General features: G+C 43.4%; 10 protein-coding genes and 2 pseudogenes across 17 annotated transcripts; 5 read left to right on the top strand and 7 right to left on the bottom strand.

Moving 5' to 3' along the window:
* Positions 1-10,820: 10,820 nt before the first annotated feature.
* LOC4351494 (leucine-rich repeat receptor-like protein kinase PXC1) lies at positions 10,821-16,943 on the top strand. Of its 3 annotated transcripts, none has more exons than XM_015763110.3 (6): positions 10,821-11,148; positions 11,344-11,453; positions 12,625-12,730; positions 13,072-13,319; positions 14,226-15,845; positions 15,941-16,943. In XM_015763110.3, exons 5-6 carry the CDS (start codon positions 14,246-14,248, stop codon positions 16,657-16,659), a joined length of 2,319 nt encoding a protein of 772 aa, XP_015618596.1. In that variant the 5' UTR covers positions 10,821-11,148; positions 11,344-11,453; positions 12,625-12,730; positions 13,072-13,319; positions 14,226-14,245; the 3' UTR covers positions 16,660-16,943. The 3 variants fall into 3 exon arrangements, with proteins under 3 accessions (XP_015618596.1, XP_015618595.1, XP_015618594.1); XM_015763109.3 differs by having other exon boundaries at positions 10,821-11,251; XM_015763108.3 differs by lacking the exons at positions 10,821-11,148; positions 11,344-11,453; positions 12,625-12,730; positions 13,072-13,319 and adding an exon at positions 14,032-14,137.
* Positions 16,944-18,292: 1,349 nt separating this feature from the next.
* LOC4351493 (pyruvate kinase 2, cytosolic-like) lies at positions 18,293-22,802 on the top strand. Its single transcript, NM_001423321.1, has 16 exons — positions 18,293-18,561; positions 18,662-18,758; positions 18,852-18,949; positions 19,091-19,246; positions 19,486-19,563; positions 19,684-19,815; positions 20,044-20,124; positions 20,289-20,360; positions 20,444-20,533; positions 20,712-20,856; positions 20,932-21,020; positions 21,159-21,254; positions 21,397-21,464; positions 21,548-21,647; positions 21,780-21,839; positions 22,231-22,802. Exons 1-16 carry the CDS (start codon positions 18,493-18,495, stop codon positions 22,381-22,383), a joined length of 1,584 nt encoding a protein of 527 aa, NP_001410250.1. The 5' UTR covers positions 18,293-18,492; the 3' UTR covers positions 22,384-22,802.
* Positions 22,803-23,130: 328 nt separating this feature from the next.
* LOC9267342 (uncharacterized) lies at positions 23,131-26,044 on the bottom strand (annotated as a pseudogene).
* A 2,681-nt stretch (positions 26,045-28,725) lies between these two features.
* Positions 28,726-32,129, bottom strand: LOC4351491 (peptidyl-prolyl cis-trans isomerase FKBP42). The gene is made up of 7 exons (XM_015763134.3): positions 31,913-32,129; positions 30,815-30,994; positions 30,609-30,698; positions 30,045-30,229; positions 29,818-29,940; positions 29,587-29,739; positions 28,726-29,238 (listed from the first exon to the last, which is right to left on the bottom strand). Exons 1-7 carry the CDS (start codon positions 31,965-31,967, stop codon positions 28,912-28,914), a joined length of 1,113 nt encoding a protein of 370 aa, XP_015618620.1. The 5' UTR covers positions 31,968-32,129; the 3' UTR covers positions 28,726-28,911.
* A 1,121-nt stretch (positions 32,130-33,250) lies between these two features.
* LOC4351490 (protein trichome birefringence-like 11) lies at positions 33,251-36,886 on the bottom strand. Its single transcript, XM_015762854.3, has 4 exons — positions 36,306-36,886; positions 34,602-34,997; positions 34,342-34,500; positions 33,251-34,049 (listed from the first exon to the last, which is right to left on the bottom strand). Exons 1-4 carry the CDS (start codon positions 36,728-36,730, stop codon positions 33,671-33,673), a joined length of 1,359 nt encoding a protein of 452 aa, XP_015618340.1. The 5' UTR covers positions 36,731-36,886; the 3' UTR covers positions 33,251-33,670.
* Positions 36,887-39,350: 2,464 nt separating this feature from the next.
* Positions 39,351-41,471, bottom strand: LOC4351489 (uncharacterized). The gene has a single exon (XM_015763478.3). It carries the CDS (start codon positions 40,852-40,854, stop codon positions 39,676-39,678), a length of 1,179 nt encoding a protein of 392 aa, XP_015618964.2. The 5' UTR covers positions 40,855-41,471; the 3' UTR covers positions 39,351-39,675.
* Positions 41,472-48,637: 7,166 nt separating this feature from the next.
* LOC4351488 (stem-specific protein TSJT1) lies at positions 48,638-52,212 on the top strand. Its single transcript, XM_015765092.3, has 5 exons — positions 48,638-49,014; positions 50,912-51,152; positions 51,278-51,398; positions 51,537-51,652; positions 51,913-52,212. Exons 1-5 carry the CDS (start codon positions 48,812-48,814, stop codon positions 51,946-51,948), a joined length of 717 nt encoding a protein of 238 aa, XP_015620578.1. The 5' UTR covers positions 48,638-48,811; the 3' UTR covers positions 51,949-52,212.
* A 19,299-nt stretch (positions 52,213-71,511) lies between these two features.
* On the bottom strand, positions 71,512-74,402 carry LOC4351486 (heavy metal-associated isoprenylated plant protein 33). Of its 2 annotated transcripts, none has more exons than XM_015762992.3 (4): positions 74,296-74,402; positions 73,837-73,931; positions 73,535-73,610; positions 71,512-73,431 (listed from the first exon to the last, which is right to left on the bottom strand). In XM_015762992.3, exons 2-4 carry the CDS (start codon positions 73,864-73,866, stop codon positions 71,963-71,965), a joined length of 1,575 nt encoding a protein of 524 aa, XP_015618478.1. In that variant the 5' UTR covers positions 73,867-73,931; positions 74,296-74,402; the 3' UTR covers positions 71,512-71,962. The 2 variants fall into 2 exon arrangements, with proteins under 2 accessions (XP_015618478.1, XP_015618479.1); XM_015762993.3 differs by lacking the exon at positions 74,296-74,402 and adding an exon at positions 74,061-74,273.
* Positions 74,403-86,991: 12,589 nt separating this feature from the next.
* Positions 86,992-91,672, bottom strand: LOC9268473 (agglutinin-like; annotated as a pseudogene).
* Positions 91,673-93,166: 1,494 nt separating this feature from the next.
* On the bottom strand, positions 93,167-96,526 carry LOC4351484 (uncharacterized). Its single transcript, XM_015762967.3, has 7 exons — positions 96,293-96,526; positions 96,103-96,176; positions 95,753-95,861; positions 95,256-95,338; positions 94,946-95,104; positions 93,618-93,719; positions 93,167-93,534 (listed from the first exon to the last, which is right to left on the bottom strand). The coding sequence occupies exons 1-7, from the start codon at positions 96,351-96,353 to the stop codon at positions 93,385-93,387; spliced, it is 738 nt and encodes a 245-aa protein (XP_015618453.1). The 5' UTR covers positions 96,354-96,526; the 3' UTR covers positions 93,167-93,384.
* A 1,526-nt stretch (positions 96,527-98,052) lies between these two features.
* LOC4351483 (long chain acyl-CoA synthetase 6, peroxisomal) lies at positions 98,053-106,579 on the top strand. 2 transcript variants are annotated; one of them, XM_015765053.3, is made up of 23 exons: positions 98,053-98,347; positions 98,859-98,914; positions 98,990-99,067; positions 99,549-99,620; positions 99,709-99,790; positions 99,948-100,053; positions 100,131-100,207; positions 100,634-100,678; positions 100,780-100,866; positions 102,132-102,221; positions 102,316-102,395; positions 102,501-102,594; positions 103,281-103,369; positions 103,502-103,590; positions 103,776-103,905; positions 103,997-104,115; positions 104,260-104,383; positions 104,469-104,555; positions 105,265-105,368; positions 105,447-105,532; positions 105,754-105,840; positions 105,937-106,023; positions 106,097-106,535. In XM_015765053.3, exons 5-23 carry the CDS (start codon positions 99,719-99,721, stop codon positions 106,190-106,192), a joined length of 1,749 nt encoding a protein of 582 aa, XP_015620539.1. In that variant the 5' UTR covers positions 98,053-98,347; positions 98,859-98,914; positions 98,990-99,067; positions 99,549-99,620; positions 99,709-99,718; the 3' UTR covers positions 106,193-106,535. The 2 variants fall into 2 exon arrangements, with proteins under 2 accessions (XP_015620539.1, NP_001391575.1); NM_001404646.1 differs by having other exon boundaries at positions 98,064-98,347; positions 98,854-98,914; positions 106,097-106,579.
* A 1,204-nt stretch (positions 106,580-107,783) lies between these two features.
* Positions 107,784-114,069, top strand: LOC4351482 (meiotic recombination protein DMC1 homolog). Of its 4 annotated transcripts, NM_001404647.1 has the most exons (15): positions 109,843-109,922; positions 110,030-110,137; positions 111,015-111,106; positions 111,253-111,324; positions 111,418-111,456; positions 111,626-111,683; positions 111,769-111,814; positions 112,399-112,444; positions 112,533-112,594; positions 112,696-112,762; positions 112,844-112,936; positions 113,018-113,086; positions 113,178-113,256; positions 113,342-113,508; positions 113,750-114,069. In NM_001404647.1, exons 2-15 carry the CDS (start codon positions 110,038-110,040, stop codon positions 113,792-113,794), a joined length of 1,035 nt encoding a protein of 344 aa, NP_001391576.1. In that variant the 5' UTR covers positions 109,843-109,922; positions 110,030-110,037; the 3' UTR covers positions 113,795-114,069. The 4 variants fall into 4 exon arrangements, with proteins under 4 accessions (XP_066162071.1, XP_066162072.1, NP_001391576.1 ...); XM_066305974.1 differs by lacking the exons at positions 109,843-109,922; positions 110,030-110,137 and adding an exon at positions 107,784-107,924 and having other exon boundaries at positions 113,750-114,054; XM_066305975.1 differs by lacking the exons at positions 109,843-109,922; positions 110,030-110,137 and adding an exon at positions 107,917-108,019 and having other exon boundaries at positions 113,750-114,054.
* The last annotated feature ends 14,068 nt before the right edge of the window (positions 114,070-128,137 follow it).

Here is a 128,137-nt window from a genome sequence, read left to right as displayed (position 1 = left end):
CCCACGCTGGCTTGTGGTTGGCACGGTTAATGTTTCACAACCAAAACTCGTGAACCGGTCCTTAATTGTCATGAGCACGACTCTCAAAACCATGTGCTCACAACCCACCATTATCAAGTTTTAGTTGGCAAGTAATTAATTAACCAATCACGATTGACCATCGTGAACTATCATTAAGCCATCATTAAGTAATAGTGAATCATAAGTTATCCCAATAGTGTGCTAATGTTTCTAAGCATGGCTAAGCAATCATATCTAATATCTAGCTGAACCAATATATAAAGCTCAACTAGTCAAGTTATAATAACCCAAGGTATCAAGGAATAAAGTAATCAAGAACAAAAGGGCTATAACAAACAATAGGTTAATTCCACCCAATGACATTCGAAAATAAATGCAATTGTTGAATAGAAACAATAGCTTTAAACGGGATCAACATGCTCAAAGGGTTCTTTGGGATCTGTGTGACTTGCCTTGCTGGCCTTGGAACTCTTCAAAATCTTCTCCTGCAAAAATGGACTCTCCGGAAACGTCGGAATCTAAACAGAAAGGAGCAAAATCACCAAAACAGCACATAAACAAGCATGAACAGTACATGTGGATATTTTTAACATGTAGATCTCAATTTTAGAAAAATTTAGAGACTTGAACCAACTAAATCCGAGCTAAGATGAATTAGTTATGAATTTTTAAAGATTAAATCGGATTAAATCACTTATATGGATTTTAATTGAATTATGACGCAATAATGAATTATTTTTTAAAAGGAAAAGGGAATTATTGCGTCAGCGGCTAGGGTTCGCGGTGAACCGGGTGCACGGCGGCGGCTCACGAAAACGAACGGCTGAGATCTTTCCATCCAAAACGAACGGCCGAGATCGACCGGTCCACAGCCGGACCACGGAAGACGACGACGATGACGTCAGCGGTGACATCACCACCGGCGGCGGCTCGGGTGCGCAAACTCGTCGGCGAACGACGGCGCGACGACGCGAACGGAGGACACCAACACGTAGAGGGCGACGCGGCGAACTCACCGGTGACCAAAACAATGGCGGAAGATCAACGGACGGCGACGGCGTCGAGGAAGAAGCGGCGGCAACCTTCGGCTTGACGACGACGGCGGAGAGGTGGACGAGATCGGCGACGGCTTGGTGACCACGACGGCGACCTCCCCGAGCAGCGACGACGACCGGAGCGACGGCGGCGCACGGCTGGAGCTGCGGCGGCGACAGCGGCGCTAGGCTACACGATGCTAGGGCTCTACCGGCGACGAGAGGCGAATGCGAGGGTGGCGGCGGGTAGCGGCGGGCTTGGGGGTCCTTTTATAGGAGCAAGGAGGCGGCGGCGAAGGCCCACGGCGACCGGCGACATGAAGGAAAGTCTAGGGTTCGGAGGAGAGAGATCGATCCGAATCGAACTCGAATCCACGATTTCCAAACGATTTTAGCCGACGATTCCAAAAGAGAAAGGTAGAGGAGATCCCGAAGATCATTTCCCCTCTATTGATTTCACCGGAGAAGGAAAGGCGTGAGCGAATTTGGAAGGAGACGGCGGCGCGGCTCAGCTAGGGTTCCGGCCGGGCGACGACGCGAGGAGGACGACGAGTCCGACAGGTGGGCCCCACCTGTCAGCGGGCGGACGCGCGCGCGCGAGCGGGCGGCTCGACTGCGGGCCGGATTGGGCCAGGAGAGAGAGAAAAGGTTTTGGGCCGACTTTCGGCCCAAAGCCAAAAGAGGATTTTTAAAACCTTTTACAATTTAAATTATTCATTAAATGTAATTCCATTTATTAAAAATACTTCCTTAGCTCAAATAAATCTCAGAAAAATCTAGGAATTATAGAGTTAAGCAAAGTATTTAATGAAATTTTATCTGGCCCCATTTTATATTGGAATTTATTAATTAAAATTAGATCTTCTCTTCTAGGCTTTTTAAAATAAATTCCAATTAAACAACAATTTATATATTTAGGATTTTTAGGGTGTGACAGGTTATTACCTGACAGCTCAGGGGCCCGAACCTATATAAAAATCCTCGTCTCCATCTCTTTTACTTCAGTCTCGTGTATATCCTAGCACCAACGATCCCCATACTGTTCAAATACCGTAGTTGAGACATCAAACGTCGACATTCGTCTTATTCAAAAAATTTAAGTAATTATTAATTCTTTTTCTATAATTTGATTCATTGTTAAATATACTTTTATGTATACATATAGTTTTACATATTTCATAAAAGTTTTTGAATAAGACGAATGGTCAAACATGTTTTAAAAAGTCAACGGCGTCAAACATTTGGACAATAAGGGAGTATAAACGAACAGGGAGACATGGCAAAAGGCATCGATGAACTGAACCAAGGAACGAGCCTCTCCTTCTCCCTGGATGCTTCCTCTTCCCAAAATCCTTTTCTCTGAATCCCAACCTAGCTATTTTTCCCTGTCTAATTCTTCTCCCAGTCTACGAACCTGTATCTCCCTTCACCACTTGGTATCTTGTGCGATGAATGAAGGATTAACCCTGAGTTATGCTCCAACATATCATAGAAATTAACCCGCTGATTGAGAGGAGCGAAGATATCCTGTTCTAATAAATGAAATTGACGCTGGTTGATTTGTTAAAAAAACAAAAATACAGAGGAGGGAAGAGAGCTAATTAAAGATAGGGTTAATTGGATCCATGCCACTACAAATATACCAAATTAGAAAAATGTCACTACATTTCACGATATCAGCTGAGTGCCACTCGAATTTGGGGAAATTGGAACCGTGCCACTCCGTTGGGTTTTCCATCCACTCCCTGTTAATTTCCCAACTCCGACACTCGGCCTCGATGCGGCGGCGAAGGAGCTCGGCGACGGTGCCATTTCCCAACTCCAATGGCGAGAAGAGTTTTGGCAATGGCGGAGTTCCTGCCCCTCTTTCTCCTCATGAACTCGTCGTACTTCCTCTTTGCTTCCTCTTCTTGGTTCCGTCCACGTAGGTGCTGTGGAAGCTGTGCCCGCATGCCGGGAGCACGCCGCCGTCCGCCAGCTCTGACAGGCAGATGGCACACTCCACCTCGGCCCACCCGCCGACCATCGGGACTCCGAACGCCGCGCCGACCGCCCTGACCTATCGGTGTTGGCGTCGTCGTCGGACGCCGGCCTAGGTGGCTGTGGTTGCGCCCACTCCCCGGAGTCGCGCCAACGGGCGAGGCAGCGGATGAGGCACCGCGCGGCGGCGTGGAGGTAGAAGGCGAGGAGGGAGACGCGGGCGAAGATGATGAGGATGGTGGCCACGTTGGAGAAGAATGCACGCATCGACAGTGAAGTGTGAGGTGAGGAACCACGAGGACGACATATTGTTAACGACCAAATTTGGTAATATCAGCATCGGAAGAGGAGACTAGATCGAGGTGGAGTCGAAGGCGGAGATTGATTCGAGAACAGAGCAAGAATCGACTGAAGTCCATATCGGCTACGATTAGGATCGGATGGGTCTAAGTCGGACTAGGTAAGCCGATGCAGCCGATTCCGACAGTATAATTTGGTGTATGACATCGGGTTGAATTGAGGTGCTTCAAGATGATTGCCGCACATGGATAGAGTCCTGAGAAGGCAATTGTATCTATTAATTAGGATGTTTTATGTAACTTCCTTAGAGATATGTTTGGGCAAAAGTCTACCGCAAAGACTTATGGTATCTTAGAGTGTGTTAGAGATAGTGGTCGTGTCCGGTATGGACATATCTTGTAATTCTTGGGTATAAATAGACCCCGAGCCCTATGTAATTTTTAACACACACGTTCAATACAATTTCGGCGCATCGCCACCTTTTTGCTTTAGTTTTGTTTTCGACGAGTTCTTACTTTCGGGTTGAGCTGCATCGGTTTTGATCTTCAACAAGAGGTAAAACTTGTTATGACGACTTGTGTTCTCGAGATTAGTGCTTCCATCTTTATGACACTCTAATCTTGCCTATATAATTCGTCGAGTTATTATATATCTTACATTAGCTTTGGCAATATCGTCATCTAACCTACAATCGGCTGACATCTGTTAATAGAAGGCAGCCGATTAGGTTAAATAGCGATGTTGTCCTAGATTATATAAAATATCTACCACTTTATGAAACATCCAGCGTCTTGATTGTCTAGATATTGTTCTTCTTTTCATACTTAATGTTGCATCAGTTGAGTTTGATCTATTAAGTCGTGCTTAGAATATCAATCTCTAGCATGTCCTCTGGTTGCCGATTAGGGTAGTATCGGAGTTTCAGCCGATCTTATCTGATTTAACCATATTCGATCTATGTGCCTAAGTGACATGTTAAATCCGCCCTTTATGTCAAGATCTTACTGCATTTAAGTATATTAAGCTTTTGTTTGGTATATTATACTTGTTTTGATATCTTTATGTAGAGTAGTATCGGAGTATTAGCCGATACATGCTAGATCTATCTGATCGGCTATGCTATAAACATATATAATCATGTTATTAATATATATTTCGATCTAAGTGATTTATACTGTCTCGGCATGGTGACCGATCTATCCCAATCACTTGATTTAAGTATATATTAATATAAGAACTATATATCGTTAATATCTACAGCCGATCGAATAGATTTAGTTCCTTACTGTCTATTTATAACCGCCGATCGATTCATATATGACATCGGCTCAAAGATAAATGATATGTCATCGGCACCTAGCCGATCGGCTATTATTTATAGATTTAACCACGAATTCTTTGTCTCTATTTCTTGTTGATTACAGGATCAAATCAACTGGCACGCTCATACATTCGAAGGTGAGCTTTGGACCTGCACTGGAGTTAAGCAGATCTCCCAGGCCTCGTGTTTTCTGTCAACACATATGGAGGTCTTGACGACACGGGAGACGACGACCGCGCCCCTATGGTAGAAATCTACGGCAGAGACGAGCTCCCCAGGTAGCAACACCCTTCCCTGCCGCTGATCATCTCCGTCGAGTGGAGCAGCGGTGGCGGCAGCAGCGGCGACGTCCATGCACGGGAAAGAGAAGGCGTCGACGAAGTTGGCACTGTGGACAGGGAGTGGATGGAAAACGCGAAGGAGTGGCATGGATCTAATTTCCCAAAATTCCAGTGGCACCCAGCCGATATCGCGAATAGTGGTGGCATTTTTCTAATTTGGTATATTTGTAGTGGCATGAATCCAATTAGGGATACATATACACACATGTGTGCACAACTTCACCTCAGATTTTACAAGCCTCATAAAACCCAAACCTTATGGCAACTTTGGCCATGTAAATTGTTGGATTGGGATGCACTAGGAAAATACAACAATGCTGAGGTGATCTCCTACCTCGTCGTCTCATAGTCAGGGTTAGAAATTTTGGACCAAAATTTCGGAAATTTTGGTCATTTCGGTGACCCCCGATATGATATTAATTCGGCTGAAATTTTTGAATTTTTCAATTTTTTCATGAATTTGGATAATATTTGTTCAAATTCAACTAAATTTTGTTTAAAATTTTAGAAATTTTGAACCGAAATTTCTGAAATTTCAGGATTTCGGTGACCCCAATAGAAACCCCTAAACCGATAGAGTGAACCCTGCTCGTAGTTAGGCTAGCACCTTGTTTTCGGCCGGTGACAAACAAGAAAGTATCATCCACGGACAATTGGCGTGAGACTACAGCTGTGTTCCGACTTCCGGCACGTCGGAATTACAATCGAAAAGCTCTCCACACAATCAACAATTGCACTCTTTTTTTTTTAGAACTCATGATTTTATTTAAGGCTAATAGCACGTTATATGATGAGTTGATACAACTTCCATAGAGTAAGAGGAGAGCAAGCCCAAAAAAGAGAAGCTGACAAGTATGCCCACAAGCATACGGGCTGGTAAACATACAGCACATATTGCAAAAGAACTCCTAAAAGATAGAAAAATGCAAAAGGGCCTAGAAAAAAGCAAAGGACTTCTAAAGATAAGGAAAAAAAAAAGCGATCTGGTCCTTGCGCTGCTTCTTCCTCTAATCTGGTGACCAGGACAACGAAACCGACATCAACAACGACGGCGAAAGCAAGGGAGACTGTAAAATAGAGCTCCAAGCCGTAAAACCATACGGGGCTTTCACCACACAAGGCGGAAGTTGACGCACGACAAAAAGAATAGGAAGAATACAGTCGCACATTGAAGAACGTCGACAGCAATGAAATGGCTCACCACATTAGTAGCAACTTTGCCGGAGTTGGTTAGAATGGCTGGCATCACCTTCAACAGAAACACCAACCTGCTTGCCGGAGAAGCAGACTTATTGCCCTTCAAGCAGCGAACAACGTGAGAGCAAACCTGGAAGCCACCCAAAAGCAGGCAACAACTAAGGAGATCTTCAGCAGCACCTTCCATAGAGGACCACCGGAACAAGGGAGCTCGACGCCGGTGAATCCCTTGCACTACACACAAAAGGAAAACGGAATGAACCCTACACGGAATATATCCGACCATCCTATCGCCTAAGGGTAAGGAGGCCAACCCCTCTCCCTACCCTCATCAGCGGCGAACCACCGGATCGGAGGAGGAGGAAAAGGGGTCAAGAAGAAAGAGGAAAAACTCTCAATGGATCTCAGAGTATCGCGAGAGGGATAGAGAAAGTCCCGCCCCAGCTGATGGCTTCTTCTACTGCTCTACTACAAGTGAACTCGTATATCGTATCCCATGTCATGGATGGAGCCCTATCCCAGTCATGGATGGAGAACCAAGGAGATATAATTAGAACAGGTAGCAGCTAATCATAGGAGAAGTCATTTGGTCCTCCGGCGTAATCTTCTACTCCTTACATTCCAAAATATAATAACATAGAACTGGATGTCTCATCTAATACCAAATTATTATATTTTAGATTGGAGATAGTAGGAAATATCAACAAATATGCTGGTTGTGTTTGAGATTGATTAAAAAGAAGATGAAGTCACAGCAAGCAAAACGAGAAAGACATTAGCATATGATTAATTGAGTTTTAATTATTACAAACTAAAAAATAGATTTATTTGATATTATATATATATAAACACCGTTTATTAGTTTTAAAATCATGCTAACAACAACCGAGAATAAATCTATTTCTGAGCGGTTACGTGTTTGTAACTTGAAAGACTAAGCTCGGAATATGAATCGTTATCATTGTTAACAATGATAGAGAAAGACTACACAACGGTATACCGTTGAACAGTATACCACTTATCCCTCATGCCGCGGCCCCGCGTGCCGGCTTCTCCCGAGTATGTCGTGTGCTGCTAGAATTATCATCACGCAGGTTTGTTGTGTGTATCAGTGTATAGTCTTGTTCCTGACAGCTAGCTAGTACCCAGCATGCCTAAGTCATGCCTTTGATACTAGCCTAGCTAGTAAATAAAACTGGAGGTACTACTAGCTTGTTGTGCATGCCAAATCCCTGTAATAGCTACCTACGTTACCTAGATACGGGGATACGGATATGGATACACGATACGTCGATACGGGATACGGCATTTTCCAAAAAAACAAGGATACGGGGATACGCTTTTATATATATATATATATATATATATATATATATATATATATATATATATATATATATATATATAGTAAATTTGTTTGGTGCTCCATGGTGCCCGGGCACCATTGTTGAAATTGAGTATATAACCAATTCAAATGAGTATGAAACTTTTTTAATTATTTAGGTATTAACATTAACTACTTTTACTAACTAGTTCAAAGCAAGTTTGAACTGAATTTGAACTTATTTTTGTTAGATTTTGATTCTAGGTATATAGCATCCATACATATAATTAGTTAGGTATGTAATCATGGATTGTGAAATAAAGTTAAATTTGAGTTGTTTTGTTGATAGGTATAGGTACGAATCAAATTCTTATAACTAGGTATATACTCACAATTAGAAAATTTTGAAAAATTTGAGTGATTTTGTGCATTTGAAACCATGGTGCCCGGGCACCATGGTGCCCCATATGAGTGTCCTATATATATATATATATATATATATATATATATATATATATATATATATATATATATATATATATATATATATATATATATATATACACAAAAAAAATTAAGGAAATTGCATTTATATATAAAAAAAATACAAAAAATCAAGGAACTTTTATAAAGAAATAGCGATATAATACTAGTATCAGTGTAGCAGATTCCATATCAATATTCTGCAATTTTCTCTTCTATAAGCAATTCAAATTAACAAGCGATTAAGATCCCAAAAACCACATATTAATAGTTCAATCATATATTTCTTGATGACTTTGCATCAACATTAGAAGCCGCACTAAGCAGTAACCTCTAGGATTGCTAGATGCACTAGCACTTGTATCTAATAAAAACGATAGTACTTTGTCCTAAGGAAAACAAGAAAGGCACAGCAGATTCAAGCATGAAACTTTTGAAGATAATGGATTACCCGGCCAGGCAGTCAAGCGAAGAAAGAAAAAGTTGCTCCGTGCTTCGATGCTACTAGCCTGCCACTGGCCACCGCTATGCCCGGCGGCCGGCGTCGGAGGAAGTGCCTCACGCAGTCACGCGGCAAGCCGGCAACAGTTCTGGCCTCGAGGTTGGCGGCAAAAGAGGTGCGCCACCACCAGGCTGGCGGCGGCGGCTCTGCCGTCTCGCGTAGGGGACGTTGTGGCCCCGCGCACGGCAGCGACGCGCGCGGCTGCAGCCGGCGTCCGGCGGCAACGCCGGGCACGCACGAGAGGCATCAGCCATCAGGTTGGAAGCTCGTGAGGTGGCGCATCCCTGATGCGAGCGAAGACGGAGGAAGGTCGTGGCGTATCGCTGGCGTATCGTGATTTATTTATTTTTTTGGAAATCGCAAATATGTGGGATACGTACGGGATACGTATCGGAGCGTATCCGATACGTATCCGTATCCGTTGCCGTATCCGATACGGATACGTGACTATGCAGCCGTATCAGGGTAACCCAGATAGCTACTAGTAGACCTGTACCCTAGCTATGTAGGGTACTTATTATGGCGGAGCCTAGTAGCCTAGCTACGTGTCTAAGATGAGTTGCATCTATTTGTTGTGTCCTATACCATGCACGGATTAGACCAGACAAATAATTACCTAGATTATACATGGATACAATGGATTATTCTAATTAGATATGTCATGTTGGGCTCTTAGTTATACCACATCTTAGAAACTCTAGTATGTGATACATAGATGCTAGATTATCATATCTGATATCTAGGTATTGGGTCGAATACCTAGGTACCAGGTATGAAACCTATAAATACAAGATCTGATGCTGAGTTATCCGGCCTGATACCTATAAGTACCGGATCCGATAACTAGGTATCGCGTCTGATACCTGAGTACTAGATTGGATACCCGGGTATCGGGTATCTGATCTCATACCTATGAGTATTTGTTCCAATATCTATGTGTAACGGGTCGGATACCCAGGTACCGAGTATGATACTTATGAATACCAAGTCTGATACCTAAGTATCGGGTCTGATACCTATGAGTACCGGATTCGATACCTAGGTCAGGTTTGATACTTATGAGTATCGGATCCGGTATCGCGCATGATACCTATGAGTATCGGATCGGATACCCGGGTATCGGGCATCTGATCTTATACCTATGAGTATCAGTTCCGATACCTGTACGTACTGGGTCGGATACCCAGGTACCGAGTATAATACTTATGAATACCAAGTCTGATACCTAAGTATCGGGTCTGATACCTATGAGTACCGGATTCGATACCTAGGTCAGGTTTGATACTTATGAGTATCGGATCCGGTATCGCGCATGATACCTATGAGTATCAGATCGGATACCCGGGTATCGGGTATATGATCTTATACCTATGAGTATCAGTTCCGATACCTGTACGTACTGGGTCGGATACCCAGGTACCGAGTATGATACCTATGAATACCAAGTCTAATACCTAGGTATTGGGTCTGATACCTATAAGTACCGGATTCGATACCTAGGTCGGGTTTGATACCTATGAGTAACGGATCTAATACCTAGATACCGGGTTGATACATATTAGTAGAGGATCTGATACTAAATATAGGGTGTGATGGTACGAGACTTCAGATGTGATACCACTAATTCTAATATTTATGGGTTATATACTTCTATTCAACAATCAAATAAAAAGATGGACCATGCATAGCTAGGCCAGAAAGTACAACCAAACTTGCTCACATGCCGCTGACATGCTTTGTTTAGGCTCATGCTACTAGCTCTAGTGCTTAATTCTAACTTTACTAGTTGAACCAGGTGTCAGACCCATATGGACCTAAAGAGGTGTAGAAGTAGTGCTGTATTAGAGTATTTCATAGCTATTTTGTACTGTAGGAGAAAAGAGACCTCTCGTCAGTCATCACTAGTCGGCAGCCTCCATGTGAAAGGACAGCACACGACACGCTTTTAGAGAGAAAAAGAATCGGTGAGTGATTGGTAAGTATAAATTATAAACTATACCGTTGAGACAGTACACCGTCCCATAGTTTAATTTGGAATCAAACCGGCCCACTAACATACGAGAAAGACTGGTACATTGGCCCGCAAATATATGGGCCTTTTATCTGTTCATCTAGGCCTACCCAATCTCGGAGTTTTTCACAAAAACCCCTGATATTAACTCTAGCAACATATAGGTCCTGATCTTTTCTAAGAAGCCCCCCTTTTCAGTCCAGATATTTGCATAAATATCCCTTATTTTAACCGTTAACATCCTCAGCGGTCAGGATTATAGCATAAAAGCCCTTGATACTGCTCTAGAGTCCCCCCCCCCCCCCCCACGACGCCTTCAGCGACGGCGTGCCCATCCGACTCCGACGACGTTCTTCCGCCTCGCCGCCGATGATCCCCGCCGGCCAGCCATGTGTCCTACCCTACCCACCCACCAGCAGCCGATTGCACCTGCCACTGCCGTTTCTTCCCTCAACTGTAGAGTGGTCAGCGGAGATGGCCGGCAGACGGCAGGGGGGCAACCTTGCCTGGGGACCGCGCCTCGCGCCGTGCTTGGAGACGACGGTCACGTGGTTGGTCGCCGTGATGAAGCGGCTTCTCGACTTCAACCCCTGCGCCCCACTGGAGTCCCAGCAGTACACGGGGCAAGGCCCCGGTACATTGTTCACCCCTCGCACATGACTTGTTTGTTGAATTGCCTGAGTGGAAATCTTACGCTTACCTGACCTGCGCTATGTGTTTCTTTGATGATTGAGTTGGTACATGTGTTCTCCTATTTCATCATACTTTGTTTCAAACTTATACTCCATCCCATTTTGCAAATGAGATATGATGATGACATGATGTACAGATGAAAGAACGAGCTATAAGCTGGACTGCTAGAGAGCTGGATGGAGAAGGTCAAAGCGCACAACAAGGAGGAGCTCTTGCGCAAGCAGAGCTCTTTGCTGGGCACTGATGGTAAACCGGAACAAAGTATTCTCGAGGCAACTATTTGAACTCATTGGAAAATTTGTCAACCGTTTTTCTCTTGACAAACTTCGGCCAACGAACGCATCGCCAGCCCAGCAAAAAGAATGAACTGTCAAGCATTCTAAAATCTAAAGCCAACACTACCTATTGCTTTATATCTTAGGGCTGGTTTAGTTCCCAACTTTTTCTTCAAACTTTCAACTTTTCCATCACATCAAAACTTTTCTACACACACAAACTTCCAACTTTTTCGTCACATCATTCCAATTTCAATCAAACCTCCAATTTTGACGTAAACTAAACACATCCTTAATATGGTGGTAGAGATGCTACAGTCAGTAGGGTATGAAAGATTTGATTGGAATGAAAGGTTTCTTGAAAGGTTAAATGTTAGTCTTCTGTTTTTGCGTGCAAGGTATACTTAGGATTTCAGCTTATTGAAGAACCAAAACTTCATCATGAAAGCAATATTTTTTTAGCTTTGTAAATCCTAATTGTAGCAACAGAAAAATGCACTCTATACGAGAGTATAGAAGATATTTGCTTCAAAACAATCTTGATCACATATGAATTCATTTTATCTTTTAAAGTCACTGATTCCTTAGCTTAGTAGCCCGTTCATACCCAGGCTAAGATTTAAAGTGGATTTTAGTGCAGAACATACTAACATAAGACAGCCCCACTGACTATTTGCATAGATACACATTGTTGATGTGTTCCTGCGTATTTCTGCCTACTGCAATCCTTTGTTTTTCTCACCGGGCCGGCCTACTTCCATCTCCACTTGGGCATGTTCTTTTACATTGCTGATTTATCACTTTATTTTTGTACTTTGATTATAGTGAACTTCATGATTGCTGGCGTACTTTTACCATCATGTTCTCCCATACAACTTAGACTGCGCAGGGTGCAATGCTACGATTGATTTTCTTTTTTACCTTTTGAATTTAATTGTACAATGAATTGGATGAATGCCCAAAAAGCAATTGGAAGTTTTCTGCAGCCAGTCTTAGTTTTAGCACGATTAGATGTGAGCTCATGAAAATTTCGTCTTTTGTGATCTCAACTGCTCAAGGTTCTTTTGCTGCCTTTTCTTTGGACTCAACTTTGACTAAGTTCTTTGAGCTACTGATGGGCATTGATGTTTTTCTTGGTGCAGGATACTTGATAATGTAACCTAAAAAAGCAGGATGGACAATGAAACTGAAAGAAGCAAAGTTGTGATGATGAGATGAGTTAAACTACTGGCTGATAACAAAGTTGCAGTAATTTCTATGATCCCCCTCATGCTCCTACTCTGTCTTTATATCTCTTTATTTGTTTTTTTTTTCCTTTGCAACTGTGCCCTTGCTTTGGAACAAAACTTTGATAACCATTTAACACAATCGTCAAAGCAGAAGGAAAGCTTATTTGCAATTCCCTTTTGGAACTAATGACATCTGTTTAAGTAACAACGACCAACCTCAAAACTTCTGCTGCAACATTGTGTACTTTGTTGCTAGACTGGATGAACATCTAGCTGATGTTCTGTTTTAGCATTGCTTTACTTGAGACTTGAGAGAGCCTGCTACCAGTTTCACTTAACCATTCGTGTTTATCTTCCCAGGATTTAATATGCTGGAATTAGGAAGTCTGAACAACATTTTGTGGAGGCTACTTTATTAAACTGCGGTGCTGCTCTGTCCAAACTTGCGCTAACTGCGGGAGAGAAGGGGGGCTAGCGTGAAAAGAAGAGGTAAAGAAAGAGAAAGGCAAAGGCGCGACATGATGCCTCGTCCAAGCTTTTTGTTGTCACGCTGCCAAAGAGGACAAGGATTTGGCCCTGCTTCTCTTCTTCTTCCTCCTCTTCTTGCGGTAAGATCACTACTACTATTACCATCACCATCACCGCATCATTTGCCAAACCATGGACCAGCTTGCCTTTTTCCAGGTTGCAGCTGCCTGACGCAGTTTAGCCAGCCACTGTAAAGTGCAGGTCCATTTATCTGACAAATAGAGTATGTGAGCTTAATAATTGTACAGTTTTTTCAAGGTCAATTTTAGGGGAGTAAAACACAATTAGTTTTGGAGGGGAAATAGCTTTTGACATTGCTGTGAGATGAGGGGTTGGTTTGGTCTGTGGCCTAAATAGGTATTACCAAATTTTGTCAATGCCAAATTTTGGCAAGTTTTGGCATGACTAATTTTGGTAAGTCAAAATTGTGTTTGGATTGAAGCCAAAATAGCCTAAGTTCACTATTGAAATGGCATATTTTCTTAAGCATGCCAAAATTTGGATTCAAACCAAATAGACACTAAACACTGTTGAAATTGACAAATATTGGTAAGTCTAATTTATTCCTCAAACCAAACCAGCCCGAGATGGTTTGTGTAGGTGAACTGGTGAACAGTTTGGCCTGCATCTGCATTGGTAGGGGCCTAGGAGCAGACAAGAACAGAGCAAAAGTGAAAAGTGGAAGCATCCAGTACTGTCAATCTGACACTGGCGCCACAGCTCTCGCGACCACTCCTCATCTCACACTTACCGAAGCAACAATAAAACCGTTCTATCCTCGCTTCAAAAATCGATCAAAAAATTCAAAAATCAAAAGTGAAAGAAAGGAAAGCACACGATGCTTCTCTTCACCCAATGCAGATCGATGGGGGTCGTACCAGTAGCAGAGATCATGGCTGTGAGCCTGTGATTGAGTGATCCCTTTCCTCCATGCCAATCTTGAATCTTTCTAGCTAAAAGAATCATCTGTGCTCTTGTGCTCGCAGCTAGCTGCACAGTGGTGACAATGGCGATGCTGCTGTTGTTGCGTTCTTTGGAGTTCTTGGCGATCATGGCGGTTGCATCGAGCTTGGCAATGCCGGTGGCGGCGGCGGCGGCGGTGCCACAGCCGGAGCCGGAGGTGAAGCCGAGCGACACCGACGCGCTCACCATCTTCCGGAACGGCGCCGACGCGCACGGCATCCTGGCGGCGAACTGGAGCACCTCGAACGCCTGCGCCGGCGGGTGGATCGGCGTCGGCTGCTCCGGCGACGGCCGCCGCGTGACGTCGCTGTCGCTGCCGTCGCTCGACCTGCGTGGGCCGCTCGACCCGCTCTCCCACCTCGGCGAGCTCCGGGCGCTCGACCTCCGCGGGAACCGCCTCAACGGCACGCTCGACACGCTCCTCCTCGGCGTCCCCAACCTCAAGCTGCTCTACCTCTCCCACAACGACATCTCCGGCGCCATCCCGGACGCCATCGCGCGGCTCCTCCGCCTCCTCCGCCTCGACCTCGCCGACAACAGCCTGCGCGGGGCCATCCCGGTGGCCGCGCTCGCCAACCTCACCGGCCTCCTCACGCTCAAGCTCCAGGACAACCTCCTCACCGGCTTGCTCCCGGACGTCACCGCCGCCCTCCCGCGCCTCGCCGAGTTCAACGCCTCCAACAACCAGCTCTCCGGCAGGGTGCCCGACGCCATGCGCGCCAAGTTCGGCCTCGCCTCGTTCGCCGGCAATGCCGGCCTCTGCGGGCTGGCGCCGCCGCTGCCGGCGTGCTCTTTCATGCCGCGCGAGCCAGCCCCGACGTCACCCTCCGTCCCGTCGTCGCCGCAGTCCGTGGTGCCATCGAACCCGGCGGCGTCGTCGTCGTCGGTTGCTTCGTCCTCGCCGGCGTTGGCCACACCGGAGTCGCGCGACGGACCCGGCAAGGGGGGGTTGAGCACCGGCGCCATTGCCGGCATCGTCGTCGGCAATGCTCTCTTCCTGTTCGCCATGCTGTCGCTGCTCGTGGCGTCCTGCTGCTGCAGCACCGGCGGCGAGAGCGGCGGCGAGCCACCCAAGAAGAGGAAACGAGGCGGCCGCGTCGGCCTGGAGGATGACGACGACGGCGGGATGTTCGGCCAAGGCAAGGGCGTGCAGCCAGGCCGGCCAGGCAGCGCCGGCATGCGCAGCGACGACGGCGGAGACAGCGACGGCGCGCGCAGCAAGCTGGTGTTCTTCGGGGTGGACGGCGGCGAGGACGACGACGACGACGACGGAGGCGGCAGCGACAGCAGCGCCGGCAGGAGGGCAACCGGCGGCGGCTGGACGGCGGCGCCGCACCAGCCTCACGGGAGGAGGAGCAGGTTCGCGCTGGAGGAGCTTCTCCGCGCGTCGGCGGAGATGGTCGGCCGCGGCAGCCTGGGCACCGTGTACCGCGCCGTCCTCAGCGACGGCCGCATGGTCGCCGTCAAGCGGCTGCGCGACGCCAACCCATGCGCCCGCGACGAGTTCCACCGCTACATGGACCTCATCGGCCGCCTCCGCCACCCAAACCTCGTCCCCCTCCGAGCCTTCTACTACGCCAAGCAGGAGAAGCTCCTCATCTACGACTACCTCCCCAATGGCAACCTCCATGACCGCCTCCACGGTACACATCCATGTCTGATGTCTCCTCCTCCTAGCTGTGAATCGCCATGAGAGTGGCACGATGAGCTCGATCTCGCCATTGATTGTGTTTGTCAGGGCACCGGATGTCGGGGGAGTCGCCGTTGGACTGGACGACGAGGGTGAGGCTTCTCCTCGGCGCGGCGCGCGGGCTGGCATGCGTCCACCGGGAGTACCGCACGTCGGCGATCCCCCACGGCAACGTCAAGTCCACCAACGTCCTGCTCGACAAGAACGGCGTCGCCTGCGTCGCCGACTTCGGCCTGGCGCTCCTCCTCAGCCCGGCGCACGCCATTGCCCGCCTCGGAGGCTACATCGCGCCGGAGCAGGAGGACAACAAGCGGCTGTCGCAGGAGGCCGACGTGTACAGCTTCGGCGTGCTCGTCCTCGAGGCGCTCACCGGGAAGGTGCCGGCGCAGTACCCGCAGCCGTCGCCGGTCGTCGCCGCCGACGCCGCCGCAGACGCGCAGAGGAAAGACAAGAGGTGCTCGACGGCGGTGAGCCTGCCGGAGTGGGTGCGATCGGTGGTGCGGGAGGAGTGGACGGCGGAGGTGTTCGACGTGGAGCTGCTCCGGTACAAGGACATCGAGGAGGAGATGGTGGCGATGCTGCACGTCGCGCTGGCGTGCGTCACGCCGCAGCCGGAGCAGAGGCCATCCATGGCCGACGTGGTGCGGATGATCGAGAGCATCCCGGTGGATCAGTCGCCGTTCCCGGAGGAGGACAGGGACATCTCCACCATGTCGCCGTCGATCGGCATTACCACTGACGACGGAGATGGTCGTCTCAGCTGCTAGCTCATCATCATCCTCCTCCTCATTGATCTTCTTTTCTGAATTCTGAACAACTCTGCCTGCTGCATTTTTTCTGATTTCTGAAATGATGCTCTGCTCGATCTTGGCATTCTGAAGTCTGAAATTGCTACTGCAGCTGGTATTATCTTGAGCTGCTTTTCACTTCTGCTGAAATGTCGAATTGTCGATGTGCCTGTGCTTGGAAGATGGTGCTTGTGTTCTTGTAAGATAATTTTGGATTATGATGTCGAATGCATGCTCCTGGAGAACGCTGGCAGTTGCTGCTATACTCTGTTTGCGTTTGTCATACTCCTCTATTTTTAACTTTGACACAGTCTTCGAGATACTAGTTTGATCAATAATATCTATATAAAAGTAAAATATTTTAAATAAAAAGTAAAATGTTTTAAATAAAAAGAGTTGTATATTGTTATAGTTTATTTAATGATAAATTACCATCAATTACATTATTGATTTTTTTATTTTTTTTGCTATTAATAGTCACAATTATAAATATTTGACTTGATATATGCTAAAAATACTTACTTATTTTTGGATGAAGGAAGTAGTCGGTATGGTTGTTTCTTTGTTTCTATTAGCGAATGTCGTTTTGTGACATACTAAAATGCTATAAAAATGAGAATATGGGCAATCTTCTACTACTATCACATCATCATTTTGTTCTTTTTTTTTCTTTGAAGCGGATTGCGTATGTTGTACAACATTTTGGGGTGTGAAGTTCATGGCATGCTCACGCCAGACGATGACTGTAGACTATAGTACTATTTCGGTTGAAAATTAGCATTTGCATTATTATTCTATTAGTTAGCCTGTGTTCTTCTTGAGGAGGTTGGGAACCATCCCTCTACACGCAAAGTGGTGTGATAGAGTAACGCATGATTAAAAAGAATTAATATGATTTTTAAAGCAATTTTGTTATAATTGTTTTTACAAAACATACTATTAACACGAAACGGAAGGGGTGAGTTGAGAACATAAGACAGATGCTTTCCGAAAGAACGATTGAGCTACCCTGATTAATCAATACCAGTAGCAAAAATGACCAGCAATCCTGCCTCATAAAACAATGACATATAGGTTTGCTAATGCCAACTGCTAAGCCAAATACAAATTCGTATCTGTTCTAGAAGACTAAAAGTAGTCTATTGGAAACAGAACAATCCGGTCAAACAGAAGCATCTTGTATGAAAATGGTAGTCCAGGACGAAAAAGAAAAAAAATGAGCCGACAACTACGTTGACATCGTTAGGTAAACGTAAACAAAATTCCTTACGAAAAAAAAAAAACAAAAACACATGTAGACACTGTAGAGACCGATCAGTGGTCCCCACGAGACCACGAAGACCATGTCCATTGGAAGCGTAGAAGAAAAGCGGAAAGAGTTTGACCGATGCATCGGAACACGGCCCGCCACGCTGGCACCAGACGGTTTTGATGGGCCGGACCAGTCTCGGCGGCTCGGCCCACCACCACCCATCCATCCATCCATCCATCGCGGCGCATCGTACGGTCCAGAGCTAACCCAGCGGCGGGTCCAAACCCGCGTGCGGCGCGGCGCGTCACCATCCACCGTTTATTCGCAGCTCGTTTTATCACTACTTAACCCTTTCTTCGAGATTTCCCTTTTCTTGGAGGCGCCACGTTTAAAGGGCGGAGTCGCTGTAATTAGAGAAGAGGATTTAAAGAGAGAGAAGGCCATTCTCTCTTGATTGCTTGGAGAGGAAGAAGAACAAGAGCCGCCACCGCCGCCGTTAGGTTTTTATTTATTTTTTTTCTCGATCTGATCCGAGGAGGAGCGAAGCGAAGAAGGGCAAGATGCATTCGACGAATCTGCTGCTGGAGGAGCCCATCAGGATGGCATCCATCCTGGAGCCATCCAAGCCCGTAAGTTGCTCGAATGCTTTGATTTCGCTTCAGATTTGTTTGGTTTTTTTTTGTTGATGAACCCTAAATTCGATTGATCTGCGGGGAAAAAAATGCACAGAGCTTCTTCCCGGCGATGACCAAGATCGTGGGGACGCTGGGGCCAAAGTCGCGCTCCGTCGACACCATCTCCTCCTGCCTCAAGGCCGGCATGTCGGGTAACCAATCTGCTTGCTTCGCCATCTCCTGCTCGATCGAGCTGTTCTTAACCTTCTTGTGTTGGTGTTGGTGTTGTGTGGTGCGAATTGCAGTGGCCCGATTTGATTTCTCGTGGGGAGACGCCGAGTACCACCAGGAAACCCTTGAGAACCTCAAGGTCGCCATCAAGTCCACCAAGAAGCTCTGCGCGGTGAGCCCCCCTCCTCACCGCCTTCAGATTTACTGCAATTCGATTCGATTTGATTCATTCACGGTCATGGTCTCTTAGTGTTTGCTTTTGCTGTTTTTGCATACTGACATTTTGGGTACTCTACTCCATTGGCATTGGCAGGTCATGCTTGACACGGTCGGCCCAGAGTTGCAGGTGGTGAACAAGAGCGAAGCCTCCATCTCCCTCGAGGAGAACGGCACTGTTATTCTCACCCCTGACCAGGGGCAGGAGGCCTCCTCACAAGTGCTGCCAATTAACTTCGCTGGGCTTGCTAAGGTAATACTCCCTTTCAGTTCTTTTTTTTTTCCGAAATCTTATTACGCTGTGCATGAATGGTTGCAAGCGCATAGGTAGGAGTACCTTTCAGTGCTATTTATGCAAAATCTTATTATGCTGTGTATGAATGGTTGCAAATAGATAGGTCCTTCTTTTATGGAACTTGCTATTTTGTCACTGCGATTTCCAGCATATGCTCTGTTTGATATATAAAAAATGACTTATTGTTTTGTTTGCAGGCTGTGAAGCCAGGTGACACAATATTTGTTGGGCAATACTTGTTCACAGGCAGTGAGACTACTTCAGTTTGGTTAGAGGTAAAAATATTCGGCATACTGCGCTTAGCGTTCTGCATTTTTTTTTCTTATGTCATTGTCAGTAGGATTTGCTTTGTGCCCACATTTTCCGATACCAAAACTCTAATTTGTCTGGTTTAGGTTTCTCAAATTAAAGGAGATGATGTGGTCTGTGTGATAAAAAACACAGCAACTCTGGCTGGGTCGCTCTTCACATTGCATTGCTCGCAGATTCACATCGACTTACCTACCCTATCTGATGAGGACAAGGAGGTAAGGAACTCATTTCAGAATAGTGATATGTATCTCCTTATGTATTTGTATTTGATGTCTTCCTTTATGGAATTAAGTAAAATGTTGTATATTTTTCCTTTTGGAGCACCTTACTCAAAATCTGTCCTTTATGGAATTAAGTAAAATGTTATATATTTTTCCTTTTGGAGCACCTTACTCAAAATCTGTCCGATGCCTTAAATGCTTATGAGCATGTACTGCTTTCAGGTTATCAGAAAATGGGGTGCCCCAAACAAGATTGACTTCCTCTCTCTTTCTTATACAAGACATGTAGAAGATGTGCGACAGGTAATACATTTTTTTCTCAACGTTCCCGGTGTTTTGTCCTTGGAAGTAACCATTCATTGAAAACATGGCATTGCTATATCCAAATATGTGATCTCCTGTATGTTTTCATTTGGTACTTGAAAAGGAAGTTCTAAACAGTGCTGACATCTTTCGTTTCAATACAGGCACGTGAATTCCTCTCAAAGTTAGGTGACCTTAGCCAGACCCAGATTTTTGCAAAAATCGAGAATGTGGAGGTATTTACAACATGCACTTTTAACATCTCTGAGCCAGCTTCTGTTTGTTGTACAGCCTATCAACCCCCTATCTATTTTTGCAGGGGTTGAATAATTTTGATGAAATCCTCCAAGAAGCTGATGGTATCATCCTGTCAAGAGGAAACCTTGGAATTGATCTTCCACCTGAAAAGGTTAGTATTTCTAGCTTACGTCGAGCACATCAGAAGGCACTGCTTAATTGTACATCCGCTACACTTAGTACCTTATTAACAAGAATTGTAGTTTTCTCAAATTATGGTGCAATACTTGTCTTTGGTTTAGTTATACTTTATTTATTTTGCTCTTTGACCTTTGCTGCTCATACTGTAGGTGTTTTTATTTCAAAAGTCTGCTCTGCACAAGTGCAACATGGCTGGAAAGCCTGCTGTTGTTACTCGTGTTGTAGACAGTATGACTGACAACCTCAGGCCTACTCGTGCAGAGGCTACGGATGTGGCAAATGCAGTGCTTGACGGTGAGTTGTTTGAGCTATTGGTAATGTTAAATTTTCAATTGCCTTCTGATAGTTTAACATACTTCTATTGTTTAGGGAGTGATGCCATTCTCCTTGGTGCTGAGACTCTGCGTGGTTTATACCCAGTTGAGACTATTTCAATAGTGGGTAAAATTTGTGCTGAGGTGAATTTTCTTCCTAAATATGTTTTTATTTACAATGTTTAACATGTATAAGGCAAAATCATTTCTGCCCAATTTTCGTTCTGTATTAGTTTGTTAGCATCATCAAGTTAATGGCATATGACATCCATTGTTTTGCAGGCTGAGAAGGTCTTCAACCAAGATTTATACTTCAAGAGAACTGTGAAACATGTGGGGGAGCCCATGACCCACTTGGAGTCTATTGCTTCCTCTGCGGTGTGTTCTTTGGTTCTTTTCATGTTTCAGACTTCATTTAATGCTGTTCACACGGAACACATTTTCTCATATTCCATTGATTTAAGTCTATGAGGCAAGCATTTTCTTTTTAGTCTGAACTGGTTCCTTCACTATTTTCTAGGTGCGAGCTGCTATTAAAGTGAAGGCGTCTGTCATAATTTGCTTCACATCATCTGGACGTGCTGCAAGGTAGAAAGACTGAATATAAGATAAGTTTGTATCTTAATGGAAAACTAATATCATCTCTAATCTGGCATCTGTACTATCTGCAGGCTAATTGCCAAGTATAGGCCAACCATGCCTGTTCTATCTGTTGTCATTCCTCGTCTAAAAACAAATCAACTGAGGTGGAGTTTCACTGGCGCATTTGAAGTACGTGATCAGCCTTTCTTTTTCTACTATGTCCATGATCTGTTTCTAACTTTCTATACAGATGTTTAGCTTGTCTTGTTTGGTTAACGCTTAGCTGTTGTAGCTCATATTTCTTGTATCCTTGTTCTGCAGGCAAGACAATCGCTCATAGTTAGAGGCCTCTTTCCGATGCTTGCTGATCCGAGGCATCCAGTAAGTTTGGCTTCTTTGTTGACTACAGAAATTGCAAAAATATTCATGCAAAACATACTTGGTGGATTTATTTTCTTGCAATTGAAAGGCTTGGCCTTGTCATGGGGGCTTTTTCAGATTTCTAATACATTACAATATAACAAAGCTTAGTAGATAGAAGCGTCAAATTTTAACATGATAGCTTTCTTGCTTGCATCATGTTCCACAATTATTAACACTTCATATATGATAAACGTAAAAACAACTGGTATGCTTCCTGCATTGTTAACTGAAATATTCTTGAACTTGATAAGCTGATTTGTAGAGACCATTTAGGCGCAATAAGCCAGCTTATTAAGTGCTATTATTCTCGGGTGCAAATTTTGTAATCATCTTTCACTTCGTCTTTCAGGCTGAATCAACCAACGCTACAAATGAATCCGTTTTGAAGGTTGCTCTTGACCACGGTAAAGTTTCTGGTGTGATAAAGTCGCATGATCGCGTTGTTGTCTGCCAGAAGGTGGGAGATTCCTCGGTTGTGAAGATCATTGAGCTGGACGATTAGACAAGCAGCTTGTGCTCGTCGTCGATGATACTATGGCATGTTTTGCCAGATTTTGACTAGGCCAAAAACGTTGCTTCTTGGCTATGTATAATCCTATAGCTTCAAATGAGCAGTTTTTCCTATGGTGTATTCATAGGATTTGCCTTACAGCTTGAAACCATTATGATTTAGTTAAGGAAATTAAATTTGCGCAGTATTTCTGTATCGTATCACTTAGATGGGCAAAGGGAATAATGAATTTTGGTACTGAAACCTTTTAAAGGTCGATGCGACCTATTTTTCATGGATTTTTCGTAATGCTACTTGACGTCCATCAAAGTGTTCATCTGAGTCTGACAAGGGACAATCGATGGTTGATCCCACGGTCACCCACCATGTACGAAACTCGAGCATTTCAAGGAATATGCAGTAGTATTGTCTCAAAAGCACATGATCACTTGCTTGATCCTTTACACATTTCATACCAATAAAAAAATTGCCTTGTAATGCCAACTCTCGAGTACAATCCTGCCATGGTTCCGCAGATCAAATTGGAAAGAGCAGGCAGCTAGTCAATACAAGTAAATTTCATGCTCCACAGCCATTACAGAAAAAAATCACGGAAAACAGCTGACATGATTGTAATTAGCTCCTACAACTTCATCTCTCTCCTATACCAACTTTTGAAGTTTCCAATCTACAAGTCGCGGGTTTTACACTTGAATGTGCTGTCCTGTACTGCAGTCTAAACAGTGATTTACACGGTGAAAGTTAAATGAAAATTATTTTGGCTCACTATACTCGTGCCGTTGCCGTTTGCCAAAGCACTACGGAAAAAAAATGGTTAAAAGTATTACTTGTACAAAAGAATGATCATCGACAAATACTACTAATTACAATGGATTGACCATCCAGAAACAATTGTGCAGGAGAACCTGATGATACCCAGTATCTTCTGAAGCTTCTATCAGAAGAGGTCACAACTTTCCTCTTTAGGACATCCTTAGATATTGACAGGTAACTTAAAAAGGAAGACAATTGTTGATTGAATCACTTATTTAAGTGACACGAATGGCTGAACTGGGGAGGGTCAGAAGATATCCGGTTAGTCCACAGATTAGCAACTTTAACAAAATAGTGATCACCATCCCAAATGATCACTTCCATTCCTACATGAAGCGAACAGAGTAAATTAATTGGTTGATAGAAACATCTGATAGCTAAAAAGTTCCTATCCTTGAAGACGTCACTGTAGGACAAGTATTACCTGGTAAAACACTAGTCGGCAGGAGGGTATGCCTACATGTCATCTTGCTGTTGGGAAGGGAACATTGGAGAGTGGCCACTTCAATTTCGTCAATTTTAATGATAGATTCGAGAAGAACTTTAGCAACAGGTGCATCTAAGTTATTGCTGTCAACAACCATTCTAAGAGCCGTTCCTAGACCATTATTAGTCCATGCATTCAGGCAGCCGTCCCAACAAACCAACATTTTACTCACCATTCCAGGATCAGCAAGAACCCAGGGCTTGAAGGACTGCAAGGATAAATTTAGAATCTGTGCAACTCTGTAAATCTCCCCAAGAGCAATAAAGAATTGGCCACCTGTGAAACCAGCAGAAAGCATGTTATAGTCAATCTTCTTTTAAATGATCAGTGAGAAAGGAAATGATAAGCTCTGCTCATTGTTCCAAGTTTTTGCACCTTGGGAAATTACTACGCTGCAGACATTTGATTGACAGGATTCTTGCCAAAGCACCACACCATGCTGCAATTCTTGAGCACAGAACAGAAGCATTCTGTACCAGGCACGGACGTAATCACGTTGCTCCTCCTTGGATGCTTGCTCCAAGGTATGTAATGTTGACACGCTGTGCTTGTAGAGTTCAACTGCCAAACTCATGTCTTCCAGTGCTTATATTTGAGTATCAGATAAGAATTATAAAAATTTAATAACCCAAGAAAGATCGCATTATGACCCACGAAAACAAGAAGCAGAAGGTAGAATGGTAAACTGCAAGATTAACTGCACATATTGTATACTGAAACAAAGAAAAATTAGTTGTGTGCCATCTACAGATTTTCGTTGTTTTGTATAATCTACAGATCAGTTAGGAGGCAATTCTAATGCGGAATATGGAAAAGCACTAATCCATTCATTTCCACATAATTATGTTTATCACTTATAGAAAATTGTGCATGTGATTATTACATGCTATCCACCTAACAAAACAAGTGTATTGATCTCGAGTAACTTGAGAATAAATTGCAAGATTTGACCATCTAATGAAATAGTTTATTTTGGGTCTAGCTCAAGGAGGTAATTCCTAACAAGTACTAGTAATAAGATAGGCAGTGTGCCGAAACATTATATTCCCCATAGGAGAATGCATACCATCGGTATCTTTTCTATTAAATGATATTCTTCCTCAAAATCCTTCAAATGAACCTCTCTGGCACTGTCAAGCAGTTCAGAAATGAATACATCCTTTGCAGTATGTTCCTCTATACAAAAACCTTCAGGTAGTTTCTCACAGATTTCCTGGAGATTATGGAAAATGTTTAAATGACGGACTATATTAAATTCATTTTTTTTTGTGCCAAACAATAGTTTCAAGTGCTTGAGTGCGGAGCACACCTGAATCTCCCTTGCAATTGCTGAACTTCCCTGTTTTCATTAGAAAGCATAGAACTCTTCTGGACTCCATGTTATCAAATGAAAAGGCACTATCTTGTGTTGTTTTCCGTTCAAAAAAAATGTTATCAAATGAATTGCAAAATTACAAACAGAAAAATACCAGTGATTTATCAACTGAATGTAATCAGTGGTTACTGACCTTAAAATCCTTCCCATTCCGAAATATTACTGTCAGTGTTTCTTCCCTCAGCTTATGGTAGAAATCAATCAAAGTCCTATCGCTTGAAGATTTAATTGAATGATTTTCATCTGTTTCAAATGAAGAGTTCTGATCACTGATCATTAGTGTACATCACATGAAATTAAAAAGAGGGGGGTGATAGCAAACTCAAAATAGCAAAAATACTCACCATTTCATTATTTGAGAACATATCAGAAGGGCTCTGCACACTTTCTGAAGAACTTTGTGTCATGTGTACAGCATCAACCAGCTCAGTTTCTTTGTACAGGTCAAGTATGGCTGCATCATTAGGACCTGTGGACTTACAAGTTTCAATGTGGTTTGTAGTTCGAACATGGTTCAAATTTTCATCCACACTAGTAAATAGTGACCAGTCTTCTGTCAGGAATGATGGTGATGATGCTCTGCCGCAAGACAATGGCGCCAAGACTCTGTTTGATGGTGATGAGAACGAAGGAGGAAGGAAGGACTTATCACCACAGAGGAAGCGGGCCAGGTTTCCTAACAAACTTTTGAGTGGGCCTGAATGGGCTAAGTAGCTGGCAAGAGAGGAGAGGTGGCGTGAGTGAGTGGTGCTGTATTAATACTCGAACTCTTGTAACGAATTACTTGACTAATAGAATCTGGAGGCAATTGGCGGCGGAGGATGCAATCCGGTTGGATTGGCGTGAGAGAAATCTCATCTGTGAAAATTGTTCTTGCTTGCAAGTTAGGTAGCTAACATCTTCCTGGTCACTTCCCAATGATTTTGGTACATCCTGTAATGACGAAATTATTCAGACCAATCAATGGAGGAAGCCATAGCCATATCAAGACTTAATACAAAGAGAAAAGGTTTAGAAAGAAGTAATGATAGGATTTGCAATGCTAGAATATACTATCAAAGAAGTATATTCACTTGTTTTTTTGCGGGAACTACAAAAAAAGGGTTATTTGTGAATTAAAAAAATGAATTCCTGCCTAATTCTACAACACCTATAACAATTTCCAAGTAGAATTAATAAGTTGCTAAGGCAGAGCTTCACACTTGATACAGATACAGAATGTAAGAGGAAAAAAGTTATCACATCCCTTTAGGAAGCTTGATCATTCAATTTGAACATTATAATCATGATTTATTGATTCAGTTTTGTGAGACTGGTCGCGACGTCCGTTTCAGCAAAGGTTATCTTCATCTCTGCAATTTTCTAAGTGGGCTAGACTATCTGAGCCTACCTTTCCTTTATCACCAGTTTGCCTTTGGTAAAATGCCTTAAGTAAACAGTTTCCACATAATACTATCTCACGCGGGCGGCTCGGGGAGCGAAAAACCCTAGCCGCCCGCGCCTCCATCCCTTCCCCCCCCCCCCCCCCCTCGCCGCCGCCGGAGCTTGCCGGCGGCAAAGCCGGCAGCGAGCAGGGAAGGCGGCGGCGAGGCCTTCTTTGTGGCGTTCTCCCTCCTCGGCGCGACGTGGACGAGATGATGACGAAGCTCCCCACCGGCGTGGTCAAAGGCGGCAACGGCGGGGATGTGTGGGGAGGCGGCGGATCCGGCGCCCCCAAGGCCGGATCCGGCCATCCCCCGCCTGGAGCTGGCGCGGCGGCGGCGCGAGGCGGCTGGGCGGCATGCGACCGTGGTGGCGGCGCGCGGCTGCCGAGCGGCGTGGTGGCGTGCGGCCGTGGTGGTGGGGCGCGGCGGCTGGCGTTCTCCCTCCTCCGCGTCAGAGGCGGCGACGACGGGCGTTCTGCTCCTCCACGTCAGAAGCGGTGATGGCTGGCGTTCTGCCGAGCAGCGCCGTCCCAGGCGTGGAGGCTGCTAGGCGACGTGCGGCCGTCGTGGCAGCGGTGCGCGTAGCCAAGCGGCACGGCGGCGGTGTTCCGGGCGCGGCGGCCGTGCCTCGCCGGTGTGAGCGCGAGCGGCCAGGCCTCGGTGGCTGGGCAACCGATGCCGCCGTGGTGGCCAGGTGGGGAGCGGCGGCCGGGCAATGGGAGCGCCGGCGGGTGGCACCGGAGCCAAAGCGGCAATGTTTCCGGCGTCGGCGCAGGCCCAGATGGTTGTGCTAAGGGAGCTGGCGGCGATAGGTCGTCTTCCTCGTTGCCGGTCAGCACCCTCACCCTTCCTAGAGCTCCTCCCCTTCTCTGTGGGGAGTTTCTAAGCTGGATTGAGGCGGCAGCTTGTTAGCGGGAGAAGCTCAGGCTGCTGAAGCAATGCCATCCAATCCCGGGTTCTCCTTCGGCCAGATCTGGCGAGGAGGCCGGCGGGTGGTGGAACGGAGAGGTCCTGGGCCAGTTCTCAGGGATGGTGGTTCGATGAAGCCGGCCGACAGAGGGGCGTCGGTCGGGTATGGCGGAAGCCATGTGCTGCCGATGTTCAGATGGTGGATTCGGATTGGGTGACGTACCATGGTGGTAGGGGGTTCCGAGCGAAAGCTTAGCCCAATTCTTTGGGCCAACAGTGACTTTGCCTTCGGGCATAGTAACCCTCTTGAGGGCACTGTTGAGGTATCCCTCCTCCCTCGGCAAGGAGCTCTGGGTGAAAACCTTGTCCAGTCTTTGGATGGATGACGTCGGCGTCTTTTGGCGTCGTGACCCTCGTGAGGGCGTTGTTTTGGAGTCTTCGTGTCGTAGTGGTGTCGTTAGCTCGGTGGCGATCGGTCTCGCATAGTGATGGCCGGTTCGGTGCTTGGCTTTCCTCTCTGTAGTGTGTGTTTGGACGGTTGACACATGGTTTGGGGCGTGTGCTCTGGTGCACATCCTTTCTCGACAGCCAGCTGTCGATGTAAAACGTACATCCTTTCTGCCAGCTGTCGATGTAAAACTTTTCTTGTAACTTTTTCTTTCCATCTTAATTACATTGAATGACCTTTGAATGACCTCCTTTGGTCATTCCGGCAATATAAATAGGCACAGCATTATGTTTTTTTTTCTTGTTAAATTGAACTGTTTCGTATGATTTTACATTTGAGTATTGATCATGTACGTTTGGTGGGAATGAATTTTGCATACTACCCCGGGTTTAAATATACGGCATCCTTAACTTCTTTTAATTTATTTTCGTTTTTTTAAAAAATATTTATATAAATTAGACAAATATAAAAAAGCATGCTAAAAGTACTTTTGATGGGTCATCTATTATCACTCTTTTCATTTTTACTTACCTAAGTAATTAAATAAACATTGTCGATCAAAGTTTAAGAAAAAAAATAAATAGTGCTGCATTTAGAAAGGGAGTGAGTGTGCTGTTCCTCCGATGAAAGCAAATGGATCCTTGACGTTGAGTGAAGGAATCCCTTGCATTCATAGGCAAACAATGCTTATTTCAAACTTCATTCGAAGGTAATTTGCAAAAGATAAAAACCTTCCCTTCAAGGTATTCCTAATGGACTAAAAGTTCTAAACATCAACGCAAATAAATAAATGAAATCAAGGGACGCCTTGTCGTTGTCGCCTACTCGCCTTGAGTAGAAACTATAGCATCAAGCCACATATTGTTCAAAAAAAGTGTACCCACAAGCAAAAGGTTAAAAGCTCTATACGAACCATAGCTCCAATGCTCACGAAGCACAAAAATGTCAGGAGTTTCTAACAACAATATTTGACACCGATTGCGTGCTGCACAACTCGAATTTCCAACCTACAGTACAAGATGGTCAATACTGCATAATTTTTCCAGTAAAACATGTCCTATCCCTACTCATCCTTGCGTTTGAACAGTTTAACAAGATAGCCAATTAAGGAGACCAGCCATCGCCAGAAGAGAACTAGGAAATTTGACGCCTTCGGTTTGGGTTCAGGCCTTGGCCCGAACAGACCTTTGTATAGCTCCTTTTGTTTCTGGTACAGAGCTTTATCCTGCTCCGCGAGCGACCGAAGCTCGCGCTGGATCTCCTTGTCTTCTGGAGAATACTTCTTGGCCTTCAGGAAGTCCTCCCTTGCTGATTCTGTTTGACCAAGTTCAGCTCTAGCTTTTCCTCGTCTGAACAACGCTTTCACGTTGTTTTCATCCTCTGACAACACCTGAAGAATGAGATTATGCAGTTGATCATGATCAGCAATTCTTTGATTCTTATTCAAATGGTCAATCAACAGGTCCGTGAATCAATACAAAACCAAAATCATGGTTGTTTTACACAAATGAGTTGGAAAAGATTACACAAGTACACTAAGATCAGAAGAGTGTCTTTCATGAAGAATCATGGACAAATATTTCTCCCTGCTTTAGCCATATGCCTGTTTTCCATATTTATTTTGCAAATTTTTAGTGTCTGAATGACAAATCAAATTCAGTTTTTTCTTGTGTTATACATGTAATGTTAAAGCATGAGTGTAAGAGTAAATTTTATGCAATGTAGAAGAATAACATACAATTGTACACTGTGCGATAGCTTCATCAAATCTCTTCAGTTTGATCAGGCATGCGGCCATGTTGAGATGGCAGGGATTTTTCACAGCTAAGGCCATGTCTCTGTACTTCCCAAACAATTGAAACATGAAATCATCCCCCATGTATGCAATTGCCTGTAAAGAAGAACAGCTAGGGGGATTATGATTGAGCATCTTACAATAGCTGAAGAATGACATCAGTAGACAACTAACCATTTCATATTGCTGCATAGCCTCCTCGAACTTCTTTTCTTTGAAATATTCATTGCCTTCAATCTTCCTCCTGTCTGCTGCTTCAATCCTTTCTTCCACTGTCATATCACTTCGGGCTTTTCCCTGTAGTTTTACATTATCTGTAAGCTTCCTAGGAACCTTTGGTTCACAAATATTTTTTTAAAAAAAATCAAAATCAAGGGTGATAAGAGGGATATTTATCCTACCTCTTTGACATCATCAAACCCAATAAGTTCAACTTCATATACAAGGTCTGCCATTGGAGGGACATTTGGGAATGAAAAGCTTCCTTCTTTCCCATAGCCAAGCTCCCAGTTAACATGTAACAATGCACGCTCCCCACTTCTCATGTTACTGACACCAATGCCTAAACCAGTCATTTCCTTTTTCTCTGTTGATGAGAAGAAAAAAAAAAGCTTCAAAGATTTATACTAAAGGCAAGTGTAATTGATGCTCACGTCTGTTCGTACAATACTACTCGGTTAGTTATCTAGTTACCCTGTCCAGCAGATTTATTGAGGCATGAAAAAGAGGAGGTAAAATTACTAGCAATAGAAATATCATACTTCGTCTTTAGCCTTTGCAAGGTGAGGCAAGTGGGAAAGTTACTGGTGGGAAAAGTTTTTTCCCCCTCAAAAACCTCATTTTGATTGGCATTATGGAACTATGTGATGCAAAGTAAGCTGTTTGAGTTCATGGAATTTACGGATGATATGCATATGTGCACAGAAAAGCTGAGGATAAAATAAAGGAATTAACTTTAGTGTTACCTTTTCCAAGTACTAGTTCAATTGAATGCTGTTCTTGCCAAGTATCCTCGAATTTGTGCGAAGAACCTTGAACCCATGCTCTATAGTGAACTGCAAGACAAAGATTGGGAAAAAAATAATTTGCAAAATCAGGTATAATATATTATCCTCATTCTAATCACAATCCTAAGCAAATGGAACAAACTGACTACTTATGGCATACTTACCAAAGCATGTGGCAAACCTTGAGGGTTTCTTGCCATGGCCTTCCTTGATGACTTGCTTTTTGACTTTATCATTAAGGACTTCCATATCAGAGGTAACCACAGGTGGAGCAGTGCCATCTTGAGGAGGCTCAGTATGCACAAAGGAAGTTTCTTCCACTGTTATCTCATCATCGCTAGCACCTAAACAACCAAAACACATGTTCAGACATAGTACTGAATTTCTTGAATAAGACAATTCACTGTTCTGTAGTGTGGCCATTTTATAAAGGAGATTCAAAGTACTGTGAACTACATCCAACATCAAACATTTGATGCGCCCCAGTTTTTTGGGGAATACACAAAAGGATTGCGCATCATTCGATGTGGGACTAACCCAACACGGAAGATATACTTACAGTTTTCTAGATGTGCGCCCATGGATACAGGAGTATTTACATCTGTTTTGCTTAGAAACACCATAGGCCAAAGGTCCCAGTGCTACACCATCTATGCCTATGTACTTATATGGTGTAGTGTCAACTACTCAATCAAGTAGCATAACCTAACCCTGTAAAGCATGAATCATGTGCCAAGAACAGCTAGGTTACTGTTTAGTTGGTACGTTACATAATTGCATTGCACTTGTATAAATCTTAGAGACTTTTAGCAACTCCAGAAAATTGGACAGATTTATCAGAACTAATTGTCGGTACTATCGTCAAAATCAACGGGATATGACATAATATGCTGTCATGCCATAATAATCCCGCCTAACTGCTTACAAACTACTCCAGTAGTATTGAAGTGCACACTCGATAGCACTTGATTCGAGCATTCGGGGTTCATTCGGCAAGGTGCAAACTGCAAAATGATTTGAATTTGAGATGAATTTGGCGTCCTCAAGAGACTGAATCTAGTTTAAACCCAAACCGGACATTTTACAACCAAAGGCGCCTAATTTTCCGAATCCCATAAAAAAGCACATATATGCTACGATTCCGCACGGGGATTCAAAACAACAGCCTGCCGAACCAACCGATCCAACTCACCACACCAAACACAAGACAGACACGCCCCCAGGGTGTAGGGAGTGCGAGAGAAAGCGGGAGACTCACTCACCGGAGGTAGAATCGGCGGCGGGTACCGGGGCCGGATCTTCTTCCAGCACGGCCATCGGTGCGGGACGGCGGGCAGGCGGCTGGTCCGCGGATTTGGAGGCGGATGGCTCGAGGAGACGAGAGCTTAGCTCGGCACTTCACCGGGGGATCGTGCAGCGCGACGACGTGGTGTTCCCTCTTCACTTTCACTTGGGTGGTCCATCCAGTCCAAGGACGGCAGCGAAGACAGAGAGGTGGATGAGAGAGATGACGAGCCGCATTCGTACCTTCGTGGGCTTCATTCAACTTCTAACTCGTTGCCAAGCCCAACTACTCAGTATGGTCCATGTGCTACTATGGATCTGTTTGTTGAATTTTTGTTATATTTTTTTGACCTTTTTTATTTTTAATTTTAAAAATAAACCCTTCCAAAAACTTATTTTCAAAATCTGAACATTTAGGCCACGCTCTGGAGTGGCAAAACAACACTGACACACCACCTGCAGCGCCGTGACAATCTTGTAATATCATGACAGCGAGAGCAGTGTGATCAGATAACGTTGTTACGCTAGCAAGACCGGCATGGCCAAATAACACTGTCATGATAGTGAGACCGGTGTGGTAGTATTATTTTGCCACGCTAGTTCGACTGGCATGGCCAAAAAGATTATATCTTGAAAATAAGTTTGGAAGGGTTTATTTTTAAAATTATAGATTAAAAATGTTTCAAAAATAAAAAAAATTATTTGGAAGCTTAAGATCATGAGAAAATAGCTGGTTTATAGGGATCTGTAGAAACTCCCAAAACAATGGTCACAAGAAAATTAGAATTGAAAAAAAATGATACAAGAAAAATAGAAAACAGAACTATTCACGTGAAATTTCGATTGGAAACCAATAATATGACCACATGGGTTAATGCTTACAACTATGCAAATTGTGAACGCTATGGGACAAACAGAAACATAACCAAATGAGGTAGTTAGTGTTAAGTATGCGATAGTCAAGAATATAGGGATAAGAAATACTAGGATACAAATTAATCCATTCCAGTAAGAAATATAGTAACTACCGGATTACGGTTTGAGAAGACAGTAAACCAAGAAAACGGTCGATAAAATAGCAAGACTATATCTTTTTTTTCCCCATTTCTGCTTCTCATGATTTCTCATGGTTACCCTGCAACACTTTTAGTTTTTCACCCCTAATTATCACCGTCAACGCCCGCTAGACGGGGCAGGGACAACCGGACAAGACAACCAAGCGTAATAATACTACCAAACAACGAACATGCAGAGATAAACCAAAATTAAGCGGAGTCTGCTACATGTGCGCTCACAAATGAGAAGTCAGAACCATATGCGTCAGCAAACAAATTCTTCAAATTACATAGTAGTACACAACTGAAACAAGCTGCCCATTTCGCAGCTGCTATATATTTACACCAATCATTCTGTATGAAACACACAAATCACCGTCATAATACAGGCTAAGCTATTGTTACCATGACCGGATATACACTTGGATGTAGAGGTTGCAATGATTTTCACTATCGGAAAAAAAAAAAGAGCTACTGTTACCTTTGCCCAGCTCTTTTCGCTAACCTCCGCAATTGAAAATCACAGCACAGTGGTGCAGCTTAACTTCTTGCCAACCAAACTGTACTAATGTACTACCAAAAATGTGTCCTCCCCAGCTCAGCTACCTAGCTTATGAGTTATGAAAGCTTTGCTTCAGTAAGAGAGGACATGGCCATCCAGCAGTACTCCTTTGGCTTTTATCACCCAGTGTTGAGTCTTTTAGCTCCCACACTTGAAACATTGTGGGGCATCACCATCTTTCTTCTCAAGAACAAGGCATAGAGGAGTTCATTCCATGCATCAGGGACACCAGGCAGGCACCAGTGGCTGCAATCCTGCCTGTGATGAGATGCAGGCCCTGAAGGACTCAGGTACACCGAGAGGTGCCCGTCTTTACGCAGAGCTGTCATCTGAGTCACATTCAGTATATCCAGCCCGACAAGCTTGGTCGTGATGCTGTTCCCCAGTACATGATTTATGGGTTCAAGCAGGTCAGCCCACGGTTCCAGCGATTTAATTGGAGTTACATCTGGTAGAGTTTCCAAGTGGCAGGTCCCTCCAGTCTTCCAGTCACCACCTCTGTAAGAAATATCTAATCTAGTTAAAGAAATAGTTTGACTGAATATTTGAAAGATACTATGATGTTTGTTCACAAGTCCAACAATAAATACCATCAGCATTGTTTCATGATGCTAACAATATATTGGCACAATTCACATAAAACAATGAAACAATGTATGGTCAAAAGCATCTGATATCATTCGATACAACATACACAATCAATCAAGACTGTCAAATAATGTTTGAGCAAGGAATTAAAACCAAGGGAAACACTCACTATTTGAGTAATTAGAGTTGGTGATTCACAGACCTGAAATGCACAGGAGCATATGTACGGAAGATGATCTGGGTCTTGTTTGTGTTAACTTCATTGCGAAGCCAATGAAACAATGTCTGCATGGATCTTTGGTAAGCATCTCTAACAGTCATCTCCATTTTGACCTCGTTGCCTTCTTGGAAATAGGCGCCACTGGTGCAAGACATAACAGTAAGAATAGCATGATCTCTCAGCCATAAGACATTAAGTAGAGAATGCTGTTCAGTCAATAGAATTCAAACATTTATGCTTACCCTTTGATTGTTTTCTCATGGTTCCACCAGTGCCCCGTGTTAAAGATCAAAAGATCAGCATCCTTCCACTTACCCCGGCCAGACATCCAATCCATGGCATCTACTCTAATTGTATATTTTACGACTGCAGGGGCTCCAGCTGGTGCACGACCTTGAAGGACTATGAAAGGAGACCTGTAATACTCCACAGTGCAATTGTACTCTCTAAACTTGAAAATTAAGAAACCCATGTGTTTTGTAATAGGATTCCCATTAACTTCAAAGATGGAGCTCTTGTCAGGAACAGCAGCAGCGAGCATACAAAGCAGAGACTCCCATTGGTTTCTTGCAATCGAATCCCCAACAAATACAACTCTTCTGTTTCTGAGTTTCTCTAGCATATTTCTGGCATTAAATCTAAGAAACAGAAAAGGAGACGAAATTAGAGTGAGACACCAGCATTGCTAATATGGGCATTTGAATTTATTGATAATGGTACATCTCAGTCCACAGGTATCAAGGGAGTACCATACAAGGTCACAAAATAATGAACTTACAAGGTCACAAGCATGCTCTTTCCTTATAAAATAATTCACTGAGAAATCAAAAGGCATGCAATACATTAAAAAACATAAGTACAACGAGATTATGCTTCTAACAAAAAAATGCGAGTCCTTTTACATGGTACTATGTAACACATCCCTAATGTTATAATATTCCACCTTTGCAAAATTTCATACAATTAGCACTTATGAAGGATGACAAACTTACCCTCCAAGTATAGCTACTGACATTTATGGTGACAAGAATCAAGATTAAATATTCTTTTCAAAAGGTAGAAATCTAATCTTGGAACCACTTTACTTTTCCAAATTGAATCAAGCAACCACTTAACTGCAACAAAGGCAGTTAGAACACAACAAAACAGAGCCCTCAACAATTAACAGGACAAGACCACCTCTCCATCGAAGGTAAAGATGATTGCAACAGCATGACAGTCGCAGATCAAGTAAACAATACTGATTTAATAAAATATATCTTCTGCAGGACTAAGCAATAACCATACGGGTAACATTGTTTCCTACTTTTGTAATCATGTGGGAAGCAAAAGGGCATCGAATTTCCAATCGTGGCGCACAGTTCCAAAGTGGAGTTGGTCGTTGACAGCATCATGATCATCCCATGTTCCAATAATCTAATTTTAACCAGGGTGAAGATTGTAAAATGCACGCCCACTGATCCAATCTCAGCAAGAATATCCCACTGGAAGATTGAAGTCAGAAGCACTAACCCAAACTTAATCCTCATCATGCCAGCAGAGCAGCATGTTTGGGTTCTAGATTCAACCCAAGTTTATTTAAGTCCGTCTTAATTTCTTTGCCTTTATAAGTTAACACTCAAGTTGTAGAACATTCCAGCAGACAAAATTAAGTAGCACGGTCTCCAATCCACATCTCCTTAATTAATTTATACTAATCAATTAATCATTCGCCATCTCCGCACCGTTCTAGATGCTTGGATTGCAGCAAGAGATCTCATTAAAGATTTCTTCATTGATCTTCGTCAAGCTCTCGAAGTAAACATTTACTAAAATCGATTTCTATCTAAACCTCCAAACTCGCCACCCCAATCCAACAATGGAATCAATGGAAGCATAATATGCAAGAGTACCAAAGATGAGAGGAAGAAGTAGAAATCGATGGAAGAGGAGGAAGCAAACCCAACCTGGGGAGATCGCAGCGGGAGGGGCGCCATCGCCACTTGGTGTAGGAGTCGTCGGGGCGGCCGTTCTCGGAGCAGCGGAAGCCGACGTCGAGGAAGGGGCAATCCCTGGAGGCGTAGAGCGGGTAGCCGTCGTCCCACACCCACTCCCCGTCGAACAGGTCGCACTCCTCGCCTCCGCCGCCTCCGCCGGCGCCGCCGCCGCGGGGCTCCTCGATGGAGACCCCGCCGCTGAGGAGCTTCTTGGGCGCCGCCAGCGCCGAGCCGACGGCGGCCGAGCAGCGGAGCGAGGCGGCGCACACGAGCAGGAGCAGCGCGGCGGCGGCGGCCAGCATCGCGACCAGCCCCGCCGCCCCGGCCTTCTCCAGCGGCCTCCTCATCACCCCCCGCGCCAGCCGCTTCGCCGCCGACGTCGACCCCACCATCATCGCATCGATCGATCCCCCCACCGACGAAGCAGTAGCACCGGCACTAGTAGTACCACTACTACTACCTGTATACTACCTCGCCATGGCCATGGAGCTTACGCGCGCGGGAGGAGGGGAGACGAGACGAGGTGGCGGAGAGGAGGAGGAGACGGAGACACCTCGAGGGAGAAGACGAGGAGGTATTTATGAGGAGGTCATTTGAAAGGGAAATGCACGGAGTTTGGCTGCTTCCAATTGGACGGAAAGCAATGTGATTACTATTTCCCTATTTCATAATATATAAGTTATTATAGCATTTCTTACATTTATATTAATATTAATGACTTACATTGTAAAATGGAGGGAGTAGTACTCCTCTCCATCCTATAAAAAAAACTACTTAACCTAATATTGAAAGAAAAATTTTCTAATACAACAAATCAGAACAGATAGAAACTCATCCAATACTAAATTATTTTTCCAATACAACAAATCAGAACGGATAGAAACTCATCCAATACTAAATTATTTTTTTTAAAGTAGAACTTAACCTATTACTAATATAATATCGTTTCGATTCAGGAAATATTATATTTTATAGTAGATTAATATATTTTTGAGACGAAGTAAGTACAAATTAGTAGTGTGGTTTGTGGCAATTGTGTTGTGCGTGTGGAGAGGGGAAGGAAGAAGTGGATGGGAGGGGGAGGGTTGAAGTTGAGGTGTGGGGCCTATAAATTCGGCTGTGTTTGGAGGGGTTAAGTATGAGTCAAGTCAAGCACGATCTATCCCTCGGTCATCAAAAAATACTTGCTTTAGGTCGAGCGCAAGTTAAATTTGATTACCATCTGTCTAATATAATGTCAAAAGATGTACTGGTATTTTATTTTAAAAAAACTTTGTTTAATTTTAGGCCGCTACCTTTTAACCACATCGATCATTTTCGATCGGGGCAGTTGCTAAACCATTTTCACACAAGCTTCATTGTCCTTGTTGGCTTGTGAAAAATCTAGAACTCTATTTTTTGACTACAGAGAGTACGTCTACTTGTGTGATGGTAACGATTCCTTTTGGTCCTTCCCACGTTTTGTTTTTAACTGCGTTGTTAGACTGTATTGCGTATAGATTGTGACAACCATCGAGTTTGTAATCAAAGATAATTGATTTTGGTGGGGATTAGTAGTAGTAGTGTGGGTTGGGGCAAAGAATGATGCATCGAAAGATGATGAGGGTGTTACGAAAGCAAGGTTGTTGGCTTGTCCTTGTACGCAACGCAAACGCAATCAAGTTTAATCCACCTGGTCATCTCGATAACAGCAAATACACTACTAAACGAGCCATGATCCAAAACCAATCTTTTTTTTTTTTTGGAATAAGTTCACCAGAGGTTCCTCAACTTAACAACGAGATTTTTTAAAATCCCTCAATTACAAAACTAGAAATATTCATTCCTAAACTCACTCAAACCGTTCACCGGAGGTCCCATGACAGTATTTGCACCTGGTTTTATTGACGTGGCATCCTAGTCAGAAAAAAAATAATAATAATATGTGGGGCCCACATGTAAGTGAGAGAAAAATGTGGGGTCAATAATCCAGTCAGCAATCTTCTTCTCAGTCGCCGTTTTCTTTGCCACGGATGGGGAGCGGTAGTGGCTCGCGGCCGGAGGCAGGCGGAGCGGCGGGCAACCGCGGCGGTGGCGGGCGAGCGACGGCTCTGGGCACGGGAGGAGCAAAGGGGCGGGTGAGCGGCGACCGCGGAGCATCGGCGGTGGTAGGCGAGCGCGGCTGCGGAGCATCGGCGTTGGCGGCGGCAAGCGGTGGGCAAGTGTGGCAGCGGGCGAGCGGCGGCTCCGGGTCGCCGCCATCAGAGTTAATACCGAGGGAGAAGGAGGGTACGTTGGGAGCCTCATAACTTCGCCGTTGCTCCTCCCGGCGGCGCTCCTTATCGCCGTCGCTGTCGGAGTCGATGCCGAGAAAGAAGGATGGCGCATCGGGAGCCTCATAACGCTTTTGTTCCTCCCCTCCATTGCCGCCGTCGGTGAGGTGGGACTCGTCGCCGTCGCCCTCGAAATCGATTTCGGCAGAGGGGGGACCGGCGGCGGACGAGCGCGATAGAGGGGAGAGCGGCGGCGAGCAAGCGCGGAAGAGGGGGGACCGGCGGCGGGGCGGAGCGGCCGGAATAGGCCGGCAGAGGGGGGACGGCGGCGGCGCCTGCGATGCCTCCGCCGACTCCGCACCGAGTCGAGCGTGCACCGTCTCTCTCCCCTCTCCCACCATCGCCGCCCCTACTCATCGCCGTCGCCGGCGTCTGCATCGGCCTCTTATCCGCCGCCGAGCTCGCCATCGCGCCAGCCGTCTCTTTCCCCCTCTCCCGCCGCCGCAGCCCCTGCTCCGCCGCCGGCCGCCTCACATCGAGTCTACCACCGCGCCTACTCAAGAGAAGGAGAGAAGAGAAGAGAAAAAGAAAAGAAAGAGAGATGTGGGGCTACATCATTTTCTCTCACTTACATGTGGGCCCCCACATATTTATTTTTTTATTTTTTGCTGACTAGGATGCCACGTCAGCAAAACCGGGAGCAAATACTACCATGGGACCTCCAGTGAACGGTTTGAGTGAGTTTAGGGGTGAACATTTCTAGTTTTATAGTTGAGGGATCTCAAAATAATCTCGCTGTTAAGTTGAGGGACCTCCGGTGAACTTATTCCTTTTTTTTTGGGCCAAAGCCTTGTCCCTACACAAGCCTAGTTAGTTAGCCTAGGAAAAGTACACCGAAGGTCCATCAACTTGTAATCGGGTTACAAAATCACCCCCAACCACAAAACCGTTCATTTTAGGTACCGTTCATTTTAGGTTCCTCGGTGGTTTTGACCCGGTTTTATCCAACGTGGCGGCTGAGTCAGCGTGGGGAGGAGGCCTGCATGTCAGACAGTCCACGTCAGCCACTTCTTACCCTCCCTTTCAACTCACTTCCTCTCTCCTCTCCTCTCCACGTCGATGGCCGGCGGAGAGCAGCCAGGGCGCGACAGGACAGTGTGACGAGCGCGGTCGTCGGTGCAACAGAGGAGCACGTCGCGGTCGAGCGCCGCCATGGCCTCCCTTGTCTCTGACGCGCCTTCATCACCGCTATGGCCTCCCTTGTCTTCACCGCGTAGAGCGAGGAGCGTGCGGGCGAAGTGATGCACGAGGCGGTCACTAACCTCGCCCCGAGGGCCGGCGGCGGCAAGCACGGCATCCGCGACACGGCGTGCCCCATCGAAGTCCCCCCGGTCGACGAGGTCAGAGCACGCGAGCTCTGCAGAGGTTGGTCGGCTGGTGGGGAGGAGGCCTGCGAGGTGAGGCGGAACCGTCGGCGAAGTCCTGTAAGCCATCGCAGCCCACCACCGCCACACCCTCGCTCCTGCACGCGGCAGGACGCTCGTCCGCACGGCCTGCCAGGACCCGACCAGCGCGAGGATGCCGTGCAGTTGCTCCCCTGCTGGACGCCGCCCGCTGCAGATCTGGCGCCCGCGCCTCAACGGCGGCGGTGTTGGGGAGGCCCTCCTGCTCCGGCGGCGTGGGAGGACGAGGCGGAGGCGGATGGCGCCGACGGGGAGAGGAAGGATGCCGCCGTCGTCATCCATGGCCGCACGTGGAGAGACGATGGAGGCTGGCGGTGTGGGAGGGCAAGCACGGGTTGACGAGGCGGAGGCAGATGGCGCCAACAGGGAGAGGGAGGTCGCCGCCGTCGTCATCCATGTCCGCACTTGGAGAGACGATGGAGGCTGGCGGCATGGGTGGACGAGGCGGAGGCGGATGGCGCCGACGGGGAGAGGGAAGTCGCCGCCGTCGTCATCCATGGCGACACGTGGAAAGGCGACGGAGGCCGGCGGCGTGGGAGGGCGGGCGCGGGAGGACGAGGCGGATGCGGATGGTGCCGACGGGGAGCGCGAGGACGTCCTGCTCCCACATCGTCGCGGCTGCCGCCGGTCGCCGGCCTCCCGACATCCTCCTCTCCTGCCTGGCGCCCTCGCCCCGCCGGCCGTCTTGCTCGGATTGAGAAGAAAAGGTGAGAGAGGAGGAAGGGGGAGAAGAGGTGAAAGAGAGTGATGACGTGAACAACCTGACATGTGGGGCCCACGTGGGTCCCACGCTGACTCAGCCATCACGTCGGACAAAACTGGGGTCAAAACCACCGAGGGACCTAAAATGAACGATTTTGTAAGATGAGGGATGTCATATATCTGATTTTGTGGTTGGGGACGATTTTGTAACTCGATTGCAAGTTGAGGGGCCTTCGGTGTACTTTTTCCGTTAGCCTACTCAGACCCAGTCACTTCTGGGCCAGGCCGTGATACCATAGCCTTCTTATGGGCCGTATAAGCCCAAACACTGCCTCCTCGTGGGCCTATTGGGCTAATACTCCAAGGCCCAACTAGCTCCCACTCCATCAGTCCACAAGTCACCATTTCACCAACCACCTCGAGTAGGTAACCGGCGGCGGCAGTTTGACGGCGGGCGCCGTGCCAACTCCGGCGTCCTCCTGCCGCCACCGCAGTTCGACACCTCCGCCCATCCACGACGAGACACAGGTATACGGCGCTATTCCTCTCCACCCCAGTAACCACAGATTGGGAGCAGATCACACGAAGGAATTGTGTGAAAGGACTGGACAAATTTGTTTCTTCGTCAGGCTTGAGAGTTCAGAAGCAGGTGAGAACACTTGTATAGTTTCTACGACCTCTTCTTCTTCTTTACCGGAATCATCAGGGATCAAGGATTTTGTCTGCATCACGGCTGTACATTGATGAATCCAATTGCACTAGTCCATGTCTCTCTAAAGTCAGGCCATGAAATGCCATCACGCTTGAGAATCTAGCAACTTTTGCTTTGCTAGCTATCTATCCAGTCCAGGGTACGTGGAGTAGTTGGTTGGCCTTTCTATCATCTTTTAATTCGCTGCCATGACGGTTGAGGTAGACAGCATTCTATCTGCACCTGCATTATTGTTGATCCCTTTCTCGTCGTTTTTTTGGTTTTGTTTTGTTAGAGCAGGTAAAACAGCAAACTATAAATCAGATATAACCACATATCAAAAAGAAAAAAGAAGAGAGAGAAGAAAGCAGGCTACAGATTTGTAGCCGGCTGCAACACAGACTTCAAAACGTTATGTGTGTATGAGAGGTAGGACCGGGCATTAATGGTGTAGTATATTTTTATAATTAACTATTATAAGAATAGACTATTAGATTAGCTATAGATGATTTGGAGTCAGTAGCTGGCTATACTATTAAACTTGCTCTTATCTTTCTATCTTTTTGACCTTTTAGCAGCCAGTTGAAGCTAGACATGTTCACCCATAAGCATGTGAAAATGGAAATAATAAATTAAACAATAGGACTAATGTAAAGGTGTCCAATTATAAAATGATATGCAAAATCATCTAAGTTTCCGTAACCGCAGCCACCTTGGAAGAATCGTGGACTAGGAATAGAGTATTTGTCTGATTTGGACTTTGGAAACTATGGGCACATATACCGTTCCACGCATAGTTCCCCCGAGATGATCGCATAAGATGCATCGTCCAAGTATGAATCAAGAACAAACTAATTAGAGCCATTTTGGTTTGAAGTTAAAATACACCCCTACCAAATTATTGGCACTTTAAATAGTATTTTGGTTAGTGTTTGGTTTTGCTACTAAAATGTGACAATAACATATATAACTTGCCAAAACTTGGGCCATAACAAAAGTTTGCTTAGGTTTTGGCATGGTGGCAAACCATGCAAATTCTAAGGAATCACATTAAAGAGGCTTAGTGCTCCCTGAAAAGGTGCTCACTTCATTCTATTTTACCTGTTGTTTTAGGACATGTTATATACGTTAATTTGATCATTGTCTTTTTGACTATATATTCAATAAATATTATATAACTGCATGAAAATATCTTTATTGATAAATCTTTTTTTAATGAACGCAAAAGATTTGCTTCCATTAAGCAAAGACAAAAAAAACAGTCTTCTGATAAATTATGTCATGTCTTTTTCACATATTAATTTTTAAAGTAAATTTCACAAAACTACAGATATTTGACTAAATTATCACAAAACTATAGATTTAAGGTGATTTATCACAAAACTACAGATTTAACAATAAATTTATCAGAAAACTATAGATTTTAGGCTAAGTATCGCTAAACTATGGATTTACTAATGAAATTATCACAAAACTATATATTTTGGGTTCAAATCCTTAGCACTAATGCTATGTTTGAGTTATATATATCTAAGTTTTGTGATTAAATTGATATTAAATATGTAATTCTGTGATAACTTTGTTACTAAATATGTAGTTTTACGATTTTCCACTTAAACTGTAGTTATGTGGTAAATTTAGTGTTAAATCTATAGTTTTGTGATACATCATGTTAAATTTGTAGTTTTATGAAATTTACTCTAATTTGTAATATTGAAAATATCAAGAGTTTACTCCTTGCGTTTTATGTTATAAGTCGCTTTGACTTTTTTAAAGTCAAACATTTTTAATGTTCTATCAAGTTTAAAAAAAATATAGCAACTTTCATATCACTAAATTAGTTTTAGTAAATCTAGCATTGAATATATTTTGATAGTTTCTTTGTTTTATGTTAAAAATATTACTATATTTTTAATATAAATTTGGTCAAAGCTAAAAAAAGTTTAACTTAGAAAAAAAATTACAATGACTTATAATAGAAACAGAGGTAGTAGAAAATATGCGACGTTAAATAATTTGATAAATAAATAGAGAAATTTTATGGTTCTGGAGAGGTACCAAAGTACCAAAAATTTTATTGTAAAATTCAGTACCTTCTTATACCTAGTTAGTAAGAGATACCAAAATTTACATGAGAAATTTTATGAGAAAAAAATACATTACAAATGTGGTAACTTCTTAAGGGCAGTAAAATCACTTGAATAAATAGGAGTAACATGTTGACAAGTGCATGACACTCATTGGGTACGTGTGAGTTGGCAATTACAGCGACAAGATTCTTTTTGTTTTCTTGTAGACTGTTTTCTAATTAGTTGTGCTTCACTTGATTCTAGCAATCGCCTTCTAGGCGATAGCAACTGAAATGAATGGAGTAATATATAACTCTAGGTGTGCTTCTTGCCAACTTTGCTTGCATGATTTCAACTCAGATAAACAGATAAAGTATTGTAAGATAATTACAGTGCATGTCTTTCTCATGATAAGGAAAGGGTGAAAACAATAGTGCTGTGTCCAATTCACAAGTTACTAGTACTGGCATAAGATATTTTGCTGAAAATTTCATTCTGAAAAGGATGTGATAAACCCATGGTCTGATCAAAATACGCTACTTAATCGAATAGAAGAATAGATATGCAAACTATTGCTGACAGCGTTAGAGATGCAAAGTCCAGCCCACTTAATCGAATTTTAACTAAAGGTGACAAGTCCCCATGCATTTGAGCAATTTGCAGAACATTTCAATGCATTTGGATCAGCTAAAGAAAAATCCCCTTCGCACTGAATCACATGGTTAGATTCTCTCTGCAGTCCACGAGTACTGCAAAATAAAAATCAGCAAATCTGTGGGTCTTTACCAGTCTTATCTAATCCTGTGTGCGCCCATTGGTTTCCATTTATTAATGAAAAATAATTCTTTGATCAGTATTCAGTATAATGTATAGACCTTATGTTAGAGAGAGATTTAAACACAGATACATTGAAAAATTGGACATGTTTCTTGAATTGTAGTCACCTTGCTACCTACTGCAGGTGCTGAATTCTGAATTGCTGACTAGGTAACTATTGTCCATTTAGATTAGTCATGATGATATTTTTTTAGAGTAAATTGCACTTTGGTCCACCTTTTATTATCCACGTTTCAATTTGAACCACCCTTAAACCTATCTTTTTAATTTGGACCGGGTAAATTTATCATTGTTGCGATTTGGACTACCATGAACAACTTTTTCTCGTTATGTCTAAATTCCCTTTCGGTAAACATATGAGCCATACATAGAGGAGTTCGGCCGTATATCAGAGCTGATGTGTTTAAGGTCGTGCTGAAAAAGATCATTCGTGGTGGTCCAAATCGCAACAATGATAAATTTATTTGGTCCAAAGTGAAAAGATGTGTTTAAAGGTGGTCCAAAGTGTAATTCGCTCTTTTTATATTTGAACCTTGTTCTGAGCCAAATTAATACAGTTGTTAACGAAAATTTGTCATTGCCAAATGCTTGACCGTTCATTTACCTGTCATGTCACCTTGTCAAATCCTTGCCAGTTGTCAATGATTATGTACTCGTTGGTGACCCAAGAATATTCTTCAGAATTTCTTTTTGTTTTGAGCAATGAACATGGCGTCTGATGTTGGATGCCACTCGATCTAGCAAGCTGGGTTTGTTTGTTACTCCTTTTTCTTAAACATAAATGTGACTATCAGCATATATCATGGCATACGTAAGCTTGCTCTTACCTAGTACTCCCATTGATTAAATTACTTACTTGAGATCAAAATAATGGAGTATTTAATTACTTTAGATAAAAAAATGGAGTGTTAAATTGTCTGGTGCTTACGATCTACAGACATGGACTGATAGTGATGGATAAACTGAATAGACCAAACACAGTGAATTTATCTATCCCTTTTTCGGTCAGTATTTCTAGTGCGGTGGTAAAATTTAGTGAAGAATTACAATATCTCCGGTTGTTAATACTGTACCTCAAATGATAATGCAGCTTCCTCTAAATCACAACAAATGGCAGCTTCACTTAAGATTCTTATTAAACTTCGGCAATTTATTAATAGAGTAAATTAATATATTATATAAGTTTGATGTTAATTCTTTTCTAAGGAAAAATGTTCATACATACAACTGCTAATTAAAAGAACACGTGTAGCAAATGCTGGTATTACCATGCTTTATTCAGATAGTAGTGAGTACGAAGTTAGTATGTTTGACTAGTGCCATTAATTTTCAGGTCTATTGTACTATTATTAAAAAACATTGATGATGACATAAATATATCATGCAGACCCATGTGTTATTAAATTAACTCCGTCAGGTTTTTTTCCCCTTCTAAAAAAGAGAAGCATGAGCTCTGCTAGTCACTAAAGGTAGAAAGTAGAGTAAGGTTTGCAGAACTTAGTGCCCTTATCTCTGTGAAAAAGTGTTGTATCTGTTGATTTGTTTGCTAACAGAAAGGCCATTTCTTTATACCCCCACCCTTTCTAAAAAAATATTGCTATCTAATAGTATAATATTTTCGGATGAAGGGAGTAATTTTTACATGGAAATTTATGCACATTGTTTCACAAATTTATCATGTTCCCGCAGTGTGGTTCTATCCATTTCTTTCTCTAAAGCTCGAAACCCTTAACAAGTTGACATAAATAATAAGAGCACCGCTACATGTTCTATTTTTTTCTTACTAAATTTTTACTAACAATCGTCTTAACCGTTTGATTTAGATAGATGAAAATTAAAAAATTCTAGATGCAATTATTGCGTGACACATTATTGTTAGTAATAAGAATTTAGTAAGTAAAAGTTTATATTTATAGCTTTTCCCCATAAATAATGGTGGATTCTTGAATCTTGATTCCCTGCCGTGATTAAGAAATTAATTTGGTTTCTCGATTTTCTTAGTGCGAGCACCCACAATCACACATAATCAGTGGCACCTAATTAACGGAACTGAAAGTCTGAGATATTAGATGATTAGTGTAAGTCATTGTTATGACAAAGCATTGCATGGCAAGGGGTTGCCTTAATGGACTGGATGAACTTGGGGTTCCACGTCAGTCGTTTTCTGCAGAACAGTGTGGCTACTTATGTCCACTAATTGGCGTGTGGATCTGAATTTGTCATCGGCTGCATTTACAATTGATCAACCAGTAGGGGATGAGGGATGAAATGAGTAGATTACTTTTGATTAAGCAAGTAACTAAGAGTCATTATCACCTTTTATCTGTATAATCACATAAACATCTTATGTATCTTTCTTTGCTGCTCCTCCTTGATTGAACAGGCATAGCTGCCATTAATATTTTCGACAGAGAGAAAAGAGTCATTGTCATTCAGATATATCTAATCACGGAATTAGGGAGGGAAATCTTCGTAGTGAGACTCTCCTAGTGATTGGTCACATACTGAATTCTTTTCTGAAAGGTATAACAAGCGGGTCAACATCAAGAGAGAACCTAATCTAGAGCATTATTGTTGTCTACTCCGCCAAATCTGGTGTGTCACAAGTTTTTGCTTGTGCCAACAAGACCGGGCCAATACTGGATTTCTTTTTTTTCTCCATCCCTTTGCAAAATACGGTACAAACACAAGCGTTTATATCTACGTTCTTTTATGAATAAGCGCATATAAAGCTTATCCCTATAAACACGTTTATAAGATTGGGTTGGTAATATCTTAATATTAACAAAGTTACTATTGATATCTCATGATCACATCAACCATTAAAAATTAATTAACTGTAAGCTAGTGGATGGTTGATCTCCTCCAGAAACGCAGCATCAATAGTCACTCGGATGCCTCTTTTGCGCTCAGGATCTTGAGACGGCGAACCACATTCTCCTCGACTGCGTGTTTGCTCAGCAGGTCTGGCTCCGTGTACTGTCGTCTTCTGGATGGGTTGCCCTCTCTCCCTCGTGGCAGCTGGTTCTAGGACTGGTGGCCGTCCTCCAGGGCCTATTTACCTGAGCATCTCCGCGCTAGCTTCGACTCCCTGGTGCTCCTTGTCTCTTGGCAGCTGTGGAATGAACGGAACTCTAAGGTTTTCGACTTTGCACTATTTTCAGTCACCGTGGTTCTGGAGTCCATCCACTCGGAGGGTCATATGTGGTCTTTAGCTGGTGTAGCCGCTTTTTGGGACTTGTTAGGAGTGTAGCGTGGCTCAGCCCTTCCCGCTACTTGGAGTTTGTGTTTAGCCGCCGTAGTTTTCTAGCTTCAGTTTTTTATTTCGCTTTTTCTCCCTTCCCTTGGCATAAACTGGTCTGGTTAATTGCGTTGTGTAACTATAACTTTTTTCTTCTAATATATTAACGTGCAATCTTTTCGCACGTTCGCGAAAAAAAAACTGTAAATACGAGCATTGCATCGGTATACTCTCGATATTTGAGAATCGGTACCTATTTAAACATTTCGAAGACAATCTAAAACTGCACCCTTCGAGGAAGAAAAAGGCATCAAAGTAAAAGAAGAACATTTTATTACTTGGCGAATGGGGATGTGTGCTGAACAAGTAAAATATCTGCCCAAGAGGCCAAAATGGCCGTTGAGCGTTTTCCTGGCTTGCGTGTTGTTCACAATAAATCGCAATAAATCAAATAAAAATAAAACTGCACACGATGCATCATCCGTCACCATCTTCACACCTCACTAATTCATTACATGCGTTTGTTTTTCTCTTTTTATCATCAATATAGCTAACCGGTCTCCGTGCACACAATATTTTCTCTAGAAATTTCTAGGTTCCGTTTCTTGTAATCTCACATCCATTAATTCCATAAATCCCCAATTGTCCATATATACTAGCAACAGAAAGTTCAGACTTTTGTTTCAGAAAAGGCCATAAAGTTACTCATTTTAATTTCTCCAGGGAAAGAAAAAGTAACAAAGCTCTAACTTCCCGTGTCAAATATGTGCACCAATACCCACAGATTATACAAGACATGATTAGCACCGGTAAAAAGTGGGCATTGACACGTCCAAATGCACGAGAAGTTTGTACTTTTTTTGTTGCTGTTTTGTTTCGTCTATGCAAAAACCAAAAATAAAAAGGAATTTGTACAACTGAAATGATGATGAACCACAAGAAAAGAAAAACATTGGTGTGGTCCCCACGTAATTAGCAAAAAAAAAAGAAGGAAAAAAAACAAAGGCTTTGTGGCTATTTAAGCCGCTTCTTCTCCTCCATTTCTCCATCCATCCATCCATGTCGTGTTGTTAGCTTCGTTTTCTTCTTGTTTCATCAATCCAAGGAGTGTGGAAGGCCACACGCCAAGATTATATCTATGCTAATTTGATTAGCAGTAGGATTAATTCAGTGGCTAGCGTAGCTTGATTAGTTGGTTTAATTAGTTGGAGAGTAAAGAAGATGTTGGGAGTGTTCAGCGGCGACGTGGTGGAGGTGCCGGCGGAGCTGGTGGCCGCCGGCAGCCGGACGCCGTCGCCGAAGACGCGGGCGTCGGAGCTGGTCAGCCGCTTCCTCGGCGGCGCCGAGCCGGCCGTGTCCGTGCAGCTCGGCGACCTCGGCCACCTCGCCTACTCCCATGCCAACCAAGCCCTCCTCCGCCCAAGGTACTAATCATCCTGTTCCTCTGAATAATACAGCTTTTGATTAATTGTAGCTGAATTTGCTTAAGTTCTACTGTTCTTCACCATGGATTTCTCAAGATCTAACCAAGGACAGAATCAGTGATTGCTTTCATGTGTTCTTCCTGAGTCAGAGTCATTTACTATATGCTTTTACTCTTTGGTTAGTGAAGTCTTCTTTAGCTAGTGATGATCAACTGATCATGTCATAATAGCTCTCAATATTTTATTTTATTTTAAAGGGGACTCCCAAATCCCAAGATCCGAGTGTCTGACTAAATCAGAGAAAAAATAGTTTCTTATCGTAACACTTTGCTGATTGTTTCGAAGGGAAAAAAATCACGGGGTTGGTAAAACATATGCTTAGAATGAGCGGGTGTTTGGGATGTGGTACCCATCTGGGGAAAAAAATGATTTCATCTCAAGTAATTCAGTAACTTAAACAGGCTTTTACCACAAAAAAAAACACAAAATGGTTTTTTTTTCTGGGTACGGCACACATCTTGAGTCAATAATTGGGCAGTTTTTCTCCTCATATAAAGGCAGGTTTGCTTTCGTAAGACAAACTGAACAATAAATACAACTCCATAATCCATTTCTGTAGGTTGAGGGGCCAAGCTACCAAACCTCATATTCAGTTCATAGATTCTCATCCGAATTATGGGTCGCATGTCTGAGATGATAATTACATGATTAACTATGGTATAGATTTGTTTGTTTCAGAAGTAGAATGCTAAACAAAGAAGAATATGCAGAGATTTTTTGAGAACTAAATGCACAAAAGTAACTATCAAAAATAGTAGTTTTGCCTTGGTGCTACGATATCTGAATCTTTCTTGCCATGGCACTCCGGTAACTAGGACTCTCTTGCCACGTGTTACGGTATCCTGGCATCAAATGGTTGGTGCCTTGGTATAAAAAACGAGAGCAGAAGAAGACATGAAAGAAAAAATATAATCAAAATGTCTATGTCGATGTGGACATCATCACATATCAATGGAAGAAGTCCACATCATGCCACCTTCCACAAACAAGGTGTTAATTGACCTAACAACGAACAAGAACTTATATTCTTCACTAGGAATCTAATGGTATTTCAATGTATTAGATATAGTTTAAGAAAAGGGATAGGCCAGGATGATCTATTTCCAAGTCTTTCAAAAGAAAAAGGAGACAAGATAGTGTTGGTTGTTGGACAACTTACTAGGTTGCTTATGAAAACCTCTCTTGATTTATGCATTTACCTGGTATTATTGTGCTGTTCACATGGCCCAGTTCATAGTAGAGGGCACTAACTTTGCAATCAGTTGCTAATACCAGAAGTCTATCCAGTTTTGATACCCACAGATCTGAAAGGAAAAGGCTGGACTAGGTGACCCATATGGTCAATCAATCCACCACTATGATTTGTGGGCCTGGTTACTCTTTGTTCATATCTTATCTAGTACTAGACAGATTCAGTGAAGAAGTAGCATCCAAGGAATTCCACTCCATTGCTCCAATTTTTCCAGTACAAGCATCTTTGTCCTTATTGTAACTAGTAGTAGTACAATCTTCAATGTAGTACAATTCAATGTTAGGTACATCTTACCCAGATCAAATCATTGATGTTGCACCTAATTCTTTTCACTCTCCAATTATTCTTAAAGAGTAGAAATGCTGAGCACTAATCAAGCATACTAATGCTGTTCCTGAATGCCAATATATGTTCTTTTCTCCTATGTTACTATTAAGATGCATGCATCATAATACAGTAGTTATGTCCTTTTCCTTTCTGTAAAAACCTTTATTCCTCTTAATACAAAGATACACAAATCTTTTGCCTATTCCTGAAAAACAGTAGCTGGTTGAGTAACATATGCAGCTGTCTTGATTTGTGCAGGTCATTTGCAGCAAAAGATGACATCTTCTGCCTGTTCGAGGGAGTCCTGGACAATCTTGGCAACCTGAACCAGCAGTATGGTCTGTCCAAGGGTGCCAATGAGGTGCTCCTTGTGATCGAGGCGTACAAGACGCTGAGAGACAGAGCACCTTACCCTGCTAGCTTCATGCTCTCGCAGCTCGCCGGCAGCTACGCCTTTGTGCTCTTCGACAAGTCCACCTCCACCCTCCTTGTGGCCTCTGTAAGTTTTGTTCATCACTGAATGCTGTTGCTGCATCACTTCACTTGCATTGTCAGTGCCTGAAGATTTGGTTGATTTTGGTTACAGATTATGACGTGTTCTTGTGCTGTGATTTGCTTTTTCAGGATCCGGAGGGAAAGGTGTCTCTGTATTGGGGGATTACTGCTGATGGATCTGTTGCCTTCTCTGACAACATTGACCTGCTTAAAGGATCGTGTGGCAAGTCTCTTGCACCTTTCCCACAAGGTAATGTTTAAACTTTGAACAGTAATGCAGCGACGAAAGATGAAGCATTTACTATAAAATTTGATCTCTAACTATTGATTTAGTTAGGCACAATTGACCTTTTCTTTGTTTCTGTTCACTAATTCATTTCGGTTGCAGGCTGCTTCTATTCCAATGCTCTTGGAGTTGGAGGCTTGAAGTGCTATGAGAACCCAAAGCACAAGGTGACCGCAGTTCCTGCCAAAGAAGAAGAAATTTGCGGTGCAACCTTCAAGGTAAAAAAATAATAATAATAATTGATGGCAACCTAAATACTTAACTGAATACATTGTAACCGACTGATGTCAAATGGTGTTTTCAACCCTTTCTTGGGTCGATGTGCATCTCTTCTTTATCAATGAAATGAGGCAGAGCTTCTGCCTTTGTTCAAAAAAAAAAAACATTGTAACTGACTATTTTCTCCTGCATTTCGTCTGAACTCAATAGACATTTTTGGGTGCACTGTTAATTAACACTTTTGATTTGATATATGCAGGTGGAAGGATCTACAATCCTCACAGCGCTGCATTAGGAGATTTTTGGATCTCCAGCTGTTGTTGGGAAAGGAAAACTCTGTAGTCTGTAAATGGTGGTGTAACATAGTCGCAAGGCATGCATCTGATCTGTATCATCATCTTCCGTAAAGACTAGTGCTGCCAGCATGGTTAGCACTTTTCAGTGTTTGGGTGTGTGTATGATCTGTATCCTATGCTGTTCAGGCGGAAATGAACTTCAGGCCCAGCTGTGTCAGTTGAATGTAGTTGTGTTGCAAATAAGTTTTTCTTGTTTGTTATCACTGTGATTGTGTCTTATGCAGTTATGCTTGTTGCCGGATACTATTCATACCACAACCTTAACCACTCCTATTTTAACAAAAATATTTTAAATGTTTAAAAATGTATTATATTATTGAAATATGTTACATGCTAAAAATTTTCTTTACATAATGATATGATCTAGTAGTACCACCTAGGAATAATATGATCTTACCATAGCCATGTAAGTACACCAAACCAGATTTACTTCCATATTGGGCATTCAAACAACAAGTAATTTATGGTTTCCAGATTCCGGAAACATAGCTGGTAGAAATAATTATTTGACCATCCCCTAAGTTGCAAACGATCTATTGTCCATACCCGATTTTGTAGCGCAAGCCAACTAAATATCTGCATTTTGCTAGAACCCACGCCTTCCAAATCAACTCTGCGGATGGCGACGCTATCATTCCGTTGAATTGAAACTGATAAGCGGATTTTGTGCTATACTTCCCATTGGCTGTCCTTTTCTAAACCATAGAGTTCTCTACTACATCTGTCAATTCTAAAGATTCATGCGTTCGAGCCCCTCATACTTGAAAGAACTCTCTGAGTTAAGGTTGTGACATATGTCATTTACCCACCTTCTTGTTGCAAGGGCTCCTGGATTGTGTGGTCTTCCTCTTGGTGCTTCTGTAGAGGTCTGGAGCTAAGTTTTGAGGCTTTGAACACTAATCCAATTTGATTTCCAAAGATCGCTTTTCACTCATCACTATCCAGTACTTTGGTCGATGCTGCAAACAAATTTCGAAAAATTATAGGTCAGGTTGACACGAGAACTGGGCCAGCTCTTAGTCGGCACAGAAGCTTTTTGGGCCGCAGAAATATTTTCGTGGGCCTGATTCGCCGATCAAAGCCTAGCAGAAATTTGGTTGGGCTGGTATATATGGACCGCTACATCCAAATTCATGTGAGCCAACATGGCCCGCACCTTCCATCAGGCCCATACTGGAATAAAACCCAAGTGAAACAATGGGCTTTTCTCAACCAGCCAAACTCGGGGGAGGAGGCTATGTGGGCTGTAAGGTGGCCGGACAGTGGACGAATCGGGCTTTAATTTGTCAAATGTCGTTCATGCAAATAGGCTACAGCCCTTACATGCTTCCACACCAAAAAGAAAAAAGAAAAAAAGAGAGAGAAAATTTAGAGGGAGAGACATTCCTCCAAACAATTTTTAACAAGAAAAATTGTAAACGTGTTAGAGATTGAATATGAGACTTCGATATTGAAACCACACATCTCTTGTCACCAGGCTTTACTAAATCATTTGGGATGGGGTTACTACCACCTCACGATTTGATGGTTACCGTGCTAACCGCGCAATTACTATGAAAACCGCACGGTTAACGCGATGTATACCGTGATTTTAAAAACTAAAAAGGTTACCGTACGTGACAACCACGATAACTATACGGTTTTGTAAACCTTACATGTCACCGTACTATCATGCTTCCACGCTTTCTGATGTTCGAAAGGAGCAAAAATTTTCTTCATTTTCTAAACAAAGGCAGAACCCATGCTTCATTTTATATTGGTAAAGAAGAAATACACACGAACACAGAAAGCGTTCACGCCGAAAACACACCATCGGAACTTCGGAAGAAGCAGAAATTTCACCCCTGAATTGGAGTAGTACTCTTATTGATCAAACAAACAGAGAAAATCGAACGTGAGAATGGATTACCGGAAATACTAGCAAAAGCTGCGACGAAATTTTCGGTGAATGAAAGAAATGATGTTCTTGATCGACCCAGCTGGGCTGAATGCTCAAGTAGCCGAAGATCGTCAGCGAAATGGGTCGACACCATTGTGCACTTGCCTGCAGGTTCCAATGTTCAGTAGGCCTCCAAAATATCTAGCCTTTTGATATTCTGATCTCTGAATAATACCATCCCCGCTTTCTGACGTCTATTCACCACCATCAGAAATTTCCTTTTTGAAAGATCCAGATTAGTATAAATCCTCTCCTTGTCTTGAAAGATCCGGATCAGAAAATTCTCTTTTCAGTTCATTATTCCATACCTGCCGAATCTCAAATCTGTGCTTAGATTCAGCGTAAATTTTTTTACCGTGTAAAATCGGATATACGGACACACATTTAAAGTATTAAACATAGTCTAATAAAAACAAATTACCGATTCCACCGATAGATATTTACTACGAGATGAATTTATTAAGCTTAATTAATCCGGCATTAGCAAATATTTAATGTAGCACCACATTGTTAAATCATGGAGCAATTAGGCTTAAAAAATTCATCTCGCAAATTAGTCGTAATCTGTGCAATTAGTTATTTTCTTAACGTATATTTAATACTCCATGCAGGTATTCAAACGTTCGATGTTACAAGGTGAAAGTTTTTGCGGTGGGATCTAAACAGGGTCTAATACCGAATGCTCTTTTTGGTTTTGTTATTTCACTTAAGATAGATTTTTTTTTACTCCTATCATTTTAATTTTCATATGTATAATCTTACATCAAGATTCGTTTTCATGTAGATTCAACTTACAATTAGACTTAATTATAAAGCACTTACACTCAATTACAATATATCGAAATTAGATTTTATGACTGTTTTTTCTCTGAATTTACGATTTTTAACATGTTTTTTTATTCATTCAAAACGAATTTTATCTATTAATTAAAAATTGAATAAGATTTAAACCCCTGAATCTATCAGAAGATTAATAGATAGTCCCACGTTCTTTTCCTTTCGACCGAGTTTAGTTACAAAATTTTTCTTCAAACTTTCAACTTTTCCATCACATCGAAATATTTCTACACACACAAACTTCTAACTTTTTCGTCATATCATCCTAATTTTAACCAAATTTTTAATGCGGTGACGAGTTACAGCGCATTATTACAACGCCGTAAAAACTGACATGTAAAACGGGCAATTGTGGAGGTTGAAGGTACTGTGGGGCAGGGCAGCAGCAAAATGGCATGTGCGGGGGCCACCCGAGGCAGCAGATGCCATGTGACCCCTGTCGCCTCCTCTCCTCCATCAAGCTCAGCCGTTCCAGCAGCCAAAAATTTCCATGCTTTCTCACGAGCTCATCAGAGAGCAGCTCTCTCTACTGATCAAGCAACCGATTCTGATGCACGGTAAACTCGTTTCTATCCGACGGTAATATTTCGGCTGTCAAAATGCAAACTGCAGCTCCCATCGATCAATCTTCTTAAGAAATTCTTCAGTTTAATTTACGCGTAATTTTATCATTCTTAACACTTAGTAAGTATATAGAAGTAATATACAATTTTCTAATGTAAAATTTGGTATCTTTAACATTAAAATTTGAAGTGTAAACTTTAGCTACCTAAAGATTTCTTAAGAAATTCTTACGTTTAATTTATAGGTAATTTTATCATCTTTGGTAAGCATATAAAGGTAATATATTATTTAGCGTAAGATTTGGTATCTCAAGATACTTTATTAGTATCCTCAAGTATCAAAATTCTGGTGTAAACTTTATCTACCACAAGATATGCTCCAACCGTAAAATTTCTCTTACTTTACATACCGATGATGTTTGTGTTCTGCTTCTAAACTATTGTATGATCATATATGGAAGGAGAGCTGGTGAATAATAATTAAACCAGTTACTAGCTAGCTAAACTGAAGACAAAACAAAAGGGAAAAGATCATTGCGTGCAGGAAGGTTCGGATTATTCTAGCAGAGTGCTCTTTTTACTCTAAAGCAGCAGTAGTAGTTAGTTAAAGACAGCCTTTTCTTTTTCTCCTTCTAGATCGTGAGAATGTGATCAGATATATTCATATACGTAGACATCACTTTGCAAAGTGCAGTAGCTTAAAGTATGCTAATTAAGCGGCAGCATGGAGGCATAATTTGCTCGATCAGTGATAGGCTGATAGCACGTGATCGATGCTAGTCGCCATGATTTCTGGTGAGTTGATTACTCCACACTAATACTGCTGCTCAATAGTGGTTTGTTCAGGCTGATTGTACTGAGTACGTACTCTCTCTGTTTAAAACAAAATCAATCTAGATAAAACGTAGGAAAATGAATTATAAGGTTATCTAAATTTATTGTGTATTGTTACATCCAAACCTACTCATGTAGGTTAATTTTTTTAGATAGAGGGAATAGTCTGTTCATATTGCTTGTATTAGTAGACTATAGTAAGTACTTTCTTTTGTGTATAGAGTAGGGTTCTATGTCGGCTGTAAGGGTTGGGTTTTGAGCAATCCCGGCTGTACATTCTTTCTTGCCCTAACGGTGGCCAGTCACGCTTAGCGACGGCCGGTCCGGTGCTAGCCTTCTCCAGGGTCTGTGTGTTGGTGTTGTCGGTGCGTGGGTGGTGGTATAATTTTCTTTGTTTTCAGGTTACAACTGAACGCGCAAAGATGTAGCCTAGAGGGGGGAGTGAATAGGCTTTCCTGAAATTCACAAACAAATCGCAGCGGTAAAATTCAGCAGGACCAAAACTTCCGGGTGTGGAATACCGGAACTTCCAGTCTGCTCAGATTGTCCGGAACTTCCGAGCAAAGAAAAACCTGAAGATCTAGCAGAGACTTAAACTAATTTGCATGAATTAAACTACAGGAAGACAGAGCAGATACACAATCACAGCAGCATGCACAGAATCATCACAGAGAAGACAAGGGGAATTTTTTCCCGAAGTTCGGATCTTTCAATTCTACTCTCCGTTGAGATGCTCCAAAGAGCCGGGTCTCGATTAACCCCCTGCCTCACCTGTGCAAAGAACCCAGAAGAAGTCCAAGGCCTTAAACAAAACACTCCTAGGTCATTTTCTAGAATTTGAATGACCACCAAGATCCAACTCACAAATACTTCTAGAAAATACCACAAGTGCAAGTTGTTCTACCAAGGAGAACCTCTGAAATCTTTGCACAAGAATCTTTACTCACTTACCTCGTTTCCTTGCGGAGGTGAGGAAAACCTTCACCAACTTTCCCGGGACATCCACAAGATTTTGGAAGCTCGCGGGCAACACCTATCCGTCTAGGAGAAGATCTTCAAGAGTAATAAGCCCAAGTGACAACCCACAAGATATCCAAAGTACTCAACCATACCTAGTCTTCAAACCTTCTCCAAATCACTCCTACACTCTCATCTATTCTCTCAATCTCACAAGAATGGCTTTAGATTTGAGTGGAGGAAGCAAAGGGATCTTGGGAGAGGCTAGAACAACCTAGGGGATGAAAGAACTGAAGTGGAATAGCCAAAAAGTGAGCTGGGTGCGATCTGGATATATATAATGGCTAGGTGACGTCTAGCCGTTACTCACATTTTTGAACTGGAAGAAGTCCGGAAGTTCCTGACCCTCGGAACTTCCGGCCAACACTTAGGCAAGTTTCATTCAATGCAATGTCAGGGACCGGAACTTCTGGCCAGCCTTCTCTGTCCGGTCTGGACCCATTTGCAAAAATGGCTCCCAAAAATATTCTATCACTAAGAATCCACTAAGAGCACTTTTTATATCTCAGAACCACACTTAGAACCCCTCTTAATAGTACGGTTTTTTCTAAGACTCAATTTCAAAAATTAAACTATCCTATTGACCTTCGAGCTTCAAATCCGCATAAAAGAATGTTGTAGGGGGTCTCCAAGCATCTCTTGATCACCTAAGATCACCTTGGGACACTGGTGGAGAAACCATCTTTACTTCCGGTTGGGAACCCCCCTTTAATCCCGGTTTTCCAACCGGGAGTAAGGATCCGGGACTAAAGATGTCCATCTTTAGTCCCGGTTGAAATAACCGGGACTAAAGATACATCTTTATTCCCTAAAGAGAGGGATCTTTAGTCCCGGTTGATGTTACCAACCAGGACTAAAGAGACAATAGCGGCAGTGCAGATGGTTCCTTTTTCTTTTTCTTTTTTCATTTTTATTTTCTCCCGAATCAAGTAGGCAAATCCCTAAATCAATCCCCAAATCTAACTAACATCCCAAATTCACATCACCAAATCCACATCACAATCATAAAGTTACTTATACACACAAATCAAATACATCACAATATCCTAAGAAATTACTCAAATACATCACACATCCAAACAATGAATCACAAATTTCTAACTTCTCAGTCAAATACATCACAGTGAATCATCACAAATTAAAAAAAAAGAAGCTGCTGCCGCCGCCGGTCGCCACGAACGACGAGCGCGGCCCCGCTGCCCGCCGGCCACCGCGGCCGCGGCCCCGCCACCCGCCACGGCCGCCGGCGCCCGAAGCCCCGCCGCCCGCCGCCGCGCGCTGCGCCGCCGCCCTCCGCCGGGCGCCGCCGCCCGCCGTAGCGCGCGGCCCCGCCGCCGGCCACCCGCCGCGGTCGCCGCCCTCCGCCGGACGCGACCCCGCCGGGCGCCGCCCCGCCGCCGGCCGGCCCGCCGGATGGGAAGGGGAAGCCGGCCGGGAAGGGGAGAGAAGGGGAGGAGAGGAGGAAGGGGAGGAGTTGGAGAAGAGAGTTAGAGAGGATAGATCTGAGGAGAGGTGTGAGATTCGATCTGTCTAAGTTGTAACTGTGGAGGAGAGGGTAAGGGATAGGGATTATATACTACGTGTTTAATTTTAATCCCGGTTGGTACTACCAAACAATCTTTAGTCCCGGTTCTTTTTGGATCTAGGACTACTGTGGATTTTGCCGGACCGACCAAAGATGGTTTCTCCACCAGTGGGACTAATTACATGTATATCTCAATAAACACATTAGTCCCTTAACCTTATTCATCATTAATCACCAAAACCCACTAGAGGGATAAATGCAACTTCAACGACCTCTCAGGGTTATAATCTTACATTTTTTTCCTGCTCTAAATATGAACTTTGTGTTTTCTAGTGTGAGTTGTTAAAAAAAAACCCTTCTTTTGCAACAGTTACTACTATATACAGACATACTCACTCCGTGGGTAAATGTAAGGATTTTTTTGGTTATTTATCAAGATTAACAATAAAATGAAAGATTTGTTTTTCTCACCCCATCGGTCAAAATTTTTAATTTTTAATTACTTCCTCCATTAAACACCAGACTGATTAATAAAATGCTTGGATTCTCGTGTATTAAAATCAGTGTCGTACAAATGTTTCAACTGTAAAAATACATATACGTACTTAGAAACGAAGGGAGCACACGGTAAAATTGATGTGAGCTCAAGATCGATCAACAAGCTGAGAAAATATTTCAACCTGAGAAAATTTCTCAATCATATCATTTCTATAACCATAATTTTCTCGAAAACAGAATTAAAAATGTTCAAACCGGCCAAAGCAAAAGCGGTACCGTAGATATCGGAAAATCGAGAATGAAACTATTTGGTATCAATCGAAACCAATAATAATACCAGAAACATCAACTTTGTATGAATATATAATATGTAAAACAAATTCAAGGTTACACTAGGTATATTACAAATTGTCTATCTTTAACCTTGCACTCAAGTTAGGAATTTGGTTGAGGAATTGACCGACCTCTAAACTATGAGCCAAATGAAAAAAAAATGGACCATAGATATTGACGTATTTATAAAAAAGGTAATTTCTATAAGAACATGTAACGTTTCCATTTTCAATTTCATTGTATCATTTTGTTTTCATCGGTAACCATTTTCACATGGCTCAACTAGTAAAAGTTAAAAAACAAACTTCGGTTACTTTTCATGATTCTTTTCACAGGATTAAAAAAAACGTGTGTACGAAAAATGAGAGAGTGGAGCTGGGAAAGTGTTGCAAAGAACACAGCCGAAGGTACATGCATTGTCGCTCATGGAACCTCTGCATGTGCTACTACATGCTCAGAATGTCATAACCGACATGGTGCTAGCTGCTAGTACAATATGTTAGTAATACTAGTACCTATAGTAATATATAGAATAACACTACAGTAGTGTACACGAGAATATATCTCATATACACAAGTTTTTTGTGCACACCAACCAATAAATATCATGGAAAATTAAAAAAAATAGACATATACTTTTAATAATATTGCACATATCTGCAAAGTCTCATATTCAAATTCATTATATTTTAGCCATAACAAAAAGAGTGAAAATTTTGATAGTTTAAAGAGTAAAAACCTCTCCGAATTTTATTTTTTTGTTACGACTAAAATATAATGAATTTAGACATAAAATTTCACATATACGTGTAATGTTATTGAAAGTATGTGTCCAATTGTTTATAAAATTTCTTATGGTATTTGCTAATTGGTGTGTATGGAGTGTGTGTAGGAAGTTTTTTTTTAGAGAAGGGTTTTTTTTTACCTGTCTTCTACATCCAGTTAGATATATGTAGGTTTTTTAAATCAAAAATTTAGCCTATCGGAAACTTAGCCCTCAAATAATCTAATTTGAAATTCGCTCTTACGTAGATTTAAACTCAGAACCTTGATATGCTACTCAGGTCACTGCAGCCACTAGGCTACATGTCCTTTTCCTTCAAATTTCAAACCATACATTGATATTGTACAGACATATATATATATACTCTCCGTGAATGTATAAATGCACCATACATACAGGTTACTGATGAGAACATAACTGGATGTTTGTCATAAAATTTAGTCAAAGTGAAAAGAAGTTATAGGCCATGCGCTTCACAGTTTTGTTGTAACTAAAACCTAGTGCATGCATGCTCCCTACCATCTACTCATTCTTGACCATGCATGTTACTTGGAGCGGAGTACTTACTTGTTCAGGGAGATTCCTGTGATCGTCTACATGGAGCTGCTTGCATGGATTTGACGTGTCCGGTCACAACGCTCTCGATCTTAATCATTGGAGGGTTTTTTTCCCTTTTCTTTTGGATCATGTATGGCGGGGAATGCATTATTTGGTGTCAGGAATTTATAGCTGGATCCACAGGAATTTAGGCAAGTTGTTCAATTGCATGAGTATAATAATGCAGTGATCGGAATTAATATATCCTTTGTAAAAAAAAATCTAACTCTAGCTACACATGTTCGTAATCAGGAATGGATTTTTTTAGATAGAGGGTGTATATTCGAGCAACTTTTGCTGCTTGTGGTGAGGCAGCAGGAATCGCCTATAAAATAGTACTAACTGGCTTTCTTGTGTTCAACTCTGCAACCACCAATCAAGCCGTTCTCCGTATAGCTACAAGAGCTTCAGGACATGGGCTGTTTTGCCACCTTGTTGACAAGGCAACAAGATGCATATAGATCAGCCCAGCTCATACTTCAGTGCCAATGAAGTGACTAGTGAGGAAAAGGAGGAAAATATATACTAGTATTATTTTATCTTTGGTTAATTTGAGAGCCGCATAAATAAGTAAATAAATAAATATTCTCTGTCCCATATTAGTAGGTAATATGATACATCTCATTTGGTTTATATTACTATATTTTAGGATGAAATAAGTATAAATTGCAAATGCAGATATTATATAGAGTTGCGACTTGTAAAACAGTGAGAAAAATTGGCATGCGTGATGACGGCATGCCAAACTTTAGCTCAAGATTCTCTCTCAGGCCGAGTTTAGTTCCAAATTATTTCTTCAAACTTTTAAATTTTTTATCGCATCAAAACTTTACTACACACATAAGCTTTTAACTTTTTCGTCACATCATTCTAATTTCAATTAAACTTCTAATTTTAGCGTGAACTAAACACACCTGAATTAGGAAGTGAGGAAGAAGAGACCGTCCTGCAGCTGCTGCAGGCCAAGGCAAAGGTGCATGGACCATGGTGATGCGAGCACACACACCTTTCCTTATAATTTTGGCGGGCACATACAACAGTAGGTCCTGGATGATGAGATGTTGGGAGGAGTGGCCAACCAACTGCACGGAAATCGAGGAGTAGCATAGCACTCCCCAAAGGTCAAAAAAGGGTCAAAGAGCATATCGCAATCCAACGAACAAAAGCCACCAAAACCATATTCTTCGGCCTCTGCTCTATTTTGTCTCCCCATCACCTTTTTCTCCTCATCTTTTAGTCCAAACTGTTCCAACAACAACAAACATGTCACAGTAGTGTCATACTGGATACTATTAGTTGCAGAGTGGTGCCAGTACAACCGTAGTGGGAGTACTTCATCCGTATTAAAATAGGGTATTAAAATATAATGATTTTTAGATTATTTAAAAAATATTAAGGTTAGATCAAATGATATATTTTTAAGTTGTTTCATTTATTAATTCTTGAATTTTGAATTATTTAGATTTTCTTTTTAATAATCTATTTTACTTTAAAATTTCAAAATCAATACAGGAATACTTTATATTATGATATTATATAAAATATGAATCCTAACCTTCTTTATAGAGTATTTTGTTAGAACCATAAAGGAGTATTATGTATTATCAGGGGGTGGGCATTTGGTCTGACCAAAATTTTCGGTCACGGTCTTTGGTTTTTCGGTCATTTCGGTCTTTGAAAAGTAAATACCGAATTTTGACGTAAAAATGTCAGGACCGACAAATTCAATCTCGGTCTCGGTCTAACCGAAATTCAGTTCATATATGCAAAGAAATAATGGAAATTTTCAACACAAAAAAAAATCCGTAAGCACATATGAGTAAAGACTCTTATTAGGTTGCATGCCTAGAAGAAGTATGGATGTGAAAATTAGAGTTTAATGCTATTAAACTTAGTGGATCGTAGGTTACATTTAGACATTTTTTTTGTTAATTTAGTATATTCGGTTAACCGAGGAGACTAACTGAATTGACTGAACAAAATTCGGTCTTTCACTGCTTATGACCGAATTGATGACTGAATTTCTGAGTCTCGGTCTTTTAGTTTTGGTTTTTTCTGCCCACCCCTATGCATTATACTTTGTTGTATTTTGAAAAACGAGTCCTAGGATGGGTCTAATTTTATTGTAGATTGCTATATTTTGAGGAGAGAGTATATGAGGATGAGTCCTACCCCATATTCCTATAGTACGTATTACTAGGAATATGAACCGTATTAGAATACGTCTAATTTTGTTTTAGATTGATATATTTTGATACGGTGGTCTATGAGATGAGATGCCTTTGTCAAAGGTCCACGACGGCATTCATACGTGCTAGTACTACTCATGGGCATGAATGGATGCTTTCACGTGATGGGTCAAACCCGTAGAGAATCTTAAACAGTGTCACGGTAGTTTTCGTCAAACTACTAACGTTGTCAGGCGATAAAGATATACTAGTATAATGCTCGTCACCAGTACTATAATATTGCACGGAATAACAGTGTGTATACTGGCCTGGTGGCATTTGGGATCGGCTACAGGCATAAAAAAGCTGGACGCTGGAACGAGAATTCATGGCCATATGATGCAGATGTGCCCGGCTCCTGAGAAAGTTGACTACGGCTAGTTCTTTTTGGAGGGTTGGTTGTTCAGTAGTGACTTTTGTGTACTAACGACACATAAAAATTGACCTTAGAATACACGTACTGAGTATCTAGCAGTGCCGGTATCTTTAGACTAGTTTATTGATCGGATTATCTACACCTAACATAAATAGCTTAAAACAAATGGTTTAAATACTAGAAAGAAAATACTCCCTCCGTCCCAAAATGTTTGACGCCGTTGACTTTTTTAAACATGTTTGATCGTTCGTCTTATTAAAAAAAAATTAAGTAATTATTAATTTTTTTCCTATCATTTGATTTATTGTTAAATTTACTTTTATGTATACATATAGTTTTACATATTTTACAAAAGTTTTTGAATAAGACGAACGGTCAAACATGTTTAAAAAAGTCAACGACGTTAAACATTTAGAGAAGAAGGGAGTATATTTTTCAAAGCTAGAAATACTTCCTCCGTTTCACAATGTAAGTTATTATCTAGATTCATTAGCATCAATATAAATGTGAAAAATGCTAAAATGATTTACATTGTGAAACGGAGGGAGTACGTGTCAGTATTTCGGTAAAATAGTTGAAAGCAGCTGTGCTTGTTTACAACCACGAGACCACACGGAGTAATACCGAGCATCAAGCCACATCGCACAATGCAGCATGCGCCTCTTCTGTACATGCCGCTGCTGCTGCTGCTGGCTCCCCTGCCTGCGCGCATGTGTCGCGTCAAATAACCGCGAGAAAAGCAAAGCAGACAGCCACTCACCCAGTGTCCTGCATGAAACTCGGAGCGTAGCGGACGACGAATCTTGCGTCACAGATCGCCCCCCAACAGCAACAGCCACACCGATCCCCCGCCCCGTACTCCACTATACGTAGGCCACCCATCTCCCAACCCGGCGTCGCGTGGGCGTGGCTCGTCTCGGCGCCGGTTGCACACACACGGTGGATGGATGATTGGATGATGTGCTGCCGACGAGGCGGGGAGGGCGTACGCGCGTAGGAGGATGGTGTACGTACGCGTGGGGTGTGGGTGGGGGTGGCGGGTTGTCGAGCGAGGCAGGCACATGGGCCGGCTGCTGGCTGCGGCTGGTGGAGTTGAATGGATGGGGATTCTGTCCGCGACGCATATGGCGAGACGCGCGCAGGCAGGCAGGCAGAGGCAGGGTTTGTCCTTGGCTGAGACTGGGATGGATGGGATGGGATGAGGAGGGGCCAGCATTCCGATGCGCGGCCTCGACCAAAACTGACCGCCTCCTGTACGGTTCTTTAGTGCTCAACTGCGCAACGTCAAGCATATCGTACCAGACTACTACTCCTCCTCCTACCTATAGAAGCAGCATTTTTCAAATCAAATCAAGCGAAAAAGTACTTGAGGAACGCAGGGCTTGCCGTTACTCTAATGGACCACTAGTATTTTCGTGGAGCATTTGAGAAAGTTTAGAAGTAAATACCGCTATAATATGGCCCTGTTTAGTTTCCACACAATAAATTTATACCCTATCACATCGAACATTTAACACATGTATGAAGTATTAAATATAGGCTAAAAGAATAACTAATTGCACAGATTATGATCAATTTGCAAGACGAATCTTTTAAGCCTAATTGCTTCATGATTTGATAATGTGTTGCTACAGTAAACATTTGCTAATGACTGATTAATTAGGTTTAATAAATTCTTATCATCGTTTACTGACGGATTCTGTGATTAGTTTTTTTATTAGTGACCGAACATCCCATACGACACCCTATATAATACTCGATATGTCACGCCAAAACTTTACGCCCCTGATCTAAACACCCCTATCTTCGTCGTAAAATATCTTAATCTAGTACCGTGTCTGTTCAGATTTGTACTGTATCTAATATGTTACGTCTCATGCTAGATTAATTTATTCTGAGACGGACGGAGATAGTAGTTGCCATTACCATCTTTTTCCTAAAAATTAGTTTATTTTTCACACATCTCACATATATCAATACAAAACCACATTGATTAAAATACCTCTACTTTATCAAATTGCAATACCATAATTTCTCATTTTATCTACTCTCAATATAATTATATTCTATTTTGCACAAACTCCTATGCAATAATTAATTTGAAAATAAAACTTATTTTATGACAAATGAAGGATGCTACAAATAAACTTAATATGAGACTGCGCAAGTAGTGTTGTCGTAATAGCTTTTTTTACTCTCCCTCTCTCTCTTTGTGAACTTAATACTCCCTCCATCTCAAAATGTTTGACGCCGTTGACTTTTTTAAAAATATTTGACCGTTCGCCTTATTCAAAAAATTTAAGTAAGTATTAATTATTTTCCTATCATTTGATTTATTATTAAATATACTTATATATATATATATATATTTACACATTTCACAAAAAAAAATTTAATAAGATGAGCGGTCAAATATGTTTAAAAAAGTCAACATAGTCAAACATTTAGGGAATAAGGGAGTATATCTATCTTGCTTCTTGCAGTATTGTATAGGAGTAGAACAATCTCTTAGTATATGGTACTGTAGTCAATACTTTATAATTTTTTAAAATTCTCTTCTCTACATAGCATTATAGTTAGCTTATAATAGCTCACTACTACGCCTACGTTATCCTTGCGTTTACTATAATAAACCCGTCTACTCTATACTCTGGTCTCGTCTCTCATGTGCACGATGAATATAGTAGGATTATTATTATTATTATTATTATTATTATTATTATTATTATTATTATTATTATTATTATTATTATTATTATTATTATTATTATTATTATTATTATTATTATGTATAGGGGATCATACTTCCGGGCTATACATAGCCGTCTCATGGTAGGTATAATCCGTCTTCAAGTCAAAAGACACGAGTGACAGTGAGTGATTACCCGTGATACTCACTCACTCATCCCAGATCATTCCATCCCGTGCGTTTCCAGCCTTTTCCTTTTCTCCGCGCGCTTTCCGCTGGCCTTCGCTACTCCACTTTGCATGTTATAATTGGGTGGGTAGCGGCCGACCTCTCCGTGTCGGTGCGGCTTCTCGTGTGCGCATCGATCGACCGATCGGCACGCGAGGATTCCGGGATTCGCACGACCAGATCGCGGCGCCGCACTCGCGCTCGCGCCTGTGAATCGAGATGGCCTCCCGTCCCGTCCCGTGCCGTGCGTGCCGGCGGCCGATCAAAGCGGTGAACGGCGGCACATGGACACGCACGCGGTTGAGCATTAATTGGGTCCGAGGCTCCACGTGACAACGAGCCAAGCAACGACCTGTGATGAATGCTAATCCGGGAAGAAGAAGAAGAAGAAGCAGGGATTGATCGCCGATTGGCCGTCGCTGTCGATCGGTCGATGGTGAGGTCCAAATCAGCGTCGTTATCCGCCGCACCTCCATCTCCATGCACACACAGGAATCGACAGGTTTGCTGGGCTCCGCGCGAGTAATATAATCCAGCTTTCCGCTTGGATATTTTGCACGCAACGCAAACGAGGGTAAATTTTCCACCTGAGAAACATACTACTCCCTGCCATACACCACCCTCATGTACTTAGGTGGTGTTAAGGAGGGACTAAACTTTAGTCTCTCTTATAAAAATTTTAGTTATTTAGTCCCTCCTTCCAAACCACCAACTTACTACTAGTACGCTGATGTATTGATGTAGCATTGTCACACACTCCTGACTACCCTGCAACTGTTTTTTTTAAGGAGAAACTGTTAGGCCATTCACGATGCACCTTCGTGGCGTTTAGCCCAGAAACGACATATTCTACGCCACATCCATCACAAGCGGAGCCTCATGAGGACTGTCTAACCAATATTACTCACCCATTCTTCCCACTGAAAAACCTGAAAAAGTTGCACACAACGGTTGGGGAGAGGGGAGAGAGAGTGTGGACCGCGTCGAGCGTCACCTTGCCCCGCCCACACAGGCCGCTAAGGAGCCGAGCGCCGGCGAGTTGAGGAGATTCGGCGAGCCGCCACCGCCACCCAGAACCGCGAGCACCAGCGGGCTGAGGAGAGAGGGGTGATGCGGCGAGCCACAGCCGCCGCCCGAGGCTTAGATCTTGCAAGCGCCGGGCTAGGCCGCCCCGCCGTCGCCATCCTCCTTTTCTGCTGCCGAGCTTGTCGTCGATCTTCTCCTCTCCACATCGACCGTCAAGCTCATCGGTCTCCTCCTCTCCGCACCATCAAGCTCGTCTTCCTCCTCTTCGCGCCGCCGAGCTCGTCGGCCCGTCTCCTAGATCTACATTGAAGAGGGAAAGGCCGCCGCCGGCGTGGGGAGGAAAAAGGGGAAGGCCACCGTGGGGAGAGGGAGAGGCGTCGTGGTCCTCCTTCTCTTCGCTGCCACTCTTCTTCGCCCCCGGAGAGGAGCGTCGGACACCGCCTCGGCTTCCCGCTCGCCGTCCTCACCGCTTGGGCTACCCCGCCGCTGCTCCGGTCGCCGCCTTGCTTCCTCCGCCGCTGCCTCGCTTCCTTTTACTGGTGGGGAATGGATAGAGGAGAGATGAAAACTGAGGGTAGAAAAAAAGGCGGGTGGGACCCATTCAAAAGAATATGCACTGCGCAGTATGTACTACGTATCTAACAATGTTTCTAGGTATTTTTAAGCTGAGTTGGAGGCTCCGCAAATGTTTGCGTCGCACTGCTAATACCTTAGGCCGAGTTTAGTATCAAACTTTTTCTTCAAACTTTCAATTTTTCCCATCACATCAAACTTTACTACTCACATAAAATTTTAACTTTTTCGTCACATCTTTCCAATTTCAACTAAACTTTTAATTTTAGCGTGAACTAATAAACACAGCAAATATAACGTTATTCTTCTCTCTCTCTTTTTATTTGGTTTGATTGATTGATATGGCTTTCGAGACTTCCTCCACTCGTTAAACTCACCTCACTCACAGCTTCAGCAGTCCCACAGAATAATCACATCTCCAAGTTCCGACCATGAAGGCAGACAGGCAGGCAATCAAGAAAAACAAACGACTCTCTGAATGGGTAGTCAACAGCACAAACAAACCTGCTTTCTTGACACCACAAACAAAACATCTTCTTGCCCCCTACTACAATCAACGGACCCCCAGCCTATCTACAGGCCTCACATTGTATCCGTTTCTACCGCTGTTCACAAGCCTGTTTCAAAAAGGAACAAGAAAAAGAAACAACTGTCCGTAAGACTATTCTGCTACCCTCGTGTCCTTCTCTGTCGAGAAAACCGGCAACACATTGTTCAGGTTATGGCACGGCAGGATTATTACCCTACCGTGCATGAGAGAGAAGAGAAGAGGAGAACACACACTCATCAGAGAGAAGAGGAGAGGAGCAGAGGCCCTACGCTTAAAGCCGCCATTATTGCGGCCTCCTCCTGCTGCCACAATAAAGCTACCACTTCAAACCAGCTATGTGGACAGCTATCCTAACTCTACGACGATCACTTTGAAGCAAACAACAACAGCAACCCAAGCCCCCTGCAATGATTCAGTGCAGTTGCACCCCCCAAAACATGGCCCGGAAATCGCAGCCTATTTTTTTTTGACCTAGCATACGCCTACCTTTTCTCAGCTGTGTGTGTATGCGCGACACGTTTCGCTGACAAGCAGCTGTTGAATAGTCATCCGATGATTTATGTGAGAGATTTATATTTCCTACCTTCAATTTGACACGATTTTAGTAACTTCATTTTGATAATGAATAATTTACTTTTAGATTTTATAACTGTAGATTTTCATAATTTATTTCTAGGGCATGACAGCCTGAGCATCTTCGTAAGGGTTTCGACTACTTAGTCCTCCTGATCTCCTATCAGTTGTGAAATGAACGGAACTTCAGGGTGTTTCACTTCACACTTTAGTCGGTTCTGGTGGTCCTAGAGCACATTCTCCAGGAAGCCCAAATGTGATCTACTGCGGACGTCGTGACTTTTGGAGCTCTGTTAGGAGTGTAGTGAGGCTCCGCCGCCACCCTCCATAATATAGGAGCAACATTTAGCTTCCCTTAGCGGCCATTTTCTCCTCTTTTTTACTTTCCCATGGCAAAGGGTCTTTCTGGCCGATTGCGTTGTGTAACTAAAATTCTGCTTCTTCCAATATATTGACGTGCAATTTCTTTTTCGCATTCGTGAAAAATAATTTTAGTGACAATTTAGATTGTTGGATGGGTTTAAGAAGCTCCTATAAACACAACAATTGAGCCATACATACATAGAAGTACATACCCCGCCTGCCCTACATGCATAGAGAGCGAGTAGCATTCCCTTCCATCCGGCTCCATCGCTTGCCCCACTATAAGATCCTTCCTCCTACTCCATGGATCGCTTTGGAGAAAGCTGCTTTTGCCTACTTGGACAAACACAACGCAACTGAAACAAGTTCATATTAACAAAAGAAGAGGAATTGAAGCTGGCTGGCTTGCTCGTTTCCAAGCTCATGATGGCAAGATGGGCCTAGTAGTTTAATGGAGGCGTGTGATTAATGATGGTAATCTACGGCACGGCATGTTTTTGGTTCCAATTGGGGACAGCGGATTAATCTAATCCGGAGAGGGATGATTGCTGTTGCTGCTGATGCTGTTGGTCCCAACAGTGGAGCGCCCCTGATACGGAGCAGAGCGTGAGTCTCCTGCGCGAAATCCAGTGGGGATGGATCCACCATTCGCGACAACTAACATCGAATCTCAAGCATCGAGTGTGCGGCAAATACCATGCCAACTAAACAAAAACTTTGTACTACTATCTCTGTATAGGTGTAGCCCTCTAAAATAATGACAGTACTAAGATCCGTTTAGGTGAAGAAAAATGTGGTCAGGACAATGGTAGTATGATACTGTATTTACAATTCCAAGGCTTGATTACTAGCAGTACAATAGTACTGCATACAAAAGTTCAGACAATTGTTGCTCTGATCATGAGTCTGAATGCTGCATATACTGCGATATTTTTCTCACCTTTTACCGCGGTAGTTGGGGGTGGAATCAATCGTTGTGAGGGAGAGGGACCAAGCAGTTCTATGATCAGGGCAGGCAGAAGCAGTGGTGCTTACTGTGGTCATAGGATTGAAATGTGCAATTCTGGTGTAAGGGCCTGTGGTCATTAGTTGGCGAAAAAATTTGCCCCCCTGTCACATTTAAAATATTAAGCATGATCTAATAACAAAAACAAATTACATATTCCACCAAAAAACTAACAGACAAATTTATTAAGCCTAATTAATCCATCATTAGTAATGTTTACAGACAAATTTATTAAGACTAATTAATCCATCTTAATTCATCATTAGCAATGTTTATTGTAGCATCATATTGTTAAATCATGGAGCGACTAGGCTTAAAAGATTCGTCTCGTAATTTTCTAGCGAACTGTATAATTAGTTTTTTTTATATTTAATACACTATGCATATATACAAATATTAGATATGACAAAATCATAGAGCGATTAGGCTTAAAAGATTCATCTCATAATTTCCTGGCAAACTGTATAATTGATTTTTTTATATTTAATACATTATGCATATATACAAATATTAGATATGACAACCTGAAAAATTTTGTTTGGGAACCCCTAAGCCAACCTGAATGCAGCAGCTGCTGCTGCTACGGGACAGCGCTATCTTACCCCATCAATAATGTAAGTGCAGGGTGCAGGAAAAGGTTGCAACCATGGCCAAAACTGCAGCAGCTCCTCTCCTCTATGACTTCCCTCTTCCTCCTCACATAACACATGGACCACCACCACCACCACAGCCATCATCATGATCATCCATCCCCTCTCCTCCATTGCATTGCTCCCACAATTATCATTGTTATCACCTTCCTCACCTTGGGATGGAGTATTATAATCTTTCTTCTCTCACACCAAGGAAGAAAGAAAAGCATGGCATTGAGTTGACAACATTCCACTACTAGTGGCATGTAAAAAGAGCACTATAGCTAGGGCACACATCCACTGTCACAGTCACAGAGGCACAAACAAACCATTTGGCAACACATTTTGCTTTGCACATTGTTCGTCTACCATGCATCGCCACAACCTTATATGGAGCAAGAAGGAAACCACCACCACCACCTTCCTTCTCGAATTATAAAGCACCACCATCATCTCTTATGAAAAACTATAGATAATTACTATACCTACCTTCGCCTTCAAGGAAGTTGAGTTCTCCTTTAAAAGAAAGGTGAAAACGAGCTAAGTAAAAAGAAAAAAAGAAAAAGAAAAAAAGAAGAGCGATCTAGATGGGACTCATTTCCCATGGTGTATACTGGTTGACTGATCCTGAGCATCTCTCATCTCAACCATGATGATGACGATCACCTGTGACCTGATGAGCTTCTTCCTCCTTGACTCCTGGTTGGTTCACTTTGTTGAACAACAGAATGACCAGAAGCAGCAGCAGGAGGAGGAAGAAAGCAAACCGGACACTGGAGACCTCACATCACCGAGCAGCTGTTTGGGTTCTCGTCGCTGAAGTAGTTGTAGGGATCGGCATGCGGGTGGGGCTGCATCGGGTAGTGCATCGGGTACGGCATCGGCGGCCGGCCGTACCCGTACCCCATCGCCGGGTACCCCGCCGGAGCAGCGCCGCCGCCGTGGCCATGGTGACCGTGGTGGTGGCCATGGCCGTGGTGGCCGTGGCCGTTCATCATCATCTGCTGCTGCTGCTGCTGCATCATGGCCATGTACTGCTGCTGGGCCATGGGGTTGCCGGCCGCCGCCGCGGCCTGCAGCATCTCTGGGCCGGACGGCATGCCGCCGCCACCGCCGCCGCCGCCGCCCTGGTAGAACGCCGCCGTTGGCATGCCCTGCACGGCGCCGGCGCCGCCGCCCTGGGCGCTCCCCATGTGGGGGTGGTGGGCCATCGGCATGGTCATGGGCCCGCCGCCCATCTGGCCCATTCCGGGGAAACCGGCACCGCCCCCCATCATGTTCGGCCTCATCATCATGGCCTGCTGCTGCGCCGGCATGCCGCCCATCGGCCCACCGACACCGCCGCCCTGGCCGCCACCGCCGCCGCCGCCGCCCTTCTTCCCCTGAGCAGGATGGTTGCCGCCGCCGTTCGGGGCGCCGCCACCCTTGGCGTTGTTCGGCTGCCCACCGCCGCCGCCGTTCTTGCCGTTACCGCCTCCGCCACCTTGGTTCTGCTTGCCACCGGCGTCTTTCTTGCCGCCGCCGCCGGCGGCGTTGTTAGCGTTCCCCTTGATCTGCACGGGGATCTCGTTGCCACCGCCGCCCTTCTTGCCGCCACCCTTCTTGTCGCCGCCGCCGCCGGCGTTTGGTGGCGGCATGGCCATCTGCTTCATCATCTTGGGATCGTCGAAGTAGTCCTCGTCGAGGCCGTCGTCGTCGAAATCGTCCTCATCGTCAAACTCATCGAACTCGTCATCAAACTCGCTGCCATCGTCGCCGAAGTCATCCTCGGGGGGAAGGTTGAACTTGACGGACTTGGGGTCCTTGATCGGCGCGGCCGCCGCGAACGGCGCCATCTTGGCGGCGTCCATGAACTGCGGCAGCTTCAGCCCCTTCATCTGCAGCTGCTGCTGCAGCTGCTGAAGCTGCTGCGGCGTCGGCTGCGGCATCTGCGGCGGCATCATCATCTTCACGTCTTTGCTGCCGCCTCCACCGTTGCCGCCGCCACCGCCGCCGCCCTTCTGGCCCTTGCCGCCGGCGTCCTTGGGATGCCCCTTGCCGCCGCCATCCTTGGGCTGGCCCTTGCCGCCGCCGCCGCCGTCAAGGTGGAGCTTCTGAAACTGGTTGTTCACCGCCGCCACCCCGACCTTGGAACCCCATAGCTCCGCCGGCTTGCCGGCCTTGTTGAGCTTCTTGATAATGGTGGCCGGATCCACCAGGCCAGACACCGTCACCTTCCCCTGCTCAGCGTCAATGCTAGTCTGGTACACACCTGCAGACATAAATCCAACGAGCGTTTCACCCAGAAAATTTCAAACCACCATATAACTAAAAGCAATTTGCTCATAAAAAATAATCTCTCTTTTTTCTGTTACCTTCGATCTTGTGGAGGATCTTCTTGACCTTCTTCTGGCACCCATCACAGTGGATGTTCACTTTCAGCACACAAGTCTGGGAATTTGGGAGGAACAGAGAAAACACAGGTTTACCAAAACAGCAAAAACAGAGGCGTTTTCGAAGAAAACATAGCAGGAGAGGAACACACCAGGTGAATGAAAAAGAAAAGCTAGCTGCCCTGTCTTACCTTCTGATGAAAATGGCAGCAAAAACAAGGAGAAAAACAGAATGTCTGTATCATGGTTTTGAGTTGAGAAGAAGCAAAAAAGAAAAAACTGACCTGAATCTTGAGGACTTCCTCCTTACTCATCCCTGACCACCTCAAGTGCGGCGCCCCCCACCAACACAAGCACAAGAGGAGGCCTCCTCACAGATCTGGTACAAAGAGTCCTCAAATCAGGGACAGAACAACAACAACAACAACAAGGCAGCAGCAACCAGTAAACATTGCCCTCTCTGAAGAAAGGGAGAAGGTATGATGAGCAAAACAGACAAGAAAAATGCCTTCTTTCTGAAGATAAGTTAATGGCCTCCAATATAATATCTCTCCCTTCACACACTCACACCAAGAGTTAGTGCTATGGAGAGAGAGAGAAACATATAGGCTTATTAGAGTTTGCGTGTTTGCAGAAAACCAAGAAGGATGGGGCTACTATTAAGCCGGTGGTCCAGAGAAGAAGGGAGAGGAGGAAGAAGAAGAGAGCTTAATATAAACACAGGCAGCACCATCTCCTCTTACCCTTTTGTATTTGCTTTCGCCTTCGGCACTGCAGCCTTGCCTGGAAGAAGGCCTTTCTCTTTGCACCCTCCACAGATTGTGAAGGAAGGGAAGCCTGGGGCTCTTGCAAAAGACTTGAAGAGAAGAGAGAATTAAATACCCACTTTGTCACTTGTCAGTAAGTACAGGGAGATGTTCAACATGTGAGGTACTCATCAGATGTTTACGCCGAGCTCGCAATGTCGGTTTTTTCTTGCTTTTTTGAAAAAGTGTCCAGAAAATCTTGTTTTTCTGCAAATTTCATATTAGCCCTTCTAGCCTCTGTAACTTGCAGTTAAGACTGACTCTGCAGCATTTTGGTCTTCGGGGTTCTTAAAAAAAAATATTTTTGAATGTTTCTCAAAAGACTTGGTGAAAAATTTAGCAAATTGTACGTAGGATGACACCGACGCATGAAAATATGTTTCATGCAAAAATTAAGATTTTACGTGAAAAAACATGCAACCAAACCATCCATGCACGAGCGCTTGTCCTATTCGGTCGTCATGTATTCCATGCATTACATTTACAGTTTATATGACAAGAGCAATACGACGTCCGTACAACCGACATATAAAGAAGCTTTTAATGATTCAATTGTAAACGAGTAGTCTTGGCCATAACGTATTCCATGTACTCCAATCCATTGTAGTTTGTGTGACGAGAGCATTAGAACGTCCGTATAATCGACAAATAAGGAAGCTTTAACTACTTGCAACGCTTCAAAACGGGTAGCGGTTATGATTCTCCGACGTTTATTGCAACACTCGTACAACAAGATATACATTTCCGTTTTGTAGCATATCACATTATTTAACGATGTAGACATTACATGCTTGACCTTACAAGCTATATTTTCGGTTACATACGACAACGGCTAGTCAGCTTCTCAGACTCAACAAATCTGTTTTTGTCGAGAACAGAAGAAATAGGCATATCACGTTTTCTCCGGTCTATCACCCTATCAATTCAACGTAAAGATAAAATAGGCACTAAGGTAGTGCAAAATAAGAAAAATACAACTACTAGAGGGTTTTTACCGGCGAAGTAACCTCAACCAGAATTACTCTCTTATGAAGGGGCTAATATGCAAAACAAAAGGAGATGAGAAGGGGTTCCCTGTGCTGTGCTGATCACGCGCCCGGTCAATCGTGTAACGCGCGTAGCTTTGGGCATCGTCACGCTGTGCAGGCAGGGCAAGGCGATGTGGTCCGTAGACGCGCCGCGGCCACGCCATCTCATCTCTATCTCTCTCTCTATCTATCTATCTGTCTATCTCCCCTGGCTGCGCGGCGCCCGCGCCGTGCTGCCGTGGCGAGCGAGCCGTGTGCGTGTGCGGCGTGGGCTGCGCGCGCCGCGCGGTGCGCGGTACGTACGTCGTCCACTGCAAACCGCCGCGAGCCAAGCCGCGCGAGACGACGGCAACAACAACGTACGCGAGGCGCGCGCGCGCGGTCACGCCATCCTCGCGCTCGCGCTAGCTAGCGTTGGCGTTGGCGTGGCGCGACGCGCGAGCGGCAGCGGCAGCGCGAGGCGAGCGCTCTCCATGCATGCATATCCCCATGTCTGTGTGTCAGAGGAGGGAGGTGAGCACAATAACTACTCAGGCTCTTATTGATGACGCCCTCTTAACTTGGCCTTTGCCTCTCTCTGCACTGCACCTGCATGCGTTTCACCTCCCCTGATTTTTTTGTCCACTCTTTCCCTTCCGTTACTGTCTTTTACTACTACTCCCTCTCTCTTTTTTTTTCTTTTTGTTTCTATACGCACTCGTCTCTCCAAAAAGGAAGAGGAGAAAAAAAAACGTAAAAGGGCTGGTCACAAAAAAAAAAAACGGAAGGGAAGGGATGGTAAAGTCTTGGTCACGCTGACCTCGCGCGGTGTGACGGATGGATGGACGGTTCACGGCTCATGCGCAGAATTGCAGGGTAGTATTGCAGTTTTTTGTTGTTGTTGTAGCAGATCATCGTGGTTTGACGTCGCTGACGGATGAGGAAGGCAGCAGGGAGGGCGATGGGTGACAGTTTGCGTGTCGCTGTCGCAGCTCCTGCTCCTGCATGCCATGCCACTGTTGCGATCGGGTGCACTTCACTGTTCACTCGTAAAACACAGCACCATCCAGCGTTCGATCCATTATCATCTACTACGTGCTCAATTACCCTGGAAACAGTTCGGTTAATTCAGAGGGATTGACACAAACATAAATTTGTTAAATATTTGGAGATATATACTGTACTCCGTATTTTACATTTCAAGCGAACAATTAAACCAAGATATGTGCAGTTGAGCTGAAGATATGATTGCAACATCGTCATCGTCGCGAGCAAATCGCAAATCGAGGTTACAGATTTGTTCGTATATGCACTCTCATCTTTTTGACGAAGAGAGGCACCGCACCAGCCTTGCATGCATGCTGCTAGTGTGCTGGATCAAGCTAGATTGATGTCAGGTAGCCAATTTTGAACTTCAGTTTCTCGCGAAATTTGCTGTCATCCATGGGATCGATGCAGTGACCTGTATACATTGGAAACTCGCGTATATGGATGCATGTATCTGATGAATTTCTTTGTATGCATTTGCTATCTTTGCATGCAGTGTCTTAATGCCATGTCTACTTTGATTGCTATGTGCCTATGTTTGCTACTGCAAGAGGACAAGGAGGTAGTCGACATATATACACGTACTTGAATTTGTACTCACATGTAGTAGTAATTGTTCATCTCTCGCATTCAGGCTTACTGTACAATCACACCTTGCAGGAGTACCGCATCCGTGTGACTCTCCACTACTAGTATTTGTTCTATCTCCCATATGAAAACAAGAGGCTTTTTGATCATCTAGTCATTGACACACTCGCAATAAATTGGCTTGACGTATTTTGCAGCTGTGGTCGCGTTAACTTATCTTCATAAAATTCCAACAGCCAAACAGAAAAAAAAGATACCACACCAGGCACAGGTTCGTTCTTGCGTGCCTTGTGAGTGAAGAAGATGTTTGGGAAGATGAAGATGGCACTTCGAAGTTTTCTTTTGGTGAAACCATGAAAGGGATCGATGGCTATTGTGCTGGGAACAAGTTCCTCTGACATGCTGTTCTCTAACGCGTGGATCGTTAACATATCAATCATTTAAATTCAGAAGATAGTAGTAATAAGTTAGAGCCTCATTGGTTACTCTTACAAGCTACTCCATCCGTCCCATTTTAAGTGTAACCATGAGTTTTCGCGCTCAATTTTGATCATTCGTCTTATTTGATTTTTTTATAGTTAGTATTTTTTTTGTTGTTATGAGATGATAAAACATAATAGTACTTAACTCGTGATTTATGTTTTTGTTTTTTTTCAAATAAGACGGACGATCAAAATTGGGCGCGAAAAACCATAACTGCACTTAAAATGGGACGGAGGGAGTAAAGTCGAAGCTAAAATTTGAATTATCAAATTTTATTTTAAAGTTGATTTTAAGGTATTTTTAATTAGTTTTTAAATAACTAAAAACACACATATATAAAATTCTTATTTTCTAATAAGTCGAGCTGGGGCTGGACGGACGGCGCCAACTCGTGGGCCACCTTGTGCGGCCTAGCAAACGTTTGCTACCTTGTAGAGATGTCACTAGTGATCGACTTTTGCAGGAGAAGTTTTCGTGGAGAAGCATGCATGGGCCGGATGGATTAGTTGGTACAGTAGAAAAAGGGGCACACAAGAGGCCAGAATGTGACCGATTTTTTTGTTGAGATCGACTTGAGGAGGAACACGTTGCATCGCATGCATTTTGGTGGTGTTTGCCGGGCCACCCACCGCCATGCATGAATCAGTCGGTCGGTGTGACATGATTTTGATGGATCATGCTTGTCCTAATTAATGTGGGTGCCATATTGCATGGCAAACTTATAAGGTTGTGTTTAGTTCCTTCCAAAATTGAAAATTTGAGTTGAAATTGGTACGATGTGACTGAAAAGTTGTGTGTGTATGACAGGTTGATACAATGAAAAAAAGTTAGAAGTTTGGATCCAAAGTTTGAATCTAAACATAGTCTAAGTAAATCACTGCAGTTTTGCAACCGGCATATATCCTGAACTCTGCGATTGAACTAGCTGGACTGAATATGATCAGTCGATCATGACTTGGCTAATTCGGACAGGTAGGGAAAGCAAAGGTATATATGGTATGATGGAGGCTGGCCTTGCACAGTTGCACTTTCCAAGTGACAGCAACTGAACTCACAAGAAAACAATCGGGGCTACTCCTAAGTTGGACTCTGATCACGTACACTACGGAATTGAAGCAAAGAGGTTACTTGCATTGTCCTATATAAGCTTGGCAAATGGCATGCAAATGTTTACAGCATATATAATAGCGGAGTGGATTCTAAAACTCTAAGAGATTCCTTACTTGCATATTATTTAAATGGTTATAAAAATATTAGAAAATTCAATAAGATAGTTAACGTATATTCAACAAGACAAGTTGAAAAAACCAAATTAAACTATGACTAACGTATATTCACAATCAAATTTGTTTTCTTTCGTTACATCTTATATAAGTTGAATTTGACCTTGTATATTTTTGGAGTGATTTATCACATTTTAATCGATCTTGTTTAATATTTTTACAATTATTTGGATTAAATGCAAATATTATTAGTAGTAGTACATTGGATATGCATGTCGGCACGTCTGGTTCATGAGAGGCCATGTTGATTGATTATGAAAGTAGGAAATTAAAGCTTTGATTATTGTTGCCTAGCTGGTTTCATCCATTTGTAGCGATCGATGGCGTTTGAGATCATTAATTCTTTCAAGCTAGCTAGCCATCGGTGTTTTGGCTACTTTTGTGTGCCCATCTGATGTAAACCTGCGATGTATAAGTTGTCTAGAACTCTAGATTCAGCATGCATGGGAAGCAGACTTGACATTATATCCAATCCAAGGACGACATCGATCAATTGATCGACATAAAAAATACTGTGCAAAACATGATTACCTACTGCTCAATAGTATGATATAATGAACCATATTATTACCCTCTACCAGGTCCCTTTTGCAAAAGACGTGATAAATTCTTGCGCGTAATAATATTAATGTTGAAATTACTTGCTTTGACGTTAAAATTAACAACATACCGAGAGTTATCATATAATTAAATCCACACAATACGTTCGCAACACATCTATATACTCCTTGATTAATGAATGACTTTCATCAATCAGGATTAAGGACCGGTGGTAGTACCTTGTAAGCATTGCTAAAGCAAAATTAAAGGCCATGATGCTTATCTTGAACCCAGCACGTGATTCGACAATAGAGAATCCCCGGCAGGGATCTACCCATCAGGCAGGGTGGGTAGACCGATTCAGCTACGACTCGTGTCACCCCACACTCTTAACACCCCCTTATAGTAGTCATGGACTATCAAAATTAGGTATAACAAGGTATAAACACATAACAAATTAAGACAGTTATAAGAATGAACTATTAATACGATATGTATTGTGTTCGATTGCTTTTATCGAGTGAACTTATCTGTTCTCCGCCCCATCTATAGTTTAGAGCTGCGTCCGCCACTAATCCCCGGCTATCTCGCGGTAGTGAATGCTTGCGAAATGACCCATCATGTAAATGACGAGATTTCAACAGACTTAGCAGTCATAATTATGCACATCAACATTTGCAAGTACAACGTTTATACTGCTTAGATGGCACTTTACAATAGATTTGTTTTTATAGAAAAGATTTGATTTAATTTAGAGCATCTCCAATAGAAGCCGTATATGTTCCCTACAGTCAAATTTGAGGATTTCAAGTCCATAACCCACCTTAAATGACTGCTCAAAACAACTCCCGGGTTTTACAGAGCCCCGAAAACACCTCACCCTCGCTAGTTTTGGGGCGTTTTTGGAGCCCATGATCCGTCCCTACCCTCATTCTCTCGTCCAGCCTTGCAATCCGTGATGTGGCACTGGTGCGGATCAACTAGAGCTAGCTCCTCGATGAGGCTTTCCACCACATCCATCTACTCTGCCCACCGGCCACCCACAACATGAGTAGCCATGCCACGGGATCTATGGCGTTACCGGCCAGCACCTAAAGTCATTGTTACAATCGTCCACAATTGTCTCTGTGTCTTATTTATTATATTATGTAGTTATGTTGAGTAAAATATGTGATTTTGTAGTCGTCTAACATTTTCAACATACATTACTAGTTTCGGATTGATGTAGAAATGTTTCCTCCATATAGTTTTGTCTCTTATACTGTTTTTGATTCCATATCGGAGGAAATATATGATTGATGCTGTGTTCTCCGGCTCGAGTTGGGAACCCTTCCCCCATTATACACAAAACAAGTGACGGTTTTACATATGATTAATCAAGTAATAGAAAAGAAAAATAAAAAATTGATTAATATGATTTTTAAAGCAACACACACACACACACACACACACACACACACACACACATATATATATATATATATATATATATATATATATATATATATATATATAAAACACATTGTTTAATTGGAAAGCGCACACGCGAAAAACAAGGGAGATGATCAAAGTTGGGAAAGTAGACTAAATAGCACATCCTGAGACTGTTTTTCGACCATTTCGAACCCTTTTTTTTCATAGTTGGAGATGCTCTTTGATGATGTGATTCGGTTATTGGGTTTATCGCTCTCTTTTACAAGCTTCCTTTAAAAGGCGCTAAAATTTCACTACTACAAAATATTGACCAAAGAACTATTCCCTCCGTTCTAAAATAAGTGTAGTTTTGCACTATTCACATTCAACGTTTGACCGTTCGTCTTATTTAAATTTTTTTTATAATTAGTATTTTTATTGCTATTAGATGATAAAACATGAATAATACTTTATAAGTGACTAAATATTTTTAAATTTTTCATAAATTTTTTTAATAAGACGGACAGTCAAACGTTGAGCACGAATATCTACGACTGTACTTAGTAGTTCAGCTCATCCCCAAAAGATTCTCTAAATTTCCAACCTGCCGAAGGAGGCGACGGACGATTTTCCTCTTGCCGATTCGGAATGATTTGATTTGAAGTGTAATAATGGAAGCGGATGATTGTTCATGGGCATCTAGCAGGGGGCCCTGGCCTGGACCAGCTGCTAGGCTGCCCAGTCGATCGGCCGGCTTTGGGCGCTCACCAAGGCCCGTGGCCTCGGCCTCCTCGCTCGTTTGGGCCACAGTCGTACGTACAGCTGATGAGCGCCTTCTGGTCTTGTCGTCATGGGCCTCAGGGACCACGCGTATCGGCGTATGTACGTACAATAATACGATCGATACATACGCGGCGGGACATCAAATTATGTTTCCTGATTCCGAGTGTATTTATATACGTACGTACGTACGTGTGTGGGCCTCAGCAAACAGCAGTACGTTCGTGTGTACAATATCGATCACACCTGTATTTGCACTATTGCAGTGTGAGCACAGCTGGGAACAGTGTGTGATTCGGTACTAATTAACTAAGGGCACCAACCAAAACCAATTGATGTGATCATGATGATGATGGTGATCATGTTTTATAGGTACGAAATTAACTGATCAATGGTTTGTTAAGATGAGAAATTTTATAGTAGTACTTAAAAAATAACTTGAGATATCTACATTAAAACTGTTAGTATCTCAATGTACATTAAAACTGTTTGTAGGTACTAAATTTTATAATAAAAAAATTGATACCTTTTGATATTTTCTCAAGAACAGTAAAATTAGTCTATTCAGAATGGTAGCAGCACAGAAAACCACGGTTAATACGTCCGCCTGATTTATTTGAGGCTACAAATGGAAGAACAATCAGCCCCAAACCTGTACGTACACGCGTTTAATTAGTATTCCCTCCGTTCTATAGTAGATGACGTTTTTGACTTTTTATTTGCAACGTTTGACCATTTGTTTTATTTGAAAAATCAGTGCAAATATAAAAAAAAAGTCATATGTAAAGTACTTTTGATAATAAAGCAAATGATAAACAAAATAAATAATAATTTCAAAATTTTTTAAATAAGACGAATGATAAAGTACTTTTGATAATAAAGCAAATGATAAACAAAATAAATAATAATTCTAAATTTTTTTGAATAAGACGAATGATCAAACATTGACAAATAAAAAATCAAGACAAGTAATATGGGACGAAGAAAATCAAGACAAGTAATATGGGACGAAGGTAGTATAATTGTGAAAAAAAAAAGAGAATTGCACGTGACAATAACGTCCAGATCATCGAGACCACGAGCTGTCTTGACTCTGAGTCTGGACAGAAACTGTGAGAGAGTGAGTTTGTCTGTTTTGTTTTGTTTTCCGCGCGCATGTTTCCCAATCTACTAAACGGTGTGTTTTTTTGTAAAAATTTTCTATAGAAAAGTTGCTTTAAAAAATCATATTAATCTATTTTTGAAATTTAAAATAGTTAATACTCAATTAATCATGAGCTAATAGCTCACCTCGTTTTATGTATCTTCCCAATCTCCTCAATCCCCTTCTCCTCAAACACACCCTTAGCTAGTGTGTACTACTGTTAGTAGTGTACCACTGCAGGGTTGTGTACGTGGGCTATGTTTAGTTTCTAAAATTGAGGAGAAGTTTGGAGAAAGTTGGGCTGTGTTTAGATCCAAAGTTTGGATCCAAACTTCAGTCCTTTTCCATCGCATCAATCTGTCATACACACACAACTTTTCAGTCATATTATCTCCAATATCAACCAAAATCTAAACTTTGCGCTGAACTAAACACAACTTGGTAGTTTAGAAAAAAAGTTGGGAGTTTATGTGTGTAGGAAAGTTTTGGATGTGATGTGATGGAAAGTTGGAAGTTTGAGGGAAGTTTGGTGTGAACTAAACAGGGCACTGGTGAGAGCGGCCGATCAGCGTCGACACAATGTAAGGCCGAGTTTAGTTCTAAACTTTTTCTTCAAACTTCTAACTTTTCAATCACATCCAAACTTTCTTACACACATAAACTTCTAACTTTTCCATCACATCATTCCAATTTCAACCAAACTTTCAATTTTAGCGTGACATAAACACATCCTAAGGCTTCTCACAGTGCGGTGAGCTGGCTCGTGCCTTACCTGCGCCATGGAGGATTTTCGCTTAGGTGGAGCTAGGAATCGCGACTAAGCTTGGCCCCTCGTCCCCAAACATAGCGACACGGTACCACGCTTTGACGAGTCCACGCGCGTCCGTTCTTTGACGCAGCGTGTCCTTGCGCCGCAGCCGCTCGGAGAAATCCCAAATTCGCCCTCCAAAAATCCAGTCTGCGCCGACGTTCTTGCTGCTGCCGACGGCGTCGTCGTCGTCATTGGCCACAACTCAATCAAATCAAAACAAAATCCCAAACAAGATACCAAGTTCATTCAATCCCAAGATCAAATCCCAACTCACCAAGACGAGAAATTTCTCCTTCTCCGAGAAACAATCTGAACTAGTATATGCACACAAAGATGAAAGCTAAGAAAAGCAGCGGACATTTCTCCTTCTCCAAGAAATTTTGCCTAACGACAAGAAGGAGCAGGCGCAGGACAAGCCGCCGCCGCACCTACACCCGCACCTCCTCCGCGCCACCGCCGCTGGCCCGGCCCACCCGCTCCTTCTCCTGGCGGCGGTGGCTGGTGCTGCGCCTGCGCGGCTCCTCTGTGGGCGCCGGCGGCTCCGCCGACGCCGAGCCACTGCAGCTGCGAGGCGGCATCAGCACGGCGGGCGAGCGGCGGACTCCGGTGACGCGGCGGGCGAGCGGCATCAGCACGGCGTCGTAGGCGGGGACACAGAGGAGGATGCTGACCACCTCGAAGCCGGCTTCCCGTCGTCGTCGCGTCATCTTCCCATCGGGACAGAGAAGGGAAGGGAAGGAGGCGCCGTAGCCACATCCCGCGCTGTAGCCACAGACGGAAGGGCGAGAGACGGGTGAGACCGTGCCGCCGCCCCCCGAAGCCGACCGCTGCCGCCGGGGATGCGTCCCGCCGCCACCGCGCCAGTCACCGCCGTTGGGGACGCACCCCGCCGCCGCAAGGGGTTGGATAGAGCGAAGCGGTCGAGGTGTCCGCCTGCGTGCTGGGTTGGAGAGAGGGGTAGGTGAGGAATAAATTTTGCTCCGTTACCGTGTCCAAAAGCCTGGGTTCACGCCCACTGTGGGCTTCGTTTCCTTCATCAGTGTCTCCATCCAATTAAGCCACACATATATGGGTGCTTACACTATGTGGTGGATGTCTTTGGACTAACCTTTTGAGCTAAGGGCACCCGCAATGGTTATCTATAGGCTCTTTACAAGATATCCATGTCAGCATATTTTCCTACTTGGAAGAGATTAAATGAAGAGAGAGAGCAAAGCTATCTACTAACGTGGAGATAGTTTATAGAGAAAAACGAGACAATGCATTAGAGAGCTATAGATACCCATATAGACATACTATTGAGGTGGTTTACTATTAATCTAGTCTATTGCTAAGATGTACATGTTTTACAGAGAGCACCTTACTTTAACATTACGGGTGCTCTAAGGTACGGGCCCCATGTCTTACAATGTGAGAGGCCTAAATATGCATCATGCATGCCTTGGCAGTTTGGCTGGTTCCCGTTTAACTTCACATAACAACAACGACTCAGCGCTCGGTCCGGATCGCAAGCAACGCGGCCACCGCGGGATGCTGCCGGCGGCAAATGCTCCTCGATCGGGGCAGGAAATCCACGCGGATTCACAAAGGCGTGTGGGTTAGTATGTACTCCGTACTAGCTAGCCTGTACACTAGGATCACGCACGCACGCACGCACGCACGCACGCACGCACGCCGGCCGGCCTTTGTTGTTGTTGTTCCTGCGCCCTGGGCAGTCAATGGATGGGGTGTGGCACGCGCGTCGTGCAACCGCGGCAACATCCCGTGACTCGCGTGTCGGTGTCAGTAGTTAACGATTGGGGCTATTTGATTCAATGCTTCAATTTGACACAACTCCTTAGGCTTGTGTTTGGTTTATTGTCATAGTTATAGCAAGCCACACTTTCTCACCGTCCTACCCCACATGTCATAAACTCAATTCTTTGCCTAACTTTGCCACACGTGTGGCTTACAATTTGTAGGAAAAAAAAACGTGATAAGTCACATTTGTCTAACATTGTCTAAAGTGATTTATATCAATGTTAGTTAAGAACCAAACAGCCCCTAACTCCTGTGACTGTGTGACTGCAACTTGCGTTTGCACGCCGCGTACCATGTCCGTATATAGGAGTACTGTACTACACAGGTTGTGCTCGCCGCTGCTGCCAATACAGCTAGTAGTAGTAGTAGTAGTACAGTACTGTACGTCAATGCCCGTCATGGGCGCTCCTGCACCCAGCAGCTAGCTGGGTCGCGTGGCTTGCGTGCCTCTCAAACACGTACGATCGCGTGTTCGTGTGCACCGTGGAATGGCTCGCGGGGCTGCATCTGTAGTTGTAGTAGGCTATTTTGTAGTAATTTTGGAAGAAAACCAACATCAGCTCTAGCCTCATGTTTTCTCTTTAAGTCTTGAAGTTTGTATGGTTTTCCAGTAGTGTTGCCAAACGGTATTTGTTGCAAATGTCTGTGGTTAAAATTCCTTTAGGATTCAACGAGGCATTATTCCCGCATTTTTACTATTCTTGTTTTTCTGAATCCCATATTCCAAAGAAGCCCTTAACGGGTATTAACTATTGCCATCCAATTTCTATCCTGAATTATGGTGCATACGAAATTACAAAATCGGATGGTACATACATGTCCAAATTTCTCATATACAATTTTTGTTCTAAAATATAAGCATATGTTGCATATCTTAACTAATTAAGAGATTCGTATTTTTTCTTTCGTCACCTCGTCCGTGCGGTGATTTTCGCTCGCCCTCCTCCCCAACAAAAAAAAACCAGTCGGAATTCCATCATACAAATAAAACTGAAGCGTATGAATCGAAGACAAGGACACAAGAAGAAAAACGATACCGGAAGGAGAGGGTGCCGCTGTCGCCGCCGAACCGCCGCCGCCGTCGAAGGGACGCTGGTTCGCCGCGGCTCCCCTCCTGCTGGATCCGATTGAGGGGAGGCTGGGCCGTTATCGCCTCACGTCCCCTCCCCTCCTGCTAGATCCGGGATGCCGGGTCTAGGCCGCCGGGCCGCCGCCGCCTCCCCTCCCACTAGATTCGGCGGAGGGGAGGGTGCCACCGCCGCTGGGCCGCAGCGGAGGGGAGGGCGCCGCGCGGAAGACGATGGGGAGGGGCACTGCGCGGAAGACGACAGGGAGGGGCGCCGGGGCAAGGCCGCTTGATGGCGGCGCACTCACCCTCGGGCAAGTGCGCACACCGGGGAGGAGGCATGCGCCAGTGCCGCTGCTTTTCTCTTTTCGGGCGAGGGGGCGAGGAGGCTAGGGTTTTCACCGGCGCCGGGAGGGATGGGGTTTTGTCCCTTCAACGTCGGCACCGGTCGTCCGATCAAAACCCTAAGATCAGACGGCCGGCACTGGCCGAACCGAATTCGGCCCAAGTAGAGGCGCGCGCGGGGAGGCTTCCCCAGCCCAGGCCCAGGTTGCGGCCCAGGGAGGTGGGGAGCTCCCGCATGTGTACATAAGAGGCCGTGGGCCGACCAGCCAGTCCGGGAGAAAGTCTGATTTAGATCCCTAAGCAACATTTTTTTTTCAATGTACACACTCCGTAATCACCCGGTGCAACGCACAGGCACTTTTGCTAGTCTGAATATACTCAAGAACAAGAGTGAATATTTATATCCCTGTAAAAATATATCAGGAAATTAATACTATTTTCTCACAAACAGAACATATCACACTGCACTGAACAGCCAGAGCACTCATAGTACTAAAAACATGCATACACAAGATAGCGAGCAATATAATGGTATCACAATTTCCTGGATCGAGAGGGGGCTTCAATTAGGCCGTGTAGACGCCGATGGAATCGAGCAATTCTCCAGAGCGGCCGAAGAAGCCGACGACGCGGCCGCTGGCGGTGAACGACGTGCCCTCCGCGCGGCCGAACGGGCCGTACGCCCTCAGGTTGGTGGCCACCCTCAGCGACATCACCACCACGTTGCTGTTGTACGCGCCGTACGTCCCGGACACTTCCATCACGTACTCCGATAGCCCCAGCTGGATCTGCATCGTCGTCACAGTACACGATCGACACAATTGTGAACGGCACGAACATTATTTTGTTGGACATGGATGCATCATGTTCAAAATCTAGTATATATATAAACCACAGTGGAACCCGAATTAATATTTCACCTTGGGTGTGCAATTAATGATATTCAAACTCTACATGAACCACTGTTGCTTCCTCTGGGGAGAAGTATAAGGAATTAGGGAGTATTTTCAATACCAATATAATTGATGCATATTGTAGAAAAAATAGTGTTAAGGTATTTCTAGAAAAAAATATTATAGAAAAATATGAAGTAGAATGCTTTATGCACGGAAAATTGACATATAATTCAAAAGGGCATTCTTAATTATGTTATATTTCCATGTTAAAAAAAATTCATATACTCACCGTGGTTGTATCGCCTCCACTGCTACTGCCCCATGGGCCAACAGAGCGCTACTGACCAGTTTGGTCAGTGTAAGAAAAGGACATGGAGTCAATTGTCCAGCCGTGACGGATTGTTATGCTTTCTAAACGCTGGGGTGCAATAGGGATGTCGTGAGGAGTGCCTCCAGTTCCACCCCATGGTCCAACCTTAGTGGGATGGCTTTGCTGAAATGGATTGAAAGAGTTACTTTTGCTTTACCTATTCATGATGCAAATGAAATATACTTTTTTTGCACGGTATGTCTAAAAGAAGATATTTCTCTTACTCCTATGGTCATAAATACTCGGACAGCTCTTGAAAAAGAAATGTTGGTGACTGAACTAATTGCAAAATACATGTAATGCTTAACAATTTACAAGTTTGTGTTAAATTGCTCTTTAAGCCAAATCTAGTACATGATTTTCCAAAATACCATTTGAAGGATATCGATGCTTAAAACTTATAGAAGTATGACAAAAAACATTGTCCAAAATTATGAGCATTATTTGTGACTACATCAGAATGAGTAGATGGTAGCAATCAGAGTTCTAAGGCCAAACAAACCACACGGAGAATAGCATTCTTTCAGATAACGGGTAAACTTCCATTAATACTTACTCCCTCTGTTTCAGGTTATAAGATGTTTTAAAGTCAAAATTGCTTTAAGTTTAACTAAGTTTGTAGAAAAAAGCAGTAACATTTTCAACCCAAGACAAATTTACTATGTAAATATATTCAATTATTTATTTGATGAAACTAATTTAGTATTATAAATATTACTATATATTTATCTATAAACTTAGTTAAATTTGAAATAGTTTAACTTTGATCAAAGTCAAAACGTCTTATAATCTGATTATAATCTGAAAGGGAGGGATTAAAAACTAATGAAACAGAGGAAAAACTTGGTCAAAATTTTTGTTCAACTCACATTGTACGTGGGCATGGGGTACTGCTGGGATGGTCCCATTGGCAGAGTCTGAGAGCCTCTAGGCACAGGGCAGAATCCATGGATTGTAATCTCTATGATGTTGCCATCGTTTCTCCGTTGGTGCACCCTCTTCTGGATCACACCTCCTGCCATGGCGAACTGACCGGTCCCACCAACAATTCCCCATTCACCGTTTTCGACAGACACTTGTCGACGTTTGATGTCTCGACTACGGTATTTAGACAGTATGGGGATCGTTGGTGCTAGGATATATGCGAGACTGAGGTAAAAGAGATGGAGACAGGGATTTTTATACAGGTTCGGGCCCCTGAGTAGTCAGGTAATAACCCTACATCCTGTTGGCCGAAGCCGGTATTGCTCTTATTCACCATAATCATACCAGTACAATATGTGGGTAGCCTATCTAACTGTTGTCGACATGTCGGTCTGAAGGTCTGACTCGTAGTCGACAACAGGGTAGTCTTCCTCCTCGAATTCGTGCCCGGCGAGATCAGAGATAGCGCTTTCGTATCTCCTGACAGTATCCGGAGGCACCGTAGGAGAATAGCCATGCCTATCCCTGAAGTCGATATCCGGCGGCGTGTCTTGGCGTATGTAGGCTTCTATGTTGTGGCTTCTATGTCGATTGTGTTGGGTGTTGATCCTGTTGATTGTCTCCTTGTGGGTGTCCCCCTGTCCTCCTAGGGGGGCTTGTATTTATACCCATAGGTGTTTCCTTGTCCAAGTAGAACTAGGGAAACCAATATGGATACAATCCGAGTAGTCCTTGTCATTTCCATGTAGAACTCTGGTTCTCTTTCCTTATCCGAAACTCCCTCCATATCTGAAGTCGGTTTCCGTATAGGACATGGTATGTGGTGGGTCCTGCCGAGATTTAGTCAACTACTATTAGGTATGTGGTATCCATAACCATAACAACACTCCCATCACCAAAAGCGTGGATCCCCTAAACCTAAGTACAACACAAATAAACATGTCAATTTTTTAATTAAAACATGCCCTTTCAGCTATATATTATTCTAGGCGTATCGTTCTTCGGTGCTCAAGTGCTATCTTCGTCCCGAAATAAATTTATTTTCATACATCCTGCACATACCAATATAAACCACAAAAAAAACTAGAATACCTCTACTTTATCAAATCTCAATGCAACTATTTCTCACTCCATCTACTCTCAATATAATTATATCATACTTTCATAAACTATGTTTCAATGATTACTCAAAAACAAACTTATTTTAAGACAAATGGAAGGGGCTAAAAGTAAATTTAATTTGGAATAGAGGAAGTACTTTAACAATGTGACGAATATAACTGATATGTAAATACAATGTAAATAGGGTGTAACTACTACGTAAGTACTAACTAAAGTGTTATGTAATTATTGCATAATGGATATAACTTTAGTTTTGGCAAGGGAAGAAAAAATGGTGCCATGCTCAATTGGTTTGGTGCTATCACTACAACTTAGAAGATTAGAAGACCAGGGTTTCGATCCCTGCCACCGTGCTTTGTACATTTTTTCTGCTACTACGCACTAGCACAGATATCAAAGTACATCCTATGGCCAAAAAATCGACTAATTTTCATAAAAAACTGATGACATATTTATAGCAAATCCGATTTTATTTTTATATTTGTTTAAATTGAAACGTGTCTTACAATAAAGTTATACTGCCTCTTTTCTTAAATAGATATTGCCCTAAAACGTATATATAGTCAAACCTTGAAGTCTTAAATAATTAATTAATATAAAAATATTATGATTTGATATGAGAAAACGATATCGGTGTATTTGTTATAAAAAGTACATTCATATGGTTATCATATCTTTCTAGCTTTTATAAACATGTATTCCCTCCGTTTTATATCATAAGACTTTCTAGCATTGTCTATATTTATGTATATGTTAATAAATCTAGACATATATAGAATTTCGAGGAAGTAGTAAAAAAAAAGATGGTGATATAATACATGTACTGCGAGACGGTTTCAATGCCCAAAACGACAAGTAAAGAAAACACGGAGGGAATTGAAGCACGGGTACCTTTGGTCCTCGAAGACGATGGTGAAGGAGTTGTGCCAGTCACCGGCGTAGACGTGGAGTCCCCGCGCGCGGGCGACGAGGGAGCCGAGGCCGTCGTAGATGGGCCAGTTGTTGACGGTGGTGGCGCCGAGCCCCGTGGCGGCGTCGGCGGCGAGCATCACCGACTGCGTCGGGTTGGGCCCCAGGTAGAGATGGTGCAAGTAGAGGTTGCGGAAGTTGAGCTCGTTGTACTGCTCCACCAGCGCCCCGCACGGCGTCACCTGCAGGCTACTGCCTGTAATTGGGTACCCAGAGCTAGGAGGGTAAGCCATGTCTCAGCAATAGCTGAACTTAGCTAGCTTCAGACTTCAGAGATCGATTGTATGTGTGTTATAATGTTAATATGTTGTGTGTGCCTTTGCTATCGCTAGACAGTAGACAGAGAAGAGGTGCAGGATTGTAGCTAGCTAGCTGCTGGGAGAATGTGGAGCTGGCTGGAGTAGTGGTCTCCATCTCCAGGGCATATATATCCCATATATATTTGGGCATACATGGGTGTGTGTATCACGAGTGTGGCTGGCCACATCCTCCATATCGATCGTCGTCCTAGCTTGATCAAAACATTGGATAGCATTGTTGATTGTTGAAAGGTCGATGCGGCCATAGCTTGTGTGTGAGAAACGTATTGTATGTATCTAATTCATTTGGTGGTTGTTCTACAATTCGCGTACGTGTTCCTTTCAATCGGATTGAAAGTTGATGTTCTCACTTAAGAATGTACATACTGTAAATTTTCATGATTAATATGCTAATAATGAGATATTTGAGAGAGAACCATGCAAGTTTCTATGGTTAATTGTGTTAGAATGGAAAATTGGCTTTGTGTTAGTTAATATGATTGTTGTGAGGGGAATATGATTGTTTTTGTTGGCGAAAACAATGAAAAATGCTTAGGGGTCTTTTGGTTAGCTCCATAAGATGGTGAGTTAGCTGGCCTAGCTAGGTTCAATTTTTTTTTAAGAGGGGGGTATTGTATTCAATATGCTTCTGCAGTGATAATGGTCCTCTATCATAATGATCATCTTCCATTCAATAATTTGCCCACAATGTAATGTTATCCACAAATTTATTTAGACAAACATTGAACTTGATAGCAATGCCATGCCTGTTAGACCAAACACAGCTATCTCCATCAGTCTTCCAATCAAGCACGTGAGGTGGATCATGGCCAAGTTCAGCAACTGTCCTATTAAACACAACAAAATATATATTTGATTCAAAATTATGATTTGACTGAACCTGCATCAACAAAATTTAAAATTAATTGTTCATCCCCGGTACCTATGCCGTATTGGTGTCATCCGGATGATCTGTCAAGCGTTGACGTTCAGTTCAATTCAGAGGATTCCGATTCATTCTATGCTGAATTATTCTCCATATCTTATCTGGCAAACCTGTTTAACGTCGAGAGGCCTTGTTTCTCAAGTTATGAAGTCATATGACGAATTCACGATGACTTTTGTCTAGTTAATGTTACATATACTGCGCTTGATTTCACAAGATTGTCGCCATGCTCTAGGGCCTATTTTGGGAGCTTTAGATTCTGAGAAGCAGCTGTTTGGTAGCCAGCTTCTGATATTCTGGAAAAACTCTGAAAACCAGCTGTTTGGTAGCTAACTTCTGATATTTTGGAAAAACTCTGAAACCCAGCTTCTATAGCTTCTGACTTCTTAGTTCATTTTTCAGAATCTGTAACTACAGATGAAACCCAGCTTCTGACTTCTTAGTTCATTTTTACTACAGATGAAACCCAGCTTCTACAGCTTCTGACTTCTTAGTTCATTTTTCAGAATCTGTAACTACAGATGAAACCTAGCTTCTACAGCTTCTGACTTCTTAGTTCATTTTTCAGAATCTGTAACTACAGATGAAACCTAGCTTCTACAGCTTCTGACTTCTTAGTTCATTTTTCAGAATCTGTAACTACAGATTCACAGCTTCTGACTTCTTAGTTCATTTTTCAGAATCTATAACTATAGATTCTCAGAAGCTGTGGACTATTTGGGGCAGCTTTTAAGAAGCTGTGAATTGTTTGGGGCAGCTTCTAGCAGAAGCAGCTTTTGGGAAAAGCTGCAGTTGGGACAACCTCCCCCAAACATGGCCCTAGTGTCTTTGGAAGCCAGAGATCTGAGCCCTAAATATTCTTCATCCGACGGCAACGGCGTGTCATTCTTGGTCCGGCAGCCCTATCTATGCAGCTCAGCAACGCACCACGGCTTGCTATTAATCCAACTCTAATGCAAATTAACACCACCAGGATTTGGAAGTCACAACCAGTGACCCAATCTCTTGCATTCAAACATGTTAAAAATGTTATCAAATGATCAAATGAAAACATAGATGATAATTTACATGTGTACATCCTAAATAGAACCTAAATCGGCACGTTTAGCCGATTTAGGATCGCCTGTGCCAATACATGGCACAGCAGTAAGCATCTGATAAATTCTTGCTTCTGGTCCTGAAGCAACCACATGTTACTGGGATCCGTTCTTCTTCATCCTCAGAAAGCTAACTAATGTGAGCCTGGAGGGAGCACCGGTTCCCGGTCTCCTCTTAATTGTTGTCGTCTTCCACAGCTTTCCATCTCTCATGGTAGTCGTGGTTGTAGATGATACGTTATAGAACTGCATACAGACAAGTTGTGACTGGAACTTAAAATGTTTGGATGAAGATTTAAGTTCTCAAGAATTGTTGAGAAAATATTTACCTCACATACACCATGCAGAAGCAACCTCTGAAACGGATCCTGGACATTCAGTACAAGCACATCTTTACCACTAGCATCTTCAATGAAGGCCCTAATTCGGTCCTGCAAATGTGAAAAGCAGATTCACCAATATCAAATAACTAAGGCTTCTTAAGTACTTTATGTAAAGAAACTCAAACACAATCATATTGTAATTGTTAACTTGCACTTGCATTCACGTCGCACGTGAGTGTATACATCAAAAGTTTCACAAGACTGATAAATGTTGGCAAAATAAGCACTCAACCATCTCATTTCTGAGAATAATAACACATTTCACAGTAGCAATAACAGACAATCAGGTCACCATGTTTAAGCCTGAAGCCTGAGCAACAGGACTGCTTCCTTTTCATTAAGAAGATAACTATACAGTACCATTCCAAATTGCAGAGACAGATGCAAGAGCGAACAGAACATCATCTAAAAAGCTTAGGTACCCGCACTGTTACTTGTAAGCCAGCTATTAGGGCTAGCAATGCCAGGAGAGATTTTCTCAGACCCTCAAAAGTGTAAATCATGTTGTAAAGGAATATTTCTAGATGTATGTTTAGATGGTCCTTACCTTACCATGAGTTGTACAGAAAAATCTTTTAAACCAAAATGGTTAATGGTGTAATAAGATAGGTGATGATCTCAGACCCTCAAAAGTGTAAATCATGTTGTAAAGGAATATTATAGATGCATGTTTAGGTGGTCCTTACCTTACCAGGAGTTGTACAGAAAAATCTTTTAAACCAAAATGGTTAATGGTGTAATAAGATAGGTGATGATCTCAGACCCTCAAAAGTGTAAATCATGTTGTAAAGGAATATTATAGATGCATGTTTAGATGGTCCTTTACCTTACCAGGAGTTCTATAGAAAAAAAATTAAGCCAAAATGGTTAATTGTGTAATAAGATAGGTGCTGATCTAAGACCCTCAAAAGTTTAAATCATGTTGTAAAGGAATATTCTAGATGTTAGATGTATGTTTATATGGTCCTTACCATGAGTTCTACAGAAAAATCTTTTAAGCCAAAATGGTTAATGGTGTAATAAGATAGGTGTGTAATGCAATTCCACGCTACAACCAAAAACACTGTAAGGATCCCTAAATTGCACCTAATTGTTTGTTCGAACTTGCTCATAAAAAAGGTGTTTGATCTTTTAAAACTACAAAATCAGAAAGATGCATCAAGTAGTAAAACAACTCCCAACTAAACAAATCTAGTAACCATTGTGGCAAACAGAAATACAAAAAGTATGGCAATTGGTTTAAAGAGTACAATCAAAGAGAAAGAAAGGCATACCTCATATATGTCAAGCAGATCTGGGAGGAAATTTCTCTTTATGGCTTCTCTTGTTTGGCGATCTATACGATGCCAAGCATTGAGAGCAATCAATTCATCGCTGTCCACATGATTCTTCTGTTTTGTAGAAGATTGTTTCATCTGTTGCATCAATCGTGCCTACAGATAAAAAGCACAGTAAGCAAAATGGATCCCTAAAAAGTTCACATGGTATCTAGATGATAGGCCCTTTTTTCTAATTACACGGTCGGTTTGATATATTATTGTCAACTCAAGGTGGACAACACAGATTACTGACGCACTAGCATACCTCAACGTCCATGTCAATACTCCTGAAGGCATCCCATTCACCATCACTTGTCCTACAAAATGCAGAAACGGGCAGTTCCTCACCTACATGTAGAATATAGATAAGTATAACATACAAAAAAGATGTGGAACATCTCTGTAATAATACATCGAAAATACTAATTTCCCTGCAGTAAACAGTCAGCACAATTAAAGTGCACAACTGAACATAAGCACTTGGAAGGAAAAAAAGTGTGACAATCAGGGAAACTGGATAGCATACATCCTTCCTGTAAATCTATATATTTTTAATTAATGACACACAGTTAACATGCACATGCAGTAAGGAAAATAATATTGTTTCTCATTCTCAATGTGAACACATCGTAAAGAGTATGCATAACATGGCTCACATCTTCTAGAGAACTTACTACTCCCTACACAAATCTGAACATTCAATGGCCAGACTGTAAGACCTGCAATATGGAGTTAGAAAATGTGAGCAGCACTGGAGCTTACCCCATGGTGGAGGAGCAAAAAGGCCTTTGATTTCTTCAACATGAAGACGGGGGACAAGTTCAATGAGCAAGCGATCATTCAACCACCTACGAGATCTCCGGTTACTAACCTGTGTAACATTACAATCTGTAAACCATCAACCTGCATATTCCTAATGTCAAATATAACAACATACTGTATCAAATATAACAGATTATTTTTAGCTGCTATTCCGTAGATCACTATCCATTTCTTTGCAACAGGGATGAAACCATAATTTCATTTAATCATAAGCTAACAACCCACCTTCATTTAGCTGCAAAGGAACAAGCTAACAGTTTTTTTTATTCTAGCAGGATGAGCCGTCTCACCTTGGTGGCCATGTCCTCAAGAACTTCAATCTTCCTCTCAATCATCTGCCCACGCGACTTGACGGCATCGCCGCCTAAGTTCACAAACCAAAGGGCGCCCAGTGTGAAAAAAAAAAGAAAAAAGAAAAAAAAACTCACTTGCATTAGGAGACACCTCGGGGGGCAATTTCGAAGGTAAAAGGAGAGTCACCTTTGGGGGAGTCGAACAAGGAGGCGTAGAACTCCTCCTCCCTCCTCAGCAGATCCGCCATGGTGGACTCCCTTCCCGCGGGCTTGTCGCGCTCCCCCTCCTCGGCCTCGAAGCTCGAAGTGCTGCGGCGATGGAGGATTTGAGAGGGAGTAGAATTGCGGGGTGGATGGATTGCGCGTCGTGGTGTTTCTAGGGCTAAAATATGGTGGGGCGATTGATTGGGGAATCGTGTTCGAGAGAAGCGATGCGCACGCAGAGTAGTGGTGAGGAATATGCGGATACGTGGCACCGGATACCCGTGGGCTGATATTAGCAATTGGGCCTAAACAGCAAAGCCCAATTACCAGAAACAGCAAAGTCCAGGTTTGCTTCCCATTCATGGGCCTCATGGCTGCTCATGGCCAGTGTTCTAGATAATTTTTAGGAAAGTCTATACGTAGCTTGTCTTACTTAAACTTTTATTACTAACACCATGTGTTACACTGTGAGTACATCTCGATTTTTTATTATTTCTATCTACTTACAAATGGTTGAGCTTATTGTTTGTAAAAGTTTTGTAAAAGAAATTTAGTACGTGTAGCAGTGCTCTAATTTTTATAAGTAGGTGAAAGCCCGCGTATTGCTGCGGGAATTTAGTATGTTTGTGAATTATGTGAATTATTATGTGATATACATTGAAACATTATGTGAATTATGTTGGATGATAATTTAATATGTTTGTGTTTGAAAAGCTCTTAAATTATAAAAACTATAAAGATATAGCATGTTTGCATGATGTTTAAATGTGATGATTGTTAGTGGATGATGATGTGGTATCTTGTTAATTAGTGGATGATGATGTAGCATCTTTGCATGAAGATATACATTGAAACATTATGTGAATTATGTTGGATGATAATTTAACATGTTTGTATTTCAAAAGCTCTTAAATTATAAAAAATATAAAGATATAACATGTTTGCATGATGTTTAAATGTGATGATTGTTAGTGGATAATAATGTGACATCTTGTTAATTAGTGGATGATGATGTGGCATCTATGCATGTTAAGCTTAAGATAAAATTTTCACCTTCCTATCAACAGAAGACGACCAGGCAAAGTTGGCATCACAAGTTTCTTAGTAGTATTTTCTTTTTTTTAGCAAGAGAGGAGATCCTCTCCTGTTCCCATTAGCAGAAACGATACAATATCCCATTGGAGTTGGACACAACCAAAGCACCATTCTGTTGTACTCCGTTTTCCTGTGATGATGCCATGGCAATGTCACGAGGGGAAAAAAAATTCAACAAAAAGCATCCAATCCCTTGTAAATACTTTTACTTCTACTTCATATAATGAAATTGGCCCGGTCTTATGTCGGTGCGTTAAAAAAAAAAGAAAGCATCCAATCCACATACCAACGCAACAAAAGCAAACACCGCCGGCCGCAGCCGCACCGCACGACACGACGAGACGTGAGGGCCGGCGCACACGACGCAAGCAGCACGAACGGATAAGATAAAAATTGCCCTCAAAAAGAAAAACGGATAAGATAAAACAGATAAATATACTATGCGTGCCACCAAACAGGCAAACAAAAAAAAAACTACAAAAAGCACAGGAGATTTCTATGGGATTCGTCTAGAAAGCTACGATTCCTAGTTCCTACCCTTCCCGGTAACTTATTTATCCTCCCAAATCCTCTCCAAATTCAAACCCACCATTTCCTTTTCTTTAAAAAAAAACTTTACTTAAACGCTAGTAGTACACTTCCACTAGTGAAAAAAAGACGAGGAGTCGGAGTCCCCCACGCTTCGTCCTCTGCTTCCCACGCGCCACAAATTTCTTCGCCTTCTTCCCACGCAACGCCTCGCCGGAGAAACAGGAGACGAGTAGTAGACGACTAGTGCGAGCCAAGGGCATGGCGCGGCAGCAGCAGCAGCGGGAGGAGGAGAGGGCCCCAATGGGCGCGGCCCAGCGGCGGCTGCGCGCCGTCTCCGGCCACCTCCAGCCGCCGACGGAGTCCGGCGGCGTTGACCTCGCCGCCAACCCCACCGCCGGCGAGTACGCGCACGGTACGTACGATCGATCGATCGATCGTCTATTCGTCTGCACTACTACTTGCTACTTACTAGTGATGTGGTATGCATTTGTGATTTTATCCATCCCGTGCATGATTGATGCCGCGATTTGGATCTTGGGGTTGGATTGCGTGGGGCCTACTGGGCGCGCGCACCGCTCGAGCGTAAAGTGGATAAAGTGGAGAATAACAAGTGCAACCACTCCCAAATTCCCAATTCTTAAGCTGTAGAGATAGCTTCCTCTTTCTGAATTTGTGCTTAGACTGGGCATCTATGCCATAATTCCATTGCTGAGCTCGGTAACCGTCTAAAATAATTGCTTAGCTCCGAGCTCGTTAGCTTTTAACTGACTGGGATGCTTCTTTTCCTATTTTTTAGTACGCCGACGCATGCTAGTTGCGGTTTCTCAACTGCACTCTGCATGTTTTAAGTTATCTTTCTTGACATAGCAATGCTTTTTTTTTTTAAAGTTTACAACTCAATGTGCATAGCTTCTCCAGTGCAGGGCTACAGTGCTGTACTCCCTGAGAAGTTGCAAACTGGAAAGTGGAATGTGTACAGGTAGGTTATTTAGTAGTATATGTTATACTGCATTTGCTTATGTCATGGCTCAAAATTTCTGTTTCCATCTTGCAGATCCGCAAAGTCACCTCTTAAGTTAATAAATAGATTCCCTGATAACCCAGACATTGGAACGCTTCATGATAACTTTGTGTAAGAATCCTCATAGTCTGACTTGAGCATCAAACTTCTATTTCTGAATGTTAATCTCAACTTCGACAAATCTCAGTTATTTACCAATGTTATGCTACGATTTATCAAATTCTTGTCTTGAATTGTCAGCAAACCTTTGAGTGTAATTACATACCATCAAGCAAAATAAATGCTAGTTATGTTTTCCTTAGGAATCTCCCATATTTTTTGTTTCTGAATTGTATCAGGAAGATTTTTAGGAAAATCTAATCTAATTAGGAAAAAGAATTATTCGCAAGTGAGTCTGTTATTTTATTGAAACCTTGGAGTTGGAAAATGTTTGTATGCAACGACTTGAATGCAAAGGTTTTTATCTGATGTTTTTATGAAAACTGGTAAACTTAAATGCCTGTTGCAGGCTACATGTTTTACAAGAGAACTATTAGTGTTCAAATTTAAGTTCTGTGATAAGTTCTCAGGCAATATACCCAAAATTGTGCAGGTATGCAGTTGAAACCTTTAGGGACTGTAGATACCTGGGCACAAGAGTCTGTGTTGATGGAACAGTTGGGGAGTAAGAATTGGTTCCTGGATATATATGTCATTATTGCCTTTTGTAGCTTTGTTAAAATCTTTTAAATGATATATATGAATTGTTGCAGCTACAAATGGATGACATATGGAGAAGCTAGTACAAGCCGGACTGCGATAGGTTCTGGTCTTATTTACCATGGAATACCTGAAGTGAGTCATTATGATCTCAACAAGCACCGTCCTTCTGATTTTAACTACTAACAGGCAGATCTTGTCACACATTGCCATAATGATATAGCATTTGTGGTTACACTTACAGATTCCTTTTTTTAAACTTGCATTAAATAATTTTCTAAAACTGAACCAGGGTGCGCGCATTGGTTTGTATTTTATAAACAGACCTGAGTGGACCATAGTTGATCATGCCTGTGCGGCATATTCATATGTATCCGTGCCACTTTATGATACTCTAGGTATGCACTCATCACATAATGATCATCTATCTCCTTTTCATTTATCTAGCAACAAGTTTTATGTATTGTTTATACAGGTCCAGATGCAGTTCAGTTCATTGTTAACCATGCGACAGTACAAGCTATTTTCTGTGTGCCTCAAACACTAAGCACTGTGAGCTTTAACCCTTATCTCAACCTTGTATAGTTACTAGTCTATACAATCATTAAAAGTCGCAGTTTTCATGTCACTGCTCATACTGGTCCTTAACTTAGTGATGCTGGGAACTAGCTAGTTATTTCCAGGAAACAGATCTGTGCTTTCAGGTGCTGATCTCATCCTGCAGAAACTGCATGCACATCAAATACTGTTTTTTTGGGACCATATCCACATGCACACAACCAATGGGCTGAGTGCTGGGCTGGGGCCTGATCATGAAATACATTCTATGTGGATTCTGATCCTATTTCCATTTTCTTATTTCAAACACTACATCAATTTTGGTAACACTGCCTAGCATTTAATCTTGAATTTTATCATGGTATATTCTATGGAACGAAGTGTACTTATGTTCTGCTTATGTGTAACTATTTATTGCAGCTACTAAGCTTTATAACTCAAATGCCGTGTGTTCGCCTTATAGTGGTAAGTTCAAACCATTTATAGTTAGTATATTCAATGAACGGCCATGATTGTTTAAGATTCTCTCTTTTTCTTTTTTTTTAAAAAAAACTTGTTTAATATAGGTAATTGGTGGAGACAATGCAAATATGCCATCTACCCCAACAGCTACTGGAGTGGAAATTATAACTTACTCCAGACTACTTAGCCAGGTGAGTTTGCTAAATGGCCCTTAAGTTTACTAACACTACTTCTTGCTTATGGTATTTGTTCTCTTTTTCATAAAAAAAAAGTATCTGTTATCTAATGTCAGTCAACCAACTGGCATTTAAACTTGTTAAAAAAACACTTTACATGCATACCTGTAGTCCTTGAGAACCACATATCTAGTTCCAAAGTTGTATGGGCATATGGTTCAATATTTATATGAAATCTCTTGGGATACGAATTACTTGGCTGCACTCTTGCACTGATTAATTTAGTACTGTTTCCAAAAGATTTATCCATGGCAAACAAAGTTGATGTGACATCTTGTTTCCACTTCCATTAGAAAACACGTTTGTTATGCAATTATATTTATGTATGTATGAGACACGTTGATATTTTGGGGTGAAAACTGGGAACATGAATATTGGATATCCAGTTGACAGCTGTAATGCACGTATGCATACGTTAGCTCTCTAATTCCATTTCATATTTTCATGTATAGTAAACTTGAAAGCTAAATGACAATCTTACATAATAACAAATTGTAGGGCTACCACATGGAGTAAACATTACATAATAACAAATTGTAGGGCTACCACATGGAGTAAACATCTTTTTTTCCTTTCAAATTGTTATAAAACCGGCCCCGAAATCACATCGGAAACCAATCCGCGGAAGAAAACGCCATAGGAGATCCAAACACGATGATGACACCGAGGCATGATATTTGATAACGGAGTTCAGCCGAGGCCTACATCTCCGGGGCACTGATTACGGGTGCTCCTCCCCGATCTAGCATATACAGCGTATCAGAGTTACAACGACTCACGGCCGGTAGCCGCCGGCAGCCGCTCCCTCTCGCTATGCTAAGTCGCCATGCGGTTACAACAGGCACGCCCTCTATTTATGAGAGATCCTAGGATAGAGTCCGACTCATACTCTAGTCCTAATACCTATTACAACTCCAAGTCCTAAACTGTAACCGACTACGTATACATATTCGACACAAACTCTAACACAAATCATAGTTTTGTCTATGTGCTATAGCAGTGTGCGGTGTGCACACTTGCTCAATTCTTTTCTTATGGACACACATAGTATGTGCATGGTGGATATATATTGCCTTAGTTTTAGTTTTGCATCAACGGCCTGCGAAATAAAAAGTATGTGTGTATCTATTTCCAGCCATATACATTATCTTTGCTGTTAGATTAAAGGATGCTAGCACATTTTGCTCACTGTTCTTCTGATCTTTCAATCTTCAACTCAGGGAAAGATGAGTTCTCAATCTTTTCGCCCTCCAAAACCTGAAGATATTGCCACTATTTGTTACACTAGTGGCACTACTGGCACACCGAAGGTAAATAACTCATCTTTCTGATTATTTTTAGTTTCATTCAAAGAGCTCTTCTAATTCAACCTTCCAATCTGTGACGATGTCATATTTATTTCAGGGAGTTGTTCTTTCTCATGGGAATTTAATTGCAAATGTAGCAGGATCAAGCCTAGTCATTAAGTTTTACCCATCTGATGTGTGAGTTTACATTAAATCTAGATTTGTTTCTTTCTGCCATAGCTTAATAAATTTATCCCATCTGGTAATGTTTTGAATTATAATCATGTTGGTATGTCTTTGCAGGTATATCTCATATCTACCTTTAGCTCACATCTATGAGAGAGTTAACCAGGTCTCAGTGGTTCACTATGGTGTTGCCATTGGTTTCTACCAAGGGGTATGCAGATCCAAAACCATTTAGGTTGTTAATTTTGTAGTTATTTGCATTTGCTGTTTGTGTAAATAATAAAACCAGTAGAATAATGGGGTTTCTGAGTTCTGACCTAGCAAAGGTAAATATGAATAACCGGGGACAAATGAATTAAACCACTCGGAAAAGTAATTTCTAATGTTAGTTCTGCCACAAGTTACCCCTAGATATAGGAGCAGAATTGAATCACCTAGTGCAATATTTCAAACTGTTATATGACAATCATTCAGAGGTTAATTGAACACAACAGATGCATTTTATGCTGGACCTTTCACCTACAAGGCTACAAGATAATATTCTGATAATCCCATTGTACTATTTGTTATGGCCTCATCATCTTAATGGATGCATTATGTTGGCTCATGCTAGTTCACTTCAGCTCTATGTTGCTCATCATCATCCTTTCCTCACCATCGTACCATCATATTGTAAACCTATTGCTGGATTTCCTTGCACACAGCAAGCAATTAGATCCATATAGGGTTATATCTTATGTGTTTGCCAGTAGCAATAACTTTGTTCAACACTTGACAAATATGCATTTAGATCAAATATCCATCTTACTTACTACATGGATTCTTTGCCATAATAATCGTTTACATTCAATGGATTCTTTGCCATATATCTGATGTGTATATTGTTGTTGTTTCTAGGATAATTTGAAGCTGATGGATGATCTGGCTGCATTGAGACCAACAGTATTTCCTAGTGTGCCTCGGCTATATAATAGAATTTATGCTGCGTAATCCAACTACACCCGTAACTTAGATACTTTCATGTTGGGAAAAACTATTTCTAGTCATATCCTTTTTGAGGTTAGCATTTTTTCCCCTTTTCAGTACAGCTAAGTGGTTAGTTGTTTATCATTTTGTAGAATTACAAATGCTGTCAAGGAGTCTGGAGGGTTGAAAGAAAGATTGTTTCATGCTGCATACAATGCTAAGAGGCAAGCGATTATTAATGGTAAGAACAGCTCATTGATATTAAGTGTCTTAGTTTTGCAATGACTTCTCATTTAAAAACAGTTCCTACATGCTTTCTGTGACTTATGTCATATCCCATTTTTTTGGGAAAATTGGAACCATGCCACTTTTTTATCCACTACATCTACATGTATGAAATGTTAATTCTACATTTTGGGTTATTAGGGAGAAATCCGTCCCCAATGTGGGACAGGTTGGTATTTAACAAAATAAAAGCTAGGCTTGGTGGACGTGTGAGGCTTATGACTTCAGGCGCTTCTCCATTGTCAGCTGATGTAATGGAATTCCTAAGAATGTAAGCTGTCTTCATATATGCCCTTGGGGTAGCACGATTATTATTTAGAACTTGGATTAACTAATATACTACTGTTTTAATTTTTTAACAGATGTTTTGGTGGTGAAGTACTCGAAGGATATGGAATGACAGAGACATCATGTATCATCTCTGCAATGAATATTGGTGATAGGTTAATTGGTCATGTCGGATCTCCAAATCCATCTTGTGGTAAGATCTGTGTTTGGGTTTAACTAGACTTGGTTGGATAAATAACTTGTCCTTTTGTTCACAGTAATTCCTCACTGTTATTGTTTTTGTACATTATCACTTCTCACACTCTTCCATAACGCAAATTCTGTTTCTATTTTTCAGAGATTAAACTAGTGGATGTCCCAGAAATGAATTACACCTCTGAGGATGAACCATATCCTCGTGGAGAAATCTGTGTTAGGGGACCTACGATATTCTGTGGTTACTATAAAGACGAAATCCAAACGTAATTTGCTATATATTTCTATCTTCTACTATTTAAATTCATAAATATTTGATGAGTTTCAGCAATTAAATTTGAAAACCTGCAGTAGAGAGGCTGTTGACGAGGATGGTTGGTTACACACTGGAGACATAGGTTTGTGGATGCCTGGAGGGCGTCTAAAAATTATAGATAGGTAAAACTGAATGATCTAGTGTTTCATGTTTAAGAATTTCCTTTTGAATTGAGATGGCCTTGTGCCTTTGTTTCATTATATAGAGAAAAAATGTATATCTGATCAATCTACACTTTTACCTTCGCTGCAGTTTCGTAATGATACCTAAATTAGTCAGTTGCTAAATTAAATTGTTAAGATGCATACTTGAAATCTTAAGTTAGCTTGTACTATTTTCTTCTCAGTGTATTGTTTGTTAGCTGAGATTTGCATGGTTGGTGATAAAACTCTAATATGTGAAAGTTCAATGCTATTTGGTCTAACTTGTAGAATTTGCTGTCATTTGTAATTTTGAATACATACCATATTACTAAGATGGTAGGGATATCTAATAACAACTTGGTAAGTTCAAAACTACTGTGCTAAAAGACTAAAGTGAAAGCAAGATGTTAAACCTTCTTAGCTATTGATCAAAGAGCAAACCAAAACTATCTTACCCACTGTTATTGTAGCAGACAGCACATGGTAGCCTTCAACTAGGAAGGTTGTAACACATGGATGTTTTTGAGAAATGACCACAACCCTATTGTGAAATACTTTTGTCTCTAATTACTTATTATCCTCTTTCCACACATTTTCTTAGGTAATTTAAGCCCCTGGAACTGTATTTGATCTGATTAGTTTTCTTATTAAATAAATTATTAATTGATTGTGTTTTAATGGTCTCAAGGAAAAAGAACATTTTCAAGTTAGCTCAAGGAGAATACATAGCTCCCGAGAAGATTGAGAATGTCTATGCTAAGTGCAAGTTTATTGCGCAGTCCTTTATATATGGTAATATTCATGTCCTTATACTGGTTATAACTACCAATAATTTGCCATATATGTTCTAAGCTGTTGATTCGGATGCAGGTGATAGTTTAAACTCTTCTTTGGTTGCCGTAGTAGCAGTTGAACCAGATGTGTTGAAGGCTTGGGCTGCATCTGAGGGAATCCAGGTAAATATGCTGACCTTAGAGAGTAGATATTCTGCAACTGCACAACTGGTTTCTCCAAACTAGCGGAACATTATATTCTTCTTGCACCTCTTTGCCAGTTCACTACACAAATTATGTCTCTCTTTGTCAAAAAAAAATAAATAAATAAAAACAGAACACCCACAAATAAAACTCCTTACATCTTCGTTGGCTACTTATGTTATGTCCTTTCTAACCTGTAGCACGAGGATTTAAGACAGCTTTGTGCTGATCCGAAAGCAAGATCTGCTGTCCTGGCTGAGATGGACTCTATTGGAAAGGAAGCACAGGTTTACTTCTCACTTCTCATAACCTTGCATGCTCTTAATAAGTTATGAATCATGTGTATGATTCCCTTATTAATCTCTCTTTCCTTGCTGCACCAGCTAAGAGGTTTTGAATTTGCCAAAGCTGTTACCCTTGTTGCTGAACCTTTCACATTAGAAAATGGTCTCCTCACCCCAACTTTCAAGGTAGGCCCGTTAATACAAGTTGGAGGAGATTTCTACACCAGGTACTAATTCTCTATCTCAATGACTTTTGCAGGTCAAAAGACCGCAAGCTAAGGCATACTTTGCAAAAGAAATCGCAGATATGTATGCACAACTGCGCCAAGCAGAACAGATAAAACCTAAGCTGTAACTACCCGAGTGACAATCGGAGTAAAAGTTCTAGCAACAAACTACAAATGACTGGCTTGGTATAGTGAAGGCAACTGTGAATGAACTCTGTTGGATATGTCCACGAATGCTTGATAATCATCTAATAGGATGATCAGGTAAAAGAATAGCCTGTTTTATGTACATCTGTAAGATGAAATGAAAAAAGATGTAGACATGTTAAATGTCATATATATGAATCCATTGAATTTCACCTGACTATCATAGGAATATAAGGTAAAACTTTCCCTCTTAATCCTGCTGTGAGGCATTCTGCCAACCACTTGCCAAGCAATATTCATATGGAATGGATCTATTGAATTTCACCTGACTATCATATCAATAGAAACTATGGAATTGTTTCCCTCTTATATTACATGTCTTGATCCTTCTGTGAGACCGAGGCATTTTGTCAGGCAATATACTTGCACAGCTGTTATATTAGAGCAGGTTTCTCTGGATGAAGGCACATTTCGCATGAAAGCAAATAATCGACAGCTGTTTATTGGTTAGCGTGGAGCTAACCATCACGCATCCTCCTGCGCAGACGTGGTGTTTCATAGACTGTTATACCAAAGCTTTAAACTGATAGTGGTCTGTTATTCTTTCTGCCATATTTTTTTTTAAAAAATATATTCACTTTCCAATTGTACAGGTCACTGAAATTATTGTTAGTTTAAAATGCAATGGTACCTTTTATTCCCCTCTCAAGAACTAAACATGTCTGCAATAATAAATTAACATTATTCACCTCCCGATTTTATATGTCAATTCAAATTATGGTTAGTTTAAGATGAAATACCTTATACAGGTGCCCTTTCATGGACACAACAAGACTAAAATAAATTAGTAAACAAATATCATTGCTAATCAGTTTGGTTAGGGGAAGACGCTACTTAGATTCAGTACTAGATTTAGATAGTTGTTCACGGGAAAAAAAAACAAAAAACAAAAAACAAAACAAAAGTAGAAGATAAACAGGATGATCCCTTCTCACAAATAACAACAAAGTTCATACAAAAATTTAAAGTTAGAAGATAAACGAGACGGCCATTTCTCTACTACTGTAAAAACGAAATTCTCCCTCCCTATCATCTTACTTCCCTTGACGTCATTAGATAAAAACGAACCGTTGGATGATAACTGTGGCAAATTATTCACTGTTGGATTGCATATATGTTATTTAAGGCTCTAGATATGTGGAAAGTAGTACTGTATTAGTTCAGTCAACATGCATGTAAAAAATTAAATAAAAAATGGAATAATCCAGAAATTTGTGGAGCCCTTGGGAAGGGGAACAATCCAATATATTAATACTCAATTAATACTGAATAAGGGCATGTTTAGTTCACGTTAAAATTGAAATTTTAGTTGAAATTGGAACGATGTGACGGAAAAGTTAGAAGTTTGTGTGTGTAGGAAAGTTTCGATGTGATGGAAAAAATTGGAAGTTTGAAGAAAAAATTTGGAAGGGCTAAGAAAGGAGCGTTTCAGTTTCCCATGCAACTGAGTCCTCTCTACACAAGCACCCAGTACGGCTTTAGCTGAAACCTTTGCACTTCCATTTCAACCTTCACAAATCACAAACACCCCAAACCCAGCTTTCATCGTTTTCATCTTATCCAAATTGACTGCATCTGGAGACCTGGTCGAAGCTTGCTGACGTACGGCGCCGGATACAAGCTCCCTCCGCCTCTTTGAGGCCATGTAATGAGGTACTACCTCCCCTCCGCTTCCCTCTCCTCCATTTCCTGCATCTCAATCTGAGGTCGCATCCACCTGCTGCAACGAGACGGAGAGCGCTTCGCTGGTATTATCATATCATGTTTATGTCGTGTTTGTGTTATCTGGGGAGGTCAGAATTGAGATGTTGGGTTTCATTTTCTTATTAGACAGGATATACTTTTGACAGGGCGGCGCGCCTGATTTTCTAGTTTCTCTACTACTGTAAAAACGAAATTCTCCCTCCCCATCATCTTACTTCCCTTAACAAACAATAGTGTTTCCATGTGAAAATTAACCCATCAAGAAAACAGATTAGATAAGACTGAACCTCATAAAACCACGTACCGATCGCTTAAAAGACTCTAGTGACCATTAGCACTCTTCAGAGCAAGAATAATAATACAGCCAGCTGCTTACTTATAGCCTATCTATCATCTCACTCATATAATGGTTAACTCTTCACTATAAATATATGGTCTACCTATCTGTCTCACAGATTTTATTGGTTCTTGTGCCTAAGCCGGCTGTAAACTTATAGCTCGCTTCTCATCTCTCTCCTCTCCTCTCTCATCCACATCAGCATTCAGCCTTCTTATAGCCCTCTATTATACTTGCTCTCAGGACACTGCACACCCGTTGGCGTTGTGCTCTCTTATTCTGTTGGAGCCCATCTTACTATGTGTCATCAAAGAACGGCAATTCGTCATTAATATGTCTCATCACCATCATCACTTCCCATGCATTCTTGTATAAGCTCATCACAACCTATCTCTTGATCTTCCAAGACGGCCGGGGTTGCCATAAATTAATCAATATATAGTCTATTAATCCGTCCTCCAATCCTCCGAACAAATGCACCACCATTATCTTAATCCAACCCATTGACAGCGAGATGTTTGTGATAACTTCATCAATATCAATATCAAGATATACCGGTCCACTATTCCAAAGGTGTTTATAGAGATAGAATGTGCATGTATATTCATAGGGATAAGTGTGCGTGTATTATGAGCGTCTATATTTGTACCGCGTTTCTAAAAAAAAATTATCTTGATCGTACCACTTATACGAAGGATGATCCTCCATGTTTCCATTTTGTAGCATATTGTCTGTTTGATACTGATGAGCATAACCCTCAATATTTCCATGTGGCAAGATATAGTCAGGATGGACAGTATATGACGTTAGTCTAGATCATCTCCAAATGCATGCAACGCTGCTATTAATATTCTCGGCTTGCTGGTAATGGAGATTCTCCGTGTAGGCTGGCTGTGTGATCGTCATCAATTGATCAGCAGAGTACCGTGGCTGCTGGTCCTGGTTGCACCACACGGCAGGGCCCTGTCTGGGCTGCAGCTTGCACTACTAGCTACGCTGTCGTCGTTGAGCTGAGAAATGCTTGGTGTGTTTGCATGTTGTTCTTCGTCAAACATCATCTGCATATAATGGGGATCAAGTTGACAAAGTGTCTCCAATATGTTATTGAATGCTCTTCCTGCCCTTGGGAGGTAGCCGCTTCCTGCCTTCCTTCCCCTTGCTCTTGCATTTGCTGCCGCTCTTCGCCTCTTTTCCGGCCTTCTTTTGATCAACCTTGTGGGTATGCTTCAACACCATCGGAGCCAAAATGGCATATAAACAAAAAGTAATTTATGAATAAAACTTGGTATATACGTGTTGTTAGCGATCTAGTTTGTAGAAAATATAGAAGTATTTTCGATACAAAACAAACATACTTCTAAAATATATTCATCCAGCTCTGCTAGGCTGGATGAAACGGCCCAATACTGCTCCCTCCCGCAGAAGGCCCAATAGAAAGACAAGCCCAAGCAGTTTCCAGAAGGCCCAAGTAGCCCACCGTCGCAGCCGGAGCAACCGCACTGTTCACACACGCAACGGCGCAACACAACCACTTCGTCGTCTTCCTCTGCTGCTTCCTTCTCCTCCAAGCCCCCGCTCCGCTCCGACGACCTCGCCGCCTCCGCCTACAGGTGAGGAGGTTTTTCTCCGCCGCGGCGGACGCCTCCGCTCGCCGTTCTCGCTTGGGTTTTTGGGTGATTCTGGTTGGGTTCTCCCCTGATCGCACATTTCGACGCAGGTGGGCAGATGGCGCCGTCCAAGCAGTACAGCGAAGGCGGGCAGCTCCAGCTCATGGACGCCGAGAGGATCGAGGAGGAGGAGGAGTGCTTCGAGTCCATCGACAAGCGTACGCCCTCCGCCTCATCTCCATCCCTTCCTCCCCCTGTCTCGTATCCCGCACTGCATTGCTTGGCGCGCCTGCTCGTGTGCGTTCGTGTGTGTTCGCGTGTGTTCGCGCGTGCGAGTGGCAGTGCTCGTTCTGCCTCGCCTTTCAATTAGTCGCTGTTCGACTTGTAGTTCGATGCTTGATTCGCGGTGAAGTAAACGAGATTTAGCATTAGTACGTTTCCACTTTTTTTTTGTTGGTTTCGATTCTGCTTGCGAGCAGCGTCTGGATGCTTTGTGATGTGCGTGTTGGGTTGCTTCTAGTTTTCCCCCCAATTTCGTGCGTTCTGGACATAAATTAGCCTCGTCTCGTGACGAATTTGTTCTGGAATTTTCGCCGCTCCACAATTGATCTCTGTTTTTGGGCTATTTCCTGCTGATCGGTGTGTGGATCGCCACATCGCTTGCTATGAGAGGATCGATTAGAATTTATCCCCATTTTTAGTCAAATTTACACGCGTTTTGCATTAACCCGTCAAAATGATCGCTGGAACTCGTCGGAATTCTCCACCGGCTAGTTTAAACATTTGCATTTTCTGCATATTAGTTGAATCAGTTGTGTGTTTTGGTGCACTTGGAGTGCATTTAGTTGAACCAGTTGTGTATGGGTGCACTTGGAGGTTTAGGGATTAAGCTTGAGTTCCTCTTGCACTTTACGTTTTCTGGTGGCTCCCTAACTCTAGCGAGTTCAATTTTAGTAAGTTGTTTGGTGTGATCCTGACATTTGCCTGTGTTTCATGCTTCATTTGGTTCTTCCTGCAAATTATTCATTGCCGTGAATTCAAACTAATGAGCATAGTTCCTGCATTACTGTTCATCTCTGGTGCACTTGTCTACAGTAATCTCGCAAGGGATAAACTCTGGAGATGTGAAGAAGCTGCAGGATGCTGGTATCTACACTTGCAATGGCCTCATGATGCATACAAAGAAGGTTGTGAACTCGGGATCCCAAACCTTCATGCCATCTCCTGCTTGTTCCATTTCTGGTTTATGACACCCATCTTCTTTCGTTTGTTCTATTTCTTTCTTACAGTATGCTTATCTGATATTGTTTCAATATATGGATTCATCTTGTAGAGCCTGACAGGAATCAAGGGATTATCTGAAGCAAAGGTAGACAAGATCTGCGAAGCAGCCGAAAAACTTCTGGTGTGGTTCTCTTTTCATTATTAAAGTCTGAAAGCTTCACTGTCAATTCTGTGTGATACATTCTTCTGAAATTGCTATATTTGTTTTTCTCAGAGTCAGGGCTTCATAACAGGAAGTGATCTCCTTATTAAGGTAAGGAAATAGGAGCTAATCTGCATACAGCATACTAGTGTACAGGATATGGTGTTATAGCAAACTAAGTGGAAACTATTCCTTGCTTCATGGATGCTCTAGAGCTTTTAGTTACTCCAGCTGTGCACTTCCCTGGGCTGTTTGGTTTATTCTTTTTCTTCTTTTGAAGCGGAAATCTGTTGTTCGAATCACCACTGGGAGCCAGGCGCTTGACAAGCTGCTTGGCGGTAGCATATATAGTCCTCTGATTATGTTATGATCAGTTGTTGCATTATGTTGTTCTAATCTATTTTCATTCTTCAAATTTTCAAGGAGGGATTGAAACACTTTGCATCACAGAGGCATTTGGAGAATTTCGGTGCGTAGACGTTCTTGTTCCTTTTGATTCTTTTTCCTGGATTACAACTGCAGATTGGTTGTACCAATGGAATGTGGCCATATCTGTCTAATAGATATGGTGAAAATCTAGCTTAGCAATATGTTTAGTATTCTGGTTGAAGTTAATTTGCTAAGGCTGTTGTGCTCCCATTTTTATCATTTATTCATGCCAGTATATACAGTAAATTCCTAAATATGTTTGTATTCTGCTAACACTGAGAACTTAATACTCCTCATGTGTAAACTTCAGGCATATACACATCAATATTGTCTGAAACTGTTTTCTTTGATGTTAATACTAAATTGGTTCTACTAAACATTAAATTTAGCTGAGATAATCTTGTTTTGCGACAAAGTTGATGTATTATAGAATGATTCCTTGAATTGCAGCTTGGAACAATTTGGCTTTGTGTAGCACATAAATAAAACATCTTACTATTTAATGTGAACCAGCCAAACTTTGACCCTTGATGTACTTTGATTTAACGTTCATCATTCGTCAATTTGGTTCCAGCTTCTTAGCTTTGTAATTTGTAATCTGTCATCTTTATTTTTGGTCCTCAGATCAGGGAAGACCCAGTTGGCTCACACTCTATGCGTCTCCGCTCAGGTTCATTTCCGACACATTTTTGTCATCAACACCTTACTACCATAGATCCAATGAATAATTTTATTTATTTTTTGTTTGTGAACTGCAGCTTCCAATCCACATGCATGGGGGGAACGGGAAGGTTGCTTACATTGATACTGAGGGAACATTGTATCTTTTGAATTTACTGAGTAATAACTCAGCTGATTCACTCAATGGATTTATTTGCATTTCCATATCGCCCCAACTTGTTTCCTTAATGGAATTTTCAGCCGGCCTGAACGAATTGTGCCGATTGCTGAGAGATTTGGGATGGATGCCAATGCTGTTCTTGATAATGTATGGCTCTTAATTTGTCTTTACCATTTCAGGCCTAACAGATGAAGCTGTATGTTATATTTCCATTTATTTCTTGTTTAGATCATATATGCTCGTGCATACACCTATGAGCACCAGTACAACCTTCTCCTTGGCCTTGCCGCTAAGATGGCTGAAGAGCCTTTCAGGCTTCTGGTAGGCATGGCTCCATAACATAAAAGAACATTGATAAATTTGTGTATCTCAGTTACTTATGTGGTTGTTTTACCTGAGTAGATTGTGGATTCTGTGATCGCACTATTCCGTGTCGATTTCAGTGGCAGGGGTGAACTTGCAGAGCGCCAGGTATTGTCAATATTTGTGTTGGTAGAAACAAAAAAAAATCATAAAGTAGTTGAAGGCCTAAAGTTATGTACTAATTACTCTGAACTTGCAGCAAAAATTGGCACAGATGCTCTCCCGCCTTACTAAAATAGCTGAGGAGTTCAATGTTGCAGTGTACATCACCAACCAAGGTGAGCTTTCAGGACTATCCTGTATATCCCAAGAAAGAGTAACACCATAAGGGATTTCAAATTACAAGTGTCCTCCTTGTTTCAGTGATTGCCGACCCAGGTGGTGGAATGTTCATAACTGACCTGAAAAAACCAGCGGGAGGCCACGTGCTGGCGCATGCAGCTACCATCCGGTTGATGCTGAGGAAAGGCAAAGGAGAGCAGCGTGTCTGCAAGATCTTTGATGCCCCTAACCTGCCTGAGGGAGAAGCTATATCCTTTTGTATTATACATATACATGTTTACCAAAACTTCTTGTGCAATTGGTAACTTCGGTTCAGTAGGTTGCTAAAATATTGATTGGTTTTTCTTTCTTTGTTCAGACTTGCTCCTCAAACTCTTGTGATTTAGTTAATTGCAGATGCTGTTTTCGGTGACTGGAAGTCCAAAAGCTTTGCATAACAGATTATTAATGGTGTGGTGTAAAATAGTTGCTTCCCTTGACCAATAACACGTTTTCCAGGTAACATCAGGTGGAATAATGGATGCGAAAGACTGAATGTTCATTGAGGGTGCTTCCTGTCTTCAAATTATTCAGGTTTCTCCTAGTAAATTCCTGCATAGGCCATATAGGTTTGGTACATTGACTAAACTACTACTGCTACTTTGCCACTGTCGAGGAAATATGCAACCTCATTTATCCAGACGATTATACCTTAAAATGGGTATTTTTCTATGCTTATGAGATCAACAGTTGTACTGAAACAAATACAGTATTGTCTTAAGTGAAAAATATATAAGAGGTTTACATGATGGTAACTTTCCCCAGAAACTAAATTCTTTATACCCGCGTGTGCACAATTTATACAATCTGACTTATTCTGCTGTATCAGCTATAAGGTCCTTAATTATTTGATCAAACCCCAAACAATTATTTTTTGCGGCTTATCCTGGGATTTTTCCTTCAAGGACGTGGTCTAATCTCTCTATACTCCAGTTCTTCAGTCCCCCAATCTGCAATCTTCAGTTAAACCACAAAAGAATCCCAGCATGTGCGACAAGCATTTTCTCGTTAGAAGAGACTCCAGTTATCTTTTAGCATGCACTTCTTCAATTGGACAGAACAAGGATCATTAGCATAATCGGCATAGTTGCAGCTAAGCTAACAACAAAGAGAGTTGGAATGAACATGCCATTGTACTTGTAGTTTGATATTCGGTAGAGGAGATACATAACATGCTTCCAATTGAAAAGTACTACTCGATCTTGGAATAGATCGATAGAGAAACATGCTTCTAGCTTTAGCTTTACATTGATGGGACGATAAAACATCGTCTCAGTCTGTACAACACAACTCTTGGAACAGACAAATCACCAATCTGCCTAATGCAGAGGATATTTAGGTGAACAGAGGAACAAAATACAGCCTTTTGGCCGGTTCATCAGCTGGTTGCTCCTAGCTCCGGGCACCCAAGCTTGTCGTCATCCTCCTGCTGTAGTGCTGTGTGGGTAGAGCGCGGCGGCAGAGAGGGCAGATGCAGCTGAGCCGGAGCCAGTCGAAGATGCAGCGCTGGTGGAAGGTGTGGGAGCACGGCATCATCCTCAGCTTCTCCTCCGCCACGAAATCCTGCAAGCAAACGGCGCACTCCTCCTCCCTCGCGCCGGCCGCCGTCACCTCACGCAGGCCTTGGATGGCCTTGCTCAGCTCGCCTGTAGGACGCAGCCGCCTCGTCGGAGATCTGTGGCGTGGGGTGATTGATCTCCTCCTCGTTGCCAGATGACATTGATGAATACACGTCTTCGGATGATGATACGTAAGCTTCCGGCGGCGGCGGCGGATTTTGTTCCACCCTCAGGGGAAGCCTCCGGTCGCCAATAACCAGGTGGCTATAGATAAGATTCCCCTGCTCATCGAAGAGGGGGGCCATTGCGATAGTATACTTCTGTATGGATATTCATCTCTCCGGCCAGGAGCACGACGGCGGCGACGCGATCGACGACGGAGATGATGAAACGAGTCGGCGGAAGGAAGAGGAGGCTGCCAAACCTCCGACTCGGATCCTGGTATGATGGAGGCGCATACAAATGAGGGGGCACCGGGCGCTGTTTTAGCACTTAGCGAAAGAATGTTCTTTAAAAAAAAACACGGTAAGATTACTAGATGAAACAATTTGGTTTAACTTACACAACAAAACGATTTAAGTCATTGAAACACATAAAATCCGTGTACATCAAAACAAACCCCGTATATATCAAGTGAAATAATTAAACACTATCTAAAATCCACCGTAACATTTGATTCACACACAAAGAAACATCACGAGCATATTAGTTGAAACATTGCTTTTGAACCATTGAAACATCAACAAAGCTGGTGAGGCAAAAATAGAAATATGGAATACTATCGAAATATCCATTGGAACATTTGATCCAAACATAAAGAACATCACGAGTACACTAGTTGTCGAAACAAGATTTCGGCAATACTAAAAGGGGTGGCAATTAAGCTAGAAAAGTGGATGGGTTATGAGACACAAGGTTTATACAGGTTCAGGTCTTCTCGATGAGAAGTAATACCCTACTCCTGTCTGGGGATTGATCTGCCGAGTGTATTATTGATCGTATGATCTGGGAGAAAAGTTACGCTCATAAGAGCACTCGGACCCCTCCTTATATAGGAGGAGGAGCCGAGATTACAACATACAATCCATGTTCTTTATGGACTAGGCCTTTAGAGATAAATTACAATCATAACCGACTAGAACTATCGGATGTTTCCTTGATACACAAGTTAACATTACAACCGAGTCCTTTACTACACATATTCTAACCGCATAAAGTATCCCTTATAACCAGTCAGATATCTATGCCATGTGGGTATGTAGTACCCATAATCTCCACACTAGCGGAAACACACAAAAAACACAAAACCTAGTCTAAACTGCATCTTCCTACTCTCCGATGAACACAGGGTTGCTCGCATCGGTCTTCTCCACCACCCCCATCACTGGATCTGGAGAAGGCAGGAGAGGGGGAGGGCAGCGGAGATGAGGAGGGAGTGCTCCTGGGAGAGAGGGGGAGCCGGCGAGCCTCCTCCACCACCACTGCCGCCGCCGCCACCACCACCTCGTCGGGCGTGCGTTGTCCTCCGCGTCGGCCGCCACCACGGGGACAAAGCCACCGTCGACGTTGAGGAAGACAAAAAGCGGCGGCGGATCCGACGGAGAAGGCGACGTAGGCGAGGTCGTGGGGGAGAGGAGGTAGCGTGGGCAAGGGAGCTCGTGGGAGAGGAGGTGGCGCCGATGGGGGAGAGGAGGCGACATGAGTGAGAGAGGCACGGGGAGCCCGAGTGACAAGGAATGAGACGTGCGGGCGCCCGATATTTTTCTCTCATCAGGCGCCTGAGTATAAGGATGCAGTGCCTAGGGGGCACTCGGACTGGCTGCCTGAGATCAAGATGGATGGCCGGGCATGCGCAAGCGGTCGAACCCCACGCCTCTACTGGCGATTCTCCGCCACCGAGCTAGCAGCTCGTTGAGCCTGGTGGCGGCGATGCCTTGCCCTGTTGCCCGCCGCTCATCGAGTCTGCAGGTGGAATGGAAAGGGTGACGTAGGAACATGTGAATGCAGGAGTCCCACTTGGGGTCGCTGATTTCATGCCCACGTGGATTGATAGACGATCTAGATTATTGGTTTTTACGTAATCCTAGTACAATTCTGCTTGATATTTCGGCCCACTCTCGTCCATGCCTAGCGTCTAAATCTAAAAGTAGAAAAATTCTCATATCAATCGCATAAAACAATGGGCAAAATTCTGATCATCACCTTCACTGTACTCGAGTCGACGACCACGACGCCACCATTAGCGCCTCTGCCTGAGTTTTGATTCTGCCCCTCCCGTTGCCAGTACCACCATGAACCACAAAATTGGGTTCCCCATCCTTGTGCTCTCCTTGGTTTGTCCCCTCGCTACCATCGACCTGCAGGCGATTGGGCTAAAACAAGTAGACTTGTCGGGCTTGGAAGGTGATGTGGGGGAAGAGGAAATGTGGCGAACAATAAAAGAGTTGCCGGGGGATTGAGCTCTTGCACCCGATGGTTACACTGGTCTCTTCTTTCAAACCTGATGGGGTATAATCAAACAAGACTTGATGAGGGCTTTGGACAAGTTTTTCCAAGGAAACTTTCAAAATTTGGACATGCTTAATTCGACAATGATTATTCTTCTTTCTAAGAAGGAGGCGCCCGGCCCTTTTGAAGGACTACCACCCGATCAGTCTAATTCACAGCTTCTCCAAGTTGGCTACAAAGGTTATGGTGACTAGACTGGCAGGCTAAATGGGAGAGCTCATTCCTTACACTCAGTCCGCCTTCATAAGAGGACGTTCAATTCACGAGAATTTCATGTTTGTGAAGGGCATGGCGTTGCTCTGTCACAGGGGGCACAAACCGATGGTGTTGCTCAAGCTTGACATCTCCAGGGCGTTCGACTCGGTATCCTGGCCGTTTTTGCTGAGGTTGCTACAGTACAAGGGTTTCGGGGTGCGGTGGAGGAGGTGGGTGTGCTCGCTTCTCCTGACGGTGCACACCACGGTGGGGCTGAATGGAGAGGAATGTGAATCAATTAAGTTGATGAGGGGACTACGCCAGGGTGATCCGCTTTCGCCTTTGCTCTTTGTGCTCGTCATGGACGTCTTGCAAGCCATGGTAACCACAGCAATGGCTTCAGGGACGTTAAGAGGGACTGGTACTGCTTTGCAGTCGTCGGCCATTTCGTTGTATGCCGATGATGCGGTGATCTTCCTCCAACCAACGGAACAAGACACATAGGCAATCAAAGCGATTTTGGACCTGTTTAGGGCTGCGACAGGTCTCAAAGTGAACTTCACCAAGAGCACTATCACCACGATCAGATGCTCACAGGAGCATCCGCGCTCGTCCAGTCCATCCCGTGTTGTCAGCTCGATCAGTTCCCGATCACCTACCTCGGCCTCCTGCTCTCCCTCCGACAGCTAACAAAGCAGGATGTTCAGCCTTTGTTAGACCGTTTGCCAAGAAGTTCGTGGGCTGGAAACCAAATTTCCTCTCGACGGGTGATCGACTTGTCCTGATTAAGTTAGTTCTGTTAGCTTTACTGGTGCATCAAGGTTTACCAAAAATGATCGATTATCACGTTGCCTTTTCCTGAAAAACATTTGCCCAGGAGAAACTTGTAGTTCAAACTGTTTCTTCCTCAGGCCTCCCCTTCCCTCCCTATCCAACTCCACTGCCTCTGCCATCCTCTTCCTCCCCTCCAAGTTGCATTCCACCTATTCACCTACCTCTATCGACACCGGCCATAGAGTGCACCACCAGCGTCATCCGCAAGGCCATCTACGCACTACCTAAAGCCCCCGGTGGCGCGATCCAGTGAAGACCAAGGTAATACTGGCTGAAGGTGGTGGAGGTCGGGGTGGAGGCATTGTAGACGATATGGGCCGTTTGGAGGGCGGTGCCGGGAATGGAGACTAGCGTCGTCTTTGTTCTGCAGTGAACGGGGGTTATGGTGACTACTCGGAGGGCGGCGCTGGGAGAGGCACTGCGTGGGATGGCTACCAATTAGAGCACGGCGATAGTGCCCTGAAAGGAGACCTGCAGCATCTTTGCGCTGTAGTGAACATGGGCCACTTGTTGGGCGCCTCCAATAGAGGTGCTAACTTCGACGTGGATTGCTCAAGGATTGGTTCCGGCAGAGGCGGCTACTACTCGAAGGGCGGCGCTGTGCGCGATGGCGACCAGTTGGAGTGCCGCAGCAGCGTCCTGAAAGGAGACCAACATTGGCACGCCGCAGAAGACGGGTGCCGCTCGCTGCGAGCCGCCGACGGTGGAGGTGTCCAGTGTCCAAGTGCTACAATGCCCGTAGATTGCTTGTTGGTCAGCTCAGGTAGAGAGGCCATGGTTTGTGGGATTATCGGGAGAGCAGCGCCGACAAAACCGGTTATGGTATACGGGGAAACACTCGAGGTAGACGCTATTGGGAGGGGTCATGGTCGAGGACCTCAAGGTGGCGGCGGCATGGAGGGGAGCCCGGACATGGTGATGTCGTGACGAGCACGACGACATTGCAGTGGTTTTAGTGGTGTTGATGCTGGGACACATTCCATTGGAGAGTACTCTGTTTCAGTTAATGGAGCCGATGACGTGGCCAACCACCAGGATGCCGTATTCAGCACATATGGGTATGATTGTTCCCATGATTTGTATTTAGTTGGTTGCGCTGTTATGAGTCATGGACACACATATAGGAAAGACTTCTCCTCTTGTTCTTTAAGATAGAGTTTTTCTACAAGCAAGAAAAGCTCAGGGAATTTTCAGCAGTGATGGTGCTCCTGATCTCATAAGTGAGATTACATATGTTTTTACTGAATAATTTAGGCCCGGTTTCATGTTTCGCGTTGACTCATCTATATGGAGTTATGTGATTGATCAATTAACTCATTAGATGAAGATTTTGTAGGGAAGTGAGTCTCACAATTTGTTCTAATTAAACCTTGCCTACCCAACCAATTTGGATTCCTACTTGATCAATTGTAAGGAGGTGAGTGTCACAATTGTTCTAATTAACCTTGCCTGCCCAACTAATTTTGGATTTCCTACTTGATCAATTGCTCAATCCTATTTTGCGTATGGATGACTTAATTAAACATATTCTCTTTTCATCAAGGGGGCTGTTTCGGAAGCTAAGATTCTAATAAGTAGCTGGTTGGTAGCCAGGTTCGTAGCCAGTTTCTGAGGATCTTCCGGCTTCTAACTTAGTTCATTTTCTGGATTCTATAACTACAGCTTCTCATAATCTAGAACAAAAGCTCGATTGTTTAGGGGAGTTTTTGATTCTGGGAAAGCTGCAACAACTATAAGCTCCCCAAACAAGTTTCAAGATTATTTTAGTTGGGGTGAATGAAAGAAGAAGAGCGTGACCTCTTTTAAAAGACAAAATGGATGATTTTGTTTGGAATCAGTAATATGTATGGGGCTGTTCGGAATAAGCAGAAGGAAAAATTTCTAATTGAGCTTGTACATATTTGTTAACAACAAAAACACCCCCTGCTGGTAGGGGATTTCAATATTATAGGTAAGGAGAATTACAATAGATGGAGTTTTATTTTTAATGCTATTATTGAATAACATAATTTGAGAGAAATTATCATGGGTGGGATGAATTTCACTTATTGTAAGAACCAGAGTAATATCACGTATGAAAAGTTGGATAAGGTTCTAGTTTCAAATGATTTGGAGTGTAAGTGTCCCAACGGCAGAAGTTAGAAGTTTGGAGAGGGTCGGCTAACACAGGGCAAAATCCTATTACTCATTCTGGTTTTAAATTTGAACTGAGTTGGTTTCTTAGAGAAGACACAGATGAGGTAGTTAGTAAGGTGTGGACAGAACATGGGACTCAGGGGTAGTATTGAAAGATGGCAAGGAAAGATGAAACACATGAGGAAAGCACTTAAGGGTTGGAATTTAAATTGGGAAGTGTCTACAAGAAAGAGAAAAAGAAAATTCTAGAGCAATTGGATAAGATTGACAAGTGGTATGAAAGTAATGGTATGAATGCCCAAACAAGAGGAAAAAAAGATCTTGGAGGAACAATTGAGATTCACAGTAAGGGAGGAAAGAATTAGAGAGAATCCCTTATATGCCACTAGAATTTGACCAGTTCCCTTATATGCCACTCAAAATTGGCTTCTCCCTTATATGCCACTACTTCAAGTTTTTTCACCCTTTTATGCCACTCCCACCACTATAGTGTTAGTTGACTGTTAGTCAAAGGTTAGTTTTTTTGTAAATGACCAATATGCCCTCTCAACTAAAAAATATGTAAACTTCAAAAAATCATAACTAATTTATTTTAAATCCTTTTTGAGTGAACAAAATTTTGTCAGAACCAGTGAAAAATGCTCTTTATATTAAAAATATTGTTGGAAAACTGCATGTTTCATGCTTACATTGAAAATTTATTTGTGATGGTAATGGCTAAAATTGCATGTGATGCAGAAAAAATCAATTTTCATATGTTGTATCCAGTAGCTATATTAGTACTAAAATACCTATTATTGGTTGTATACTAATTCTCAAGGGTAAATGCGTCTTTTTACAATGAAGTTAACGGTCAACTGACGGTGTACTGACGGCAATGGCTTAAAAGGGAGGAGAAATTTGAACCGGTGGCACAAAAGGGAGAAGCCAATTTAAAGTGGCATATAAGGGAGCCGGTTAATTTAGAGTGGCATATAAGGGATTCTCTCAAAGAATTAAGTGGTTTCAAAGAAGTAAAGAAAAGGAGATTATGGAGGGTGTGATGTGATGATGACTACTATGATACAACCATTGCTCACATCATGGATCAACAAAAAGGCATCATGATCAAATCCTCCAAGTGCTGGAATCCAATTTGGCCACATGCTACAGTGCTGATTTCAAACAGCTGCCAAGTGTGCATATGTGCCCAAGAAAGAAAGAAAAAAAGAAAGAAAGAAGGAAAAGAGAAAATCAATTGTATATTTGAGTTTGTTTTCATATATCAGTGTGTGCTTGAGTTGTTTCTGGTGCTATCTTGTGGTACCGTTTGTGTCTAGGCTCGTGTTTCTACTACATTCTAGCCTAGGACAAGCACAATACTTGACTTTGAACAATTATTCAAGTTTGCATTCTCTGATACAAGCATTTGCTATTCCTTTGCTACATATTTAAGCCTACCCAGGGCTCCACAGATTTGATTGCAGTCGTACAGCTAGTGTTTGCCAAGGCATCGATACATTCAACCTTCATTAGGGTGCTTGGTTGAGTCGGTGTATGTCACCATCTAGCTTGCATTAGTAAAAACTTGTAAGAACCTGGTAAAAAGCTTGAGTGTGTGTGATATCTGAGCTTCTACTACCTAGTAGCTGATAGGAGCATGCATATTCTTATGTGTGTTTCTTGTTTGCTATTAACCATGGCAGAATTGAGCAATGGGATATGACGGAGCGTGGGGCTCCTCACCGGGAGACCGCGCAGGCCCCCCTTTGCCGGTTCGGCCGGGGGCGCTAAGTGAGGTTCTTCGCCCTCGATCTGGGGAATGTTCGCGAGAGAGCAAATGCACAAGACACGGGCGATGTAGACAGGTTCGGGCCGCTGAGAAGCGTAATACCCTACTCCTGTGTTCTGGTGGATCTGTGTGTGAAGGAGTTACAGAGAGCCGGAGAGCAAGAGAGTTCAGGCTCTAGAACCCCTCTTCCTCTTTCTCTCCTCTACGAGCTCAGGTATTCTCAGAGTCGTCTGAGCGTCCCCCTTTCTTCGGTGGGCAAGGTCCTCCTTTTATATCTCAAGGGGATACCACATGCACCACTTCTACCTACTCTTCTTTTGGGTGGGGACCCACCCTATCTTGACCAAAACCTGGCTCGCGCCTTCGCCTGGAAGCTAAATCACAGCTTGTCCTTGAGTGAGGCCCAGCGCCGTCACTCGCCTGACACAGGGGATAACCCTGTCATTCCTTCATTAATGGGCGGAGATTTGCAATGGCCGCTGTCCGAATGACCCTCCGATGGGATGAGTCATACCTACCTCCACTCCGCCGGAAGCAGATGCAACGTGGGAGCACGGTTGTCTGCCGATGACGTGACCGGCGTCAGACCAGTCACAAACCGGTCATTTTTGTCCACCGCGCGTCAGTTTAGCATGCCGCACGTCTGCCCTTCTTCATACAATGACTTCCTTGCCATGGTTGCGATGAAGCCTGGAATGAATCTGGCCGGGACTGACATACCAACTCCAGGAGTTAGCACGCCGGCTCCGGCTAGGGACGAGTGCCTGGAGGCTCTCATCATTCCGACGGGACGGGGCGAGGCGTGTGACAGGCCGCCTGTTGCCACCTAACCCGCGATCTGACCGGTCCGTGACCGGTCACACACTGCGACCGGTCACGGACCGGATAAGCGTGCGCTGCGCTGCATTAAATGCGGCGTGTCGTGCTCGTCCAACCCGCAATAAATGCGGTTAGGTGAGCCCCGCTGTGTTCACCTAACCCATACACGTGGCGCCAATACCACAGGGGGTCGGGGCGCCCCAGCCCTCGGGGCCGAAACGGGAGCGGCCTGACCCCTCGGGGAGACAGAGGGAGGGGTGGCCACGTCACCCTCGGGCCCGACCCCCCCGAGGGGGTCAGGCCACGTGGGTGACCGCGGCTGCCCAAGCCTCTAGTCACGATACCCCCGGTCTCATGTCACCGACAGGATACGATATGGTTATGCTCAATGTCGACTTCTCCACCTTCGACGAGATATGACGACTTCTCCACATGATTCATATGAGGTACTTGACTATAATTTTGCACGAGTTGAATCTAAGTTAACATTCTACGATGGGAAGTATGATTATGTTGCTTATATTGATTGGGAGCTAGCAGTAGACAATGAATTTAATAAATATGATTTTTTTCATGCTCAAATGATTAAGGCTGCTAGTAATAAGTTTACCTCTTCTGCTTTATTTTGGTGGAGTTATGTGAGTAACAAACCTGAAACTTGGGATGAATGCAAAACCTTGATGAGAAAATATTTTGTGAGTTCTTATTACAGATGTACACTTCTGGAGAAATTAGAACATATGAAACAAGGTGATAAAACTGTTAGAGAGTATATCCATGAATTTAAAGTTTGTAGAGTAAATTTCAGATTGGACCCCTTTTCATTACCATAGTTGCACAATGGGCAAGGGTCTATCAACACTTTTCATATATCACCATCTAACCTTGCCAAAACATAGCAGTTTGGACCAGGTGTAGTGGGGTACTGCCTTGAGCTGCTACCATGGCTATTTCACCCAGGGTGAAAGATGAGGTGAGCACTATGCACAAGGGGATAAACGGCATATATCATGCTGGATTAGATTAAACCAATGGCTCCTATGTGCTATGTGTTGAGAGGTCAGTGGCAACTAGCAAGACGATTCGCATGGCCAGACAATTGACTCAAATAGCAGCCAATTTTGATGCTTACGTGCCTTGTTCTGCCGCTCGTGTGCCTGTAGCTGGGGCTTTGGCGCAGTCAAGCTGCTGTGAGAAGAACAAAGCAAAGCAATGCATCAGGATCGGCAGCGCCACCGCTTATGTAGCTATGTGTGGAATACAAGTACCCGGGTACCCAAGGAGAGGCCTTTGGGCCGTACGGCATAGGGTGGGCCAAGAGCCCTAGGCCCATGCGACGTACTTGTAAATAAAAGAAAGAGATATTTCCGGGATAAGATATAATTCTCGAGGATCATGCATATCTTTATAGATAGAATACGGAGATCTAGTTTCAATCAACTACATACTTTCCTTGTAACCCTCCCTCCTCATCCTATATAAGAGGGGGCAACGGTCTCGAGAGGAGAGGGAGGTCGGATCATCTCCAAGATTTCTTTTTTGACCATTTTTCCACCGATACAGAGAATCAACCACACTGGACGTAGGGTATTACCTCACCTTGAGGGCCTGAACCAGGACAATCATCTGTTTCACTATCTCTCCTTAATCTAGCGCGCCCCATAAAATATATTGCCAATCATAGAAATCGACAGTTGACGCCCCAGGTATGGGGGTGCTAGATCGTTTCTTTAAGGAGATAGCTTCAACCACCGATCGCCGGGTTTGTCGTTTCAATTTGTTTTTATGGTTTGATTAATTTCTAATCATAGATTGATGCGCGGGTATTTCTTGCTTTCATGTCCCGACGATCTGGCCATCCGCCGCACGTTGGAAAAAGCAGTTCGCTGCCAGGACGAGATCAACAGGTTTTGGCCGTACTGCAAATCGCCGCGACCGCGAAGCGAGGCGAGGCGGCCTTGCCGCCAACCGCGCAAGCCGTGGGCAATGCACGTCTCCGCGCAAGCCGTCCATGCAGCCACGCCGGATCGTGTCTGATATATGGGAAGCCAATCGCAGGCGGCCTGGAAACACAAGCAAGACGTGTTGATCCAGTCACATGCATGCGTGGCTTAATCAACAATCACACATGCATCTATACAGCAAGCATATACATGCATCTGTTTGTTCCATTTAGACTAATCTTGCCGGTTGCTAATCCCGAATTAATCTGTGATTTTTTGCATGCATGTCGCCGACGGCTTCTACGATCGGAGTATGTACCGGCTTAAGCTGTCCACACCGAGGGCACGCACGGCCGCACGCGGGAGTGCGAGACCACCGGCCGCCAGCCGCCAGCTGCCAGCGCACGACATCGCGTGACGTCGCTTGGTTAAGCATGATCAGGCCGTCCGTCTCGATTGTGTGCAGCTGTGCAGTACATGCATGCGATGGGCCACATGCATGTGACCGATGATTATCTGGGAGCAAGCAAATACTCCATGCTTTTCTTTGACTTTGCATCTACGTATATACATATGTATTTAATTCATTGATGCTGCTGCAGTTGTTTCCCCTTTTTGTTTTGCACGCACGCTCGGGGCACTACGCCGCACATTGGGAACTTCATCCATTACCCGGCTGGCGCGGCTCGACTGTGCCCGGGGCACACCTGCGTTGTCTGGGCGCTCTACACCGACCCGCCACAGACTCGAGGGCTTTGCATCTCCCGTTGTCCGGGCACTCCACGTCGACTCACCACAGATCCGGGGGCTTCGCATCCCCCATCGACCGTGCACTCCACGCCGACTCACCACGGACCCGGGGGGCTTCACATCCCCTATCGTCCGTGCACTCCTCGCCGACTCACCACGGATCCAGGGGCTTCGCCTCCGTCGTCCAGGTGCCCTTCGCCGACCTCGCCACGGACTCGGGGGGCTTAACCTCCCTCGTTGTCCGGGCGCTCTACACCGACTTCGCTATGGACTCGGGGGCTTCGCATCCTCCGTCGTCCTGGCACTCCACGCCGACCCACCATGGACTCGAGGGCTTCGCCTCTCCCGTCGTCCGGGTGCCCTATGCCGACTTCATCACGGACTCAGGGGCTTCGCCTCCCTCGTCATCCGGGTGCCCTTCGCTGACCTCGCTACGGACTCAGGGGCTTCGTCTCCCCCGTTGTCTAAGCGCTTTACGCCGACCCGCCACGGACTTGGGGGCTCCGCCTTCCTTTCTACCCGGGCGTTCTACGCCGACCTTACCACGAACTCAGGGACTTCGCCTCCCTTGTCGTCCGGGTGTTCTTCGCTGACCCGCTACGGGCTAGGGGGCTTCGCCTCCCTCGTTGTCCAGGAGCTCTGCACCGACTCTGCCACGGGTTTGGGGGCTTCGCCTCCCTCGTTGTCCGGGCGCTCTGCACCGACCCGCCACAGACTCAGGGGCTTCGCCCCCTCGTTGTCCGGGCGCTCTGCACCGACTCCGCCACGGGCTCGGGGGCTTCGCCTCCCTCGTTGTCTGGGCACTCTACGCGGACTTTGCCACGTACTCGGGGGCTTCGCCTACCTCGTTGTTCAGGTGCACTTCGCCGACCTTGCCACGAACTTGGGGGCTTCGCCTCACTCATCGTCCGGGTGCTCTTTGCCGACTTCACCACAGGCTCAGGGGCTTGACACCCCTCATTGCCTGGGTACTACTCGCCGACACCGGGTGACAAGCTCCTCGCGCAGGACGGCTACTTAGTCGCTGACTGAAGACTTGCACCGAGCCGACCGCATACACCGCTGTCGGGTGATCCGCTCCGCGCGCAGGACGGCTACTGCGTTTTCGAACGAAGGCTTGCACCTCCAAGCCGACCGCATACGCCGCCGCCGGGTGATCTGCTCCCCGCGCAGGACGACTACTGTGTTATCGACTGGAGGCTTGCACCTTCGGGCCGACCGCATACACCGCCTCAGGGTGATCCGTTCCCCGCGCAGGACGGCTACTGCATTGCCGATCGGAAGCTTGCACCTTCGAGCCAACCGCCTACACCGCCGCCAAGTGATCCGCTCCTTGCGGAGGATAGCCGGACGTCTACGTCGATGCCTAGCGACTTCCTCCCCATGCACCATGGCTGCTTCACCGCCACTGACTGAGGGTTGTGCTCCCTCAGCGGATGCAACCCTTACTTGATGAGATAACCACTCGGCTGCAACAATTTTCACTTAGCAATATTGAGATGAGTACTCAGCCAGTCTTGTCTTCACCAGATGGCTTCACCAACCTCTGAGTCTTCGTCAAGCTAAATACTCGGGGGCTACTGTGGGATACACGGTACCTGGGTACCCAAGGAGAGGCCTTTGGGCCGTACGACATAGGGTGGGCCAAGATCCCTAGGCCCATGCAGCGTACTTGTAAATAAAGAAAGAGATTTCCGGGATAAGATATAATTCTCGGGGATCATGCATATCTTTATAGATAGAATACGGAGATCGAGTTGCAATCAACCGTATACTTTCCTTGTAACCCTCCCCTCTCATCCTATATAAGAGGGGGCAGGGGTCTCGAGAGGAGAGGGAGGTTGGATCATCTCCAAGATTTCTTCTGGGACCATTTTTCCACCGATACAGAGAATCAACCACACTGGACGTAGGGTATTACCTCACCTTGAGGGCATGAACCAGGATAATTATTTGTATCACTATCTCTCCTTGATCTAGCACACCCCATAAAATATATTGCCGATCATAGAAATCGGCAATATGCTTGTGCGGATGCCGGATGAGCTAAGGAGCTCAAAACTGTCCAATGTCCGCCCTTCCCCTTGCTCGAGGTCCATCAGCCCATGCATGTTCATCACTAGCACCTCTGGTGTGCGAGCTGTGCGCTCGACCCCACGCTCCGCTAGCTCCTCCCTCTAGAATAGGCAACAAGAGTTGGGCACTGTTGCACTACTCCTTCTCCCTACAGATCAAGCCACCAGAGTTGGGCACGATGCAGCAGATAGCAGAGAGAGAAAGAGGGGGAAGCAATGGTGTTGCCGCATCTCTGATGGCCCATTGG

Source organism: Oryza sativa, chromosome 12, assembly GCF_034140825.1.
Source record: "Oryza sativa Japonica Group chromosome 12, ASM3414082v1".
NCBI classification, from domain to species: Eukaryota; Viridiplantae; Streptophyta; class Magnoliopsida; order Poales; family Poaceae; genus Oryza; species Oryza sativa.
This window is presented reverse-complemented; position numbering and strand designations above follow the sequence as displayed.

Bases quoted from the DNA above. Each gene is read 5' to 3' on its own strand.
- LOC4351494 (XM_015763108.3), top strand. From the start codon at position 14,095: ATGCAGATCGATGGGGGTCGTACCAGTAGCAGAGATCATGGCT. The intron at 14,138-14,225 runs GTGAGCCTGTGA...TTGTGCTCGCAG, and splicing joins CAGTAGCAGAGATCATGGCT to CTAGCTGCACAGTGGTGACA. The intron at 15,846-15,940 runs GTACACATCCAT...TGTGTTTGTCAG, and splicing joins CCTCCATGACCGCCTCCACG to GGCACCGGATGTCGGGGGAG.
- LOC4351493 (NM_001423321.1), top strand. From the start codon at position 18,493: ATGCATTCGACGAATCTGCTGCTGGAGGAGCCCATCAGGATGGCATCC. The intron at 18,950-19,090 runs GTGAGCCCCCCT...TGGCATTGGCAG, and splicing joins CCACCAAGAAGCTCTGCGCG to GTCATGCTTGACACGGTCGG. The intron at 20,534-20,711 runs GTTAGTATTTCT...CTCATACTGTAG, and splicing joins TTGATCTTCCACCTGAAAAG to GTGTTTTTATTTCAAAAGTC.
- LOC4351491 (XM_015763134.3), bottom strand. From the start codon at position 31,967: ATGGCCGTGCTGGAAGAAGATCCGGCCCCGGTACCCGCCGCCGATTCT. The intron at 30,699-30,814 runs GTAAGTATGCCA...TTTGTCTTGCAG, and splicing joins AAGGTTTGCCACATGCTTTG to TTCACTATAGAGCATGGGTT. The intron at 29,740-29,817 runs GTTAGTTGTCTA...TCTTCTTTACAG, and splicing joins CTATGCAGCAATATGAAATG to GCAATTGCATACATGGGGGA.
- LOC4351490 (XM_015762854.3), bottom strand. From the start codon at position 36,730: ATGATGGTGGGGTCGACGTCGGCGGCGAAGCGGCTGGCGCGGGGGGTG. The intron at 34,501-34,601 runs GTAAGCATAAAT...GTCTTGCACCAG, and splicing joins CATGAGAAAACAATCAAAGG to TGGCGCCTATTTCCAAGAAG. The intron at 34,050-34,341 runs GTCTGTGAATCA...TATTTCTTACAG, and splicing joins TATGCTCCTGTGCATTTCAG to AGGTGGTGACTGGAAGACTG.
- LOC4351489 (XM_015763478.3), bottom strand. From the start codon at position 40,854: ATGGCTGAGTCAGCGTGGGACCCACGTGGGCCCCACATGTCAGGTTGT.
- LOC4351488 (XM_015765092.3), top strand. From the start codon at position 48,812: ATGTTGGGAGTGTTCAGCGGCGACGTGGTGGAGGTGCCGGCGGAGCTG. The intron at 49,015-50,911 runs GTACTAATCATC...TGATTTGTGCAG, and splicing joins CAAGCCCTCCTCCGCCCAAG to GTCATTTGCAGCAAAAGATG. The intron at 51,153-51,277 runs GTAAGTTTTGTT...TTGCTTTTTCAG, and splicing joins CCACCCTCCTTGTGGCCTCT to GATCCGGAGGGAAAGGTGTC.
- LOC4351486 (XM_015762992.3), bottom strand. From the start codon at position 73,866: ATGAGTAAGGAGGAAGTCCTCAAGATTCAG. The intron at 73,611-73,836 runs GTCAGTTTTTTC...CCAAATTCCCAG, and splicing joins AGGAAGTCCTCAAGATTCAG to ACTTGTGTGCTGAAAGTGAA. The intron at 73,432-73,534 runs GTAACAGAAAAA...TTATGTCTGCAG, and splicing joins GATCCTCCACAAGATCGAAG to GTGTGTACCAGACTAGCATT.
- LOC4351484 (XM_015762967.3), bottom strand. From the start codon at position 96,353: ATGGCGGATCTGCTGAGGAGGGAGGAGGAGTTCTACGCCTCCTTGTTC. The intron at 96,177-96,292 runs GTGACTCTCCTT...TTGTGAACTTAG, and splicing joins CTTGTTCGACTCCCCCAAAG to GCGGCGATGCCGTCAAGTCG. The intron at 95,862-96,102 runs GTGAGACGGCTC...AATGTTACACAG, and splicing joins TTGAGGACATGGCCACCAAG to GTTAGTAACCGGAGATCTCG.
- LOC4351483 (NM_001404646.1), top strand. From the start codon at position 98,194: ATGGCGCGGCAGCAGCAGCAGCGGGAGGAGGAGAGGGCCCCAATGGGC. The intron at 98,348-98,853 runs GTACGTACGATC...TAGCTTCTCCAG, and splicing joins CGCCGGCGAGTACGCGCACG to TGCAGGGCTACAGTGCTGTA. The intron at 103,906-103,996 runs GTAAGCTGTCTT...ATTTTTTAACAG, and splicing joins GTAATGGAATTCCTAAGAAT to ATGTTTTGGTGGTGAAGTAC.
- LOC4351482 (NM_001404647.1), top strand. From the start codon at position 110,038: ATGGCGCCGTCCAAGCAGTACAGCGAAGGCGGGCAGCTCCAGCTCATG. The intron at 111,107-111,252 runs GTTGTGAACTCG...TTCATCTTGTAG, and splicing joins TCATGATGCATACAAAGAAG to AGCCTGACAGGAATCAAGGG. The intron at 113,257-113,341 runs GTGAGCTTTCAG...TCCTTGTTTCAG, and splicing joins AGTGTACATCACCAACCAAG to TGATTGCCGACCCAGGTGGT.